At 49.4% G+C, this 141,913-nt stretch overlaps 1 protein-coding gene and 1 long non-coding RNA gene across 8 annotated transcripts; one reads left to right on the plus strand and one right to left on the minus strand.

The window, feature by feature from the left end:
* Positions 1–570: 570 nt before the first annotated feature.
* On the minus strand, positions 571–15,224 carry LOC132419873 (uncharacterized). Of its 2 annotated transcripts, XR_009518265.1 has the most exons (5): positions 14,531–15,224; positions 7,580–7,823; positions 7,124–7,178; positions 3,508–3,675; positions 571–3,098 (listed from the first exon to the last, which is right to left on the minus strand). It is a non-coding gene; the product is annotated as an uncharacterized lncRNA (long non-coding RNA). The 2 variants fall into 2 exon arrangements; XR_009518266.1 differs by lacking the exon at positions 7,124–7,178.
* A 668-nt stretch (positions 15,225–15,892) lies between these two features.
* Positions 15,893–101,584, plus strand: PFKFB3 (6-phosphofructo-2-kinase/fructose-2,6-biphosphatase 3). 6 transcript variants are annotated; one of them, XM_060006005.1, is made up of 17 exons: positions 15,893–16,000; positions 83,127–83,252; positions 84,232–84,328; positions 84,928–84,994; positions 85,460–85,534; positions 85,919–85,975; positions 88,155–88,279; positions 88,760–88,967; positions 89,390–89,536; positions 89,660–89,764; positions 91,091–91,220; positions 91,818–91,880; positions 91,995–92,059; positions 93,831–94,004; positions 95,465–95,487; positions 97,542–97,594; positions 99,003–101,584. In XM_060006005.1, exons 1-16 carry the CDS (start codon positions 15,985–15,987, stop codon positions 97,582–97,584), a joined length of 1,521 nt encoding a protein of 506 aa, XP_059861988.1. In that variant the 5' UTR covers positions 15,893–15,984; the 3' UTR covers positions 97,585–97,594; positions 99,003–101,584. The 6 variants fall into 6 exon arrangements, with proteins under 6 accessions (XP_059861988.1, XP_059861989.1, XP_059861985.1 ...); XM_060006006.1 differs by lacking the exon at positions 15,893–16,000 and adding an exon at positions 75,836–76,213; XM_060006002.1 differs by lacking the exons at positions 15,893–16,000; positions 97,542–97,594 and adding an exon at positions 75,994–76,213 and having other exon boundaries at positions 99,000–101,584.
* Positions 101,585–141,913: the final 40,329 nt, after the last annotated feature.

The raw sequence follows: 141,913 nt of genomic DNA on the forward strand, positions 1-141,913 counted from the left end.
TGAGTGATCTTATTAACCAGGCAGTTTTCCTGCTCTGCCCCCCTTACCTCTAGGGTCATCCCTCGGTATCTGTGGGGCATTGGTTCCAGGAAACACCCCCATACCAAAATCTGAGGATACTGAAGTCCCTTATATAAAATGGCATAGTATTTGCATGTAACCTACCCACATGCTCCCGTACACTTTAAATCACCTCCAGATTGCTTATAATACCTAATAAGGTAAAGGCTGTATAGTTGTCAGCACGGGGCAAATTCAAGTTTTTCTTTTTGGAACTTTCTGGAAAGTATTTTTAAATATTTTTGATCCGCAGCTGGTTTAATCCGCAGATGTGGAACCCGTGGATACAAAGAATCAACTGTATTGCGTTTTTTATCAATTGCGCGGTCACAGAGAGCACTGCTGAATCTAGTGTGAGGTGCAGGGAGGAAGGGTCTGGGCAGAGTTAAGAGTGGAGCTGGTAATAAAACTTTCATCTCCTATAAATCAGTGGAAATCATCAGCCATTTGCCAGCAAAATTTCCCATTCCTGAGTGAACAGTGGCGTCAAATGGAAAAAGCAGTGGTTCTGCAGGGTTAGTACAGAGGTTTAGGCTAGGCCTTGTGTAACAAAGACAAAACATGTAACAGGAGATGAACCAGTTTCCTGGGGCTGCCATAGCAAATGACCACAAACTGGGGGGCTGAAAACAACAGAAATTTATTCTCTCACCGTTCTGGAAGCTACAAGTCCGAAATCAAGGTGTCGACAGGACTGAGCTCTCTCTGAAGGCCCCGGGGAGGATCCTTCCTGGCCTCTTCCTATCTTCTGGTAGTTGTGGCCATCCTTGGCATTTCCTAGCCTTTAGACACATCACTTCAATCTCTATCACGTGGCGTTCTGTTCCGGTATCTTTCTTACAAGGACACCGGTCATGTTGGATTTAGGGTTACCCTACTCCAGTATGCCCTCATCTTGACTAATTGCATCTGCAAAGACCCTATTTCCAAATAAGGTCACATTCTGAGGTTCTGGAAAGGGCATAAATTTGGAGGACACTATTCAACCCAGTACAGTAGCTTAAATAAGAGTGTTTTTGTCTTTCACAGAAACGTTCCAAGAGAAGCCGTTTGAGGTGGCCAGGTGACAGTAAGAGGAACCCAGGTGCTGCCTATCTAATTGCCCTACCATGTTTAGCACGTGCCTTCCACTTCATGGTCTGTGAAGGCTGCTTAAGTTCCAGCCATCACATCTGCTTTCCATCTACAAGAAGGAGAAAGAGGGGTGGAAGAAGAGTTTACAGAGGCATGTGCCAGCTGTACTTTGATAACACAATCCAGTATTTCTGTTCACTTTGCATTGGATGGAACTTGGTCAGGTGCACAGCCAGCTGAAAAGGAGGCTGGGGACGTTGCCTTTTTTCAGACAGCTTTGTGTCCTGCTAAACCTTGCAAGTTCTCTTTCTGAGAAGAAGAGGGTGAATGGGTATTAGGTAGGCAACCAGCAATCTTCCACAGTCAGGGTGGCTTGTCTTATTTCCCCAGGACATGTATAGAAAGTCGTTTCTTAAATGAATCTCCGAAAGTTACTGTGCTTGTTTAATGATTTTCTAAATGTCTTGATAATGTATTCTCTTAAAAAGTGATCTATGTTGTAGGAACCAGAGACGTCTGAAGAACTCCAAAACTGACTTTGTTTTTAATGAGATGCAGGCTGTTGCGTTAGCTTGGAAGCTCAAGGGAAGTGATGGTCACGTCTGCTGCTCTGCCAGCACGACTAGGTAGCTGAGCCCCAGCCTCCCGACCTTGCCCAGGCAGCCCTCATTCACAGAGAGCGGCGCCTTCCCACTCGCACCCGGGTGTCGTGGAGTCTCCTCCGCGCTGCTCTTTTTGCAGATGGTTCTCCTCCGTCTCCTTCCTAGAGGTGTTTCTAAGCCCCCAAAGGTATGAAAGGAGTTAGGGTTTCTTGCAGCAGTTTAGTAAGTCTGGGCGTTATCAGATAACGTAAGAGGGAAGACATGGCATTCGCTACAAATAAAACCTTTGGTCCAAAGGAGGCTTGGCCAAGGACGGAGGCGGAGAATTTCTCACTTGTGCCGCCTCATGTGGCCCTGGTCCAGTGAGTCCCCATCTTCACGCTGACGCAGGCCTCTGACTCACTTTGCCTGTCTCTGTCAGTCTCTACCGGGTGTTCCCGCTGAGGGGGGCTTTCTGTCTGCGAAGATCGAAGATCGCGTGCCTCACGCTCCTTTCGTTGTCACTGCCCCGCCCCCGCCCCTAGCATATTTCAGTGGGCTTGTTGAGGACACGTAGGAGGGGCTTAGACACTTCTCAGCTGAGTCCACAGCTTGGGGGCGGGAGGGGGGCGGGAGCCGGGATGCGCAGGTGAGGACGATGCGCCAGGCAGTGGGCACCTGCCATCGTTAGGCTCCTCCCCCGAGTTCATCCGCGCCCTTCTTCGCCTTCTCGTGGGTTCCTGCTCTTGCAGCGGAATGCCCTCCCGAACAGCAGGGCTGGTGCAGGACGGCCTCCATCTGAGAGCTTCTGATCAAAGACTCCATGCTTCTTGAGAAGCCGAGAACTAACAATTTCACTTTAATAAGACTTCACCGCGGACAGTTGCTTATACAACTCATGGAGGCTGGTGTATGATTTCCTCATTTGCCGCTTCTCACCAGTTGTGTTATTTTCGTAACAATGACTGTGCGGGAATAAAAGCAAAGCTTTTCCCTCCAGGCGATTAGACAAATGCATATCTTCTGACAAAAATAAACCTTCCTCCTCGCGGGTCCTTTTAGGCTAACCCACACATCCCTCATTCGGGAGAGCTAGTCCCCTCCTACTAATGACAGCCCTTTTGGGCAGACCCAGAAGTTGTATCCAAAGACTGAAATACCACTGCCAGCTGGGTGCTGCCACCACTGTGCTGGTTGGTGGCCCTTATCAAGCTTACTCGTGTTGAACTGTTTCATCTTCCCAAGGCTTAGTGGGAAGAAGAGGCTGGAGTAAGATGTTCAACTTCTTTCTGAAACAAGTCAACTTGAAAGTATTGGGTGAGGCGGGGAAGAGTGATGTAACTTGCTTTTTCCAGTGTTAAAAGATGCCATCTCTCTGCTTATCTACAAAGAAGAATCATTTAAGCCAAATTACGTAATTTATTTGTTTATTGGGGCAGGTTGAAAATGTATTCAGGGAAAAATTTATTTTCATACCAGTTAGACACTGAAGAAGTATTTATGAAATGCTTACCATACTGTTATGCACTAATATAAATAAAAACACATATCTATCAGATGTCCCAAAATCATGTTGAAAATGTGGGAACAAATACGGTTCTAAAATATGTAAACCGTAATGTTAGCAAACAGATGAAGGTATAATTGGCCTGAAAATTGCATCCAAGGCATAGAAAAAAGAGATTATTTTTCCTTTTTCCAGCTCTTAGAGCCACATTAAAAAATCCCAAAGCATGACCCCTTTGCCGAAGCCACTGAAGGCTCTTATCCACACCAGAACTTCAGTGTTTACCTGGCTCATCAGTCTTCCTTGAAAGGCAGGTAGACTCCTCCTACCCAGCCAGAGGTGGATGAAAGCCTTGGTTCCACGTCTCATCTGTGTTTAGTTCTCAGTCCACCAGCCAGAGATGGGCCACTAGGCATCCTCGGTCAGACGGTAAAGTCGTCACACCGAATTTACCTATGAGACAGCATGTCGACTGTGAATGCCAAGCTAATCTTGGGAATCCGAAACAGTTCATTTTAGTAAGATGTTTTAAAAATCCTTGGTCCAGGACTTCCCTGGTGGCTCAGTGGTTAAGAATCCACCTGCCAATGCAGGGGACACAGGTTCGAGCCCTGGGCCGGGATGATCCCACATGCCGCGTAGCAACTAAGCCTGTGCGCCACAACTACCGAGCCTGTGCTCTAGAGCCTGTGAGCCACAACTACTGAAGCCCGTGTGCCACAACTACTGAAGCCCACGTGCCTAGAGCCCATGCTCTGCAGCAAGAGAAGCCACTGCAATAAGAAGCCCGCACACTGCAACAAAGAGTAGCCCCCTCTCACCACAAGTAGAGAAAGCCCGTGCACAGCAACGAAGACCCAGTGCAGCCAAAAATAAATAAATAAACAAACAAACAAATGTATTAAAAAAAAAAATCCTTGGTCCAAGATTGGTGCTTGTCTAAAACATTTGTTTGAGTAAGTTTCCAGGACTGGGATAGGAAGAACCTTGAATATCCCATGGAGAATGCTTCTCCCAACTGACGTTGAACAGGACTGAAAGGCCTCCAAATGCCCTCCTCTCCATATAGGAGCACTGTGGTCACATGTCATCCCCTAGCCCTCCTTTTCCCACCTGTCCTATAGTAGGAAACACATTTTCTGCTTCTCAGAAGCCAAGCTGTAAGTCTGTCTCATGAGATGAAAGTGGAACTATCTCAGCCCTGTCAGGGAAAGCTTTTGCTTTCTTGGTAAAAGGGAAAGATGAGCTGGTGGTTACCCTTTGTCCCAGTTCAAGTTTGAACCATGTGGCCCCGGTGCCTGGAGGTGCAACAGTGGCTGGACCATGGGCAACAAGCCTACTTGCCGTGGTCGGCAGAACAGAACCTGTAGATTCATCGCCAGCCCTGGACTTCTCACCTCTGGACTTCTTACACCTGAAAAAGGAGCCCTTTCTTGTTTAAGTCCCAGGAGACCCAGGTTTCTGTAACTTATGGGCAGACACATCCCTGACTGATACAGAATTAGGTATCTGAAAATGAGTGGCTCCCAGGATTATTTTTTAAATTTAATACGGAGCTTAGGAGGTGCTGTTTATTTCACTGCATTTTAACAAGTGTTTACTGAACGTTTTCTGCACGCCACGCATTGTGCAAGACCAACGACACAAAAGGAACAAGATGCATTTAGAGTCCAAGCCACATAGAAATATGAATCCATATTCAGCAAAGGTAGTTTTGTGATTGGCTGGCTCATCCTTGTAACAATTATTGTGCATCTACAGTGAACCAGACTCTTGGAGCTAAAGATACAGAGATGAATATCATGGCCCTAAGCTTTTAGGAGCACAGTCTTCCAAATATCCATCCTTCATCTACCCAATAAATGTTCGTTGAGAACCTACTGTGTACCAGGCAGGCTCAGAGCTCATGTGTTGAGGAGAAACATCAGTAAACAGGATTACAAAATCATTCTGCTTTTGAATAGGACCATAGGTGCCAGAAGTTGAATTCAGGAAGGAATGAAACAAGGGGAGGGGACCCAGATGGAGGCACTTTGGTGGGTCTGACCAGCATGAATGGTCAGGGCTCTCCCTGCGGGATGACCGGGTGCTCCAGTCCCACTTGGGCCACAAGCCCTCTCCCTCTTCCATGTTTTGCGTCTGGCCGGGCAGTTTCCGCTGGCCCACATCCTTTGCTTCAAAGCCCAATTTCCTCCAGGGTGTTGGCTGTGTAATCAGTGCCTGCATCTCCATCAGTCCACCCAGTGCCCTTGTTACCTCTCCTTTGCCCCCCAATCTGCCTTTCCGTCCCTAATTCAGAGACCTGTAGTGCCAGGGCTGGGAAGCCCCCTTTGAGGTCTTTCAGTCACTTTAGAGTAACTGAGGCCCAGAGAAGGGAAGAGGCTCATCCAAGGTCAGCAAATTAGCTGGTGGCAGCAGTTGGCACCAGAACCTAGGTCTCCTGATGCCTGGCCCTTCCTATAAATCTGTCTATGGTTGGTGAAGCCCAAGGGGACAAGCTGCTCTTCTGAGCCAGGCTTGAGCCTTCAGGAGCACCCACCCCGCTCCTGGAGTCACAGCTCCTCACTTTGGGAACCGTTCTTCCCCAGCTCGGAAAGCTTGGTTCCTGTCCTAGCCTCCTGCACCTTCAGGACCTCCACGATGGAGGGGGAGTGGGGACACCAAAAACCCCTGCTGTCGCCATCAGCTGTGTCCCTGCACACAGGGGTGGGGGGCTGGTTCACCGTGAAATAAGGCGACCATCAGCAGGAAGAAGAGATGAGAGAGGGGCGGGTCCTGGCTGTGTCCAGGCGTCCTTGTGCCCGTTGTCCCTGTAGCAGGCTGTCATCCTGTCCTGTGGCTTGTCCTAAATAACCTCAGCATTCTTCCAGAAAACTGCCCTTTTGCCTACGCTCCTTTGAGTTAGATATCTGTCCTTCAGACCCAAGAGTCTGATGCCCTTGCCCCGTGGGACTGATTTTGGTGCCTTGCTTTTTCTTTAACCTTATGCAGTCTCATCCTTCTCTCCTTCCCTCTGCAGCCCTGTGCCTGAGGAAGCTCTGCAGAGCGGCTGGCAGAGACCCCAGACACAGCCCTGGATGCTTCTGGCACATGACACCGTTTAGAAATTAATTCCCTGGCTAATTCTTGAAGCCCTTTTGAAGCAAGCAGCAAAGGCCTGGGAACAGCTTCAAAGCTCTTCTCAAATCCCGTTTAGAAACTTCCCAGCAGCAGATCTATAATTTAGCTTTCTTTTTAGTTTTAAACATTTTATTGCAAAAATAAATAACCCCCAACTCTGATCTGGAAACCATTATTACGTGTTATCTATAGGTAACTTCAGTGCCCTGGGACAGAACCCTTGACTCGCTGGTAATGACAATTGTTTCTTTATTAAGTTTCTTATAACCCTGGAAAAGTTTCTATGTAAGCAGAGGAATGTGAAGCAAATTAAACTCATACTTTTGAAAATTTGGGGTTAGTTTAGGTGTTCTGTATTTGGTATTTTAAGAACTTTTAATTTTAAGAGAAAGTGTCAAATTTGGATAACCAATGTAGGAAGCTTGTGACTCGAATTGAGTAATTGATGTAGACGTGTGTTAAGCTAAAAGGTGCGATGCAATTTTATTAAGATTGTAAGCAGTATGGGAACATTTAAGTGAACTCAAGATTCACCATATTCAGTTGGTCAAGACTTGGGAAGTGGGACTTCCCTGGTGGCACAGTGGTTAAGAATCTGCTTGCCAATTCAGGGGACACGGGTTCGAGCCCTGGTCTGGGAAGATCCCACATGCTGTGGAGCAGCTAAGCCCGTGCGCTACAACTACTGAAGCCTGCATGCTCTAGAGCCCGTGCTCCACAACAAAAGAAGCCACCGCAATGAGAAGCCCGCACACTGCAACGAAGAGTAGCCCCTGCTCACCGCAACTGGAGAAAGCCCGCACACTGCAACGAAGAGTAGCCCCTGCTCACCGCAACTGGAGAAAGCCCGCACGCAGCAACGAAGACCCGACGCAGCCAAAAATAAGTAAATAAATAAATAAAATAAATAAAGAACTTGGGAAGACTTGTGAGCAAACTGAACTATTCTAAAGTTAATTTCATAAATGCAGGTTTAAATTGTTAAGGCAGTTTAAATAAATAAATTTCTAAATGGGACCAGTCATCCAAGTTTCCCTTAACAGTGACAGCTAAATTTTACTATATTTTATAAAATAAAGTTCTAAGTAGAATGATGCAGTTTTAAGCCTAAAAACTTAAGGAAAACCTAAAATTTTGAATTTGAATAAAATGGATATTAAATAAAAATAGACATAATTCAAGCAGTTTTTTATATATGTAAAAGCCACTCAGTTACAGTAAAAGATGTTTGCCTTACATTAGAACTTTGATGTATCTTTTCTTTTAAGCAGTCGTTTGCTCCTTACATTCAGCCGACAACTGGTATTCTTTGTTGCCGAGATGGGGAATCAGAGGCAGAGGAAGGGAGAAGTGGCCTCGGCAGCAGAACCAGAGCCAGCGCTGGACTTGGTCACGCATCCGCCACCCGCCTCCACGGCCTGACCCGTCCACTGTTTCGTTTGCCTCTTGAGTGAGTGTCCTTATTACAGGTGAAGTGAAACCTATGTCATAAAGCAAATTTACCCTTTTTCTCCAGAAGTGATCATGTGACTCATTGAAATCACAATGACTCTTCATTTCCCCCTTCAGAGGCAGCATCACATTCTTGGACCATAATGGGGTGGAAAGCCGCCACTTGGCCCAGGAGATTTAGCCTGATTTCTGGGAAAGAGGCAGCCTGGCTCCTCAGCCATGAATAGGTTATTAAGACAAAATACACTGAGATCAAATGGCCCCCGATTCCCGGCTAAGCTTACCCTCAGGACTGTGACATCCTGCCCGCAGGACAATGAGGGCCAGGAGAGAGCACAGCTCCCTGGAGAGAGGGTGGGAAGTGAGAACAGTGGCCTTGGTTGAGAGGCCTAGATTCGGAACTCTGTCCTTGTCTGGCCCAGCCACGGGGGCAAACCCCTCCCCCCCGCCCCGGGGCCAGCTTTGTCATCCGAGAAACGGGGTGAATGTTGGCCTCTGCATGAATCAAAAACTTGTCAGAGTGCAGTGAAAACACACGAAAGCCCTTTGTAACATTAAAAAAAAAGCCTGGTTGTACTGCCACAGGAGTGGCTTCCTAGGAGCAGACTGGTTACGCTCAGTCATTTAGGGCTCTGATGTTTTCAGTGGCTCTGTCCTCACCTCAAACCCATCCCTGGGCCCAGTGGGCTTCAAAGGCCGGAGTTAGACTCTGTGAACTGCCGGCCAAGGCCAACCACTGACTTTGGAGCCTCACTTCAGCTATTCTTTCCTTCTGAAGAAAGGGGTGACTGTCCCCGATGGAGCTGGTTGGCCGCGAGGCACATGTTCCCAACAGGCTCAGCTGTAACTGCTCTGTGCTTACGAAGTTGCAGGGACAGTTGAACAAGAAACACAATGGCGCTCTCCTCCCTTGGGGGCATTAATCAAGGATTTGAAAAGGATCGGTCCCCTAGAGACTAAATCCTGATTTCTGAAACTCCAGCTGAAAGGAGGAGAGAGGAAAACTGACCACCTTCCTGCACGGTCAGGGAGTTTAAGCAGGAGGATTGCCTGGAGAGAAAGGAGGTCTCTCTGAGGATCAGCCCATGGCGGGGCAGGGGCCCTGGGGCATCCGCATTCTCACTGTGGGTAGCCCACTCTCCCCGGCCATCACCTGCTGCCAATTCACATGCATGCATTCGGTTTAAGAGATTACTCCCCCGTGGTTGGCGGGCTTCTCCCATGGCCCCCGAGATTCCTGGCCGCGGTGATTCTGGCAAACAGGAGTCTAGGTACCACAGAGGAGGGAATTGCAGATGTAATTAAGAGCCCAAGTCAGCTGACCTTAAGAAAGAGGGATTATCCGGGTGGGCCAGAGTCCTTTAAGGCAGAGAGTTTTCTCCAGCTGGTCCCAGAAGAAGAGGTCAGAGCTCAGAGCATGAGAAGGACTCGTCCCGCCTTGAAGATGGAGGCGGGAACGCAGGTGGCCCCCGCGGACAGCCAGAGGGAAATGGGAACCCGCGGACAGCCACGGGGACTGAATTCTGCCCACGAGAAAGGGCTCGGAAGTGGGTTTTTCTCCAGAGCCTCCCGGTTAGAACTCAGCCCGGCTGACACCTTGGTTCAGAGAGCAGAGAACACAGTCTCGTTGCATGACCTCTGACCTACAGAACAGCGAGCTAGTAGACGGGCAGTGTTGAAGCCCCTCGATGTGTGGTGATGCTCCTGCCACCTGGCAGTTGGGCCGTTCCTGTCACTGCTAGTAAACAGCTGCTAGTTACCTGTCACTAAGGTAACTAGCAGCTGATTACACGGCCGAATCAATTTGGGAGTCTTCTCATTTAGTGAGCTTTCCAGCATCTATAATTACTTTTTAATTTTTAAAAACTTTTCATTTTGAATTAATTTCAGACTTACAAAAATGTTGTAAGCAGTACCAAGAGTTCTCAAATACCTTCACTCCAATTTCCCAATTGTTACATAAACACAGCACAATTATGGAAATCTGGAAATTAACACTGGCACAATCCTATTTAAATTTCCCCGACTGTCCTACTGGTGTCCCCTTTGTGGTCCAGGACGCAGTGCAGGAACCCTTCAGTCCTCCTCAGTCTTTGTCCATTGTGATTTTAACGTTTTCGAAGAAGTACTGGCTAGTTATTTTGTAGAATGCCCCTTATTTTAGGTGCCTGATGTTTCCTCAGGATTAAATTCAAATTATGCATTTTTGGCAAGAACACTGAAGGTGTCCTCCTGTGCCCTTCTCAGTGCCTTGTGTCAAGAGGCACACAATGTCGATTTGGTCCATCACTGGAGGCGTTCACTTTGATCCCTTGGTTAAGGCAGCTGCCAGGTTTATCCCCGGTAAAGTTGCCTTCTTCCCCTTTGTCATTAGTAACTACCTTGTGGGAGATACTGTGAGACTGTCAGTATCCTGTTTCTCATCGTATTTTTGCTAATTTCAGCAACCACTGATGATTCCTCTGTGAAACAAGCACTACTGTGGGATTTGCCAGTGACTGTCCTAGTCTACGATTCCTTCTACATTTATTAACTAGAGTTCTTTTCTTTTTTTTTTAGAGTTTTAAATCTTTATCTTTTCATTTGGGATCGAAGCTGGAGAATAGTAAACCAATTAGATAAAAAAGCAAAAAGTCTGAATATCAGTAATTGTGTTCTACAGCTTCTCCACAAAGAACAGTATTAGAGGGAAAACACTTTAACTGAGATAAGAACTTTAATTACAATACAAGGTAGTTATGGAGAAATGCTGTTTTTGATACTTGGAAAAAATTTGAGTTGATGCATTTATATGAATGGCAGGATTTTTTTTAACATCTTTATTGGAGTATAATTGCTTTACAATGGTGTGTTAGTTCCTGCTTTATAAGAAAGTGGATCAGCTATATGTATACATATATCCCCATATCTCCTCCCTCTTGCGTCTCCTTCCCACCCTCCCTATCCCACCCCTCTAGGTGGTCACAAAGCACCGAGCTGATCTCCCTGTGCTATGCGGCTTACTAGCTAGAATTATAATAATTTCTATAAATTTTAGAAATCATTAATTTCTATAAATCCTAGAATTTTTGAGGAAGAGCATTCCCTCTGCTCCCACTTACTTACTCATGTACCTATTTCTTTACGTCAGCTTGGACTCACGGAGTCTTTATTCTATGCGTCAGAACCCACTGCCATCATGATTTATCTTGTTGCTCAAACTCTCCCAGAAGAGCCCTTTCAGGTTGGCCCCCGGGTCTTTCAGACACGTCCCCGTCACTTGTTGGCACCTCAGCATAAAAGTTACTTATTTCTTGGCACCCTAACATGTTCCAGGCTCATCTTTCCACTCCAACCCTCCAAGATCTCCTGGGCCCTTTAATCAGAGAATGGTATTTAGAAACCAAGATCTGTGAGTTAGACGTGTCCATAGAACTGTTCTTTTTTTAAAAATTTTATTGACATACAGTTGATTTACAGTGTTGTGTTAATTTCTGCTGTTCAGCTAAGTGACTCATATATATATTCTTTATATATATATATAATATATATTCTTTTTCATATTCTTTTCCGTTATGGTTTGTCACAGGATATTGAATATAGTTCTCTGTGCTATGCAGTAGGACCTTGTTGTTTATGTATCCTATATATAATAGTTTGCATCTGCTAATCCCAAACTCCCAATCCTTCCCTCCCCTAACCTCCTCCCCCTTGTCAACCACAAGTCTGTTCTCTATGTCTGTGATTCTGTCTCCGTTTTGTAGATATGTTGATTTGTATCGTATTTTAGATTCCACATATAAGTGATATCATGTGGTATTTGTCTTTCTCTTTCTGACTTACTTCACTTAGTATAATAATCTCTAGGTCCATCCATGGAGCTGCAAATGGCATTATTTCATTCTTCTTTATCCATTCACCTGCTGATGAATGGATTTAGGTTGTTTCCATATCTTGGCTATTTCCATAGATCTACTCTTAACGGTCATAGTTTTCTCTGATACTGTGGATCATTAATCTTTTCATAGTCTCACACACACACACACACACACACACACACACACACACACACACACACACAGACTCACATTTTGGTAAAACGCAGAGTCACTGGGAGCTCATCCCCCGGCAGCTGGACTTCTCTTGCTGCACTTGACCCCCCCTGAACCAGCCCCTATGTTTCCTGGGCCAGCCACGCACTCCCACCCTGTGCCTCCCCAGGAGTTCCTATCACTTACCTCCTCTGCTGGGACCCTTCCCATTCATTACCCTGGGGACCCTGAAAGTAGCCTCTCTCCGCTTCCAGCTCTATTAATATTATTAACAGTAACTACCTTTTTGTTGGGTCCTCGTGCTCCAGGCAAACATGAGTTCGAATCCTTACAGCGATGCGCAGAGAAGGCAGTATCCCCATTTATAGACCGACAACAGAGGCTCCAAGAGGGTGTAGCACACAGCCAGAGTAGGAAGCACACTGTGGCGATTCTCACTCCCCACCCCTGCTCTTTGCATCCACCCTTCCCTGTGCTGGCTGTAGGTCTGCCTTTTGGCAAACGCCAAGGAGCTGGAAGCTTAAACCATGCCGAGGGGCAAGGAGTGAGGGGGCAGCCAGGCCATGGGAGCCAGTGCAGTGGGGACAGCCCCTGGTCTCCCCTTGCTGGCAGCTTGGTGGAGGCGGGGGTGGGCCCTGCCCCCGGCACCTTCCTCTTCCTTCCTCTTTCACACACAAACTTCTTTTTACCATTGTTCCTGACCCCCATCAAAAGTTTCCAGTCCCCTTCTTTGGCCTGGGAACCCTTCACCGGAGACAAAGCCTTACATTCTATAATTAGAGAGACAAGGCTTAAAAATGCAGATGCCCAAATACCTGGGAAGGGAAAGGCTGTGGTAGGGACAGTGAGTTGCCAGGGGTACAGAGTGTTAGATCTCTTCCTATTTGAGTGCTACCGTCCCTCTGAGAGGGCATGAAAGTCTTCTGCCTATGAATTGGAAAAGAAATCTGGGTCGGGTACCCTTTTCTTACCCTGCAGTGAGAAAACCAGAGGCTGTGGCCTGGGCACTTCCTGCCAAGAGCCTGGGAACAGGTCACCAAAGCCAGGAGAAAGGCAGCTCATGCCCTGGGTAAACAGAGCCCAAGATTCTGATCTAGCTCCTCTGGGGCCTTTACCTCACCGTTGAGTTTCACTTTTCAAGGGCGGTCTGGAACCAGAAGAACCAGCAACATCCTTATGACCTGGGCACCTTGTGAGTGGGCCAGTTCTTAGGCCCCGCCCCAGACTGAATCAGAAACGGGGGCTGAGGCCCAGAGATCCATGTGGGCAGCCCTCTAACCTCCTCTCTTGCCTGCAAGTTGGAGTGCCTCAGGACCTCAGGTGACCTCAGATTATGCTGCTGACGGTGACCATCCTAAACTGATGATAAACTGAGGCCTGGAGGAGGCCTTGGAGTTTCCTCATGGTTGTAGCAATTAGGCTAGATTTTAAAAACATCACTTTGAGGTACTAAGAGCTCCCTAGGAGAGGAGCAGTGTTGAATCAATAGTGCATTAGATTGAGAACAGAAGTGTCACCAGACACAGTTGAAATTTGGTGAACACTGATGAAATGACTTAGTTTATGACTCATGCTACATTGTTGACAGGGCCTGGGAATGTATTCTCAATTTAAAATTGCTTCCAATCTTTCCTCCACGTCTGAAATCCAGAGGGCCATGACCCACCACCCCAGCCCAATTCCCCCCAGTGCTGGCGGTGATGAGTTAGTGCTTCAGCGAATCCAGCCGTCCACGCCACTCTTATCTCTTGCGTGAACTTGCCTGGGCTGTTTCCTCCCTTCTGCAAGGGACAAGTAGAAGCCCTCTGAGTTATAAGATGTTGACATCAATCCTTGCTGGCTGCCTCTGACTGGTGGTGAAAGAAAAAGTGTTCTCAAGATTGTTAAACAAGCACTACAAAAATCTGAGCGGGCTGCTCTGAAAGGAGTCCCTGTGTTCTTTTTCCTGCATGGCGTTAGACTCAAAGCTGAGATCAGGCTGCATGAATCTGAATCCTTCTGATATCAAATGTGTGGGTTTTCCACACCAACAGACAGTTGTCCAGCTCTCTGGACACTAACTGGATGTCCTGCAATTCAACTCCGTTCTGAAACTACCAGGGTTTACCCCACATCCCATAGGTTACGGCCTCAGTCCTGCAAGACTGCCCCACTACAGATGCCCAGGGTACCCATCTTCTGTCCAACTTGGCTACGAAGTCTGGGGATCCTCCAACGCCCTCCTTTCAGGTTTGATAATTTGCTAGAACAGCTCACAGAACTCAGAAAAGTACTTCACTTGCTATTATCAGTTGATTATAGAGGATGCAAGTCAGGAGCAGCCACGTGGAGGAGATGCACGGGGGCAAGGTGAGAGCGCAGAGGCACGCGGAGCCTCCGTGCCCACCCTGGGTGCTCCACCCTCCCAGCGCCTCCATGTGCCCACCAACCAGAAGCTCTCCAAGCCCCGTCATGGTGGGGTTTTTACTGAGGTTTCATTTTGTAGGTATGATTGGTTAAATCATTGGCCATTGGTGATTGAACTCAATTTCCAGTCCTCTAATCGTGCTTGGTCTTCTAGCCACCAGCCCCTCTCCTGAAGCTATCTAGGGGCCCCCAGCCACCTGTCCTCTCCTTAGCATACAGAAGATCACTGCAGAGATTCCAAAGGTTTTAGAAGCTCTGTGTCAAGAACCGGTGAAAAAGACCAAACATAAATTTCTTACCGTAGCACAATCAGCCACGTGAGTCCATGGGGCAGTAAAGGTGCCAACCAGAAGGCTGCAAGGCCCGTCGTCTCAAAGTGCATGTCCTCTGGCTTCAGGATGACTCACGGCAGTCTGAGTCAGAGATGTGCGGTCTTGACACTTTATCTGGCCTTAGATACAATTTGCCTTCACTGAGTAAAGTGCACGCCCACCAGGCATTATGGTCATGGCAGGGAAAAGGGCAGAGGGAGCTGATCATTGCTCCCAGCACTGAATCTGGGACTCCCCCAGCATCCCTCACTTCCTGCTCCTCTCAGGCCGACTGATGCCTACACTCATCAGGGCTCACCATCTGGATCTCCAGCTGGGTCCATGCAACAGTGTCTTTCCAGGAGGCTCTACCATGTTCCCAAGCCAGCTGACAATACAGTATCTGACCTAATGGCTACTTCCTTCTCCCTTCAAAAGGGGGTGGGGAGAGTTCGGACTATTAATCATAAAAGACAACAGGCTGAACAACTGATTCTGATTAAGAAAAGATTCAAAAAAAAAAAACAAAAAACAAAAACCACTGTCTCTGACTTTCCCAGCTCACCTGGATGGGTTTTTTTCACTATACAGACAGTGGGCCAATTGCTATCTGCATGGGTGCTTTAAATATTAGATCAGGAGATTGTGGTAACACCGGTAGGTCTTCAAACCGCAATGTGAAACAACACTTGTCACAGGAGTTAACTCTTACCTGACTGGAAGGATGTCCTGCCTTTGAGACTTTTGAGTCCACCAAATAATAAAGCATTTTCTCAGGTGCGGGTCTTCCCAAAGGCAAAATAAATAGTAATGTGAGGGGTGAGGCCCCTCCCCCATTTCTCTGGGTTATAGTTCCTGAAGTCCCACTACCATCATTATTTTTTAACATATTTATTGAGCTGTGTGTGGCATTGCTCCCCCCAGCCCTCCCTTAATTTCAAGTCAAGTCAACCAGCCTTTGAGCGGACTCCTGGGCCTGAGGACAAAAAGATTAAAATGGAATAAAGTTCCCCAAATACTTCCAGGGATGATGTCCTCCAGCCGCCCAAAGGCGTGGATGAGCGAGTTGCTTTTCTTCCCGATCAGGAGTTTCCTTTCCGCTCAGGGGCGTCGGGAGAGGCAGGCCCAGCTCCGATGCACAGCGTGGGGGGCTCGCGACCCAGACCCCGGCTCGGGCTGGGGAGGCCGCCGGCGCGCTGCTCGGCCGGGAGCTCAGGGGTTAAGTGGATTCCGCCAGGCCCGCCCCGGGGCCGCGCTTCCCGCTTCGCCGTGGTTCCTCCCTCCGCCGGTGACGCCCCGGCCTTTGCCCAAATATGTCCCTTCCCCCCCCTCCCTCGCCCGGCACCCGGTGCCCGTAGGCACCCCCGAGCCGCGGGGCTGGCACTCGGACGTCGCCCGGCCTCGGTGTTCCGGGCCGGCCCCTCCCGGAGCGCCCCTCCAGGATGCCCTTCCGGAAAGGTAGGCGGAGTCCCCCCGCTAGCGCTCCCGGGCCGGAGCGGGAGACCTGCGCCGCCAGGTGCCGGGGGGCGGCCGGGAGGGCGCGGGGCCCGACCCCACACTGCCCCTCTCCTGCCGCATCGCCCCTGCGACCCCACGTCGCCCCTTCCGGGCACTCGGCGGCCGACCCCACGTGCCGGAGCCGGTGCGCAGAGCCGGCGAGCAGAGCGCGGTCGCGATACTTGGACCGCACCCGGATTGCGCCGCAGCAAGTTCTGAGATCCAGGTGGAATCGGGTTCTCCCGGCGGACTGGAGATTTGGGGCGGGGGGTCGATTGTTCTACGGTGTCGAGAGGTTTGCAGCGTGGGGTCCCGGCGGCGCGCTCGGATTGCGGTCCGAGTCTCCGGGAGGGACTGGAGGGCGAGGGGTTGGGGGTGGGCAGCTCGGCGGTGTGGAAGCAGGTCCGAGTACGGGTCCTGCCTTCGGCCTTTTCTACCCTCTGACTCTCGGGAAGTCAGTTAACCACCCGGAACCTCAGTTTCTTCATCCGCAAAACGAGCGCGTGAACCGGGACGACCGTGTGGGGACCGGGACGGGTGAGAGGCGCGCGGCTCAGCATGCAGAGGCGCGGGGAAACGGCCGGCCGGCCAGGCAAGACCTGCCTCCCTGTGCCTGGCAGCTGGCACCCAGCGCCCCACCTGGCCCACCTGCACCGCGGGCTGGGTGCGCGAGGCCTGCCGGAAAATACCAGATGCTCGCGGCCCCCAATTTCCGGGCAGGGCGATGGAGGCCCTGCTGTGCCCAGGGCGCTGCAGAGCTGGGCCGGGACTTGCCACCCTCAGGTCGGAGCCTAGGATGGAGGAGACTCGTTTTTACTTTCCGAACAGAGCTGATTGGCTCCTCCTGCTTTTTCTGTTTGTGTTGGAAGGGGCTTGGGCTCGGTGACCCATTGTCACTCTGACCCAAGCTTTCCCCACCCCCACCTGGGTACCACTGACCGGGGCGAACAGAGAGGAAGCCGAGACTCCCTCCCAGGCACCCGGGTACCTGGGACTGGCTGCGTGGCTTCCCGCCGCTGCCTCCACCCCACCTTTCTGGCCGTCTCTTCACTTCTCTCATAATCCCGATTAATCGTCAGGTTAATGCTACGGTTGCCAGTATTACCCTATTGGCCTTTGTCCCTTAAACGGAGGTTGCTAAGGTGCCACTGTGAGGTCCTGGTTGTGAAGATGCATGGTTGGCACTCCCTGTGCTGTGGGGATGTTGAGAAGGAAGGTGAAAGCCACGAGCAGGGACAGAGGGTTCAGGGTTCAGTCGGATCCTGAGCTGATGACGTGTGGTCCCAAACTCACCGTCTTCATTGGCTCCATTATTCCATATATAACGGCAACGCCGTGTCCCTGGACGTTCCCCCGAGTCCCCAGCTGACCTCATTTAGCTGCAGTGTGAATGGTCATTTAGCTGCTGTGTTCTGTGGTCTCTGGAGGCAAACTCCTAGGAGGCAAAGTGCCCGTTTACTTGTCACAGAGCTGGAGGGAGCCTTGTGCAGGAGGCTTAAGTACCTGGGCTGTTGAGTGAGTGTTCACCTGTGAAGGTTCCCCTATGTGATGGCATCATTAGGTCACATGCGATAGACGTCTGTCTGCCCGCCGCCAGCCACGTTAAGCTTTGACTTTTTTTTTTTCTAATCTGAAGAGAACACTGCTGCCTGGAGAGGTGACTCCTGCCCTTCCATTCTGTGAATGCTGATTCCTAAAGGGCCAGGGTGTGAGAAACAGGCGTTGTTGGGTTTTCTGGAAGCTTTGGTGTGAGCCAGGGCAGGGGCCCTGGAGGGCTTGCTTCCAGCCCAAGGCAGAACCTCCCCATTTGGCTTGGTCGGAACCTCCTGTTGAGAAGTGAACACAGTAAGTGGAAATGATGGCAAGGCCAGGTTTGTTCAGTCTGGTGATGAGACGTCATCTGGACCTGCCTGGAGGTGGAAAGCTGGGCCCGTGACCGGGGATATGGCATCCCATCCCTGGAACTGTCCCGGTGCTGGAGACTTCAGTGTGTGTATATATATGGAATATATATACAGTATATATTCAGACTTCAGTATATATATACTCTTTTATACTTTTTTTTTTTTTTTTTTTCTCCGTACACGGGCCTTTCACTGTTGTGGCCTCTCCCGTTGCGGAGCACGGGCTCCGGACACGCAGGCCCAGCGGCCATGGCTCACGGGCCCAGCCGCTCCGTGGCATGTGGGATCTTCCCGGACCGGGGCATGAGCCCGTGTCCCCTGCATCGGCAGGCGGACTCTCAACCACTGCGCCACCAGGGAAGCCCCTCTTTTATACTTTAAAAAAATTTTGAACCATCTGAATCTATTAACTATTCAAAAAAAGTAATTTAAAAAATGGGAAATGAAAAGACTTTGCTTCTCTCCGCACAAAACGAAGAGAAGCCAGATGGAGAAGGACTTCCTTGTAGCTAACGTCTAGAAGGTTAATTGACCGCTGATTCCCTTCCCAGGCTGTGTTTCTGTGTCTTGACAAGTAAGACTCGGGGACCAGCTGGGTCAGGGCCTGGCAGGAAGCACACGCCCGCTCATATAGGGCAAGTTGAAAAGAATTTAATGAAGGCTGTTACAAAGGTTTGGGTTAGGGTAGAGGAAAACCACAGGGGATATTGCAGAAGCCCAGGCAGTCCCACCCCAGGTCTGAGGGGTGAGGGTGGAGCAGTCACTGGAGCCAGTGGCCCAAGGCGGGCTGCCCCTCCCTGGAGGATGCAGGCGGCTTGTGGCCCCCGCAGAGGCCCCACGCTGCTCCCTCCCTCTGACCCCAGGACATGGGCAGTCGAGGGCCAGGGAGCCTGTCGTGTGTGTGCAGGTCAGCCTGCGGGGACCGGAGACGGGTGGATTTGCCCTTCGTGACAGCGGATCTGGGGGAACAAAGAGATGACCAGTCGATCTTTGGTACTCGTCCTGGGCCTTGCCTTGATCGATGGCACTGAATGTAATTAGGGCAGAGTTCAGTGACTGCACGCCACTCACTCGCTCGCTCATTCATTCATTCGCTCATTCATTCATTCATTCATTCTCTAGACAGAGCACCTGCTCTGCGCCGGGCACGCTGGAGGTTCTCGGTGAATGACAGACTTGACAGTTCCCTCACCGCAGTCACACCTCCCTGGCGTGGTCCACCTGCTGTGATAATGGCCAGCAGGGACTGTGTAGCCTGAGATGGGTGAATGGTGGGGCGGGGTGGCGGGCAGTAGCCGATGGTGCCCTTTCCCGCCGGCTGAGGGGATGGCATGCGGGCACCGCGTTCACACTCACATCCGCCCTGGCCTCTCTGCTTGGTGGCTCCAGGGTGCTGGGGGCTAGTGGGGCGAACAGAGTCCGACCCTCAGCTGAGCTGCTGGAATTTTGAGATGGACTCGAGTAAGAAGGAAATGCCCTGACGTGGACCATTAGGGAAACTCATGAGAACAAAGGGGTGGGAAGAACTTAGGTGGGCCCCAGGAGGAAGGTGGTGAATGGGGTGATTAAAGCTGGAAACTTCTCTCTCTGGAGGATGTTAAAGGCAGGCTAGATGGTGATTTTCTAGAGGGTTGAGGAGTGCTCTGTTCAGAGACTGTGGTCTTGGCTAAATTCTCGAGGTCCCTTTCAGGTGGAGATGCTGAAAAAAATGTCTTCAGATAGTGGAGTCCTAAGTATTCCTGCACATCCTACCTTCAGTAGGGATGGGGATGGGCTGAAGGTTCTAATAATAAATAACAGTAAGAAACCAAACACACTTAGGGACCACCTTCCAGGTCCTGTGCTGAGTGCTTTGCACATGTGCATTTGTCCTCACAGCTACCCCAGGGGCTATAATTTCCACTGTGAAGGTGAAGGACGTGAGGCTCAGAGAGGCTCCATACACAACGGTCAGCTCGTGTGCTGAGCAGCGCTGGGCTGAGGCTCTGCCTTTCCGGCTTGGACCCCAGTGATGGGCTAGCTTGGGATGTGGTATGATGTGTGTCAGGCTGAGACCGTACAGTATGATAAGTCTGCCGTTATGAACATCAGATGTCTTCCACGTTAGAAATGAGCCGAGAGACAGACTTAGATGCCTGACTCTTCTGAATCCTTGAGAGAGGCAGGTGGAAGGGATGGGACTGCACGTGGGGACAGTCGGGGTTCCCCTGTCTCCCGTGGCCCCAAGGGCACAGCTGTCAGGGGCTGGACTCATAACATGGGTCTGGTGTCGTGGAGATGATACTCCAGCCAGATGACAGGTCACAGCTGCCCAGGAACTGCCCCGTCCGCTGCTGGGCACGGAGGCAAAGACAAGTCCCACTGTTGCAGGAGATGCAGCACCTTAGGGGTTCCTGCAGGTGAGCTGCTTGCAGCGGGAACTCCATCGCAGTTAGGTCAGCATTTTTGGACCCAAACCCGGGACCTCTCCTTCCTTTCACTCCCAGTAGGAGTGCAAAGAGCAGATCCCGACTAGACTCGGCAGGGCTGGGCTGGCCCCTGGTCCTTTCATCCCTCCCCTGAGCTCCGGTGCTGGGCCGGCACCGCCCTCCACTCTGGGGCCCTGCTGGCGGGCTCTGTCCTCAGGCAAACTTTCCTCCCTTGGGGTCTGGCAGCTTGCTGGGCAGGACGGGCTCCATTTCGGAGACTACGGCCCCAGGGAAGCAGCCGCCAACCAGGCTGGGCCTGCCTGTTTCCCGCAGGGCCTCTGTCTCCAGGTTTCCCTTCTGAATCCTCTGGTTTGTCTTCTCAGGCCTTTGATCCCTGGGCTGCGCCCTTCTAATGCCTTCCCGTTATCTTTTTTGGTTTGTTTTTGTTTTGTTTTTGTTTTTTTTTGCGGTACTCGGACCTCTCACTGTCGTGGCCTCTCCCGTTGCGGAGCACAGGCTCCAGACCGCAGGCTCAGCGGCCATGGCTCACGGGCCCAGCCGCTCCGCGGCATGTGGGATCTTCCCGGACCGGGGCACGAACCCGTGTCCCCTGCATCGGCAGGCGGACTCTCAACCACTGCGCCACCAGGGAAGCCCCTTCCCGTTATCTTAAAGCGTGTCCTCTGCTGTGGCCCGTGTCCTCAGTGTCCAGTAGTGGCCACCAGCGTCCCTGTGCTCCCACATCTGTGCTTCCCTCCTGCATCCTCTCCCCTCCGAGGACCCAGCCGCACCCTCCCAGGTGCCACCATCCTTCACGGTACATTTGCACACGTGTGGATATACACGTGGGCACGTGTAGGCTTCTGGTGGTTCCTTAAGGCCCTGCTCAAGTTCAAGTCTTCTCTGCCCCGTTTTCCATCTATTCTATGCAGATGGGGCTCTCGCAGGCAGTTACTTGTCCTCGCACTTAATTGTCCTCCATTTGGGGGAGGGTCTAGATCTCATACTTCTCTCTGGCCAGGTGGTAGCAAGTGCTTCATAAATCCTTTGCCTGGTTAATTTGTCCAAAACTCCATTTTCTTCTGCAGTGGGTAGTTGCAGAGTTGAAGTAAGACCGTCAGATCCCTAATCACCGAAAGATTAGGGTCAGCGTCCCACGTGTAATTTAAAATAAAGACAATACCAAGTCATAAATGTAAGCAAGGCGGACACTCTTCTGATTTCTACTGTGGTCACGATTTTGGTGCTTTTGGGTGAAGTTGCAGGGTCCAAACGACAATAACAACAGCACCTGATGCTGTGTGCCTGAGTGTGGTCTGCACCTTGGTTAGTTCAGACCTGGGGGCCCGGTGCAAGCAGGCACTCTTCTCCTTGTGGAGCTAAAAGTACCACATGCTCAGGAACTGTACCTCCAGGAAGCGTCCAAGCATGCATCATCCCTTTACCTCCCCTGCAAGGAATGCGAATCTTTAACTTCACAGGACTTTCCCAGGGCAGGGCCTGGGTGGTCACCTCCGTCCCAGCTCCTGGCACCTACGTGGGTGGCCTCCTGTTTCCTCCTTATCTGCATCAGATTCCTGGGAGGTGCCGGAATCAGCACCTGGGGGCCCTACAAGAGGCAGGCAGACTGTGTCTTCCCGTCCTTCCCAAATGCTGCATTTAGATGAAAGCTGGATAAAACGAACACAGGAAGTCACAAAGTCACAGGAGAAGCCCGGGAAGAGCAGGGGGAGGGGCACAGGCAGTGAGGGGAGGGGACAAAGGAGGGGAGGGGAGGGGAGGGAGGTCAGGAGTGTTCCCACCCCTGGCCCCTGGCCCGCCTGCTGTTCTGCAGGAGTTGAGGTCTGAGGTCTGTAACCTAAGAGCCCGGGTCTTTTATAACCTCTGCCGCCGCCCCCAGTGTGATGGCCCCAGGTGATGATCCGCAGAGCCCAGGAGGCGGAGGAGCCAGTCCTGTTTACAGACAGGCTCTTCTCTCAGCGTTTATTCATCATTGTTGGGACAGTCCTGAGAGCGGCTGGGGCAGGGCAGGTACCCACAGGTGGCAGAAGTGACGCGGAAGCTGCAGGAAGCATCTAAGGATGTGGGGCCGTGCCCTCAGCAGGAGTCAGATGTGTGCCGTCGGGGAGACACCCCGGCCGGGCGCTGGGAGACCCAGTGGTGGCAGGTCCACCGTGTGTTGGTGACGGGCTGGGTCTCAGGGCCACCCCTGGATGGCGTTCGGCCTCAGGTGACCCATCTGGAAACAAAGGGGGTGAAGTGAGATTCCCTGCAGCTCCGGCCCAGAGACTGATGCTTCCCAGTTGCTGGGACGCTTGTCACACATGCGCCCCGTCTCCCCCTCCGAGCTCCTTGGCTAAGCCGGGCCACGGGAGGCTGGGGGTCCCCGCTGGGCCGGGTCCTCCAGGGACTCTGTCCCGGGCACCCTGGCCTGTCTCTCCAGCAGCTCCAGGCGGGAGGCGAGTGGCAAATGATGGCGTCTTGGGCCTGCGGTCTCTGGTCTCTGCACTCCTCTGGCTACGACTTCAGGACGGAAATTGGACCAAAAGGAAGTCGGTGTTGGAGCCCGCCTTTTGTGGAAGCACACGGAACCCTTCTGGAACCTGCCCGTGATGTCGGGCCGACGTCATCCTGGGTCTGCATCCTGCAGGGAGCTCGTAGCCACCGTCTCTTGGCAGGTCTCCCCAGAGTCTAAAGGAATCACCAGTAGCAGGGCCTTCCGTGCGGAACTTGAGCAAAGAGTGACAGAGCCTCACGTGTTCACAGGGGGCCTGGGGAAGAGCTGTAAATCATGTATATCAAAAATCGAAGCCCCGGGGACTTTCCTGGCTATCCAGTGGTTAAGACTTCGCCTTCCAATGCAGTGGGTGCGGGTTCAATCCCTGGTTGGGGAGCTAAGATCCCACATTCCTCGGGGCCAAAAAACCAAAATATAAAACAGAAGCAATATTGTAACAAACTCAATAAAGACTTTGAAAAATGGTCCACATGGACTTCCCTGGTGGCGCAGTGGTTAAGAATCCGCCTGCCAATGCAGGGCACACGGGTTCGAGCCCTGGTCTGGGAAGATCCCACATGCCATGGAGCAACTAAGCCCGTGCGCCACAAGTACTGAGCCTGCGCTCTAGAGCACGCGAGCCACAACGACTGAGCCCACGTGCTACAACTACTGAGACTGTGCACCTAGAGCCCGTGCTCCGCAACAAGAGAAGCCACTGCAATGAGAATCAAGTGCACCACAGCGAGGAGTAGCCCCTGCTCGCCGCAGAGAAAGCCTGCGCGCAGCAACGAAGACCCAACACAGCCATAAATAAATAAATGAATAAATAAATAAAGTGGTTCATCTTATTTAAAAAATGGTCCACATCAACAAACCTTTAAAAAAAAACTGAAGCTGTAGTGTTTCCCACGTAAGTTCAATTGTGAGCAACTTGGAAAATGCAGAGAACCGAAAAGAAGAACATGAAAGCTGCTCGTCCTTTCCCGACCTGCAGAGAACAGTTCCCGGATTCCTCCTGGTGACAAGGCCGGAGGAGGGACAACAGTAAGAGGAGCAAGCCCCCATCCCACTGGCCTGAAACAGCACGTCCGGCTCCTGCCTGCATCGGTGTCCAGACTGAGCGAGGGGGCCCAGCCTGGAGGTGTCACGGCCCTGATCAGGGGCCGGGCAGGTGACATCTGCAGAACAGGAGGGTTTGGGGTTGTGCTGCCCTGGCCCTCCTGCCTGGAAGTGCAGGGATGCTGATGCTTTTGAGAAAACAACCGAGGGCCGATTGCTTTGCTATTTTGACTGTCGGCCTCACCTGCTGCACCCCAGCGATGGGATTCAGGAAGGCCTCCTGCTGAGGCCTCATCCAGAGGCCTGGGGACAAGGGCCAGTCTTCACAGGAAGGGCAAGATTCTGTCAGCCGGTGGGGGTCGGACAGGAGCTTAGCAAGGTGCCCCCATGTGGGCTTTGAAGCAGGAAGAGAGAAGGAGAGAGGTCCTGAGCACAGAAAGATGCACTTTGATGCAGACTCTCGGGAAAGCCTGGCCCTGGGCAGCACGCCCCCTGACTGCTGGGGTAGCTCATGCTGCCCGGGAACAATGGTACAGGGGACCGTTTATCTCATTCCTGGCCACACATTTGGGTTAACTGGGGAGTTTTTTTAAAAAGTCGGATGGTCCGGAAATTCTGATTTAACGGTTCTGGGTTGATGCCTGGGCAGAAAGATTCATGAATCGATCTTATCTGTAGGACACAAGGTACACGGTGACATTTCCAGTCTATTCCATTTCATTAACAAAGATTCTGGTCGGGCTCCAAAGACCCATTTCAAGGCCATGAATGGGGAGGGACCCACACTCTTGAAAATGCTAGGAAGCCCTCACCGGCACCTCCCAGACTCCCTTGCACCTCGGGTTCTGGGTGTGACTGAGGGTCTCCGTCAGGTCTGGGGGGTGCAAGTGACCTGCCTGACCTTTGGGGGACGGGTTTCTGAGCCAGGGGCCCGTGGGGGGAAGCAGCAGATCCATCTAGAGGGAGGGAGGCCCCCGTCAAGCAGCCATCTGCATGGGCCATGTTTTGCTGGAAAACATCATAAAGTAAACATTTTGGGAATATAGGAAAGGGAGAGTTACAGCTGAGGAACTTGAGAAGAAAAGGCAAGAAACACACTAGGAGGCTGGCTGCGCTGCCCCTGCCTGTGCCAACCGCCCCCAGCCCCGTGATGTTATCAATACTTTAGTCGCCCCCATTAGCCCCTCCATCGTGCGGCAAATGTCTGTTCAGCGCCTCGTGGAGCAGGGCTGGGTCAAGTGCTGAGGGTGCAGCAGGGAACTGGACAGAGACACCTGCCCTCATGGCCTTACGTCCTGACGGGGAGACAGACAGTAACAGACGAGTGAGTACGGTATGTGTCCAGTGGGTACCAGTGCTGGGGAGAAAAATAACATGGGAAAGAAGAGGGAGGGGGCGGGGGCTGCTGTTTTAAGTAGGATGATAGGATGGTCACTGAGAGGACATCTGGGCAGAAACCGAAGGGACTGGGGGAGTGGACCACACGGTATCTTAGGAGAGTGTCTGGCAGGGGGACGTGTAGGTGCAAAGGCCCTGTGGCCACAGTGGGCTGAGTGTGGAGGCCAGTGGGGCTGGTGTGTAGTGGGTGTGGGACATGGCTCAGAAAGCGTGGGTCATTTGGGTCCTCGAGGCTATGGTAAGGCTTTGACCTCCTCCTTGGAGTGGGTGGGAGGCCCTGGGAGGGTTTTAGTGAGGGCGAGGCTCGAGTGAACTTTAGGTTAGCAAACCCTCTGGATGGTCCGTGGCTGCCCTCCCGAGAGCAGGTTGCAGGTGGCACGGGAGTCGGCTAAGGTGGCCCGCGAGCGGTGCCGTGGGCTGGGGTCCGGGTGGTGCAGTGGGAGGTTGCGTTCTGAGTGTGTTCAGGAGGTAGAGACCGCGGGGCCTGTGGATGGACTGGACGTGGGGGGAGAGAGCGTGAGTCAGGGTAGCTCCCACGACTGCCCCCTGGCTGATCTGTGGGGATGCTGAGGACGTTAACAGCCTCAGGACCAGCCAAGGGGACAGGTCACAGCAGGGTGGGGTTAGGGGGCCCAGTGCCTGTTGAGTAACTACGAGAGGATTCAAGAGGTTTGGGACTCGGCACGCGGCCCTCTGCGAAGATCCGTTATGCTCCAGGCTCGTCTCCAGATAGATGCTTCTTATAAGAAGCAACCGGCTTCCAAGTCAAATCAGGGTTGACCATTCTTGCCTCACATAAGGGATCCGTCAAGTTTCCGTGTGGCACTGGGCACAGATAGTTTCCAAGCTGGGAGGGAAGCGACTGGTAGGTTTCCCACGGGGCCAGTGTTTCCATGTCAGTAGTACCAAAGTAGCAATTAAATTCCTCTCCCTTCCTCAGTTTCCTTAAAATGTGAAGGCCCCCATTGTGGGGAGAAAAGGAAAACCCCACTCCAGGAAGGCTTCCTGAACAAACTCAGGCTGGCCACCAGCTGACCAAGTTAGCCTCCTAGCGGGGCGACCAGCTCACCGGGGATCACCCGCGATTTCCCTGTTTCAGCCTCGACAGTCCCAAGACCCAGCCACTTCCTCATCCCAGGCAAACTGGGACAGTGGGTCAGCCTCCCCACCTCCAGCCAACCCTCATGCCTTGGGCTTGGTGACCCCTAGACGGCCTCATGTTAGAGAGAGAGGTTTGAAAACCTCAACCACGTTTGGACAACAAATAGAATCCAAGCTAATTCTGTGGCCCTGGGTTACGGCTTGAAAGTATGGAAAATACGTTTCAAAGCAATTCTGCCAACAGCCGCATCAGGAAATCAGAGCGAGAATTTTATCATCAACTTGCTGTAATAACAGCACAGGAGTCTGAACCTGCAAATTGCCTGGTTTCAGTGTGAAAAGCCTAAAACTCAAATGTCATCCCCTTTTCGTGAAAATGAGTCAGTCCGCATCCACTTTACCACGAATCGTGTTTGCTGTTGTTGCATCGTTTCCCAGATGTAAGTGGGGAAAAGAAAACAGAAAGCAATTCCAGCTGAAATCATGTTTGGTGCAAATCCCGGATGATATAAAAGCTTTCTGGATAAAGTTATTTGAATGCAGTGAAAGGTCATACGGTCACTACTGCTTTAGAGGAAATTGGTTTCTTAACCATATAAAACTCTTACAAATTCATTGTGGATGCCTCCCAATAAGTAATACATGGCATGACACTAAACTGGTCATCTGCTCTCCAGGAGAACCAGCTGTGCCCAGCAAGGGGACGGGCCTGTGTGTCTCCGCGGCCATGTTCCTTTCTCTGGCTTCTGTTAGAAATAACCAGATGACTGGTAAAAACCTTTTATAAATCAGGGAGTGTGTAACGGGCTGAAGAAAAAACAAGAGAAATTTAGCCTCTTCACTTCTCAGGAAAACACAGATGGAGATCACCGTGGAAGGCTCCCTTTTTTTTTTTTTTTTTTTTTTTGCGGTACGCGGGCCTCTCACTGCTGTGGCCTTTCCCATTGCGGAGCACAGGCTCCGGACGCGCAGGCTCAGCGGCCATGGCTCACGGCCCAGCCGCTCCGCAGCATGTGGGATCTTCCCAGACCGGGGCACGAACCCGTGTCTCCTGCATCGGCAGGCGGACTCTCAACCACTGCGCCACCAGGGAAGCCCGGAAGGCTCCCTTTTACCCTTCTTTGCTGGCAGAAACGAAGTCTGACGTTACCAAGTGTCGGGGAGAATGCTGGTCAGAAGGGTCTCTGATATATTGCTGGTGGGCGAGGGAAACAGTTTGGAATTGTAAAGTTGAAATCCGCACACCCTGTAACCAGGTGTCATTCCTGGGTGTGTCACAGAGAGACTTCTGGGCCGCTGGCGTTCACTCTAAGATTCTATTAGGAATGCCTTTAAATAACCCAAAAGCACATGGACAAGAGAAGAATGAATTCACTCTTGGTATAGTCCCATAACAGAATATTCTGTGGCCGTCTGAATGAGCTATGCTCTGAAGACAGCTACACTCTGTATTATCCATGACAATTTAAAAAATCTCAAAACATTAGATACAGTCAGATACTTTTTAAAAAATAAAATTAAAACAACAAAAACTAAACAATATGCTTTTGAGGAATACCTATATAATAAAATGATATTTCTTTTATGAGATTCAGGAGAATGGTTACTTCTCTCTCGTACAGACAGATGTCATCAGAGCCGGTAATTCAGATGTCGATTGGCTGATAGATTCCTGGTTGTCTATTATATCATTAAAACGAACCAACATACAGAAGAGGGCCATTCAGGGGTCAAGGATGGGAGCATGAGATGAACCAAGGGTTAAGATTAACCCAGTTCTCTATACCCAAATCACCAAAGCATGGAGAGGAACTTTGCTTCCTACTTGTTAAAAGATCAGCAGCTCCCAAAGCTGTAAGTTTTCATTGTTTATAAAATAGCTGTAAGGCAGTTAGATTGCCCTTTGTGCCCACAGAAGGGATCGTTTGCTAAGTGAGTGGACGTGTAGCAAGAAGACGGTCAATCCAGGACTGAATGTCACATGGCATCTAAATAGAACATAAAGTCGTATTTTAAAATTTTAAATTCTTGTTTCTACTATTACCAATTATATTTAAGTTTTAACAGAGAAATGAAATGATTTGGAGAGTCCATTTCAAATAGTAGGTACTTTAAAGTATTAGGTCCTTAGAGGGAGGGACCCAAATTAGAGACAGGACAGTAAATGCGGTGGGTGGTCCTGCCCGGGGTGCTGGGCGTGATGGTGCCGATTGGCAGAATTCATTTGGAGCCTGTATCGTATTTGAGTTAATTTCCTGCTTTTGATGGTTGTCCTGTGGTTATGCGTGTAGGCGAGCATCTTTGCTTTTAGGTAAGTATTAAGGAGGAATGGGGCACATTTTATCCTTGTGGTTCCAAAAAAAATTATATGTATGAATATTTAATAATTAAAAATACTATGTGTGGTATTTTGTATATGTAAGATATGTATATATTTATTTAAATAGTGATAACACAGACTGATAAAGTAAATACGGCAACATGTTAACAACTGGTGAATCTGGGTGGAGGATACATGGAAGTTCTTTGTGCTACTTGAAATTCTTCTGTAAGTTTCAAATTATGTCAAAATGAGAAGATAAAACAGAGGTGAGAGATGTGTGGTCACCCCTTCAGCCTCATCGCCTTCCCCTGCCCCTGGTTCCTCTTGGCACTTCCCATCACTCTCCTTGGCTGTCTTCACCCCACTGTGTCTAAGGGTACAGACAAGGGCACTTTAAAAAAATTTTTAAAAATTTTTGGGGGGCTTCCCTGGTGGCGCAGGGGTTGAGGGTCCACCTGCCGATGAAGGGGACACAGGTTTGTGCCCCGGTCCGGGAAGATCCCACATGCCGCGGAGCGGCTGGGCCTGTGAGCCATGGCCGCTGGGCCTGCACATCCGGAGCCTGTGCTCCGCAACGGGAGAGGCCACAACAGTGAGAGGCCCGCATACTGCCAAAAAAAAAAAAAAAAAATTTTTTTTGGCTGTGCCGCGCAGCCCCCCCAGGGATTGAACCCGCGCCCCCGGCAGTGGATGCGTGGAGTCTTAACCACTGGACTGCCAGGAAAGTCCCAGCAAGGGCACTGCTTATACAAAGGATTCATCGACTGTATAACCCAGCAGTTCCACTCCTAGGAATATGCCCCAGAGAAATGAAAAAACACATCTATGCAAAAAGATATGCGTGCATTTTCATAGCAGCATTACTCATAATCCCCCAAAAGGAGAAGCCACCCAATCTCAGTGGACTGATAAATATTTTAAAATGTGGTATATCCATACAATGAAATACTGTTCAGCAACAAAAAGGAATGAAATATGCCACAACCTAGACAACCTTGAAACACACTCTAAGTGAAAAAGCTATTTCCAAAAGATTGTATGATTTCATGGATACTTACTGTCCAGAAAAGGCAAACCTATAGAGACAGTAAGTAGATTTGAGGTTGCCTAGAAGTTAGAGGGGGAGGAAGATGGGGACTGAGACAGCTGAAGAGTTCTTCCAGGGTGGGGGGGGGGGTGGAAAGGTTCTAGATTTGTGATGTTTGCACAAGTCTGTGAATATACTAAGGAACAGTGAATTTGCATGGTTTTAAATGGGTGAATTAGATCTCAAGAAAGCTGTTCCAAGAAACAAACAAAAAAATTCACTGTCTTCACAGCGGCTGGTTTCTCAGCCTTTGAGAAGCAAGGTTAGGCTCCACTTCCTGAATAAGCAGAAAGAGAAAGATTTCATAGACCTTGTCAAGGTGATGGGTGACCAGGAGGAATGGCTGAGGCTGCTCCTGGGTTCCAGGCTCCGTCTGGACTTCTGCCTGCGCATCACTTCCTTGTCCTTCTTCCGTGAGGGCCGGCTTTGGGGCAGGGGGGCTTCAGGGCAGGGGTGACATGGACCTTGACCTGGGAGCTGCCTCAGGAGACCTCCGGGAGTATGGGAGTGTGCTGGGCAGGCGGGAGGGACCTGGGTTCCAGTCCTGTGATGTCTCTACCTGTCGAGGGACCTCTGATGGTCGCTTCATCTCTCTGGACCTTCATTCTCTCCTCTATAAAATGGAGGAGTTAACTGGGTCATCTCTTCCAGCAAGTTCCTTCTGCAGTTCTAGTGGTCTTCTTTCATCTCTCATGCTGTTAGGATTAACAGCATTAAACATGCATTTGATTTTTAGCCCCCAAAGGGCTATAGTAATGATTCTTTTTTTTTTTTTTGCGGCACGTGGGCCTCTCACTGTTGTGGCCTCTCCCGTTGCGGAGCACAGGCTCCGGACGCGCAGGCTCAGCGGCCATGGCTCACGGGCCCAGCTGCTCCGTAGCATGTGGGATCTTCCTGGACCGGGGCACGAACCCGTGTCCCCTGCATCGGCAGGCGGACTCTCAACCACTGCGCCACCAGGGAAGCCCCTGTAGGTTTGTGTCTCTCAAACCCCTACCCCTATATCTTGCTCCTCCCCCTTCCGCCTCCCCACGGGAACCACTAGTTTGCTCTCTATATCTGTGAGTTTGTTTCTGTTTTGTTATATTCACTAATTTTATTTATTTATTTAATTTATTTTTGGCTACGTTGGGTCTTTGTTGCTGCGCTCGGGCTTTCTCTAGTTGCGGCGAGCGGGGGCCACCCCTCGTGTCGGTGCACGGGCTTCTCATTGCGGTGGCCTCTCCCGTTGCGGAGCACAGGCTCCAGGCGCGCCGGCTCTAGAGCGCAGGCTCAGCAGTTGTGGCGCACGGGCTTAGCCGCTCCACGGCATGTGGGATCCTCCCGGACCAGGGCTCGAACCCATGTCCCCTGCATTGGCAGGCGGATTCTTAACCACTGCACCACCAGGGAAGCCCACTAGTTTATTGTTTAGATGCCACATATAAGTGATATCATACAGTATTTGTCTTTCTCCATCTTATTTATTTCACTGGGCATAATGCCCTCCAAGTCCATCCATGTTGCTGCAAATGGCAAAATTTCATTCTTTTTTTTAACATTACGTATCTTTTGAAGGTGGCTTCTTTCCATCAACATTCTGACCATGAGATTTTCTCATGTGGTTGTTTGTAGAAGGCTTAGTTCATCCTTGTTGCTGTGGAGTGTTTCGTTGTGTCCTTTCTGTTGTTCGTGGACCTTTGGGTTGTTTTGGGTTTGGGGTTATTACACCCTGAGCTCCGATGAACATTTTATTTGTACCTGCCTTTTGGTGGTGAAAACACTCATTTCTGTGGACTTGCCTGCTGATGGTGGAGGTGGAGGTTTAGTTCCTCTAGCACCTGGCTGTAGATGAAGTTCTCTCTCCTTTGTGGATTGGAGATTGTGTTTTCTACTTGATGTTGGGGAAGGATGCTGTCTTCCTTGGGAAAAGTTTACCTTCCGGAGATTTTTTCCCCTCATATCTTCCTTACTCTGCCTTCGCTCTCGGAAACACAAAGTTTTGCAATTCTTTACATTTCTTGCAGTTTCATTGCATGCTTTTCCTTATGCACACCCGTCACTTTCCCAGCTCTGCTTTTTCTCATCAGCTCCCTCCTTGGATGCATCTGTACCCTACCCTTCAAGGCCCAACTCAAAACACAGGCTGCCTTAGAGTCTTTTTAAAATTTGTCTAGTGTTTTATTTTATTTTACTTTTTTGCAGTACATGGGCCTCTCACTGTTGTGGCCTCTCCCGTTGCGGAGCACAGCTCCGGATGCGCAGGCTCAGCGGCCATGGCTCACGGGCCCAGCCACTCTGCGGCTTGTGGGATCTTCCCAGACCAGGGCATGAACCTGCATCCCCTGCATCGGCAGGCAGACTCTCAACCACTGCGCCATCAGGGAAGCCCTAGTGTTTTATTTTTAAAATGTTTATAGGTGTTGAATTCGCTATTACAGTAGGAGCAATTCTTTGCAAAAAAGATCCAGCATTTTCTTCTTTTATTTTTAAATTTAATTAATTTTTTAAAAATTTAGCCTTACAGTCTTCAAGCTGGAGGTAGTTGTGGTTCCTGTGCTGTAATGTGTGTTCATTCCATTTCCCCAGCCAGACTGTAAGCTCCCAGGTAGTGTCCTGTTGTCCAGCCTCGAGCCTGGTAGATGACTGATAACCATATATTGAATTAACTAATCAATTAATAGGAACATTAATACTTCAGTGCACAGAAGAGGCCTCAAAGAATGTCATCTCTGACTTGAGGGTCTTTCTTGCTTCTCGATTAAATCAGAATCTTATCCCAGTCCTTGACAACGATCACACAGAAGGTGCGCTTCCCGCGAAGGAACAGAAGCCCGAAAACCGACACCTTTTCCAGAGTCTCTGGGGTTTGCAGCTGCCTGTCTTGGGAGCACCCAGCCACTAGGCCTTCATGTGTTGTTGACCCTGCAGAATAGCTCCGATGACTTCTTCTGGGGCATTTCCTCGAGTTTTATTCTGCATTGCACCTCTCCTTCATTGCTCCCCCTTCTAACCAAACACCTCTTTTGCAGAGAGAGACGAGTTAGACGCTGTTCTCTCCAAGATGCTTAGGTAGGATCCTGAGTTATTCCAGCCGGGATACCCGCCATCACAACCGTGCAGGGTGTCTGGGGGGACGTTAAGAACGAATCAGAACCACTGAGAGGACCCCCCTGGAACACGAGGTAATAGAGTTCAGGTGGTCCTGGGTCTTCTCCTGAAGGTTTGAGAACCACTGCAGTGTGTGTGAGATGAATGGACGGGACAGGCCTGGCTGGCCTCCCGTAACAAAGGAGACACAAAATGCTTAAGTGACAGCAGAAATGTGTCCCAGCACAAGTGGCCAAAGGGAGGCCCAGGTTTCAAGAGACCTTTTCTGTGACCCCCTGTGCCTCCTAATTACCAATGTCCACGTTGTTCTTTGATCTGCAGCAGAAATGGCAGCATCTGCCCTCCTCAAAGTCTGTTATAAAGTGGCCGCCCACTGAGCGTGTGAGCCTCCCTAAAGGGGACAACTGCCCTGCTCGGGAGGCGGGGGGCCTGGGAGCAGATGGGAAATCTTTTCCTGCACTGAATGTTGGATAAAACACTTGGGACTCATTTGCCCCAGACGTGTTGCTTTAATTGCATATGTATTTTATCTGTGTGTCTACACAAACATAACACTTTTAACTTACACTTGATGACTCAGGAATAGTTTTCGGCTGCATGAGCATTAATTGCGTGTGTCAGGAAAGTAATAAAAGTGTGTGACGGCAACGAGGGACACTCCTTGCCTGGAGGGTTTTCCATTTCTGTCTCTCTTTTTACTTTAAAAAATGTTAAGCATTTAGCAAAGTTGCACGCATGGCACAGGGCACAACCTGTGCCACCTGGATTCCCCGGCTGTTGCATTTTTCTGTGTTATTGTCTCAACCTGTTTTGCTATTGTTGAACCATTTGAGACTTTGTTGCAGACATAATGACACATCATCCCTAAATAATTCAGCGTGTTCCTCCCCAGATCAAGAATGTTCTCTCTCCCTCTTTTTTTTTTTTCTATAAATTTCTTTTTCTTTCTTTATTTTTGGCTGCGTTGGGTCTTAGTTGCGACGCTCGGGCTTCTCACTGCGGTGGCTTCTCTTGTTGCGGAGCTCGGTCTCTAGGCGCGCGGGCTTCAGTAGTTGTGGCTCGCGGGCTCTAGAGCACGGTCTCAGTAGTTGTGGTGCACGGGCTTAGTTGCTCCGCGGCACGTGGGATCTTCCCGGGCCAGAGATCGAACCTGTGTCCCCTGCATTGGCAGGTGGATCCTGTTTTTTTCTTTTTAACATCTTTATTGGAGTATAATTGCTTTACAGGGGTGTGTTAGTTTCTGCTGTATAACAGAGTGAATCAGCTATATGCACACACATATCCCCATATCCCCTCCCTCTTGCGTCTCCCTCCCACCCTCCCTATCCCACCCCTCTAGGTGGTCACAAAGCACTGAGCTGATCTCCCTGTGCTATGCAGCTGCTTCCCACTAGCTATCTATTTTACATTTGGTAGTAAATATATGTCAATGCTACTCTCTCACTTCATCCCAGTTTACCCTTCCCCCTCCCGGTGTCCTCAAGTCCATTTTATATGTCTGCGTCTTTATTCCTGTCCTGCCCCTACGTTCATTAGAACCTTTTTTTTTTTTTTAGATTCCATATATATGTGTTAGCATACGGTATTTGTTTTTCTCTTTCTGACTTACTTCACTCTGTATGACAGACTCTGGGTCCATCCACCTCACCACAAATAAGTCAATTTCATTTCCTTTTTATGGCTGAGTAATATTCCATTGTATATATGTGCCACATCTTTATCCATTCATCTGTCGATGGACACTTAGGTTGCTTCCATGTTCTGGCTATGGCAGGTGGATTCTTAACCACTGCACCACCAGGGAAGTGCAAGAATGTTCTCTTAATTTGTCCATATGGATTCGGGGATTTTTAAAATTATGATCGCATGTGTTAGAATCCATTCCCGAGGTGATGCATTTTGATGCTCAAATCGTCCCAGATTTGGCTGAGACCCTTTCACCATGGCTGCCATGTCTCTTTGACACATTCCCTTTGCTTTCTGAGCTCTTCCTTACTTTCTGGCACAATCAGGTGCTGCAGGCTCGCCTCTACAGCCTGTCTCAGCCTTGGGATCAGCCATTTCTCCAAGGAGCCCTGGTTACTTTCACAGGAGGGTGGGAGTTAGAAGCCAGATCTGGGCTCTGGTTTGCTTCCTGCACCTGGGCTACCACTGTTCCTAGGGCCTTTTCAGTGGGCAGAGCTAGGAAACAGATGCTTTCAAATATCATAAATTCATACTGCTCTCTCACATTCCGGTCGAATACCAGACAGTTCTTCCTCTCCTTCCCCTCCAATTCCATATTTACTTTTTATATTTTCCCCAGGAATCTTTTTTGTTTTTTTTTTTAAATCTTGAATCTCCTTTACTCCTGGTGTTATTAATTTGGTAAACAAAATTCCTCATGATGAATGCCTGATTCCCCACGAGCAATGGCAGTGAATGGATCATAAATTCAGTGCACAGGTGGGGGCTGACACCGAGTCTTCTGGGGCCTTAAAAAATATCTGCACAGGCAGGGGCTTCTGGAGGAAACACAACCAGGAATTCTTCATGTTATTTCTGTACCTGCCAGTCATTTCACAATGCATGTATGTTACTTTAAAAATAAGACACAGGAATTTCTAAGGGAAAAGTTCGGGGGATGGGGTGTAGAACCCCCTCGCCTGCTATCCGCCCCCCCCCCCCCGGCCTCCTGGGCAGCAGGGCTGCTCCTCACCCACACTGATGGGAGCAGATAAGCAACAGGCAGCTCAGACCATCAGGCATTTAAAAAGGAAAAGAAAAATACTGAGGAAAACCAACGCTAGAAGAGAGAAGCCACAAGCTTAACAGATACAAGTATTAACAGACAAGATACAGAGTTCTTAGAGAACACAGAGGCAGACTGTGGGATTGATGATTAACATCTTCAGAATGATTAAAGCGGAGTCACATTGTGAAGAGGCAGCAGCTAGAGCCTCGCTTCTCGAGATGTGGTCCCCCTCGCTGTGACCTGGGAGCTTGTTAGAAATCCAGAATCTCAGGCCTCACCCCAGAATGACAACAGGACCTGTAGTTTCCCAAGACCCACAGGTGATCTATATGCCTATTGATGTCTGCAGTGCTGAGCTGGAGGGCCTGGCATTTGAGATTTTGATGATTGGATGGAAAAAATGATTGGTGGACTGGAAAGCAGAAGTAGATTCAGCTGAACTGAAAATTAGTGCGTCAGAAGCCCCAGGTGAGGTGGTCTCTTTTAGTACTGCATCTGAGCTTTCACTGGCAAAACCAGACATTAGGGGAAAACAAGGAAAAATAGTTTTTCTTGGCATCCTATATTTAGTATATAATGTACCAGTGAAATGAGAGCAAAATAAAGACGCGTTTAGGATGGAAAAGATTCAGACAAGTTACTAGGCTCACGCCCTCTGGCAGAGGGTCTGGGGAGTGAGGGGGACTGAAGGATGAGGAAGGTAGCTGAAAGAATTTAATGTTATCAGATACAAGAAACAGTGGTGAGTAACAAAATAGAAAACCTAGGTTTCAGTAACTCTCGATGAGTAATTTTAAAATATGTATAACTAAAATCCTAGATAATCTCAAGATGGAAGGTTGTCAAGATGGAAGGTTGCAGAGGGAAGAGAGAGGAGGGCAAAAAAAAAGCCCTATATGGATCGGATGCCAACATTCCATCCTACATATTGCAGGGGAGGAAAGAAATTTTCCCTCCACCCTTCTGGGTCGTTGGCTGAGGACTCCCCCTCCAACAAAAAAAAGATTAATAGGAAAAAAAATTTTAAATGATGGACGTACGTGTACCCACAAAGATATGAGATTCAAAAGGCTGCCAGGCAGTTGAGGCTTATATACCCTCCTGAGCTAAGGCCAGGGATGGGGGTCTGGGGACTTCTCAGGGGAGGAAGGCAGTTCGCTGGAAGGCGGGGGGGGGGGGGGGGGGGGTGGTGGAAAGGTGTGGTCCACAGTCCCCCGCCCTGCAGACAGGTGTCTCAGGTGAAGAAGTGCTGCTTCCCAGAAAGACTCCCCCCCCCTCTAATGTAAATTCCCCTTGTAAAAGGGTAACTTCTCCTGTGTCTGCGGTTTCTCAAAAATAACCAGCTCAAAATAACCCTTAAGCCAAGAGGCATATTTTGGTGTGGCAGATTCTGCCGCCCTTGATACAACTCCTGGAGCCAGGCTGTGGGGACGGAGGTGGGCAGGTACCGTGGGATAAGGCGGGGCAGGCGGGCAGGGCTCTGCGGCGTCTCCCGGGCGGGAGGCCAGGCAGGAGCCTGCAGGTGGAGCCCTGCTCTAGCTGCCGCCTCGCCCTCCTGGGGCTGATGGCCTGCGCGCAGGTCAGCTGAGCCGGGCCGCCCCTGGAGAGGTCACTCCCGGACACGAGGCAGCGGCGGGGCGGGGCCTGGCGGGCGGGGCAGGACCGGGTGTGCGGTCGGGCGCGCGGATTGGCTGTCAACGCGGCGCACGGGCCGGTCAGCGCGCGCCCCGGCCCGCCCCACGCAGCGTTCACGTGGCGCCACCCCAGCCTGCCCCGCGGCGCGGGTCCTGCACGTGGGTGCGGCGTGTACCGCGCGCTGCAGCGCACCCCGCGCTGCTTCCCCTCCCCGCGGCTTGGTTTTATTCTCCGGCCAAGGGTTTCTTCCGAGAAGGCCTGAGAGTGGCTGAGCTTTGTTAAAGCGCCAGAGGAACTATGTCGGCAGGTGGCTTGCCGAACCCGGGCGGTGCCAGGCGGGGGCGGGGTGCGCGCCGCAGAAGAGGAAGGGGATCCGGGGAGGCATTAAAAAGAGCCCTGGACGCGGGAGATTGCGTAAGCGCGTGCAGTGTTTTTATTTTCGGGAAGTAAACAGTGCAAGTGCCACGCGCTGCGTTTTCCTGCCCGGCAGAAAGACATACCAAACCCGCTGATTGTGCACGCGATGTTCCGTGTGACATCGTGTAAACAGCCCGCACAGCCACCCTGAGAGGACGCCTCCCGAGGGTCGGGGGCCTCAGTGAACCCCAGAAACCGCAGCCACCCCTGCATGCAAGCTCTCTCAGCCCTCTCCCCTACCCCCGGGTTGAGGCCCGGGCCTGACCCCGAGCTGAGCAATTCCCCTCAGCCCGCATCCCAGCCCTCCCCTTCCCCCAGAGCCTAGAATGAGTTGGGACCGTGGCTACATACGACTCTTCTCTCTGAAGTTAACTTTCGCAGAGTGACTCAGCTAGTGGAGGGTCAGGAAACCAAGTCATATGAGGAGTGGCTGAAGAACTGTGGTGTTTAGCCCAGACAGGCCTCGGGGGCACACGAGCCCAGCTGCAAATATGTGAAGGACTCTCAGATTGCTCTGGTTCCCCGTGCTGCCTGAGCGGACAGAACAGAGATGTTTACAGGAGGTGAATTTCAGGTCAATTACAGAGACGGGGCAGGGAAGAAAGTTGATGGCATTTTCTCCAGGAACCTGGTACAGCTAGGTGTTTACATGTATCAGTAGGAAAATGGTGGAGCTTAGATTCAAACTCTGATCTGCCAGATTCCAGAGCCCTTGCCTTTTCAGTTTTCACGATGTATCTGCTTTTAATGGGATGGGTTACTTTGGGGGTAATGACAGTGCCAAAGGGTTTCTGCAGTGATGGAGTGCGTTGGACTGGAGGATAGTGGTGTCACTGATTCTCTAGCTCCGATGAAGAGGGAGGTTGTCCTGGGCCAGACAGGATGCGACGGGTACCTGAGAAGGAGGAGGCCCCCTATCTCACCAGCAAGTCAGATTTTCCAGCCACGCACATCTCTGATCCATTGTCCCTGCAAGTGCTCTCACACTTGTTACAGCAATCTTTTTTTTTTTTTTTTTTTTTGTTTGCCGTACGCGGGCCTCTCACTGTTGTGGCCTCTCCCGTTGCGGAGCACAGGCTCCGGACGCGCAGGCTCAGCGGCCATGGCTCACGGGCCCAGCCGTTCCGCGGCATGTGGGATCTTCCCGGACCGGGGCACGAACCCGTGTCCCCTGCATCGGCAGGCGGACTCTCAACCACTGTGCCACCAGGGAAGCCCTGTTACAGCAATCTTGACTTTGAGTTTAACAGATGGGATCACAGTATCCAACGGTCGTCACTCTTTGTCATGGCCTCCCAGTCCTCTTTTTGCATCTGCCCCTCTGCCCCTTGCCCACTCTGTCTGCCTAGACCTGGCTAAAAGTGGGACCAACGCAGTAAGAGCTGAGGACTGGGGGAACAAATAACTCTGACCTGAGTACATGTCAGCCCTCCAGGCAGCATGAGACACAGCGCCCTGACAAGTCAGGAGGGGAGCGCCCGGGCTGGTTGGAGTCTCTCTGTGGCCCTCAGTGCCTCATAGTTCAGACTTTAAGCCTCTAGGGAAGATGCATAGAGGAGGTGGCCCTCCCTGAGGTCTTGGGCTCATTTTATGAATTAATAGCTTCATGCTTTCTGAAAAGACAAGAGTACTTTACGAGTCAGTTTTTGTCTCCACTGCATGTATTAAATTGTTCAGTGTATCCCATTTTAGCATCCCTGGGAGGAAGGTAGGGGTATGAAATGCCTGTAAAGAATCTGGGTTTTCTTGGATCTCTAGCGGACCTGGTTACAGTTTCTTTCTTTCTTTTTTTTTAAACATCTTTATTGGAGTATAATTGCTTTACAATGGTGTGTTAGTTTCTGCTTTATAACAAAGTAAATCAGTTATACATATGTTCCCATATCTCTTCCCTCTTGCATCTCCGTCCCTCCCACCCTCCCTATCCCACCCCTCTAGGTGGTCACAAACCACTGAGCTGATCTCCCTGTGCTATGCGGCTGCTTCCCAGTAGCTATTTTATGTTTGGTAGTGTATATATGTCCATGCCACTCTCTCACTTCCTGGTTACAATTTCTTATTTAAAAAACCCAGTGAGAAAATACCAAGCTGAGCCCTCTTCCCCCAGAGGAACTTGTCTGAGGCTTCTTCTGCCCTGGACACAGTTTTTAGAGCTCTGGAGGCTATTTCTGAAGGTCCACTCTCCTTCCTTTTAGTAAATCTCCTGATTTTTCATCCTTAACCTCCTGGGTCCTCCTCTCTCCTCTGCCTCCAGGGTATCAAGGCATTGTTCCTCTCCCAGGCAGCCCAGCCCAGCCCTAATCAACAGGGTAGAGAGGGGGAAATGTTTCTGTCTGCTTGCCTCCTGGTCCGTTTCTCCCACAGCTTGCATTTTAACTGATAAACACCCTAGGGTTAGGGTAGGGGCCAAGGTTAAGTCACAGCGCTCTTCTTTCCCTAGCTTCCCCCCCCCCACCCCCGCAACGTTCACATCCTAAAGGGCAGCTGGGGGGGGTAGCTGTGGAGGTGGAGGTGATGAGTGCTTTGGAAGCTAGCCGTGAGACACCTCACTTCTGTTCGTGCTTACTGAGCCAGAGTCCTGCTCCCTGCCCGATGGTCTTTGTATTCACTTATAATTCATTCAATAAGGGATTCGGTCAATAAGATCAAACCCCACAGGCTTTGTGCTGGAGGCTGGGATTGCAAGCAAGAGAGGTGGGATATTGCTTCGAGTTCTGGAGTCACGCTTCCTGGGCTCACATGCCAGCCGCGTGACCTTGGGGAAGTTCCTTCATGTCTCTGTGCCTCAGTTTCCTCCCCCGTCAGCCGAGTGGGGTGGTCCTGAGGATGAAGCAGGAAGCACTCCAGTCTGGGCCTGGCACGTGCTCGGTGCTCCACAGCCGGTGCCCTCAGTCCAGCGATGACAGCTCTGCGGTTGCTGCTGCCACCCGCTTCTGAGTGAGCTTCAGTGGGTTGGACGACGGGGGGCGGGGAGGAGCGGTCAGCACTGCAGCTGCTGCCGCCTGGAGGTCTCACTGCCCTTCCAGGCCCGATTGATCCTGACACCCAGGACTGCCCTGTGGGAAGGCAGGTGGTCCGCGGTGCCGATTGTCTAGGAAACTTACTAGTGATCCATTTGCCTGGGACCGCACCTCCCAAAGTGGTCATCGGCGGAACGCCCCCCTGCCCGCCTCCCCAGATTCTCCAGCAGGGACCCCCTCGTGCTTTCCCGGGTGCAGCTGATGGGGTGGTCCCTCTGCCTGGGGGCGAAAAGTTTCTCCAGTTTTCCTCACTCGCACACCTGTGGGGTTGTAATGGGGTCTCTGGTGGCTACAAGCAGAGCTGGATCTTAACTTCAGTGGAAATAGGAGTGAAAGGGGCTCAAAACCGGGCCACAATCATTGCAGTTGCTGGGAGCCGGGAGGAGACGTCCATCCTCAGTAGATACAGAGCAGACCTGTGTTCCCGCTGGATTTTTGATTTTGATCTTGGGCCTTTGTTCCTTAGGCCTCCAGCGGGCAGGGTGTGTGTGTGTGTGTGTGTGTGTGTGTGTGTGTGTGTGTGTGCGTGTGTGTGTGTGTGTGTGTGTACTTGCCCTGCTGACTGGTGGGTGTGGGCGAGGAACTGGGAGAAAGGGGTAGTTTTCTGAGGTCCAGGGAGAGGCTCACAAGTGTGAAGAATCTTTAAAAATCCTTCGAAAAAATGCAGCATCCTTAAATGCGTATGTAATGGGGCAAAATCCCAGCCTTTGGGCTTGCTACAAAATTTGCAACAAGGGTCAGAGACCCTAGGGAGGACTGGCCCTGGCCTGACTCCCAACTTTATGTTTTTATGAAGTTTTAGTTTTGTAGATGTGCATTTCCTTAAACCTTCACCAGCCTCTTTGAGGTTCTGGGTCTGTACACTAGAAGACTGACGTTCTTACTGGTAGTATGTATGGCTTGCTCTCTGGAAAGACTTGACTTTTCCTATTCCCTGTTTGTACGAACCTTAAATTAGTAACACTTTGGGAATCTTTTTTTGCAGCGAATTTCCTGGATGTCTGTTTGTGGTTATTTTGAAGTGGCAGGGCTGGGGGGATGTGCCTTGGGGGCCTGCCCGCCGGTTCTCTGAGGAGGTGGTTTTGCTTTCAAGCAGAACCAGGTTTACCATCTCCTGGAGCTCCAGAAATAGATCCTTATTCCAAGATAGTAGGCAGCGTGCTAGAAGCAATTAAAAAACCTCTGTCGTTTGATCCTCATCTTATCTTGAGAAACTGCTTGGAGTGTCTGGTGATCCAGAAATCAGAAAGAGTGTGGATTGCTTTCACATCAAAAGAGATACCTATCTTCCAAGCTCACTCCCACTCTCTTCCACTCGTCATGTATGCTTGCTTTCGTGCCCCTGTAACAAATGAAATACAGAAAGATGAACGTTTAAACGGGAGTGGAAACTTTCAGCCACACATATTCCTGAGGCCATCGGTGGTGCAAATGGGACGGTTAAGAACAAGAGTGGTGGGGGTGATACCGGGGCGTGAGCGCTTGCTGAGAAGCCAGAGGAGAGGACTGCTGCCAGGACCCCAACTGAACCTCCGTGCTGAGTATTCCTCCTTAATCCTGCAGCCGGGAAAGGCAGGGTGTATGCCTGTGTCCTTCCTCAGCCCCCAAAGGATGACTTCAAGTGCAGGAAGAAAATACTGCAACTTCTCTTTCTACTTATTATTAACTCATCCTTTTTAATTTCTAATTTTCAAGCAAGTTTTATAACGTACATAATATAACAGCGCAGTAGCACCTGTATATAATTTACAACTAAAGACGTATCTTATTGGGGGGTAGTGATTTGTGATCAGAGAAGTTGGGAGGCCACTGCTCAGAGAAATGATGACACAGCAGGGAGAGAACAGTGCTTTGCAAACTTGAATGCACGTGACTCATTGGAGATGTAGTTGAAATGCAAATTTGTGTTCAATAGGTCTGGGCTGGAGTTCCCCCTTCTGCAGTTGGAGGGTTGACTCAGAAGGAGGGAAATGGTGTTTCTCCCCTCCCCCCCCCATTTTTTTTTGCCACAGTATCCATTCATCCGGTGTCTTAGTCATAGAATGTAACCTGGAAGCCAGCAGGGGGTCAGGAACAGATATTCTGGAACCTCCTCCCCAGAATGTCCCAGCCTTTCCCCTGGTGCTGCATGGAAGTCCCTGTGTGGTAAATATCAAAGAGGTCCTGGCATCTGTTCCCATCAGGGATGTGTCATTGCCCTGGGTCATATGACGTTGCTTTGCTTGGTCCAGATGGCCCTAACCCTCTGCAGTGCAGAGGGAGAGGAGGGGGAGGGGGAGGGGAGGGGAGGGAGGAGGTGAGTGAACAGGTACGCCCCGTTAAAGCCGGCCCCCGCCCCTCCTGCCTTCTGTGCATTCCCCGCACTTCCCTTCCCTTGCTGGCCTTGTCTGGGCACTCTGAGACACAGGTGACACGGTTGGTACCTACCGCTTCTAACGTTAACTAACATTGGCAAAGCACATTTCGACACTGCTGCCTAAAAACCACAGCTCCCCGGGCCTAGAATTCCTTTTACCACTTTGTAAATGAGGAAGCTGAGGCCCTGAGTGGTCAGCCAACTCATCTAAGATTGCAGGGCTGGGCAGCAGTGGAGCAGGGCAGGCTCTTCCCGCTGCGTGCTCGCTTGTTCTTTATGTTGGAATAAAAACTTGCTTCTATTCTAGGAGCCAGTGAGAGCTAAGAGGATTGAGTTTTTGAGGACTTCAATCCTCCATTCATTCATCAGATAAGTATCTAGGATGTGTCCAGTCTTAAGTGTTCAGAATTCAGGGATGAACAAGGCAGTCCCTGGCCTTAAGGAGGGAAACAGAGGAGCAAAGATGCATCTACCAGCCTGTTGGGTGCCGTGATGGGGTCAGGTTTCTGTGCTGCTGCGGGTTCCCGTTGCCATGGAAGGAGCAGCAGAGAAGGTGAACTGGCGGAGCGTTTAGGCTGAGACCTCAGGGTCTCAGCAAGATAAGGGGGGGTGGGGGGAGGGGGATGGCAGCAGGGGACTCAGTGTGCAGACACTGGAATTTCTCCTCAATTCGACTGAAACAGAAACGATGGTGATTAATACATTTGAAACTTCATAACGATACTCCTAATGATTTATGCTGGTTGTTATGTCTTTTGGCTAAATCAGCCTATTTACCCACTAAGGAAGGTCCCTCTTGAACGCTGCTAATATTGTTTTTTCTGAAATTTACTTTGCTGTTAATACAGTGGCTCCCTTTTCTGTTGACTCGTGTTTGCATGCTGTAGTTCCCCCATCCTTTTACTTTTTTTTTTTTTTTTTTTTTTGCGTTATGCGGGCCTCTCACTGTAGTGGCCTCTCTCGCTGCGGAGCACAGGCTCCGAATGCGCAGGCTCAGCGGCCATGGCTCACGGGCCCAGCCGCTCCGCGGCACGTGGGATCTTCCCGGACCGGGGCACGAACCCGTGTCCCCTGCATCGGCAGACGGACTCTCAACCACTGCGCCACCAGGGAAGCCCCATCCTTTTACTTTTAATGATGCATGTCTTCATACTTAAGCCGCATTTCTTTTCGTGGGGCTTGCTTTTTCTTTTTATCCAGTGTGACGTGTCTCTTAAGTAGTGTTTGACCATTTGCACGTAACGTAGCTGTGAATTGTCCTCAAGCACAAGAACAGAAATGTCCCCTCCGGGAACCGAGGTGGGAGGATTTTCTTCCAGTCTGTTCTGGGCCAGAGTCTGGATTGGGTTCGACCTGCTGGCTCTAAAGAATATTTCCCCAGCATTGGGCCCCAGAGTCTGTGACCTCGGGTCTGGAGCCCATGGAGCTCGGTCTTCAGGTTTGGGAAAGGAGTTGACTGGGAACAGACAGCACAGGCCCCACCGTCCCCATCCTCACACCCATGTCTCGCCATTTAGAAGCCCCACCTTCCCCCTTCAAACCCCTCTGGCTAGAAAAAGCCCACTCAGGAGGCTCGTAAGCCCACTTCCTCCATGAAGCCTTCCTGGGCTGCTGACTGATGTACAAAGGGGTTTGGCTGTGAAAGGCACGTGCATTCAACACCAGCCTTGTGGTGGCCCAGAGTGTGGTAAGCTTCCCCAACACAGCATGAGAAGAGTCTCTTTGAAAAGAGAATTTCTAACGCTTTCCCTGAAGCCTCAAATGTAACAGCCAGGCCTGGTTTAGCACGTCCTGAAGCACAAGGGGTGGCCCTGGGCGTGGGAAAGGTGGACATCCCCCCCCTGTGTCTGCAGCATCCGAATGGAAGGTTGCTCTCCAGGTAAACATCTGAATGCCCTGTTGATGCATCTGGTCACCACTCAGCGTCCTTGTGGTTCAAACACTAAATTCTCAAACCCCTAACGAGACCCAGCAGTCAGTGGGTTGGGAGACATAAGAGGCTTGGTTTCTGACAAGGACCAGGAACACATGGCAGGTGATGGGTCACCAGGACCTGGGCACTGAGGACCAGAGTGATTTACCAGCCCCCCAAGGCCAAACAGCACCTGGGAAACAGCAGCAGGACAAGATCCTCCACCTCCAGGAGTGCTGGAGCACGTCTGCCCTGTCGCTCCCCAGGAAAGGCCCCTCCGTGATGAGCCTGTCTTCACGACCTGCTCAGTCACCAAGGCCCGTTATTCAGGCCTCCCAGGACCCCCTCACACATTCTTCCATCTGGGGATGTCCTCCTCTCTCACCCCTGTGCTCCCCCTTCCCGCACTTGACACTTCAGATTTCCCCTCACAACACTTCCTCCACGAAGCCTTCCCAGACTGCTCATGGAAGAATTGAGCGTTCTCCTCGCTCCTTCCACCAGGCCCTCACGCACTTCTATAACAGTCACTGCTTGTGTTCGTGTCTGTGTCCGCAGCGGCCCATGGAAGGTGGATGTGAGATTCCGTAGCCTCTGTGTTCCCAGGGCCGAGTGCATCTAAACTGGAGGGAGAGCTTGTCAAGAAGGCTGTGCGTGCTGTCGGCGTCTTGTGTGTGTCTAGCCCGTCAGCGTATACTTTCAGCACCCACGTTCTGGGGGGCTATGCTGCCCGCTGTGTTGGATGCAGAGAGAACATTCAGGCTCTGAACACACACGCACAACACAGATCCACGCATGTGAAAAGGTGCAGACAGGATGCCAGTGTTTGATGTTGTACAGGAAATAAAAGCTCACGGGAACAACAAGGGAGAGATGCTAAGAGACACGGAGAACATGTAGGGATTGGACAGAAAGGAGGAAAGGGATTTCCGGAGGGTTGCTCTGTAGAAAAGCAGAGACAGGCGGGGGGGGGGGGGGGGGGTGGAGGGTGAAGGGGGTGGGGGAGGGCATGTCTGGGGGAAGAAGCAGATCTCTGGCCAAAGTGGAGGAGGCGCAGGGGAGAGAGGCCCCTGCAGAGGACCTGCAGTGAAGACTGAGGAGGTTGGAAGTGGTCTAAGGGGAAGTAGGGAGCCAGTGATAGTTCCTGAGCAGGGGGAAGGACAGAGCTGAAGTACCGTTTTAGGAGATGAGTGTGTGAGCGGTGTGTACGTTGGACTGGAATAAGGAGGCTGGGGGAGGAGATGGGAAGTGACGACCTGTGGTTTCAGGAGCTTCGAGGGCTTATATCTGACAGGAGACAGTAGGAAAGGAGAACACAGATCACTTGTATGAGTGACCTTACGTAAAATAGGGTCTGGTGACTAATTAGCCGTGGGGATTGGAGGGGCCTGGAGGAACAGGTTATGGTCAGAGGAGGGACCAGGGATCACCAGTTGGGCTTCTAACCTCCCTGAGCCTCAGTTTCCTTGTCTGCACACTCAGGGAGCTGGGGCCTGGTGACTCATCCTGGTCTCCTGGCACACGCCTGCTGTTTACATCGTTTCACTGACCAGGCCTGTTTACCGGAAGCCCAGCCCTCCCTGATCTCTTCCCGTCTGGCCGCATCACCTACTTTTCCCATTCATCCAGCATGGGGCTTCTTAGAAGAGTCCCAGCACCCCCAGCACCTGGCCTGGTCTTGGCCCGGCTGTCCAGGCAGCGTGTCCCCAGGTGCAGCTCAGGTTCCGTCAAGTGAGGGTGGCCACAGCCCGGGCTGACCTCCTGGGCCTGCTGCCTGGAGCTGCCCGAGGCCCCGGCCAAGGAGGCTGAGATGGAGCCCAGCTATCAGGCACATGGTCATCCCTGCCCCGGGCCGTGGGGACTGGCCGGCGAGGCCGGAACTGAGCGCTTTCGGTATGGCGGGACGAAGGGCGGGTGTGAGGCCACCTGGCGCTCTGTGGGGCCCAGGGGCTCTGAGTTCCCAGTCTGCAGGCTTTGCGGGTGATGCCCGGACCTGGGGTCCTGGCAAGCCTCAGGCATGGGCCTGTTTGGTTTTTTTCAGTGGAGATGAATCGGACCCAGCGTCTCTCCTCGGACACCAGCATCACCTCTTCTCGGGTTCCCGCACATGAGGGAAATCTCTCTTTTTCATAGGGAGAAGCAGGAGGCCGCTATTGAAGTGGTGATAAATTACTGACAGATTGTGAAAAATTACTGACAGATTGTGAAACGTTGTCTCGGTCTTGCTCTGCGCCCTCTGTCCTTTTTCTCTGCAGTTTCAGGCTCTTCCAGGGGCAGATTGCCAGGTGTCACGGTCAGAATCCCAACGCATCGAGCACTTAGTTTGTGCAGGTGTCGTCCTGGATGTTTGCGTGCGCACATTCAAGCTCAAGGAGTGAGGTCCTAGCATCCTCAGCCCCGTTTCACAGAGGGTGTCGCTGGGCATGGGGAGGGATAGAGCCCAGAGTGATGGCCACTCCCCGTGTCACTGGAGCTGGAACGTGACCAGGAAGTTTGGCTCCGGAGCCCTTACCCAGGAAACGGCGTTGCTCCATGAAAGTCACTGTGGAGGAAGGAGAAAGAAAAACCAAACAAACCAGAAAGGGCTTTAATGTGGAAACACAGATATACATCTCATTGTGTTCAGAAGAGGAGGCGATCCAAATGGTCAGGGAGCAATGAAAAGCGACTCCATCTCCCTAGTCATCTAGGAAATCAAATTAAAGCCACCATCAGACCCTTGAACAATGTAGGGGTTAGGGGTGCTGACACCCCCCCACCCCCACCCCCACATAGTCGAGAATCCACCTACTGCTATCTCTGCCTCAAAAACAGAGGAATTGATAAGTGACTCACCCAAGGGCAGGAAGCTGACACAGTTTGGAGCGAATCAGGACTCAAACCCTTGTTCTTTTGATTCCACGTATCATGATCTCTGAGTGCCACAAATGTTTCCCCACCCTTAGTTAATTTAAGGGTCTGTAAAATGAAAACACAGGTACTCTCTTTATTGAAAAAACTCCACATAAAAGTGGACCCACACAGTTCAAACACATATTGTTCAGGGGTCAACTGTCTGTCCCTGTTTCAGCCAGGATGGCTAAAAAGAAAGAGACCAAGTATTGAGGAGACTAGAGTGACAGGAACGCTCGTCTGGAGGTGAAAATTGCTATCATCATTTTGGAAAATGCTTTGGCCATATTTACTGAACTGTGGTCCAGCAGCTGCAGCCCTCGGCGTAGACCCACAGGAATCGTTTATGTGCCCAGACCTGCGAGAACGTTCCCAGCGGCATGATCGGAAGAGCCCCCCGGTGGAAACCATTCAGCGTTCCAGCAACATGGAGAAAGAAATTGTGGTACATTGTGCAATGGAACAGTGATCACGAAGGAACCACGGCTGTAAGAGGCGACACAAAAGAGTCTCATGGGCACAGCGTCGAGTGCATAAAGCCAGACCCAGGAGAACGGTAATGTGCTGCTCTGCTGACGTAGCGCTTGAACCAAACAGACTAATGCATTATCATAAGTGGGTGGTGACTGGCAAGGGCACGGGGCTCCTGGGGTTCCGGGAAGTGACCTAGTTCTTGCGCGGGCGATGGTTACGCAGGCGGGTTCACCTGGAGCTTTATCGAGGGGTGCATTTTTGTACGTATGTTACAAAAATGAGAATGAGATGTTGATTTTAAAAATGGCTCGGGGGATTGGAAACCTGGGTTCTAGCTGCCGCCAACTTGTGAGTGCCTCGGGCCAGCCACCTCCCTCTGGATCCACTTTTCTGGGAAGTTGATGGCCCGGACTAGGTGGTTTGCAGATCTCTCAGGGCCGCAGAACCATCTCTTTAAACAAAACGTCACCTGAAGTCTAAGTACATGAAACAGATCGAGTGGGTTGGGAAGAAATCGGGGATGAAATCAGGACGGGAGATGCAGGTGCTGTCTGGCCAGGGCTGGGGAAAGCAGATGGGAGCCCCCTGACTGCGTGCTCTTGGGGGCTTTCCGAGCTGGGCTTCCTGGGCTGGGAGCAACTCTGAGGCCTCCTAATGACTCCGGTGTGCAGCGCTAAGAGCGCCTGCAGGGAGCCACCCCAGCGCTTGTGGTTCTGCAGTGGCTTCTTACAGGACACACTTCCGAGCTCTACAGTCAGCCCGAACCGGGAGGGTTCGGGCTAACTGCGTTGCTCTGTCTCCCAGTGGACAGAAATTCAGCCGCTACCTGGTGACTGACATGCAGCCATTCACATCTTTGTATGAATTCCTCGTACCAGATTCTCTTTCCCCTACACATAAAAGACTCCAGTAAAACCCAGTTAATGGGAAGCTTTGGATGCAAGCATGGGGAGTATGGAAAACTCTGGGAGGTGGAGTGCATCGCAGAGAGCTCCGGGCACCTGCAGGGGTGCACGTGAGGGTGGATGTGAGAAGTGGGGCTGGTGTGAAGACCCCAAACGTGGGAGGGGCCCACGTACGGAGAAGCTCTTGTCGGACTTGGATGCCACCTGGGTAATAATGGGAAGCGTGAGGCATCGAACACCAGTGATGCCCAGCCTCAGAGAGAGAGCCCGTTTGTTTATTCAGGCCCCATTGCTTAGGCCTCTGTGGGCACACGCTGCCCAGCACAGCACCACCCACTCGTCCGGATGTTTACGGCACACCTACTGGGGGCCGGGCTTCGTTCGTCCCGAGGCTTCATTAGCGGCAGAAAGAAACAAACAAAAATCTCTGCCCTCATGGAGGAGATGAGACAATAAACAGGGTAACATAACACGCACGTTAATGGTGATAAGTGCGCAGGGGGGGAAATAAAACAGGAAAGAGGGGTGTGAAGTGTCGGGGGGATGTGTGTGTGTGCAAAATCATAGTGCCGGGGCGGGGGTGGTGGTGGTGGTGGTGGTATCACCGAGTGACTTCGGCAGGGGGTGCGGGAGGGGAGGAGGGGGCCTGTCACGTGGACAGAGAGCTCCTCCCGACACAGGGGCCTTTGGCGATTGCACTGGAATGCAGTCAGGTGTTATTTCTCCTGGGGGCAGGGAGTGGGCATCTTTGCCTTGAATTTGTCTGCTGGATCAAGGGATTTATTGCTTTTGGAGCAATCCCAGGCCTCACAGGGCAGGGCACGCGCGGAAGTGTCTGAGGCCCCCTGCGTGTGTTTGGCCCGTACTTGCCTCTTCTGGCCCAGAGGGCACCCTGCGCTTCTGCTTCTGCACATTGGGCTGGTGGGATTTGATGTAGGACTTTGGTCACTGCTGACACCACTTTTTTTTTTTTTTTTTTTTTTTGCGGTACGCGGGCCTCTCACTGTTGTGGCCTCTCCTGTCGCGGAGCACAGGCTCAGTGGCCATGGCTCACGGGCCCAGCCGCTCCGCGGCATGTGGGATCTTCCCGGACCGGGGCACGAACCCGTGTCCCCTGCATCGGCAGGCGGACTCTCAACCCCTGCGCCACCAGGGAAGCCCCACTTTTGAAACAAACTGCCTTGGGAAATGGTCTCTAGTCCCAGTCTCCTCCTCCCTACTCTGGTGACCGCTGTGGAAGGCTTCTCCACCACTCCGGGTCCTGGGACAAGTTATTTAATCTCTCTGAGATTGCATCCTTATCTCCAGAATAGCAATAGTTCCTACCCGGTTGGGTAGTTCTAAAGATGAGAGATAATCTCTTTTAAGTACTTAACACGATGCCTGGCACATTCAATAAAAGGGAGCTGTGATGAATTTATTGGCTAGCAATAAAAATAGCTAATACTTCCTGGGCTCTATTTTCTACCCTGTTTTACCAGTGAAGAAACTGGAGCACAGAGAGGTTAAGTTCTTGGTCCAAGGTCACACAGCTGGTAAGTGGTGAATTTGAACCCAGGCAGTCTGGTTCCCACCAGGGAAGAGCAAGAGATGAAGGTGAAGCAGGCAAAAGCTTGAACTTGTAGGACCCTATGCTGCTCTTGAGCTCTCTCTCCAAGTCCCTTCGTCTGTGCTGGGAGCTTTCTGATCATTTATCAGCTAACAGTTTGTTCCCTTTGGTGCCGAAAGGCCACATCTACAAGCAGAAAGATTGGGGCATGGGGAGGAGACCCCCGGCTGGAGGAATTTTCCTGTCCCTCCTTCCTCTGCTCTGGGGTGTCACCATCAGTTCGGGCCCTCAGAGGATGGTGTGGAGGCCCAGGAAGGCAACGGGCAGAAGGTGGGGGAAGAGAAGGAACCCATCCCCCTGAGTTCTACCTGTCGGAGGCTGGGTTTTTGAATGGTGAGGAAGCTGGCGCCCCAGGAGCCTGAGGTGGACAGGAATCCTGTTGTCTGAGCGGGTAGGTACGGGAGGCACGAGCAGAGGTGTGCATGGGAGCCAGACTCAGTCAAGGCAGACAGTGGTGCTGGCGCTGGAACCCAGTGCTCCTGCCAGTTTGGTGAGTTGTGAGATGACCTCTGAGCCCCCTGAGTGACAATGAGGCACGTGACTAGCTCCAGATGGGGAGTGCCCTCTAACAGGCGTAGAGTGAGATCAATCTAAGTGACAGGTACGACTGCACGGGAATGATTGGACTCTCAGCACTCAGCCATTCAAAGTCACCAGCTTTTAGAAATGTCTGGAATTGGCGCTATTTTGAATGAACGAATGAATGAATGAGTGAGTGAATGATGTATATGTAAGTCAGTGTGGACTCCAGGGCAACAGGCAGTCCAAAGGCATTCAGACCGAGGGAAAAACATAGTACTATTTTTTTTCCCCTAAGGATAACGATAATACAGGCTTACTGTAGAAAGGGCAGGAAAGTACAACGAAAGAAAAGCATCACCCGCATTTCCCTAACATAGAGGTAGCTGTTGTTATCACTTCTGGGAATTTCCTACTTTTTTCCAAAAAGTTGATCCTGGGATGTATGCAGTTTGTACTCTGACTGCCTTACTTTTAAGAATTCAAACTTAAGATGGTCTACTCGGTTTATTTGTTCTCCGGAAAATGGCAAATTGTTGAATGTGTCCCTAAAACTAAGGCACATCCTAATCATATGCTATAGAGGCTGACCCTTGAACAGGCGTTTGTACACCCATGCACGTTCACCACAGCCAAAAGGGGGAGGCAGCCAAGTGCCCATGGACGGATGAATGCATTAATCCGCACAGTGGGATAATACTCGGCCTTTGTGGAAGAAAGGGCTTTATGACATATGCTGCAGCACGTGTGAACTCTGAGGACATCACGCTAAGAGAAATGGGACAGTCACGAGAGGGCAAATACATGGATTCCACCTCTCTGAGGAATTCAGAGACAGGAAGTAGAATGCAGGTTACCAGGGCCGATGGAGAGGGGGAGGGGGACTTATCCTTTAGTGGGTGAGAGTTTCCGTTTCGGAAGATGGAAATTTCTGGAGGTGGATGGGGGTGATGGTTGTACCGCACGTGGATGTGCTCGGTGCCACTGGACTGAACGCTTAGGCATGGTGAAATTGGTAAGTTGTAGGTTACATGTATTTCACCAGAAAGAAGCAAAACAGGGCAAAAGAGTTGGGGCCGTGGAGCCTGGCTTCCAGCCGTGGTGTCTCTGCTCTGGTGACTCTTCGTCCCCCTCCTCCCCGCGGCTGCCTCTCTAACCCCTGACCCGTCCTCTGGGAAGTGCGAGTCTGTGCATCACACACAAGAAGAGGGGAGGAGGAGGGGCAGGTAGCGGAGGGGAGCCCGGCACACACTTGGGGCGGCTTGGAATCCTGACACCACCTCTGGGAGAAGCAGGGCCTCCCAGATCACAGGCCCGATGCCTCCCACGGGCTGGCTCTCCGCCCACTCCTGCTCCTCCAGGCTGCGGACGTGGAACCTGGCTCGGGGGCCCGTGGGGGCCAGTGGAGGAGGCGGCAAGTTGGCCCCAGGCTCTCCCTGGCTCAGCTGGACGATGCCCAAGTGCGGGTGAAGTTTGTCATCCAGTCCAGGGTCTGGGGCCAGGGTCAGGAGGGCAGAGGGCCGAGTCTCTGCCAGACAGTGCAACCCCATTGCCGGTGCCCCAGGGACCCCACTTGCTCCACTGCAGGGTCAGCCGGAGTGTCCGTCTGTCCCTGTGGGCCCACCCTGTTGGCCTCAAAAAGTGGACATGGCCGAGCCCTGCGTGCACACGTGTACACGCACACACACACACGCATGCACCCAGGCCCATCTCTAGGTGACTTAGTCTTTACCTGCCACCCCAGCTGCTCTCATGGGGAGTGGGGAGGGGACTCCCAGTGATTCTCCTCGTCTCCGTTGGGTGAACGGACCTCGTGGGTAAATGACCTTTCGGGGGACTTTTCTAGCCTAGCAAAGCAGGTAGAAGGGAATTTTCTCTGGAAACTACCTAGTAGTTGAGTATCCTAAGAATTTATCCAGCCTTCTTTGAGAAGGTCAACGCAGTTCTTCATTCTCAAAAGCAAAACAAAACAAACAAGAACAAGTTTCAAGGCTGGTAAGTGGCTGGTCATAAGGCACGGAAAAGAAAAGCCTGCAGGGCTTCCCTGGCGGCACAGTGGTTGAGAGTCCGCCTGCCGATGCAGGGGATACGGGTTCGTGTCCCGGTCCGGGAAGATCCCACGTGCCGCGGAGCGGCTGGGCTCGTGAGCCATGGCCGCTGAGCCTGCGCGTCCGGAGCCTGTGCTCTGCAACGGGAGAGGCCACAACAGTGAGAGGCCCGCGTACCGCAAAAAAAAAAAAAAACACAAAAACAAGAAAAAGCTGCAGGTGTAGCAGGAACACCGATACCGAGAGGTTCACTTATTCTAGATTTTTTGGCTCACAGATCTCTCCAAAACACCAACAAACTCCATGGCGATTGTGTCTGCTAGTTGCTTCCCATGCAGATATGTCTTGTTTCCTGAACAATATATAAAGCATTTGTAGTCAGATGCCACGAACTTCTCCCAATCCCGTGGCCCCAGCCTGAAGCTCAGCATAGGGCTGGTTAGGTGTGGTGCAAATTAGGATCTTGATTTGGCTAGACACAGTGATCACTTGAGAGGCTCTTAAGAAACTGCAAAGCCTAAATCCTGCCCAGCAGTTCTGACCAAATGGGGTGTCCCTGATGCTGAAAACCAGTGATCTGTATCATGGTTCAGGTTAAGTAATCAGTTTTGCATATTCACTCGTTTTTTCCCCCCTAGATTATCCAGCCTATCAGCCTGGGATCTCAAGTTATTGAAACCCAGGACATAACAAACCTGATTGAAATAGCCAGGAGGCTAAGGCCTGGCTTTCCATGAGGCTCAGTGGAAGAAACGCGTGGGTGACCAGGTCGTGCGCCAGAGGGTTTCCTGCTGAAGTTGCTTCACTTCAGCAACTCTTATCGGCCCATGAGGCCTTCCAGTTCTCTCCATACATCCTCATTTGATCTCTCATTGCTTTGGGAGGATTATGGAAACGACTGCTGTTTTAACCCACGGTCCATTTACAAGGCATCCCGGGCCAGGCTGTTTCTGCAGCTGGAGCTCATCCCATCCACGTTACCTGGAGGCTGTAGCATCTGCCAAGACCCATAAGTTTCTTCTCCTTTTGGTGCCTTTCCTCCAACCTCCAGCATGGGGCTCTTGAGTTCCCGTGTCAAAAAAAAAAAAAAAAAAAAGGGTAATCAGAAGACACCCCTATTTATAGTTGCTAATATGCTAGTCATTTACCGTATCCCTTGTTTTTGTTAAAGTGTTATTTAACCCAAACTTGCACTGGAGGTCAGACTGAGAAATGAGAGCTTTTGTCTTCCTCCAGGAAAACTGTCTGGATCAGCAAGTAGGTGAGAAGGGGCAGTGAGGGCTGCCAACCTCAGGCTCCCTCCCCGGGGAGTTAAACCTCAGGGGCCTCTTCCTTTGGGTGACACGGGGGCTCCCAGCGGCCCCTGCTGCCTGAGGGTCACCGGCAGACCTCCAGCCCAGACCCACCGTCCTTCCCGTTTTCTTGCCCCCATTAACCAGTTTCACCCACACGTATATATTTCTTTTAAAAGGGTTTCATTTCAGGAGGCCGATGGGGCGCAGTGGTTAATGGCAGCGACTATTAACTTTGCGGCAGGCGCATCTGGATTTGAATCCCTGTCGTGTGAGCTGGTGCAGGATTTCTACCTCTCAACCTGGATTTCCTTCTCTGAAAACTAGTGACACCATTACTTACCTGATTGCATTGTTGAGAAAATATATGTAAAACCTGAGCATAGAGCTTGGTCCAGATTTAGTGATTGATAAATGGTAGCTGTTTTAATAATGATTACTATTATGGTTATCAAATAGTTGTTATAGTATTGTATTCTAGTCATTATAAAATATCTTAAAATACATTCACAAAATGAAAATCACCTATAATTCAACCACCTAGATCTATCATTTCTGATCTATAGACACATCTAATATATTCTAGAAAGTTGAGATTCCACCAGCATTACTTTTTTTTTCCCCCCGTTGCGGAGCAGAGGCTCCAGACGCGCGCAGGCTCAGCGGCCGTGGCTCACGGGCCCAGCCACTCTGCGGCGTGTGGGATCCTCCCGGACCGGGGCACGAACCCGCGTCCCCTGCATCGGCAGGTGGACTCTGAACCGCTGCGCCACCAGGGAAGCCCCAGCGTTACTTTTTTTTTTTTTTTTTTTGCGGTACGCGGGCCTCTCACTGTTGTGGCCTCTCCCGTTGCGGAGCACAGGCTCCGGACGTGCAGGCTCAGCGGCCATGGCTCACGGGACCAGCCGCTCCGCGGCATGTGGGATCTTCCCGGACCGGGGCACGAACCCGTGTCCCCTGCATCGGCAGGTGGACTCTCAACCACTACACCACCAGGGAAGCCCGCCAGCATTACTTTTTAAAAAAAAATTATTGCAGTATTGGTATAGTTGATTTACAATGTTGTGTTAATTTCTGCTGTACAGCAAAGTGACTCATTTATACATATATATATTCTTTTTCATATTCTTTTCTGTATGGTTTATCACAGGATATTGAATATAGTTCCCTGTGCTATACAGTAGGACCTTGTTGTTTAGCCATTCTATACGTAACAATTTGCATCTGCTAACCCCAAACTCCCATTCCGTTCCTCCCCCACCCCTTTCCCCTTTGGCAACCACAAGTCTGTTCTCTACATCCCACCAGCTTTATTTTATGTGTAATTTCCTTGTCGCCGTATTCTGCTATCAGCAGTACACCTCATACATGGCACGTGACAGTGTCCAAAAGACGCACTCAGGGTGGCAGTGACACCATCTGGGTCCAGTGACTTCTGTGTCTCTGGCTTTTATCCTTTTCCTCCGTATTCCCTGGTGCTGAGTTTCTGACCACTCACTGTGGAGCTGGGTCATCAGGTTGGGTCCCCTGCATTGGCTCTTCGTCCATGGGGGTGTTTTCTACTCCATTTGTGCACCCAAAGGACGCCCTTGGAGCCGGTGCTCTGCCTCCCTCTTGTTCCGAGTGAGTAGGGTTCTCCCTGCACACCTCTGCCTGGCAGCCTTGTGCCTCCGCCTCCTTCTGGGTGTGGGTGTCTTTCCAGCTCCAGAAGCAGCAATCTGGGGGGGGCCCAGGCCAGGACGCTGAGTGGCTCGGGCCAGTTTCCTAAAGACCAAAGCAAAGAGAGAATCCCCCGCAGCAGGCAGACATGAAGGGGCTCAGGGATCCCCCCGGAAGAGACCAGCCCCTGGAAGCAGATGTAGGCCACGAGAGGCCAGTCCTGAGCCCACCCACCGCGTGCAGGGCCTCGGGATCTGTACCTGATGTGCTGTCTCTTCAGCTTAAGGGCTCGGATGCCGGTTAAGTCAAGGACCACGGGAGGGGCTATGCTTTGAGCCACCCAGCAATCATTGATAATCTAATGGGGATGGGGTGCAGATTCTTTTCTGGAAGCAAGCTTGATAAGGATGAAGAGAACAGGCCACAAAAACTGGCCAACTGAGGGGGCGAGGAGGGTGGTGGAGGAAGGCCAGGGCCTCAAATGTGGTCCCTCTGGTCCCGTCCATCTTCCCTCTGGTGTGGCTGGACAAGTGCTCAGTCTGGGAGCTGAGGCAAGTCACTCGGTGGGGCTCAGGCCTCACCCAGTTATACTAGATCAATAGTTCCTTCCTCCTTTATTACAAAAACCCCGGAACCCTTTCCACAGTGATGTAAGGTCTTGCTGATTCTCCCCGCAAGAGCAGGAGCCCTGTCCAAGTTTTCTGGGGTGGCTGCAGTGAAGCTGTTGGGGTCTTCCTTTGCTTTCAAGGATGCAAAGAGGCCAAAATCAAAAGTTTTATTTTTGTTCTGGTGGTGTTTTTGGTGGTATATAAAAAGAGAAATGACTTTAAGTGAAACTCTTTTGTTCTCGATTATATTATTACCATAATAATTGTGTATGAAGTCTGTATTAGAATTTTGATGGTGCTCATGATACATTGACCAGTTAGGAATGCTTTTGGCTAGAACTCACAGAATTCCTGACCATCAGTAGCTTAAACCTAAAGGATGTTCTTTATTGTTTTCCATCGAGAACGGGTCAGATGGTCACAGCCAGACCTGCCAGAGGGAGTGGCTTGCGGATGGGACGGGAGGCAGCTTACCCTGAAATTGGGGATTTCCGCCTCCCCCATCTGCCCAAGCGAGGTGCAGGCAGCCGGAGAGAAACGGAGGGGCTGCAGGGCGGGCAGTGGGCCACGTCTCCACATCCACTGAAACAGATCTTCAGCTTTCGGTATTTTACAGCTAACACATGCTATTTGATTTACTTTGGTTATGGAAGGGAAACATGAATTTTCGACAGGTGAGTTCAAGAATGGCATTGTAGGGACTTCCCTGGTGATCTAGTGGTCAGGATTTGGCACTTTCACTGCTGAGGGTGTGGGTTCCATCGCTGGTCCCGGAACTAAGATCCCGCAAGCCACGCAGCATGGCCAAAAATTAAAAATTAAAAAAAGGCATTGCACGACTGTACCCGTTCGGGTTGGAGACGGGACATATAAACCTCATTGGTCTTGTCTGAGTGCAAAGCTTAATAGCTTTCCCCACTCTTTTGGTAATAAAAAACTATGTCTCCTGAGAGGGGTTTGTTGAACAACTGTGTTATCCGTAAAGGATGCCGTGGCAGAGACTGCGAGCATTCCCCCAACATCCACGGGCCCCCCTTTCTGAGCAGCAGAATCCTGGGCATTTGGTCCAGATAAAAGACTGAGTTTCCCTCCTGACTTTGCGGCCAGTGTGGAAACCACGTTCTGGCCAGTGAGGTGACGGGGAGGAGATCCAAGACTTCTGCAGAGTGTTTTTGTTTTTGATTTTTTTTAATATTTACTTACTTATTTGGTTGCACCAGGTCTTAGTTGTGGCAGGCAGGCTCCTTAGTTGTGGCATGCAGACTCTTAGTTGTGGCATGCATGTGGGATCTAGTTCCCTGACCGGGGACCAAACCCGGGCCCCCTGCATTGGGAGCACAGAGTCTTAACCACTGCGCACCAGGGAAGTCCCCTGCAGAGTGTTTTAAAAGTAAAAAGCCAAGCATCTTTTATGCCAGTATATTTTGCTCTACATAACTTTATAATATTTAAATAGTGTAATATGTACAACATAGCGTATGTTACACTGTTTAATATAGTGTAATACATCTGACATGGCTTATGTTACACCATTTAAAATATAGTAAATGAGGAGAGAAATGTTAGGCAACTATTCTAGGCTGCTTCTCTACAAATTACCTGTTTCCTGTGTGGCAGGACTTTTCTTTTCTTTTTTTTTTTTTTTGGCCAAGCCACGTGGCTTGTGGGATCTTAGTTCCCTGAGCAGGGATCAAACCCAGGCCCTTGGCAGTGAAAGCTCGGAGTCCTAACCACTGGACCGCCAGGGAATTCCCATGTGGCAGGTCTTTTGTTGCCAACAAGTGAAAAGTTAAATTAAATGTAATTGCCATTATACATTATCTTTCAACATTAGGTTTTGAAATATGAGAGATGCCGTGATTTGATCAGATGCGTGCAAATTCCAAACCTGAGGAAGAGCCTCTGGAAGTGAATGTGCAGAATTACTACCATTTTAGGTGCTCCATGAACTTAAAATTCTTTTACTACCATTTTAGGTGCTTCATGAACTTAAAATTTTTTTTGAGTTTTGTTTTTTGTTTTGAAATAATTTCAGACTTACAGGAAAGTTGCAAAAATAGCACAAAGTCTTCCAAGATAGCCTTTATCCAGATTTTGCAAACGTTAACACTTACCCTATTTGATTTCTGCTTCTCCCTTTTCCTCTCTCTTTCCCTCACTCCTCTGCCTGTCTGTCTCTCTCTCCATCCATCCACCCATCTGTACATCCTTCCATCCACCCTACCCACCCTAGGTGTGCCATGTAAGTGGAATCATACAGTATTTGTTCTTTTATGACTGGTTTATTTCACTCAACATAATGTCTCCACAGTTCATGCATGTTGTAGCAGACGTCAGAATTTCCTTCCTTTTTACAGGCTGAATAATATTCCACTGCGGATAGACCATATTCTGTGTATCCATTCATCTGTGGATGGACATCTGGGTTGTTTCCACCTCTTGGCTACCGTGAATAATGCTGTTTTGAACATGGGTGTGCAAGTAACTCCTCGGGATCCAGGCCATTTCTTTCTTAGAATATCCCCCTCTCTGGGTTTGTTTGTGTCTTCTTTATGATTAGATGCAGCCTCTCCATTTTTGGCAGGAACACCCGGGGAGTAGTGCCGTGTCCTCGGGGTAGGTCTTTGTGTGGTAGGTCTTAGTCTTATTCCTGCCCATGTTCACTTTGATCCCTCGTGTAGGATGGCGTCTGCCAGCTTCCTCTACTGTGAGGTTTCTATTCCTCCTCTGTAATTAATAAGTGTCTTGTGGGGAGATACTCTGAGATGCTGCAACTATCCCATTTCTTGTCAAACTTTCAGCCACTCGATGACTCTTATCTGAAATAATTATTACCAAGTAGTGCCTTACAAATTCATCATTGCTTTTACGCTTATTTGTTGGCGTTCTGTGTAAAGAGACGCTCTTTCATCTCCTGCACCCATTCATTCATTCGTTTTATTTACAGATGAATGGATTTGGGGATTCTCATTTTACTCAGGGTTATAACCTATTACTATTATTCATTTTGTTGCCCAACTTGTACCAGATTTGACCCGTGGAATGCCTTAAAGTAGGCCTGTGTGTCTTTTTTGACATCTCCTTATCATTTTCTCATGAAGTCGCATGTCAACGTCAATGATTCTTGTGGTTCCCAGCTTTACACAGTCATCCATACAGGGTATATATCAAATACCAAATAACTGAGACTAAGTTCGTCTAAAGCTGTACCGTGGCCAAACCCCTCAGAGCGGCTGCCAATAGTTCATCTGAGCGATAAGCCAGCCAAGCCTCAAGAGCACACTCGTCTTGCGCCCTAACTTCTGTGGACACCGTACACGCTCGGATGCTCTCAAGGTGTTTTATTTGGGGCATGTGTGTTGGTTGGGTCCTCGGGGAAGCAGACAGGAGTCAGAAGTGCAAGAGATTTATTGGGGGTAGTGCTTGAGAAAAATAAAGGGAGAGGGTTGCAGACCTGATACCTGTGAACGGCGAGCTGGAGGGGTTGTGGGAAAAGGTGGAGGGCATCTCTGAGAAGTCTCTGCCAGCCCCGGTGGGGAGCCTCAGTGCAGAGCTTGCCCGTTGTGGGCAGAAACAGCCAGGCCCTGGTGCCCTGCTGGGCTCAGTCCTTACCTGGGAGCTGCCGGGAGGGGCGTGGCCTGGGCTCCGAGGCCACCACGGATTCTGAAGTGCTGTGGCTGGAGACTCATTTAACTGCACCCCTCATAGCTGATGAGCAAGTTCTTTCTTAAAGGGAGACCGGAGGGGCATACCTCTAAGGCTGCCTTAGGAAAAATATTTAAAGATTGTGTTTGTTGATTCAAACATGAGAAAGTTGAAACGGAACTAATTTCTACACGGGGGGTGAACATCCTCTTGGGGTCCCACACGTTTGTCATTCCCTGAGATTTCAATCATCACTAGATGGGAAACGCTGGTCTAGGTGTCTAACTCCGTTCTCGTCTGGGGTTTCGAGCTGGCGTCTCTGATTGGTTCAGAGGGGCCGTAATGGTCTCAGTTGCCCCAACGGGTGACTAGAAAGAATGAGTCGTCAGCCGGGATCACCGGGGGGCTATTGTATTCCAAGGGGCTTGTCAGAGTAATTTTCCACCCAGTCTGTGGCTCCTGGCCCCTTGGCTACCCAGGCTGAGCAGATGTGTGATTAAATGCTGGGTCAGCAGCTTAGTATCGTGGTTCACGATTCACTTAGTATCGTGGCTCTAGACTTAAAGACTTTACAACGGAAAAGGACCCCTGAGATCATGAGGTCGTTCCACACTTCAGGTGTACAGAAGTGCCCTGCCCCGAATCACCAAGTTGATGAGCTGGGCCGGGGGCTCACAATGGGGCAGGCGCTGTGTCATCGTTCTTTCCCATCATGGTCCCCCGTAGCCTCCAGCCCGCAATCGGGCTTCCGCTCCCGGGGAGCAACACAATGCAAGTCAGCTCCCCTGTATTGGTACCTGTTTATCATTTTATCTCATCATCTTGTTCTTTATCTCACATCTAGTTCTTTAGCTGTTCCTCACAGAGTGGCTTCCAGATGGCTGGGGCCTTCTGATTGCCTTCCTCTGGACGTGTCTGAGTTCGTTACCGTTCCCTTAAAAGGCGTCTCCCAGAACCGGACACACGCGCAGCGTGGTCTTAGCACGGCGATTACAGACCCCCCGCCCCTCTAACTTGAACTCTAGGCATAAGCACGGCCCAGCTGCTGTAGGCTTTCCAACATCTACTCAGTGCTGTTTCATAAAACCTGCATTTAAACTTTTTTTTGGCTTGATTTGGCTCTATTTTTAGAATGTTTTCCACCGGGAGAAGGAAGAAGTCCAAGGGGGAACAGAGAGGGGAAAGATGTCAGCTCTGATTCGGCAACTGCAGAGCTGCACGCGCCATGGGGCGTAAGCAGGCTTGCGACACAGCCTGCTCCCCACTTTCTCAACCTCGGCTCCTGGTGCGTCGCCCTGGGCGCTCACCACACGGCAGAAGGTGGCTGCCTGTCAGTTCTGTCCTCACCAGGGTCCTGGGTCGGGAACCTCAGTTGTTTTGACTTCGGCTCTTCTCCGTGTGCGTGTGTGTGTGTGTGTGTGTGTGTGTGTGTGTTGAGGAAATCAAGGGCTGGAGACCAGGTCATGTGTGTGTGTTTATGTGTGTGTGTGTGTGTGTGTGTGTGTGTGTGTGTGTTGAGGAAACCAAGGGCTGGAGACCAGGTCATGTGTGTGTGTTTATGTGTGTGTGTGTGTGTGTGTGTGTGTGTGTGTGTGTGTGTGTTGAGGAAACCAAGGGCTGGAGACCAGGTCGTGTGTGTGTGTGTGTGTGTGTGTGTGTGTGTGTGTGTGTGTGTGTTGAGGAAACCAAGGGCTGGAGACCAGGTCATGTGTGTGTGTGTGTGTGTGTGTGTGTGTGTGTGTTGAGGAAACCAAGGGCTGGAGACCGGGTTGTGTGTGTGTGTGTGTGTGTGTGTTGAGGAAACCAAGGGCTGGAGACCAGGTCATGTGTGTGTGTGTGTGTGTGTGTGTGTGTGTGTGTTGAGGAAACCAAGGGCTGGAGACCGGGTTGTGTGTGTGTGTGTGTGTGTGTGTTGAGGAAACCAAGGGCTGGAGACCAGGTCATGTGTGTGTGTTTGTGTGTGTGTGTGTGTGTGTGTGTGTGTGTGTTGAGGAAACCAAGGGCTGGAGACCAGGTCATGTGTGTGTGTTTGTGTGTGTGTGTGTGTGTGTGTGTGTGTGTGTGTGTGTGTGTGTGTTGAGGAAACCAAGGGCTGGAGACCAGGTCGTGGAGCCTCGAGGAGAAGAAGTCTACTAACACGCCTCTGCCACCGCCTCGGGGTGGGCCTGGATGATTCAGAAAATGCTAATCTTCATGTGTGTGTTGAGTACTGGAGTGTTTGCATGAGCACGTTTAGTGGTACCTGATTTGACCCCCTTCCCCACCTCGCAAGGTGCACAGGCAGTGATTATCCTGATTTTCCAGATGAGCCAGCTGCTCACCAGGGCGAGTGGCTCTCTGTCCCTCTCTGAGCCCTGGGTTCCCTGAGTGGTTACGGAGGCTACTTCCAGCCCATGATGAGCCATATAGCATCACTGCAAATACATTTTTCCTTCATCCAACATACTGAAGATGTCCCATGTGCCTGACATGATGGCAGGCTCTGGTGATACACAGATGAACAGCTGTCTGTGTTTTAAGTGCTTATAGTCTAGTAATTGCAACCCAGTTTCTATTTGCATTTCATTGAGAGCAATTAGAATCCTTGGAGAAGTGGAGGAGATGCTTCCAGACCATCTAGAGGGCTCATGGGCAGAGGAGGGAACTTGGGTCCAGAGAGGGCAATCCCGTGACCTGGTACAGACAGGGTCAGGGCGGGGTCCAGGCTCCCAGCCCTAGCCCACACCCTGCCCCACCCTGCAGTCTCTTCCGTGCCCCCCACTCCCGCTGAATAAGCTTTGGAGACCAGACAGGGCTGGTTTGCATAGTTGAGGATCCAAACCTGGGTTATCCATAGGTTCCCTAGAATTGCTTTTTGCCAGTCATTTCAAGAGCCTGGCTGTGGTATTAGCAGTAAGTGTTATGGTGTCAGTCAGCATTCACTCCTCCCTAGAACCTGATTCCTTTCACATCATGGGGCCAGTCCACTCTTGCTCTGCTGTGTGCCGTGGAAGGCTGTGTTCATGCTGCTTTAAAGCCTAGGAGTGGGCTTCTGAGCCTGAAGAGTGCCTGTCTCATGGGGACACGACAGCTGCTCACACAGGTTGGAGGGTGGGCATCTGCCCTGGAGGAGGGGGCAGGTGGCAGAGAGAGAACTGAGGAAAGTTGCAGGAAGGGACATTTGTCTGTCTGGCCAGCAACCCATCTAATAATAGAATGACTAGGCTGAAGCCACAGGTTCAAGCTGAGGCTTTGCGGGAGGGCCGTCAGAGTTCTAGACTGGGGTTTCTAGATGCGATGTGGAAATAGCCTAGGGAGCATGCAGGGTGTGGAGGGCGGGGAGGTAAGCTTTTCCAGCAGCAGAAGAAGGCGCCAGGTGCGGGCGGTGGAGCGGCTGGGAGCCTGACCCTCTCTCCTGGCTCCACCTTCGCCTCCCGGCTAAAATCATCCTTTAGCCGGGAGATTGTTTAGCTAAACACTGGGGTTCTGCTGCTAAGGATGATGGGAAGAGTGGCTACTGGGGTGAGTGATGGCTAATTTTATGGGTCAACCTGACTGGGCCAAGGGGTGCCCAGGTAGCTGGTAAAACATGATTTCTGGGTGTGTGTGCGTGGATGTTTCTGGAGACACTGCCTCTGATTCAGTGGACTGAGTAAAGCATATGGTCCTCCCCAAAGCGGTGTGCACCATCCTGTCCGGTGAGGGCCTGGATGGAACAGAAGCATGGAGGAAGGGCGAACTCGCTCTCTCGGCGTGAGTTGGGGTGTCCATCCTCTTCTGTCCTTGGACATCGGACCTCGGAGCTCCTGGTTATCAGGCCTTCAGATTCTGAGTGAATCCCACCTGATTTCCTGGGTCTCCAGCCTGCAGACGGCAGATAGTGGGACCTCTTAGCCTCCAAAACCATATAATGAGTTTCCTTTTGTACATACATACATATTTCTCAGGAGAACCCTGACTATTACAGGAAGTAATGGAACCTCCCAGCTATGTGATGGATTTCACTGAGCAGGGTGGAGTGGGGGAAGGAATTGGGGAACCTGTTTTCTAGCTTAGATGGCTGAGAGTTCAGGGAGAGGTGCAGGTTCTGGAGAAAGCTGAAGGCTCGCTTTGCACAGAGCTCTTGGCTACAAAATCATGATCCCACTGTGTGCCAGGGCTCTGCTGTGCACTCTTCTTAGGAAAACCCCATTGTATATGGTGGCCATTGTCCCCAGTGCATTGTTGAGCAAAGCCACTCTTGTACAGCAGGTCACACCCGCCTGATGTGAAATGAACATGATGTGAAATGATTTTGTTCGGTCTCCTCCCCTCTCCTCCTTCCCCACACCTTGTGTTGTTGATAACGAGGGGCCTGGGTTAAGGAGCAAAGTGGGGGAAGGCTGCCAGTCGGCAGGTGCAGACCGGGCTGTGGATGCAGAGGTCTGGGCTGACCGTGTCTTTTCTGTTTTTCTCCGGTCTCTCGAATTTGTTTTTTCCTGGTCTTTCTAGCATCCTCTTCCCCTCTGTCTTGTTAACCACCCTGTCCTAACTTGAACAGGTTTAATATCTTCATGTTTCAGATCGCTCTCTGTCTTCCCTCATCCGCTGTCTTTTTTTTTTTAATTGAGGTGAAATTCACATAACATAAAATGAACCATTTTAAAGCACACAATTCAGTGGTATTTAGTACAGTCACAGCGCTGTGCAACCCTTGCCTCTCTCCAATTCCAAAACGTGTTCATCACTTGGAAAGGAAGCCCCACCCCCAGGGAGCAGCCCCCCCTGTTCTCAGCGGCCCCTGGCAAGCACTAATCTGCCTTCTGTCTGTATAGATTTACCTATTCCGGATATTTCCCATTGATGGAATCACACAGTACAGAACCTTTTGTGTCTGGTTTCTTTCGCGTTGCATAATTGTATTAGTTTGCTCCGGCTGCCATGACAAATACCACAGACTGGGTGGCTTACACAACAGACACTTATTTTCTCATGGTTCTGGAGGCTGGAAGTCCAAGATGAGGTTGGGTTTCTCTCTCCTTGGCTTGCAGATGCCTGGCTTTTTTCTGTGTCCTCACAGGACCTTTCCTCTGTGGGCATACACACCTGGTATGTCCAAATTCCTCTTCTTTTTTTTTTTTGGCCATGCCACACGGCTTGTGGGATTTTAGTTCCCTGACCTGGGATTGAACCTGGGCCCTCGTCAGTGAGAGCATGGAGTCCTAACCACCGGACCCCAGGGAATTTCCAAATTCCTCTTCTTATAGAGACACTAGTCAGATTGGATGAGGGTCCATGCTAATGGCCTCATTTAACTTAATTACTTCTTTAAAAACTGTATGTCCAAATACAGTCACATTCTGAGGTACTAGGGGTTAGGGCTTCAGCATATGAGTTCTAGGGGAACACAACCCAGTCCACACCTGTAATGTCTTCAAGGTTTATCCATGTTGCAGTGTGTTTCAATACCTCCTTCCTTTTCTTTCTAAATTTTTAAAATATTTATTTATTTATTTTTGGCTGCATTGGGTCTTCGTTGCTGCATGCAGGCTTTCTCTAGTTACGGTGAGCGGGGGCTACTCTTCGTTGTGGTGCGCGGGCTTCTCATTGTGGTGGCTTCTCTTGCTGCGGAGCACACGCTCTAGGCGCACAGATTTCAGTAGTTGTGGCTCACGGGCTCTAGAGCGCAGGCTCAGTAGTTGTGGCGCATGGGCTTAGCTGCTCTGCGGCATGTGGGATCTTCCTACACCAGGGCTCGAACCTGTGTCCCCTGCATTGGCAGGTGGATTCTTAACCACTGCACCACCGTGGAAGTCCCTCTCCTTCCTTTTCACGACCGAATAATATTCCACTGTATGCATGGACCACATTTTGTCTTTCCATTCATCTCTTGATGGACACTTGGGCTTTTGGTTCTTGCGAAAAATGCTGCTATGCCCACTGCCTTTTTACATAACGGAGTTACTGGCACTGGGGGATGGGTGGCAGAGGAGGGCCAGGTAGTATGTGTCCACTGTCCCCAGGGAGCTAAGTGTCTGGGTGCTGATTCAAAGTCCAGCCTTCTGTGTCAGGGCAGCACTGGCCCTCCTAAAGCTGGTAACAGGTATTTGACAGGCAGCCGTGTTGTGAGCTTGCCTTGGGGCAGTGAAGAGCTGCTGGCTTGTTTGAGTCTTTAGTGGATGTAATCACTGTCCAGCTGTTTGCACACTCTCCCTGGCATCTGTCTGGCCTCTTTATCCACCGTGACTAATGGCTGAGTGATAGCTTTCTTACTGATAAGGAAACAGCAAGAACTATCAAAAAGAATAACTCCAGAGTTGTCCAACTTATCCTCAGTTTATCTAGTGATGTACTCTGAAAATCTTTTCACCTACTAAAGTCATGCAGCCCTTTTCTCATGGCAGAGGTGGGTTTTTGCCTGTTTCTTTTCCATCTGTGATTTGGGAGAGAGGGTCATGCAGGTCCTAGAAGACTCTCGGACAGGGGACGTCCGGAGTGGCTTAGTAGCTGCCATGGTTTTCCCTGCTCCACAGTGAGTTTACCCAGAGCTGCTACATCAGTTCATCTGGGTCTTTCTTCACTTCTGGATTGTTTCTTCGATCTCTGTTTTGTGTTTGTGTCTATAAAATATTGTCACTGGGAAACTCTTCTGACAAGAAACAAAGCCACAAGTGTTCTAGGGCCTATATCCTTGCTCACAATGAAAGCAAACCAGGTTGGTGTCAGAGAGGAACGGGTGGCCAGCCTTGTCTGTGTGGGGTCCCTGTGCCCCAGTGTCTAGTCCTCAGATTTTCTTCTTTAGAAGCTGGATTTTAGCCGTGCAGCCAGAGATGGTCAAGCCTAGGGAGACCAAGTCACAAACCAAAGTGGTGAGAGAATGGTATTTAAACTAGATTGCCCACTTGGTACGTTTCTAGGAGGATCGTGGCTGCTGGTCAGAATAGAACATTCAGGTCTGCTCGCCTGTGGGCTGTCTGTGAGGGCAGGTAAGCGGGAGCTAGAGGGATTCTGTGCCTGGCGGGGCAGAGAAAAGAGCATGTGGGTTCCTGTCGGGGCTGCTCCCAGAGCTATGTATCAGAAACGGATACATAGTTTCTCAGCAAAGTACCCATTAATTTATCCTCACTGCACAGGGCAACTTTTTCAGGATCTGAGGGCCCTTTACCACAACGTAGAGTGTGGTTACGGATCCCAACATCCAGTTATGGGTTCCAGCACCCTGATCTTTTTCTACCCCACCCCCGCCTCTTGTTTTAAAGCCTTTGAGAGGAATTTTCCAGAATAAAGATTTCTGGCCTAGACTCCTCTTCTAGTTTCATAGGATAAATGCTCTCTGGGGGAGGAGTGGAAAAGAAACTGTCTCCACACAGGGGCCTGTCTCTTGAGCTCCCCTTGACCCCATCTTCCTTACAAACCCAGAGTGGAGATCCTGGAGCTAACGGTTATTTCAGGATCCCAAGACCATTACCTGCTTATTATAACCTGTTCTTAGCACTGTAACCAGAGGCCAGTCTTTTTTTTTTTTTTTTTTGCCACTGTGGCATGTAGGATCTTAGTTCCCCGACCAGGGATCGAACCCGTGCCCCCTGCATTGCGAGCGCGGGGTCTTAACCACTGGACCACCAGGGAAAGTCCCCAGAGGCCAGTCTTTAACCAAACATGCATTCTGTCAAGCAGTGTTGACGGATACATGCCACCAGCCCGGCTCTGTTCTAGGCCCCTCGGGATGGAAACAGCTGTGAAAGCGAGGAAGGTCCCTCCCGTCCTCTTGCTCACCCTTCTCAGTGCCCTTTGGGGGACTTCCTCTTTCTCAGAACAGGAGTCAGTCGTCCTGAGGGTCCACAAGGTGCCCCCTGACTGCCCCTCCCCCTCCTCACTCTCCAGTCCTCTCTGTGCCACACACCCGGCTCTTCCCTGAATCCAGATCCCACCCCAGCACCTCTGTCCGTGTTGTGTCTCCACTTGGACGCCTCATACTCCAGATACCTGGAAGGGCGACCAAAGATGCAGGATACAAAATGGAACGTGGACAATCTCGCCAGCTTGTTACAGCACGTGTTGAAGGGACAGCATCTGGGCTGTGTGAGGCCAACTAGTATCTAGTGCTGCTGGTAGCTTCTCCTGTTTCTTCGCACAACTGGAAAATCTTAAGCCAAGGTTGCCGCTCCTACGTGCCGGTGCTGCGCTGCAGCTACGGTGATGTCGTGCTGTTGACAGCCTGGCCGCAAAGATGTATTATCAGCAATAGAAATTTGAAGCTTATTGAAGAATTTGAATAGTGTCCGAGAAATAAGATCTTTCTTTTCTTCTTTCCCTTTGCTAATCAATTAGGACATCTTTTTTTTGTGGTACGCGGACCTCTCACTGTTGTGGCCTCTCCCGTTGCGGAGCACAGGCTCCGGACGCGCAGGCTCAGCGGCCATGGCTCACGCGCCCAGCCACTCCGCGGCATGTGGGATCTTCCCGGACCGGGGCACGAACCCGCGTCCCCTGCATCGGCAGGCGGACTCTCAACCACTGCGCCACCAGGGAAGCCCAATTAGGACATCTTAAAACCTTTGAGAAGTACACAGAAAGCCCAAGGCCTCCTCTACCTCTTTAAAAAAAATTTTTAAAGCTGACTCAGTTTTATTTCATAAAATAGTAATTTCTTTTTAAATTGGCTCAGCCGTGGTGTCGACCATGAGCTTTTTCTGCATCAGTAGGGGAGGCTGTCCCAGTATGAGGGCTGGGACTCTTTGGGAGGCTGTCTCTCTGTCTTCATATGCTAAGTAGCACTTTACATTGTAGGTTCATTTGAAAGTTTTTAGTTATTAATCTTCATAATCGTTTCTTAAGACGATTCTTATTTCCTCATTATATCCAAATACTAAGTAATTTAGACATTGTCGTAGAAACCACTTGGATCCAAAGTATTATTGTTGACTTTGTTATTGAGAAGAAGACTGAATGTTCTAGTTGGAAAGTAATTTAATTGCGTGACACTTGAAAGAGTACCAGCCTAGCCGGAGGTCTTGTTTTTTATTCCTTTGCTTATTAGCTGTGTGATCACAGGGAAGTAATGTAATATTTCTTAGCCTCAGTTTCATTAACTCCAAGGGAAAAAGGTAGGGGCGCACGCGCGTGTGTGTGTCTGTGTGTGGTTGTGTGTTAGGGACACTGCAAATTCAAAAATGAATTCATAATTCTGACAAGGACCACATCTCACTTGACTCTGGAGACCCCTGGACAGTTGCTTTCGGTGAATACTTGTTTAATGTGGGAAGAAATGAGAGATACTGACCTTTAGTTCCATGTTTGCTCTTGGGCTTAGCAGAGAAACGCTGAAGGACAATGAAATGGATATGAAATTCCCCGCGGATCTGCCCCAATTACATGCAAACTCTCCTTATTCTCTCAACCTGGACTTTACCCTGAGTCTGCATTGGGCATAATCTTACCCAACACCTCTCTCTTAGTTCCCTACTTGTATTCTAATTCGTGTACATTTCCCCCTCTGGTCTTCAATTGCAAGCTCTTGGGCGTGGGAGATCTCTCTTTGTCATACTCGGAGTGAGATGGAGCCCGGAACACTTTGATGACAGCTGTTCGATCACCTGCTCTTCCTGGCTGGACCCGAGATTGTTGTGGTTCCGGTGCAGCCTGTTCTGTGTAGTGTCTGACACGCAGCTACTGCTTGTGAGCATCTATTAAATGTGCCAGAAGATGGACAGTGGGCTGCTCATCTCTGTGGCTCCCCTTCCCTCCGGGAACGACAGGCTCAGCATAGCCGTCTGGAGTCCTCAGCTGAAGTCTGCATGTGTCTTCTCTTTATTTTGTGTTGTGCCTGCAAGTTGGTGACAACAAAGACTACAAACCCACCGATATTCTCCCGACGATCTGTGCAAAGCCCAGAAATCGAGTCGTCCCCCCACCCCAAGTAAAACACAGGTTAAACTTGATTCCGTGTTTCCACAGGTGCAGGATTTGTGCAAATCCTGTTTGTATATTTGTGTCATTTGCAAGAAGCAAAGGTGTTAGGAACACGTGCAAATCACTACAGAGTTCTTGGCTACCTTTCCGTCAGTTCCCTTCTCCCTCAATGCCTGGATCTATACCATCTATGCTTTTCTTCTTTTTTTTCTCTGGAATTTGAGCAAACTGAGCTATCACCGATTTAATATTTGGGAAGTTTTAAAAAAACCTTTTGAAATTTTGAAATACAAGAAGTTACAAAATAGTACATAGAGTCCCATGAACCCTTCACCCAGCTTCCTTTAATGGTGACATCTTATATGACTGTAGTAAAATAGCAAAACCAGGAAATTGACGTTGGTACAAGACTGTTAACTAGGCTGCAGAATATCTGAGTTTTTAAAAGCACACAGATTCTGAAGTCATAAAGTAATACTTTTAAACACAAATAACATATGTCTTCATATAGGGTGAGGAGGTTGACAGGGAGTGTAAAATGCTCTCAAAGCAGGAGCCTGGTGTGACGCTAGGTGTGAAACACCCAGGGGCAGTTTTAATAGCGTGGTCGGTCCCAAGGTCAGGGGCGTACACTCAGAAGAGGAAAGGCCTGCAGGAAGTGGAGGACCGCGGACTGGGCAGAAGGAAAGGAAACTTGCTGGTTCAGTAGGACTTCAGTTGTGACGATTCACCCAGAGCCAGGTCGTGGCCACGTTTAACTGTCCTGATACTCTCGTAACGAGATGGGTAAGTCCCCTCATTTGGAGAAAAGTGGACATGACATTTGTAGAAGAGGAATGATTTTTTTAAAATAGACTTTATTTTTTAGGACAGTTTTAGGTTCACAGCAAAATTGAGAGGAAAATATAGAGATTTCCCATGTACCCCCTGCCCCTACTCATGCACAGCCTCCCCGGTTATCAACGTCACTCACCAGATGGTACATTTTTACTAAGGGTGAACCTACACGGACACATCATTGTCACCCAAAGTGCATAGTTTACCGTGGGTTCACTCTTGGTGTTGTATATTTAATGGGTTTGGACAAATGTATAAAGACATGTATCCATCATTGTAAGATCATACAGAGCAGATTCACTGCCCTAAAAATCCTCCTATTCATCCCTCTTTCCCCCCAACCCCTGGCCACCATTCATCTTTTTACTGTAGTTGTACCTTTTCAGAATGTCATAGAGTTGGAATCATACAGCGTGTACCCGTTTCAGATTGGCTTCTTCCACTTAGGAATAGGTACTGACCGCTCTTCCATGTCTTTACCGTGGCTGGCAGCTCATTTCTTTCGGGCACTGAATAATATCCCATTGTCTGGAGGTACCACAGGTTATTTTTCGTTTCACCTGCTGATAGACATCTTGGCTGCTTCCACGTTTTGGTGGTTATGAATAAAGCTGCTATAAACCTCTGTGTGCAAGTTTGGAACTGGGTTTTCAACCTGCCGTTGTGGCATCGTGTGGACGTCCGTGCCTGTGTTCCCATTCACGAGTTACATTTTATTTAGAAAAAAAAAAAAAATGTCGCCCTCTCCCCTGTCTTTGGATGGGCGATGAGGTAAGGGCTTATTTCAGTCTTTTATTTGGCGTCTCTCTTCACTCTCTCAGACACAGGCTTGTTCGCAGGAGCAAATGATGACACTTTGTGTCTAATTAGCAACTTCTGATTGCTCACGCCTGCCATGGCTTGTTCTGCCTCCTCTCACTGGACGGAAGGAGGTGGGTTCCAGCATGGTTTCAGGGTTTCAATCTGGCCCACTGGCTTCTGATCGTGGAAATGGGGTTGCTTTTGGCTGAATTCACAGCAGCATGGGGGAGCAGGGGTGAGGGTTAGACGCCTTTGGCCGGCAGAGGGAACTGAGACGAGAGAGGTCGTGGAGAAAACCCACCCCCATCATCCTTTCTGAGTCTGGAGCTAGCTAAGGAATTCGCTATAAATAAGCACCGCAAGAGGCACTACTGTGCAAGAAGGGCTTTCTCTGCTCTCGCCTGCCGGACTGCTCAGCTGTTCTGGGTGAGATGGTCTGAGCCACAGTGTGCTCTGCCCCTCATCAGGACTCCACTCAGCACCCCCGGGTCAGGCTGTAGTCATCACAAGTCCCTTGGGGGCCATCTGCCCACTGTGTCAAGTAGAGGGTCCTAACTGGCTGTGTTCCTTGACCTTTGGCCTAGTTCTAACTCTTCTAATCGCTAAACTTCCCTTTACTCATTGAAAAGGATGACTGGATTATCTGGAAAATTCCTTCTAGCCTTAAGAATGCCTAGGACCACGGGTCATAGGCTCCCCCACCACCTGCCCCAGTACTTGGAGCTGTCCTATCTGCAAAAGCATCATCGTATTCGAGGAATTTTTACATTCTCTGCTGCCTTTCCTGAAGGATGGCGTTCTGATCGTCTGCTTGGGGGTGGGGGGTGGGGGTTGGTCAAAGCCCTGGATAGTTAGATACAGATGCGGTCTTTGGCAGAACTAGGGAAAGAGGTGGACGTCTGAAACAGTAAACACTGAACCAGTACGTTCTTGGAGTTCAGATGCAGTTGGGTTGTTTGTAAACGGCATTGCAGTCAATCAGCGTCAGCTTCCAGAAGGATGCTACGCTAATGTATAGCACTTGAGGATTGCAAGGGCCACACCAGTTCTGGCTGCCCCCCCTTTATTTTAAAGTGTACATTTGTCCGAGTCCCCCACTCATTCCCAGTTTGTTTGCACTTAGATATCAGAAGTGGGAGGGGGATTACTTGAAACTTCCATTTGCTGGCCCCCATTAGGTGTAGGAGGTGATGAGGGAGAGAATCTCTGCTCTGTAGCCAGAACGCCTGAGGCTCTAGGCGTTACCGACACCCGGGCCGGGAAGGCACCAGGTCTGGGTGTGGAGTGTGAATACTTAGCTAGAAGCTCCGAGGAATGTCAACCGCCTCGTGCCCTCAGAGCTGGACCCTGGTCGGACACATCATCCGGATGACGAGATTAAAAATGTGTCTTCACTGGTGCGGCCGCTCTCCGCTGAACTGAGACCCACAGTTGTTTTCAAGTTTGGACCCCCATCCCCTGCCTTGCCCTTCAGCGTGTGCAAAGAAATCGGTGGGCAAGTACAGGCACGCGGGTACACCAGGTACACTGGGTCCTCCGGGAGAGACAAGTGTGCAAGCCTGTAGGGCTGCAGCCGTCCCCACCCCGGCCCCAGCGATCTGGAGGCGGCGACTTTCCGGCGCGGGCGCCAGCGCTCCCTCGCTGCTATTTTCCTCTTTGGATCAGACCATTCTTATTTCAGGAGTGGAGTGGGACTCTCTCTGGGGCGCTATAGGGTGTCATCTCTGGCATTTGCTCCCGGTACAGAAAAACAAGTCCAAATGCAGTGCACTCGGGTTTCTGAACAGCTGCCCAAACGCCGAAACCAGACTGTCAGCAAAGCAGTGGGAGGGAGGAGAGCAGGGACTCAGGAGAGGGAGGTGGGGGTGGGAGTGGGGGGATACCCAGGGTGGGGGCGGGGGGAGGAGGAGGTCAAGGGCACCCTTTCGGTAGGCGACGCTCGTCCCTGGGCTGGGATGCGGGGAAAGTGGGGGATTCCCGGGCTAGTAGGGTGCCTAGAGTGGGCGTCGGGGCGTGGGGAGGGGTCGGGGGTACCGCCGGGTGGGCAACACTGGGCGCTCCGCGACCCTGGTTGGGCTGGGAGGGGGATGCCTGGACGGGGGGTGTGCCTGGGGTGGAGGTCCGGCTGGGGGGTGTTTTGGGGCACCCGCCCGATGGGCGACGCTGGGCGCTCCCCGCCTCTGGGCAGGCTGGGGTGAGGGGAAGGGGGAGGCCCGGGGGGGCGGGGCAGGCGGGAGCAGCTTGACGGCCGCCAGGGAGCGGGCGCCGTCCCAGCCGAGCCATGCGGTACGTGAGCGACGTGTGGCAGCCTCTGCGCAGACTGTTCCGCGGCGGTGTGGGTTTCAGCGAGCGCCGCCTCCTTCCAATCACGGCGCAGCCCAGCGTGAGGGATACACCTCTGCAGGGCAGGGCTGCGCTGCGCACCAAGGCATCGCGTTCCAAAGTCACATACATGCCATGCCCTGTGCGGGCGGCAGCTCCCGCTCAAAGCAGCCCAGATCTTCACGGGGCGGCCACCGACCTGACTACACGACTGCCACATGTCGCCTGCTGATGCAAAGCTGCGGGGACCGGGGATGCAGAAGGGACACATACACCAAAAACTGGCGAGGAAGAGATGCAGTAGGGCTGCGCCGGTTAAATGGCACGAATTTTAGGGGTTTGCACAATCATGGTGACGCCTCCCAATAGTTATTCCGGGGCTTGCAGCCAAGTAATGAATTGCAGGTCCGAATAGGATCTATTTTTTTTACTCGGAGAGATGAAGGTATATCGAAAATATTGTAAACGGTGACCGTGAAAACCAAGATGCCACGTTCCATTTTGGTCCAGCCTCCGGGTCTCTCCCACCCCCTCCTCGTGCCCGACATTCCGGGACCCGGGGTTCCAGGTCTTGGGGGCTGGGTGTCGGGGGAGCAATGTTCAGCACTAGTTGGGGTTTCTAAGGAATTCAGGAAATTGGGCGTGGTGAGGACGAAAGACCAGGGAAGCCCTCTCCCCGTGGGTGGCGGGGCCTGTGGTGGGTGACTCACAGGTATTATTAGGGAGCAGCTCCGGCAAGGAGTGACCCACAGGCGCTCTCAGCATCCTCCCTCTGGCTTCCCTCTAGGGTAGCAGAGACAACACCCCCCACCGCCGCCCCCGTCCCCTCTAACCTCTCTGCAACCTTTAACCCGAAACCCGCGTCTTCACCTTGACTGTGCCTGACCCGGAGCGCGTGCTAAAAATGCAGAGTATGGGGGTCCCATTCCCAGAGAGACCGAGTCCGCAGTATGCATTAAGCATGCCAGGTGATTCGGCAGAGGGGCTTTGTGGACCACAGTGGACGGTGCTGTTTCTTTCCTTCCAGCGCAGTTGAGTTGATTATTCTGGGAGGCTGCGCAGGTCGCTTTTAGGGGATGATAGAAGGAGGCTCACGGAGTAGCACTTTCAGCCAGGGCTGGTTTAGGGCGTTATGCGGGGGACCTCAGTAGCCGGGCGCGCCGGTGTCGCCGGCCTGCAGGGGGCGCCAGCAGGCTGTCTCCTGGCTGGGCCACCCTCCTTCCACGTGAAAGGGGGATGGAACACGAGGAATGCGTCCCCGCCCCGGGGCTGACGTGTGCGTCTCTGCCGGCCCGGATTCTTAAAAGCCCGGGAGGAGCGCTGGGCATCCCAGCAGAGCCAGAGAGGAGGCGAGTTGATGTGGACCGCGGCGCACTCGAGCCAGCGCACAGGGACCGCGGCTGTCACGGCGCTCCGAGCATCCCGGGGCTTCCCGAGCGGAAGAGTCCATCCCTGCGGGAGCTAAGGGTGCAGCCCCAGCCCTCCCGCTCCTCTCTGGGAGCCTCACGCCTCGGGCGAGCGTCCGTGATTTAGCACAAAGCACGTTTCCAAAAAGCCGCGCTCTCACGCACGCACCCCCTCCCCCCTTTGTTTCGGGGGTCGCCAGACCGCTCTCCTCCCCAAGTCTGAATTCTTCAGAAGGGGCGGAGGGCCGCCGAGTCTCGGCTGAGAAGATGCCCCTGGAGCTGACTCAGAGCCGGGTGCAGAAGATCTGGATCCCGGTCGACCACCGCCCCTCGTTGCCCAGATGTGAGTGCAGACGTGCGCGGGGCCGGGCTGCCGGGGAGGGCGCGCCGTGTGGACAGCGAGGCCATTGTGTGGCGGGCGCCGGCCGGGCGCTTTTGTGCCGGCTCCCCTCCTCCGGCGCGCTCGGGCGGGCCGGGCGCCGCCCTCCACGCCGTCCCCGAGGCCCGGCCCAGGCGCCCCCAGCTCCTCCCCGCCGGCCTCGGCGCGAGGCGGGGACGGCGCGGGCGCTGCGCCTACCCTGGCCGGCGTCGGGGGCGCTGTGGCCCGGCCCGCGGTCTCCGCGGAGCTCCACTCCGCTCGCGCCGGGAGCGCAGAGGGACCCGGAAACAGCGAGCGCACGGGACGGGAAGCGCGGAGCGCGGCAGAAGGTCTCCGCTTCGGGGAGGCGTGGGAAGGGACGTCTGCGTGTCCCCCGGCCCGGGCCCCGCTCCTGGGCGCCCGCCGCGCCTCCGCGGGTCTCAGCCCCCTTTCTCTGTCCGTCGCTACCTCCCCTCCTCTCTCTCCCCCTCCTTCCCTCCTTCCTTTTTACCTCTTTCCATCTCGCCTTTTCCTCCTATATATTTATCTCTCAACCTCTGTATTTCCACTCCCTCTCACTCCATCTTTCTATATGTTTCTCTCTCTTTATATATCTCCTGTATTTCTTTCCTTCTTTCTATGAATTTCTAATCTTCTCTCTCTAGTTCTGGTTTTTACCTGTCTTCTCTCTCTTTACTGCTACCTCCCTCCTCTCTTCCTTTCCGCGCTCCCACCTCTAGCTCCTGTGCTGGGGTCTACAAGAGAGTTGTCTGGAACCAAGTCTTTGTGCAGGTTTTGCGGGGGGGTGTCTGCGGATGGGTGACTGCACAGTTGGCAACGTTTCCCACGTGCGCGCGCGTGTACACACACTCACTGAGCTCGGAATTTGCTGGCAGTTCACCTCCTCGCCCTGTCCGTCGTGGCCCATAAATGCTTTGGGAAGGTTTACCTTGGGCTCCGTCCCCAGCCAGGGAGAGAGCACCTCTTAAAAGGGTGGTGCGGGTGGTTTGAAGGCGACACTCCTCCTCCAGGGAACCCGCCCAGGAGCCTGTCAGGTGGCCAGGCTGAGATAGCCGTGTTTTGCTCCAGGTCAGGTCAGGTTGCCTGAGAGGTAAACGTGGGCTTCCAAGTGCAAACCCTCCAGGTGGTTTTTAGGCATCCACAGAGCCTGGGCACTAGGTGGCCTGCTGACCACCTCTGCTGCCACGTTTCTCAGGGGATGGTCACCAAGGCCACGATGACAGCTCCTCTCCCCAGGCTTTGCCCAGGTGTGACTCACCCCCCCCCGCCCCCCACCAACCCCGGACCTGCCCCAGGAGGTTGGGAGAGCTGGCCCTGGGGTGCTCCTAGGTCATCCTGTTGATGGGGACCTGGCCAGGTGCTCCCCACACTGGGGGCGGGGGGGTGCTCTTCCACCAGCTTGACCCCTCTGGTCCAGCGGGCTACAGAAGCCTGAAGGACAGCTGGGCTTCTTTACAAGGTAGCCGAGGGCTGGGGGCCTTGCAGGTGTCTTGTTCCACCAGCCTTTCAGGTATGCTCTTACATAGCTCACTGAACAGGCTGACCACGGTCTGGTTGTATTTCTGTAAAACCTACTGGTAGTGAGGAATGCCCCGCCTGAAATCCTGAGGGAGATGGCGAGATGCAGAAACAGCCCGAGCCTTTTTGACTTTTGAATAAAAGATATTGATGGAGTGCTCGGTGAACTGTAATGGGTCATACAAATACGGGCTGGTTCTCTAAACGCCTGTATGCGTGCGCATACAAATGCGCACGCACATTTAGTCGTTCCCTGGGGTTCACGGTGGGGTGAGAGCTGGGAGGTCCAGCCGGGGCCGGGGTGCTGAGATTGGCTGGCGTCCGCTCAGACGCGTGATTGTGAGAGACACAAGTATGCAGCCATGCTTTTCCTCCAGGCTTCACAGACCCATCCATTAGAATCTATCAGTCTGCACGTCTCACACGCAGATGAGAGATTTGCCTGAAAATCCCTGTCGGAACAATTCACGGCTTGAGGTGGGGGGTGGGGGGGCTTGCTAAAGCTGGTGGATTAAGTCTCCTGTCCCCGCCCACTCCTGGAATCCCTGCCTGTGGCTGTGGGGTTATGTTTTTTTCTTATGAAAATATCTGTACCCTGGATATTTACTGCTTACGTGCCATTATTTTAAGTAGCAGCGTCTGTCACCGTTTATATAGTCACATTTGTCTCTCATCCAATAGCGAAGAGAGGGTATCCCTTCTTGGCGTCTTTCCAGATTCCCTGCCCCTCCCCCCTTCTCTCGTGGCATTCGGAACGCTGGGTGGATTTTCTCCCTTCTGAACCTGTTCCCGTCTTTCTAAGTGCTGTCCTAGTTGGGGGTGTACGGCAGCCTCCTCTGAGATGTGAAAACTACAAGAGGGCAGCGGAAACACTACTGCTGATGTATAAAGAGCAGTCAAACAAGCACAGTACAAAGCCCCAGATTGATTCGTTTGGTGGTATTTCCACCTCTGAAACACATCGGTGAGGGGCCCCGTTGCTACACCTTCATGGTGGTAAGGGCTTCTTACAAAACCTGCAGCTTCCTTCAAGCGCAGACCATAACTCAGGGAGACTTACTGACTTGGTGAATCAGCTAAGTGTACAAAGAAGTAAATCCTCGACGGGCGAGAGCTGGCGATCCTTTCTGTTTGTCATCACAGAAAGCTGAGAGTTCTGTGTACAGGTCTGGACTTACTTATCGTTTCCCCACTCGGAATCCAGTTTCCTCATCTCTGTAAAGTAGGTTGTGTACTGTCTGCTGAGAGAAGGTTTCATCTCAGCAGGGGCTTAGCTCCACTGATGGTTTTCCAACCTAAAGAGGGAAGGAAGGGAAGGAAACCTTCCAGAGAAATCCTGACCTTATCCTTGGGTGGCCACTATAATTTATAGAGGTGATTCTTGGCCCTGACTTCACATTAAAATCATTTAGGGGAGACTTTGGGAAAAAAATCCATGCTGGTGCCCCACACCACGTGAGAATTGCTGCAGGTGGGGCCCGGGCATCCTGGTTTTTAAAAGCTTCTTAGGTTCAGCCACTGGTTGAGAACCACTGATTGAGGAAGGAGGGACTGAAGGATTGCGGGTGAGAAAGACGGAGGTGAGCTCCAGGTCTGTCCCTCACTGCCTATGCAGGGGGACCTCCTTCACTCGTGGGTCCTAGTTCCCTCGTGTCTGGGATGATGAAGCCTTAATGGCTGACGGAGGCCAACGTAGCAAGTATCTTACACATATTATCTTGTGATTAATCCTCCCAAGAACCTTTCTGAAGCATCCCTGCATTTCACAGAAAGGGAAAACCGAGACCCTGAGAGATCAAGTAACTTGTCCACGGCCCGGGGAAGTGTCAGAGCCCGGCCTTGAACTCTGCTTGGCTCTAGACCCTCTCAGCCACCACGCTCTTGTGTTGTCAACTGATTCACTAAAATGCCCATCCCTCGCTGTCTGCCGGAGAGCGTGTCGGGTCGGGAGGGCCGTTTGCTGCACAAAGGTTAGGCGCGAGTTAAAATGTGCGTGCAAAGCAATGAATGAGTTTGGCGTCCACCACACAGTCCAGAAGAGCTTTGAAAAGAGATTTTGCTGAGCTGGGGTCTCTCTACCCCGCAGAGCCTCAGCCCACCTGCCTGGGGCAAGCTCACTTAGATGGTTTGTTTTGTTTAAGATTTTTTTTTTTTTGATGTGGACCGTTTTTAAAGTCTTTATTGAATTTGTTGCAACATTGCTTCTGATTTATGTTTTGGTTTTTTGGCCACGAGGCATGTGGGATCTTAGCTTCCTGACCAGGGATCAAACCCACAGGCCCTGCATCAGAAGGCGAAGTCTCCACAACTGGACCGCCAGGGAAGTCCCTAGATGTGTATTCTTAACACGGACCAAGCAGACTCTCTGGGCTGGTGTGATCTCAGGAGAGAGTTTGTGTCCAGCGGAGCACAGTCCAGGGCCAATCACATGGACCCATTCCCCAGAGAGCCCTTCTTGGGCAGTGGCATCACCGCAGGGTCACAGCCCTTGCCGGGCAGCGGCAGGGGAGCAGGTTGCCATGGTTACTGTAGACACCCGGCGTGGAACTTCCATGGGGCTATCCTGAGCACTGGCCCTGTCTACAGCTACAGCTTGGCCGTCAGTCTTCCATTAGTTCCCCTGAAACTCGGCACTGAAACATGACTTACCTACTCGTAGGGAAAGAGCACAAGTGATGTGGCATCTTTTTGAGGTTAACATTTAGGAGCGCCTCTGAGTAGAAGAAAGCTTGCAGGAGGTATGGGAGCAGCGGCAAAGTGTCTTCCATTGGTTTCTTTTATTTTCTGAGCCTGCGTTGTGGTGTCCATGCCGCGGGCCGGGACAGCTGTCCTGCCTGCTTGAGGCAGTGGGTTACATAGATCAGAGAGGTTAGCAGCTCAGTCAGGGAGCAGGGCTGGAATTGGAACCTGCGAATGCAGCCTCTGTCCAGGGGCTTCAGACGACTGCTTCTTTACCCCACTAACCTCTGTGTATCCCCTTACACACAAGTACTTTTTGGAAAATCTTGTGAAAATCCCTGTGCTGTTGGGGAGGAAGACGAAAAGGCAGAGCTCCAGGGAGGAAGGTATGAGAGGTGGGAGGGTTAAAAAGGTCTGCAGAGAAGAAGAAACTGAGAGTCAGAGGGGAACTGAAGCAGAGGCAGGTGATTATAGGACCGTGGAAGCACTTTGAGATGTGTCGTGAGTTTAAAAAAAAGAGGGGGCAGGGATGAAGAAGAGTAAAACCCGAAGGTTTAGCCGCAAGGTTTCGTGGTTTCCCTTCTGTCTTGGGGACCCCTGGGCGGAGGGGCAGCTGCAGGCACCTTTGGCCATCCCTCTGGCAGCTCTCTGAATCTCACGCAAGAAGCCAAAGGAAGAGAGGAATCATTTCTGCTTCGCCAGACAAAGGAGGGATGGTTTGTTTGGGTTTGAGATCCAGCTTGAATTTTTGGCTTCAGATATCTACTCTGCCGTGTCTTTATGGGGTTTTTTTTTTCCTCCCCAAGTGTCCTACTGCCAGAGATTTGTGCATACGATTAGTGGATATAGAAGTAATCCCCGATTTGATAAATCAGTCAGCCTCTGTCTCTGTTTCCTCGGCATGAGTCCAACAAAAGTATTCCATGTATGTGCACAGCTGAGAGTGTGTGTGTGTGTGTGTGCGCGTGCACGTGCGCACGTCTGTCTCTGTGTGCGATGCTCTTGAGAGCAGTGGCATGTGGGGACGTCAGATAAGACCAGGGGAAAACCGGTGGCTTGGGGGAAGGGTGAGCAGAATGAGTATCGTTTCCAGGCACAGGCGAGGACACTTTCACTTTCTCATGGGTCACCTGCAGTTGCCGGAGTGACACATGACCGACCGGCGCGTCTTTGCCCCACTCGTGTGCTCACGCAGGGCAGGGAAATGGCCTCTGTCTTCTAGGAACCTGTTTGTTCCCGGCCGATGGCTGCTGGGGAATCCCAGCCAGGGGGTTCTGTGGCTCCCTCGTGTCTCCTGGCCTCCCGATGGCCTTTTTTCTTCTCCTCCTCGCTCTGTGTGGAGAAGGTCACCGATGGTCTAGAAACATGAAAGGAGACACAGCCCCTGCGTGCGGTGCTGGCTGCCTCTGTGGCCCCAGCCTGCAGGTCCAGGAGCAGACCCTGCAACAGCATGGCCGGTGTTTGGACACGTGACCTCAGTTTGGCCCCCAGGCCCAGCATCATGGGGCTGTGTCGGGGTGTCCAGCTTAAGAGGAGGCATCTCCTCAAGCCTGTGCTGTCAGTGGCCTGGCGGCCCTCCCTGCCTCCCATCTGCGGGTCAGGGAGCGGGCAGGCGGCTGGTCTCTGGCTCCCATGGGCAGCCCCAGGCTCGAGAACACTCTCGTCACCAGGATGCCGGAGCATCTCAGGGGCAAGACGCCAGCCGAGGAAACAGTGCACCTGAAATGTCCAGAACAGGGTTCTTTGGGCTGCTTTCTTCAAACCCAGTGAAAACCTTTCTCCCTGCTGTTTTGTTGAGATTCTGAGGAACGTGGGACAGTGGTTCAGCAGCAAAGTCAGGAGGGGATTTTGCAAATCCCCTTTGACTTTCAGCAAAGTCAGGCAAGACCCTCTGGGTTTCCGGGGCCCCTGCCGGGGCCCATGTGACCTGGTGGAAGCGGGGAGCAGGAAGGGGCAGGAGAGTCTCAGGGACAGATAAATTTGTGGGAGTCAGCCTCCGGGTCCCTGACCTACTTGCATTTGATAAACTCTTACTTGTGAAAATTGCCTTTTAAAAATTACTTATTTTAGGAAGGCCATGCAGACTTCGTGCATGGCGGTGCGGACATTGACAATAGGCTTCTGTCTGTCATTTGGCCGCCGCTGGGGCCCCACCCCCCAGGGCTCCTACTTGCCGCCTCGCTTTACATGTTATGTTGCATCAGAAACAACCTCTCCTACTGATAACCTCATCATCACTGGTGAGCTTTACACCCCCAGGGGTGCTTTCTGCTCTGGGGTTAGTAATTTGTTCCTGGTTGGGTTTTGGGCCCTCAGGTGTCAGGCTGGGAATTTGGGGTCCCTGCCGTGTGGACCTCAAAGCAAGAGGGAGCTGTGTGACCAAGGGCTCTGGCCCCCAGGGGCCCAGTCCCGCTGGATTGTAAAATGTAGGGGCTTTGAGGTGGGAATGAAAGCTGTGTTTCCGTGGAATTCTTTCTTTTCTTTTCTTTTTTTTTGCCGCACCGTGAGGCTTGCAGGATCTTAGCTCCCTGACCAGGGATCGAACCCATGCCCCCTGCATTGGGATCACGGAGTCTTAACTGCTGGACTGCCAGGGAAGTCCCTCGTGGAATTCTTTAAAGCCTGTTGTGGGCCCTGCTGGCTGCTTTATCCATGGCCCTTTCTGTGTTGCTCTCCCCAGCCTGTGGGCCAAAGCTCACCAACTCCCCAACGGTGATCGTCATGGTGGGCCTCCCAGCCCGGGGGAAGACGTACATCTCCAAGAAGCTGACCCGCTACCTCAACTGGATTGGCGTCCCCACGAAAGGTGAGCCTGCGCCCCCAGGCCGGGGCTGTCAGGCTGAGGGCACCCTCCTGCTTGCCATGACCACCCCCCCCCCCCCAAAAAAGAATGGCCTTTCCCTCTCCAGCTGCTGGGACTCTCTTTGCAGGGCCATCTGACAGGGTGCTGTCCCTGTAGTCGAGGGACACACTTTCCTTTCCGGCTGTGCCGCCCTCCACCCTGCATGCTGTGTATGGGAGGGGGAGGGTCTCTTTTCACCGGCTGCTGTCTGGTTCCCACTGCCCTGCATCCTGCCCAGCTCAGCCCTCACCTCCTCTAAGAAGCCTTCTCTGACCACCGCAGTCTGTGTGGATCTTTTCCTTTAAGTTCCCCAAGCCCTTGGTTGTGACACTCCTCCACTGACCGTCATAAAGTGCTGTGTACTATTGATTATATTTTTGCGAATCTTTGCCGGTCTTCCCACCTCCACGGGGGGTGTTGAGCACGGGGACTGATTTTTCACGTTTGCTGCCCACCCCGCCCTGTGCCCAGAGCAGTGCTTCCTATACTAAGCACTGGCTCAGCGCCCACTGCCCACCCTGGGCGCGGGCTGCTGATCTGCAGAAGGGCTGCTGTGGCCCCGGCCACGCATATGAGCCCTCACTCTCTCCACCCCCAGTGCGCTGGCGAACATCACGACCCCGATCTTCACTAGGCCTGTGGCTGCCACCTGCTCTCAGGTTCAGGCTCCAGCCCCGGCCTGGAGAGGCCGGCCTGCAGGCTGGGCCATGGGAGGCAACCCTGGAGAAACAAGGTCCTGGGTTTGGGGGAGCTGGGCAGCCTTGCAGGCCAAGCGATACCGGCGCAGGACGCAGAGCCCACTGTCTGGTTTCCGGGTCTTATCGGGATCTTATTCAAGTCATGTGCCGGCTTGCTTTTCTTTTCTGGAAAGAGCGATCCTGACCGTGGGAGGCCCTTCTGGTGGTCAGCGTGGTCAGCTAAGGGACCTTTCTTTTCCATCCAGTGTTCAACGTGGGCGAGTACCGCCGGGAGGCCGTGAAGCAGTACAGCTCCTACAACTTCTTCCGCCCGGACAATGAGGAGGCCATGAAAGTCCGCAAGTGAGGCCCGGGCTGCGGTGGGCGGAGGGGGATGGGTGCTCTGTAGCACCAGGTTGGGTGAGAGAGAGGCAGCTGGTCCCCCTCCTTGTGTATCAGCGAGAGCCTCTCGGCCTCTGAGCCTCACTGATCCCGCTGTCCGACAACAACATCTCATTAGGAATGAACTAAATCATTTTCCTGGAAAATCATCTGTTTACGTGGGAAAAGGATTTTCTTTTCAGCTCAAAGTGACCAGGGAACTGAAGTGTGACAGCTGCACTTTAGAATCACTTGGGAGCTGGGCACAGCCCTGCCCAGATGGGTACAGTGGGCATTTGTGGGCAGGACCTGGGCATCCGTGTTTTGAAAGCTCCCAGGGGAATTTCAGTGTGCAGCCGGCACGAGGCCGAGTCCCAAGTGCCGCAGCCGTGTGTGCGGGGCTCCCATCGGGGGCCTCGGGCCTCCCATCGGGGGCCTCGGGCCTGACGGTCCTGCCTGCCTGAGCAGTTTAGCCGTAGAATCACAGGTCACCCCGCTCGTTGGGGTGAATTGGGGGTGCCTGCGCGTCCTCCTGCGACGGCCCGGCTCTGATGCGCCCATGCTCTTTCTGTGTGTTGCAGGCAGTGTGCGCTGGCTGCCTTGAGAGATGTCAAAAGTTACCTGACGAAGGAAGGGGGCCAAATTGCAGTAAGCCTGGAGTATAAGCCCTGTCTCCGATCCCAGCGGGATGGTGCCCTGGGAGGGAGGGAATGTAGTCAGAGCTGCGTGGGGACACCTCCAGTTGGGACAGGTGTCTGGCCTGAGCTGTGAGGGAAGCAGGGGGGCAAGGGCAGCACAGGGACTCGGGGGTGAAGGTGATCGTCCGGCGGACTCGGGGGCACAGGCAGCTGGACCTGGGGTGGCTGCAGCCGAGGGAGCTAGCGTCCCTTCCTTGTGCTCCCTCCCCTGCGTATGGCTGTCGTTCCTTTGCTTTAAGTTCTATTCCCATCCCTCCCCTTCCATCCTTGAGTGCAGGCGGAGGCAGTGGGGGGCCTGGGAGGGTGAGGGCTCTCCTGGAGCCCCAGGAAGTACCAGGCCTGACCTCTGGTGGTTTGGCAAACACTGTTCAACTCAAACTGGGCTCTGTTCACTGCACTTCTTTCTCCCTGCCAGGTTTTCGACGCCACCAATACTACTAGAGAGAGGAGACACATGATCCTTCATTTTGCCAAAGAAAATGATTTCAAGGTGAGCCTGATTTCTCGTCTCGCCTCGGAGCGCGCAGGAGCAAGGGAAGCCCCGCAGGGATTGGCTGGTTCCTGTGTCTGGAGCACCTGTGCTCCGTGCTCGGGCCTTCCCCTCCCGCTGCCTGGGTTTTGCTGCCTACAGATTGGGCCTGACTGGTGGGGGCTCTTGGGGGTTACAGCGACTAGGGAGGGGGAGCATCCCTCTATTGGGGGCGGGTGCAGAGGACTCAGGACTGAGTGGCTGGTTCCTTTTTCTGTATTTGGGGATTTATGAGTGGGGTCCTTTCTGCTCCAGTGTGGTAGTGACATCACAGTGATACCAAAGTTGGCCCTTTGTGTTACCACATTTGTTATTTCTTAGCGTTTCTGTCTTGCTTCGTCCCAGGTGTTTTTCATTGAGTCTGTGTGTGATGATCCTACAGTTGTGGCCTCCAACATCATGGTAAGACCCTTTGTAGTGTGCTAATCTGAGAAAAGTGAGGGACTGGGTCGGCCCAGAGAAGCCACCCTGAGAAAGAGCTGGCTCTCCCAGCTGGTTGTTGATTTTGTCTGAGGAGGGATCGGGGGGTCAGAAGGACAGAGCGGTATTTAACTTAAAAGCACATTCTGTGACTTGGACTGGCTTTATCAAGGTCCTTTCAGATGGTTGGCAGAAAGCTGTCTTTGTGGGACATAAGAGAGAAATTGGGGAACCTCGAACAGTCTCTGTTGGTGGCAGGAGCCTGGCAGTTGGGGGGTGATGGGACTGCTTAGGGCAAAGAGCACCTCACCCCTCCGGACGGGAAAGGAGGTAGCAGGCTGGTCTCTTTTGCTCTAAAGGCCCCTGGTAGGTAAGAACGGTTGTGTATTGACAAAAGCACGTAGGACTCAGCGGACAGAAGGCAGAATTCCCAAATTTGGGAAGAATGTGGGTGGTTAAACCATCTTCCTGCTCCTCTCCCTGTACCAAGGGGAAGTTGCCTGGGTAAATTGAGGGTAATTGGCAGTTTAATTTGATTAATTCTTAAATTTTATTTGATAGCAATAGCTCATAAACGGAAACGGTTACTATGAAGACTTCACCGCAGTTCCCTTTCTTATATCGTAGATAATTTCTTCTCCAGCTTAAATACATCAGAGTAAGACGTTACCTGTAAAGAAAAGCTGGTCCGACACTTCTGCAGGGAGCGCTAGAGTTTGGCCGCATACAAGTGCACATCCTTTAAAGGGATGCTGGGAGTTAGTTAGCTTTTGGTGTTGGGCCTTTTCTCCAAGGCAGTGGGAATATTTACACGCATTTCTCAGAAATGAGTTCATATTTCAGGAAGAGCTATTGAAATGGTAGAAAATCAGTCCAGATTGGTTTCAGTGGCCCCAAAGGAAGAGGCTCAGAGTAGGAGGAAACGGAAGTTTCCATGCTCTAAACAAAGGGTTTTGCTGTATTTCTTTGGTTTGGTTCTACCATTTCCACTTGGTAGGGAAGCAGAGTGCAGCTGCAGAATCGCTTTTCCCCCAGTGAGCCGTCTACACTCGCTTTGGCCAGAAACTCTGTCTCATCCTCTGTGAATCCGTGGATCTGTTTGCCCCGACCCTCTCCGCGTTCAGAGATCTCTTTCTCTGATGAAGCCTCAAAGCAACTTTGCAGTCTTTAGGCCTTTCTGTTGTGCTTTTTATGCAAAGGCTGTGCTGGAGAAAGGGGTTTGTGAACTGAGATTTTTTTTTTTAATCCTGCTAAAATATACGTAATATAAAAGGTACCATTTGGGCCGTTTTTAAGTGCTCAGCTCCGTGACCCTCAGCACATTCACATTGCTGGGAAGCCATCCCCAGCATCCACCTCCAGAACTTTTTCATCTTCCCGGAACGTAACCATGCACCCATGAAACTCCCCGCTGAACTTGGATTTTGCAGCGTGCCTGCCTCTCTTTTATGGTTGTGGTCGTTGTTGAGGACGAAAAGAGCACATGCATTAACACATCCTGGCAGTTTCCCTGAAATCTGCCAGGTTGCTCAGGCCTATTGGTCAGTTATAGGGGATGGCAGGCCCGAGGGGCATTTCTCCTCCGTCTCTGTCCCATGAGAGCAAGCCTTGGGCAGGAGGACAGGACACGCAGTCCAGGCGGAGAAGCATCCATTGGGGACCGGCGACAAGTGCGTGCTGCCCCCACCTCTGGGCAGTGGAGGAGGAATCCTGCCTGGCACGTGGGACCAGGGCACCACCAGCACCTCCCGGTGCACTTTTGCTTACGGACAACCTCCGCTTGGTGGGGTGAACGCTGTAGGTGCTTATGGGAACTCAGCTGAATTGAAGGCTGGGTTGTCTGGTGGTGACCTGGCTCCTGGATTGATCCCGAATCGGGACCCATTCAGAGGGGCTCATTAGAATCTGCGTGGATTTCCTGTGTTCGCCCTTCCAGGCTGAGAGGCTCTGTCTGCCCTGGGTGCTCTCCCCGTGGAAGCTTGGGGTTATGACTCAGCGTCCAGCCATATCTCTTTTTTTTTTCTCTTAAAACGCTGGGTAGGGTCATCATCGTTCTGAGCCCGTCTGTGCTTTTCCCCGCTTGCGAGCCCCAAATCCTGCTTCATTCTAAGCAGAAAGCCTTCCAGCATGATTTATCAGCTGCCTCTTTGTGGTGTTACAGGAAGTGAAAATCTCCAGCCCGGATTACAAAGACTGCAACTCAGCAGAAGCTATGGACGATTTCATGAAGAGAATTAATTGCTATGAAGCCAGCTACCAGCCCCTCGACCCCGATAAATGTGACAGGTAATTCCTAAGAGGTGACCGTCTGACCCACCTACTTCGGGGCTTTGAATATTATTCTTGATGTTCCCACGAAGCATTTGCTCCTGGATACTTTTATAAACTGTTTTTTTAGTATCTTAAAGAAAACTCTTGATGACATATTCGGTGTTGTAGACACTGTGTACAAGTGTGGAAAGGGAATATTTGAGCCCCGTCTTGCTCCTGTCCTTTGATGTTTCCCTTGCTTTCTTTTCCATCCTCTTGCTTTTCTTTCCCCGTGCTCCGGGAGGCCAGCCAGCCTCTCCAGCGCTCACTCCTCTGCGGGAATTACAGACTCAGACCCCCTGACTCTCAGAGAAGAGAGGTTCCGTCTGTGTCCCCAGGAGCTGACACTGCGGATCGGTTGGGGCTGAGTCTCGGCAGTGGGGCTGGGGCGGCGTCGGGGCCTTGCCCCGGCTGTGCTGTCCAGTGTTCTGACACGCTGGTCGCCCTCCTGTGCAGGGACTTGTCCCTGATCAAGGTGATCGACGTGGGCCGGCGGTTCCTGGTGAACAGGGTCCAGGACCACATCCAGAGCCGCATCGTGTACTACCTGATGAACATCCACGTGCAGCCCCGCACCATCTACCTGTGCCGGCACGGGGAGAGCGAGCACAACCTCCAGGGCAAGATCGGAGGGGACTCGGGCCTGTCCAGCAGGGGCAGGAAGGTAGGAAGAGAGCGGGGATGGGGCAGGAAGCCGAGGGGTGGGGCTGTGCGTCCCTGTGTGCGTCTCCGTGTGTGTGTGTCCCTGTGTCTCTGTGCCCTTGTGTGTACCTGTGCATGTATGTCTGTGTGTGTTTCTCTGGGTATGTATATGCACGTGTGTCTGTGTGTGTACGTATATGTGTCTGGGGAGGGTGGAGGGTCTCTTGAGCCTGTGGGGAGGGGGGTGTGTGTGTGTGTGTCCGAGGGGAGGGGGTACATGTGCAGTGGCTGCTCCCAGGCCCCCCTCACCAGCAGTGAGGACAGTGTGGCCGACCCCATTGTGCACGGGGACCGGCCCTGCACTGTTTCTCTGGGAGGGAGGGGCAGAGCTGGTGGTCCGGCGTGAGCCCCTCATCCTGTCCGCTGTCTCCCCCCCACCCCCAGTTCGCCAATGCCCTGAGCAAGTTTGTGGAGGAGCAGAACCTGAAGGACCTCAAGGTGTGGACCAGCCAGCTGAAGAGCACCATCCAGACGGCGGAGGCCCTGCAGCTCCCCTACGAGCAGTGGAAGGCGCTCAACGAGATTGACGCCGTGAGTCCGGGGCCGGGAGCCGCCGGCAGTCCTGAGTGCTTCCCACCTGCAGGGACTGCGCTGGCCAGGTCGGGGCGGCCGTGGCGGGTATTGCCTCGAGTGACCTTTGGGTGTTCCCCCCAGGGCGTCTGTGAGGAGATGACCTACGAGGAGATCAAAGACACCTACCCCGAGGAGTACGCGCTGCGCGAGCAGGACAAGTACTACTACCGCTACCCCACCGGGGAGGTGCGTGCCGCCCGCTCCCTCTGCGTCTCTGGCTCGGGCCTGTGTGCGCTGGGCAAGTGATGGGCAGGTGGCTGGGGTGCTGTGGGCAGGGAGCTGAGCTGGTCCTTCTGAGGCTACTGTGTCTGGCGAGGCTGGGGAGGCGGGCTGCTAGGGACCTGGAGGGACCCGTTACTGGTGACTCCGGGGAGGAAGGGCCCCTGCGTCCACCCCGCTACCCTGTACCGATGCTCGCCCTGACCCGTCTGCCTTTGAATCGAGTCTTCCCGAGTTGGACCTTGTAAACAGCTCCCAGAGAAGCACAGTTGTGTTTCCCACAAGCAGCAGGGACAGATGTCTTTCTCTAATGACGTACATGACAACTCAGGAAAGAAAAACAGTCCTGGATGGTGATTCACTGGACACAAGGGCCCCTTTGACTGTGGGCGACATGGCAGACACGTCAGCAAGTCACTTGTACTGACTCCATCGATGCTGGTGGAGGGACCCTGAGGCTGTGTGGCCCCCTCGGGCTGAGCGAGCAGCTGCCTGCAGCACTGAACGGAGAGTCCAGCTGTAGGCGGTGCTCTGGGGTCTCCGCAGGCTCAGCCTGGTGACACCCAGTGGGTGCTTCCTTCCGCTCAGCGTGTCAGTTCCCTGGAGCCCAGGACGCTGTCCCTGGTCCCTCCCAGGCCCTTGTTCCCTGGGACCTGCTTAGTGAGAGAGGGGACTAGGGGTGGAAGGAACCTCGGTGGTCTTAAAGGTACAGGCCTACCCCTTCTTTTTCAATTTTCTTTTATTGAGATAAAATTCACATCATATAAAAGTCACCATTTTAACCAAAGTGTACAGGTCAGTGGTTTTTCTTATATTTCACAATATTGTGCAGCTATCACCACTAATTCTAGAACATTCCATCGCTCCGTAAATAAACCACAGCCTTTTAGCAGTCAGTCCCAGTTCCTCCCCCCCAGCCCCCGACAACTGTGAGTCTGCGTTCTGTCTCTGGAGTTCCCTGTTCTGGACCTTTCACGTCAGTGGAATCGTACACCCTGTGGTCTTTCACTCTGTATAACGTGTTCAGGGCTGTTATGCGCTGTAGTGTGTGTCAGGGCCCCGTTCCCTCACTTTCCTGGTGGAGGGTGAGGGTCAGGAAGGAGCAGTGAGAGGGAGAGGGCAGTTGGGGTGGGTCCCCCAGTGCCCGGGAGGAATGCAGCACACGGATGGTGGCGGAGGGGGGGAGGTTGACGGAGGATCCATCGTGTGGTCTCTGGTGTATAAGTGGGAGAGGTGTGGCCACGGATGCCAGGCTTCTGCTCCAACTCGGTGCTCCGTCCCTCTGCCTTGCAGTCCTACCAGGACCTGGTCCAGCGCCTGGAGCCTGTGATCATGGAGCTGGAGCGGCAGGAGAACGTGCTGGTCATCTGCCACCAGGCCGTCCTGCGCTGTCTCCTGGCCTACTTCCTGGACAAGAGCGCAGGTGCCTGGTCCTCCGATGCATCCTCTCCTGGGGGATCAGGGGGTTAGGGAGCCAGTCACAGCCCCCGCAAAGGAGAGAGGGAGAGGAAACTGGCCTTAGAGCTGGGGTAGCCTGCTGCCAGGGGTGAGGAAAGGCTGCGTCCCCTCCCCCTCCCCCCGCCTAGCGCTTCCTTGCAGCCCCTGGAAGACACTCAAGCAGTTTGATGCTGGGTGGGCTTAATGGCTTCGAGAACCAGCCTCCCGGAAGCCCTGTGTCTCCACGTCTCAGGGGCTGTGGGTCGGGTGGGGAAGAGGCAGCTCACCTCTAAGGAGTTAACAGCCCAGAAAACTCTGACGTTACTCTTAACACTTAAATGTGGATCCTGACACCTAAATCGTTTGGGAAATTGACTCTTTTACCCCGGCTCATTCTTTGTAGGGCCGCCTGCCTCGAACACAGCAGGCCGGCGGCCGGGTTGCGGGAGTCGGGGTGGGGGGGGACACCCTGCCCAGTGAGGCCTCTGCAGGTGGTCCCCACGTGGCAGAAGCTCTCACTGAGGCCTGGGAATGTCCCCCCTCAAGTCTCCAGTCTCACCGTGGGCCCTTCTCTCCTTCTCAGAGGAGATGCCCTACCTGAAATGCCCCCTTCATGCTGTCCTGAAGCTGACGCCTGTCGCTTACGGTGAGTGTGGTGACGCAGCCCCTCCGAGACCCGTCTCCCTGGTGGGGTGGCGGTGAGGCTGTGAGCGCGGGGCCCCTCTAACCGGTCGCCAACCTCTTCCCTGCCCTCGCCCAGGCTGCCGAGTAGAATCCATCTACCTGAACGTGGAGTCCGTGAGCACGCATCGGGAGAGGTCGGAGGTGAGTGCGAGCTCGCTGCCCCCCACCCCACCCCCGCACACTCCTGCCCTGTCCTCCTTCTGGGAAGGATGCTGGCAGGCGGCAGCACCAGGGGGCGCCAGCACTGGGGACGCCCCCCCCACCCCCGGCGGCTTGCTTGTAAGGGCTGGCTGTGTCCGTCGGTGGACTCTGTCTCGTTTGGAACAGCGGCCTCCGTGGCGGCCCTCCCTTCCCTCAGCGCCCGCGTGCCCCTCCCTGCCCGTCGGGTGGCTTCTCGGCATCGTCTTCCTTTTCGTTCTTGCCGCGCTTCTTCCCCCACCACCTGACCCGAGAAGTGAGTGTTGAGGAGGAAGACGTTCTTGCTCTTTTAAACGTAACCGTAGCCCAGTTACTGTCCCCTTTTCCTCCGGGGCAGCTAAACGATGGCAGGTTCCAGAGTCACGGAACCCACAGATCCACTCAGTCATCTGCATGCACTCAGGTCCCGGATTCCCACGAAGACGATAAGAGTGAAGAAGGGGTGGGACTGGGAAACACAGCCGTGATTCGGGAGTTAGCCACGAGAGCAGTGGCGGGTGGAATGATTTTCCAGGAGACCCCAATGCCGGGCCGCACCTGACCCCCCCTCTAGGGTGGGGTCTGGAATTCGGTGGTCAGCCTGGCTGGGCCTCCCAAGGGCAGCGCAGGGTTCTGCCCAGGCGTACATTGTGAAAGAAAGTTTGAATTTACTCTATACCGACTGTCAAACTCCAGCTCTCTGCCAGCATCAGTCCGACCCTTTCTTTTACACCGAGTGTGATGTTCTTGTCCCTGTTCCCAGGGAGCTTGGCCAGAGGATTTTGGCATTAATATGCCAGCTCCCACGGCAGTTGCCTGGCTGGTTGACCGAAGCGAAGGCGGACGGCTTCCCTTGGCTGTGACGGCACCTCCTGAGCCGGGGTGGCAGGATGCGCGTCTGCCCTCCTTCCAGGAGTAGCAGCCTCCCCGCTGGACTGCCAGTAGCCGGGTTCTTGGGGTTGGGCCCGAACTGGGCTCTGGTGGCCCCTGAACACTTCATTTGTTCAGAGCAGGGCAGGCAGGGGCTTGTTGGAGACAGACCCCAGCTCAGGCTCCTGGGCCACGAGCTACAGAGTGACAGGCCCTGGGGGACTTCAGAGGTCCCCACTTCACTGGAGTTGTCACTTTGTCAGAAGGCTGGTGTTGGGCCCTCGCGGTTTCCTGCGTCTTTGGTCTCCTGGCTGGGGGAGGCTTGCGTTTCCTGTCCTAAGCTGGGTGTTCTCGCTGGCAACAGGAGCGGTGAAGATCCTGGCTTGAGGTCAGTGGGAGGGGGTCCAGCACCACACCCGCTCGCCCCCCGCCCCTCCTGCCGCCCCCAGCGGTCGCCCAAGCCTCACGCCCAGGACCCCTGCCTCTGTGTTTTTGGAGGCTGGCAGCAAGGTCCTTCTTCTGATCTCTTCCCTGCTGTAACTGCATCACTGTCTGTGCAGAACCGTCCTGCTCGTCCTCCCTCGCCTGCTTTGCGAACATCGTGTCTGTCTGAGTGGGTGTCTTGGAATGATCGGGTAGGGGGTTCGGGAGGAGAGATCATCCCTTGTTCTCGCCGAGCGCTAGACACGGGACGAGCCAGCAGCCCCTCGGTCCAGGGCCGTTCACCGTGGTCGGGCTTGTGGTCTCAGTGAAATCTGGAAGCAGAGAAATGTGTTTGGTTTGGTTTTGGATTTTTTGTTTTGGCTTATTGACTTCCTTTTCCTCGTAACTGTCGCCTTCTCTCTTTTGTCTTTGTCTCGCTTAGGATGCAAAGAAGGGACCTAACCCGCTCATGAGACGCAATAGTGTCACCCCACTAGCCAGCCCCGAGCCCACCAAAAAGCCTCGCATCAACAGCTTTGAGGAGCATGTGGCCTCTACCTCCGCTGCCCTGCCCACCTGCCTGCCCCCGGAGGTGCCCACGCAGCTGCCCGGACAAGTGCGTTGACCCCCTTCTCCTTCCTGAGTCGAGTCTCGTGCAGGGTGGGGAGAGCGTGCCTGCTGGGGAGGAGCGTGCCCGGTGGGGCGGTGGCGGCCTCAGACCCAGGCCCGCTTGGGGGTGTGCGGGGAGAGGACACGGATGCCGCTCTGAGTGTGGGACCCCCGGATCCGTCCTTGAGACCTTGGCTGTGCGTGCACACGCCCGTTCTGGGGAGGCGGTGTTGCCCGGGCAGAACCAGGCAGAGCAAAGAAATGGCCGAGTGTCCGCGAGCCATTCACACTGGTGAACAGTTTCTTCTAAAAGTTGAAGGCAACCCCCAGTTCAGGTGTCTCCATCCAGCTCTGGGCTGTTGGCTTCTGTGTGTCCCGGGGACGTCTTTTCTGTCCACACGCTGAGTATTCTTCCTCACTTGCTCCCTTGCCGTCGTTCCCCGTTAGAGAAAAGCTCTTGTCAGATGGGCCCTGGGAGCGTGTACGGAGCCAGCATGGCCGGGCTGGAACCCAGGCCGGAGGACCTGGAATTAGCCACTTTCTCCTATAACGTAGTAAAAAACCCCAAAGCAGAAAACCAATTAGATTTCATTCTTAGGTTATTTCATTCGCTGTGATGGTGAAAGGCTAAAAGATACTGGCTACTGGGCATTAAGATTTTTTTTCAGAAAACCACCCTTTTCCTCAACAACACCCGAGAACCCTGGCCAGGATGTGAGACGTAGAAATCCCTGGGCACAAATTTGGGTCCCACCCAGTGGTCTCCCCCACCTCCAACCCGCCACGCCTGGCCTCTGACACAGGCTCAGGTTCGAATTGGATTTGTTAATGAGCTGGGTGCTGAAGGCCCACAAGCTCTTCCTGCGTTTCCCCCAAAATGCATTTAAACCGTGTGTTGTCTGAAAATGTGTTGTGTGGGGGTGGGGGGGTGCTGTGCAGCCCCAGCAGGCCATCGTACCTCTTCAGGCCTCAGTTTTCGCATCTGTGGAATGGGGGAGCAGCAGCTACTGCCAAGGGCTGATCAATGGGGTGATCGTGCTGAGACTCTGACATGGTGGTGTCTGCTCCTGGCGCCGGCTCTGGGGTTTTATTGTCAGGTTCCGTCACCTCCCCGGGCCTTCAGTCTCCCTGTTTTTTAAAATGAGGGAGGTAGACTGGCTGGGAGATGTCTAATTATTTCAGGTCTAACGTCAGAGGTGCTTTTTATGAAAACTGAGAACTGAAGTGGTGTGTCAGTGATATCCTGCGTTGGTGTAAACGGTGGGGTCATAGTTGGAAGGTTAGAGGCCGCAGTCACAGACGCCCTGGGGACCGGCCGGGCGGGGGTTGGGCAGCGTGCAGGGCCACTGGCTGGCCAGGCCGGGAGGGTCCAGGGCTCTGTCCCCGCGGAGGCTGCCTGGTCCCTGATGACCTGGGCCCTCACCCTGTCCCTCAACTGACTCTCTCTCCCACCTTTTCTCTCTGCAGCCTTTGCTAGGGAAAGCCTGTTTGTAAGTATTTTTCTCTGAATACTTTTGCTTTTTGGCCTCCTACCTGTTAAAAGTGTTGAGGGTAATGCCAGTTTCTGTGACATCTGAAGGAGGAAGATGGGACGGGAGGAAGAATAAGGGATTCATGGATTTTCAGAAAAGGATACAGGAAGTCGGCGGGTTTTTGGCGCCTCCTCCTGCTGCCGCGGCCACCGCGGGGCCGGGGCGATTGTTAGTGTTTGCAGTGCTTGGTGGCTGATGTCTATCTACTTTTTCCCTCTTAGAGTCAGATTTTGACGGGAGCTGGGTTTGTGCCTACTGACGTTGTCTTTTAAGTTCTGGGCCTCTCCCGGGAAAGCCCTGGAAAGTTTACCCAGAGCCTAACCTGCAAAACAAAGAGTGGAGGACCCGAGCCTCTCCCTCCTGTCCTGGCAAGGACCCCCACCTTCAGGGGCTCCGGGACCCCCAGGCTCTGGAGAGGTCTGTTTGGGAGCCATCATTCTGCATCGGGTTGTCCTGTATCACAACCTGCTCGACATTTACGGTCGCGTTCAGGATGGGGTGCAGCTTTTTCTCTGCAGAGAGTTCAGTGTTAGCAGCTGCTGGATAATCCAGCGCTTCCTCTGCTCCGGTGGCCCCCAGCCCCAGAAGGAACTGAGGCCTTTATGTTGCAGAGCTTTAATAAGAGACACCCTGAAATATCATCCCCAACGCCACGAGTCACACCCACCCCGCGTCCCTTTCGCTGGTTAGGCTACCTGGACTAATTCACGCAGAAACGTGGCTTATTCTTGGAAAATAGGAGCTGTTGGGCATCATGCTTGGACTAGGTGGTACCACCTGTTGAGAAATATATTTCATCACTTTACGGCTTGTACACATCCCGAGTCTTTGGTCCTTAAAATATAACCCCAGGAGGTCGCAAGGCAGTTCCTGTCCCTGTTGCCCAGATGAGGGTGAGTCTCTCGCCCACGGTCACCCAGCTGGTTCGTAGCAGAACCAGCCCTCGAATGGGTCTCCCAGTCCCAAAGGCTGGCTGTTTTCTCTCTGCTGGTTTCCAGAACACCCAGGGTCCCATTCACCTGCCTATCCTGGGCCGCTGACGTTTGCAGCCTGTGGGGCGTGGCCCCGAGCTGTTCAATTTCCTTTCTCTTTCTTGCAGCCTCTCCCCTGCAGCTGCTTCCCGTGGCCGAGATGTGTTTATTTAATGGTGGGCCTGCCCGTTGAATTCAGTCTTTAAGAGTAACAGTCCCACGTCCGTTACCGCCTTGACACCAGGCGTTGCACCCAGAATGCCCTGGGATCAAGGGTTCTCCTTGTGTGAAAACTAGCCTTTGGGTTTGGAACCTTATGGTTTTGCATCTGTGTGTATCCTGTTCCTTCTGACCCATGGCCTGATGCTGCCAGGAGAGAAATCTTCTTGCTGGGAGGGGGCCATTCAGGCACACCCCCCAACCCTCTAAGGTTGAACTTGGCCATCTCTAAGGCTCATGATGCCTGTAGCCAAAATCCCTTCAGTTCAGCAAAAATGTGTTCTCTGGACCCATCACGCCTGCATCCGCTCAGGTGACCCAGCGTCCAGGTGTTTTGATGATGAGAATATGGATGTAGCACTTAGCAAGATACCTGACGTGTGGTCAGGGCCTGGTGCACAGTAGCTGTTCCCGTGGGAGATGTGATGCCCTGTGCTTTGGTGGTTACGTCCAGGGCTCTCTGGTCTGTGTTCCCTCCTGCACAGGCCAGGGGGATTTCTCCTCGTGGGCAGCAGGATCGCCTAGGGACTAGGGAGTGGGGTGCCCCTGGGGTCTTAGGGTTGTGGCCCGAGGATGCCGGTGATGGTGGTGCTCTGGTAAAACAGGCACGACAGCCAGGTGGGCCTCAGCGCCCGCCCTGCAGTCCGCTCTCCACGGGCTGCACTAGGGCTCGGGACCAACGGACCATCTGACCCTCGCGATGCATCCTTGACTTTTAAATTTCAAATGCACGCTAAGAAGAGAATCCTACTAAAGATGTTTTGTCTTGTTTTTCTTTCCCAACATGTTTCTTCCTTCCCCCCCCCCCACTATGCTTGAAAGACGAACTGTCTGTCATATTTTCTCAAAGTTTTCTCCTTACTAACCTTGGAAAGGTAAATGGCTCCGTGCATGCCCTCCTGTCCCCTCCACGTCTCTCTGGGTCATGGCATCTCAGCCCTTGGGGCGTCTCAGTCTGCGTGAAGACTGGCCATTGTGAAGTCTGTGACTCATACACCCTGTGCCCCAGAACTTGTGTGCCCCATTGTCTTGAGATCCTCCATGTGTCCAGAGCCAGGGGCACCATGAGCGAATGACGTGGCCTGTGCCTGTGGTCCCCCATGTCATCATTGCATTGCCATCATTCGTGGGTGCTCCAACCTTGGGCATGAGGTGTCCCAGGGTGGGTGGGAGCCAGCACCTCCATCTCTGACCCCACAAGTTGACTGAGTCCTCTCTGGCTGCGAGGCTGGGGGCCTTCCCAGGAGACAAGCCGCTCACAGGGGCTGTCTGATGCACTCGTGGTCGGAGGGTCGGTCACCTGGGCTCCTGAGTCCGGCTGAGAGCAGGCTCAGATCAGGCACTGGCTTCCGTGCTGCCAGCCCTGCGATGGTCCTCTGTAGAGATTCTCCACCTCAGCCCCCCGGTTCACGCGGGAGGGGAGTGGGCCTTGGTGATGCTTACATTTCTGTCTGCCTGGGTTCCACTCTCCCTGCTGCCCCTTTGAGACAGTCTTGGTGGAGACACTCAGGATGCAAGAGAACACTTTTAAAGATTCTGCTTCCCTATCCTGCAGTGTGGCTTAGTAGGGAGGGTAGGTCAAGAGACTGCTGCTGTGTGGTGGCAGCCACCGTCTGTTCCCAGCTGATAGAAAACTGTTTTTTAAGGGGGTTTGGGTACTGGCCAGCATCTTTGGGGTGGGGCTTCTGGGCAGGATTGCTTTTATTAGAACGGGGTGAGAGCTTTACTGACACATGCCTTCCCTGCCCGGCTCCCTTGCTTGAGTTCCAGCATCCGAGCTGTGTTCCTGGAATCCAGGTCCCTAGGTCTGTTGTGTACCCTGCTGGGAGGAGAGTCCTGATGCTTCTCCAGATTTAACCCCACCCCCACTCCTTCCTCTGCCTGACAGCGAAGCCGGCAAGAGTTTCCCGGGTTGGGGCAAGGGTAGCCTTGGGCTCTAAAGCGTCGTGAGCCGGGGGCGGGGCGGGGGGGGGGGGCGCTAGGTGCTGGCACCCGTGCTTCCCAGGACAGCTGTGACCCACAGGAGCTGCCTGCCCTCCCCTCCCTGCCTCCCTGCCTCCTTCAGGCGGACGTCAGGGGCCCTCCCGGCCCTTCTCCCCTGGGACCCCCGGGCTTAGCCTCCACCACGTTCCTGGGCCACTGTTTGGTAATGATGCTCTTCAGGGCCGTGTTCTTTGTTGGGGAGAGGGGGGCACGTCTCAACTGCATGGCTTTCGTCTTTGCTTTAGAACCCTAGTCAACAGGAATGGTAACCGGCTTCCCCGTCTTTTCTCCCGAAAGCAGAACATGAAAGGCTCCCCGAGCGGCGCGGAGGCCTCCAGGACGCACTGACGCAGCCCCGCCGGCGCCCCGCCCTTTCGCTCCCGCAGCTTTGCTCCTGCCCTTCTGTCTGCCCAAGGCCAGCGATCCCGAGGACATCTCCCGGAGGGCGGCGTGGAGGAGGGGCTGCTGCTCCAGGAGGACCGGGCCCCCGCCTGCCTGTGCTCCCCTGGCCTTCGGGCCACGCGCCCCGCGGACCCCTTGAGGCCCGGGAAGGACGATGTGCAGTGGAGGCGGGACGGCGGCGCCTCCCCGTGGGCTTGTTCATCTCGTCTCTGGACCTTCCGTGCTGGGGAGATGACACTGCCCCGAGTCCTAACCTTAAATGGGGCCTGGATCTCAGCTGCTGAAGGTTAAGGGACACTGAAGACTTTCAGAAGGCTCTTGGTGCCTCTCGGCCTGGACGTTGCCTCCTGCAGGGAGCCCTTGGCCCGTGCTAGGTTGGGGTCGGCCGGGAGAGCCTGGAGCTGGACCTGCTGGTCAGCCAGGCAGTGACCCTCCGAGTGTCGCTCACCCTCCCGGGTGTGTGTCCTGTCTCTGAAGATGGTGTGGGACCGTCTAGCTGCGGAGGCAGGAGGAAATACGTTGCCGAAAGATCACCGGGGCCTCGCCTTCCAGGGAAGGCTCCTGCCTGGATTCGAGGCGCCTGGGACACGGCTCTCCCAGGGCTGCTGGCTCGTGCACTTTTTTTATGGCAGAGAGTGTGACCTGAAAGTCACACCTTCAGGAACTTAGATGTTTGCATTTTGCGCCCTTGGGGTTGGAGCTCTGAAAGGCTGTGGGAGTTGGGCAGCCTGTGGGGAGGGGAGGGACCCCTCACCCCGTAAAACGGCCGGGGAACAAGGGCCTGGCCTCCTCCTTTGGGGCCTTCATCACGTCCTGTGTTTCCCTGGTGGGGACAGTGGCCCAAGCCAGGCCTCGCTCGCGGCCACTTCCTCCGAGAGCCTGGCTCTCCGCTGTCTCCTGGCAGGATTCAGCTCGGTTCCCTACGCTGTGTCAAGCGTCTGCTGTGTGCCCAGCGTGGAGCTGGGTGCCTTGGGCGATTCTGGAGGAGAGAATGTCCTCGTTTGCCTTCATGGCACCTGTGGCATTTTGGGGGCGTGGTTCAAGGCAGGGCTTGTGGACACGTGGTTCTAAACACCTGTAGTTTCCGCCTGCGGGTTTTCCTCTGAGGCCTCCGAGGACTGGGGGAGGGGGGGTGTCGAGGCCCAGGAGGATGGATTTGGACTCAGCGATAGAGTTTGTCCAAATGACCCTTTTCAGGATTTCTGAAAGCCGGTGCCAAAGGTCACCTTCCCTTCCCTTCTTGCCTTCTGCTTTGGGGTCCCACATCCTTACCCCTCTTAGCTTGTGCAGTAGTCACTGGGGGTAGAGGCAGGGGCATCTAGACAGCTGGAGCTGGGAGTGGGGAGAGGAGCTGTTTTGGGGTTTTTGTTTGAGAGGAGCTTGTAGAAAAATTCACGTTCCTCTGGTTGGGAGAAATGGGCACACGATTCAGACACCCTACAACCAGGTTTGTGGGTTTCACACAAAACCATTCAAATCCTCCCTTCCCTTAACTGGCCATCTTCCCAAGACAATGTCTCTCTGTACATTCCTGTGCAAGACTGGTTACTTTCTCTCTTTCGTGCTGTCTTGTCAGACGTGTGTGTGTGTGTGTGTGTGTGTGTGTGTGTGTGTGTGTGCGCGCGTTTGTGTTTTTAGATGGAGGGACCTGCGGCTCTGCTCTTGAGAATGGCTCTCTTATGTCCACCTTGTGGTTCCTTCTCTGGTTGTCGGAGCTGACCCTGAACTTTGACTCTTCTGGCTGGTCTGAGTGGGGTCTTCGTGAAGGTGTGTCCCCCCTTGCCCCTGACTGCCCGAAATCAGTGCATCCACAAAAGATGCGCTTGGCCTAACCCGGGACCTTGGTTTTCAGGAGCCTCAGTGGGGAGAGAGAACATCAGTACGGGCGGGGAGGGGAGATGGGGAGAGGGCGGAGGCTGGGAGACTGGAGACCAGGGGCCTGACATCTGAGGAGGGAGGCGGTGGACAAGGGTGTGTCTGAGCCATGGTCTCAGGGCTTCTGCAACGCCGACCATTGACTCTCACTCCCTCACCCCCCGGAAAACATCTGGGACCAATATTTTTAACTTTGCATGTTTGTTTTGGGGGCGGGCTCACCCCTCTCCTTCTTCTGTCCTGAGACTGTGGGCAAAGCTCTTCGTTTGGGGGCGGGGGGAAGAAAGACTGTTGGAACCACGCGAATGACGTTTTCGTTTCTAATACTTGAAATTTATTTTTTTATTATTTTGATAGCAGATGTGCTATTTATTTATTTAATAAGTATAAGGGATCCTGAAGACGGAAAGCTGTATAGATTGGGTCTTGTTAGTTGGTTGGCTTGGGGGCCTTTTACGTGTGATTTCTGATTTCTCTGTGTTCTGTATACATTTGTCTGAATTAATTACCCGGGATGAGGCTGTGCCAGCTTTCAAACAGGGGATGCCTGTCGGAAATTTGTATATTTTGCAGTTGCCAGAACAATAAAATACCTGGTTGAAATACACGGATGAAGTGCGTCTCTGGTCCTTTTTGGGGGGCGGGGAGGAAGAGTCTTTCATCACACTTGGGGTCAGTACACCTAGTTTCTACCACTCAGCCCCATTGCCTTCCTTCAAACAGGACTTGTAGGGAATTCCCTGGCGGTCCGTTGGTTAGGGCTCTGCGCTTCTACTGCAAGCGCCCTGGGTTCGAGCCCTGGTTGGGGAACTAAGATCCTGCAGGCCGCTCGGCGTGGCCAAGGAGAAAAAACAAAACGGGACATGCAGATTCTGATTGCCTAATGTCTGCATTTGCAAAACAATGTTGTGTCACCTTTAAAAAAAAATGAATAGCCTTTATTTTTAGAGCAGTGTTAGGTTTCCAGAGAAGAGCAGGTAGTACAGAGAGTTCTTGGATACCCCCAGGTCCAGGTATATGTCTCCCCTGTTATTAGCATCTTGCATTTGTGGTGCATTTGTTACAATATTGATGAGCCAATATTGATGCGTTATTATTACCTAGAATCTATGGTTTCCACTAGCGCTCACTCTGTTGTGTGGTCCTGTGCGTTTTGACAAACACGTACTGATAGGTATCTACCATCACGGCATTCAGAATGCCATCCATCCCTTCCCCCAGCCCCTCCAGTCAGCAGCTGTTCTTTTTTATTGATTTATTTATTGATTTATTTGGCTGTATCTGGTCTTAGTTGCGGCGCGTGGGCTTCTCTCTTGTGGCATGCCAGCTCCAGAGCACGAGGGCTCAGTAGTTGCGGCACGTGGGCTCTCTAGGTGTGGCGCGGGCTGTACAGCGCTCAGGCTTAGTTGCCCCGCAGCATGAGGGATCTTAGTTCCCCGACCAGGGATCGAACCCACATCCCCTGCATTGGAAGGCGGATTCTTAACCACTGGACCACCAGGGAAGTCCCAGTCAGCAGCTGTTCTCATACAAGCCCTGCAGATGGTGTTGGGGCCCTGGATAGAATCACAGGAAGGCATTTCATCTTAGGTTCTTGGTCCCTTTCACTTCCCTGCCCTTCCTCCCACCCCCTTGTAGCCCCTTTCAAGGTTCCAATGGGAAGAGACTCAATCCAACTTCCAGGACCACTTTGCCACAACTCAAGCCTGTCATTTTGCTTCAGCATCTTCATCTCTGCGATGAGGGGACTTCCTCAGGTGAGTACGGGGCTGGGTGAGGACATGCGTGTGGTTATAAGGCAGCACTGAGCACCCCCATCGGGCATGGCCTTTGTGACCCGCAGGGCTCTCACCGTGTCTGATTTTCTTTTTCTTTTGTCCACAGCCCCACTGCTACGCTCCAGAAATAGCCCTCACTCCCAAATTAGTCCTTCTGCATCCCATACGCTTTCCAGCCCTACCTTGTGAAGAGAGTAGGACTCAGCAGTTTGGCACCTCCACTGTGAAATGACTTCGGAGGTTGCCACCTGTCACCGGCATGACGGGGCACAGTGCTCATTATGCATTGGGTTCAGGGCTTAGAGAGGCAGCTTTCCCCTTCCACTTCATTGGAAGGCTGCCCTAACAGGATATGTACATAGTTTAAAGTCCCAGGCCCGTTGGGAGATGGGAATCCATGACAGTTCTGTGGCCTTTTGGGCAAGCTGAGAGTCATCTGTGCGACAGTGATTGTTATTGAAAAAATACTGAAGAATGAGTCACCAGGTGGACGCATGGTGGGTGAAGGGCTGCAGAGAGCTGCAGGAAGGTGAATGCTGGAAGGACACTCGTTAGGGACGGTCTAGAGCCAGACTGTGGCTCTTTGTACCGGGAAAACCAAGTGAGGGATTCCCCAGTGCAGATAAACTCATTCTGTCAAACAGGAACAGCTGCAACGCCTAAGACTTAATGGTCTTAAGGAGATCCTTACGCGGCCTGAGGGGTGAGGCAGTTCCTGTCTGCTGTTTTGCAGATGGAGAATCCGACACTCGCCAAAGGTAAAGAACTTCCGCAAGGCTGCTTAGCAGGTGAATTTCAAGGATTCAAATCCAAGTGCCTGGGACACTAAGGTTTGTGGCTTTAACCGTTGTAAAATTTCCCCTCCTCCTATTTCTGGTCTCTCCAAGTTAATGGGAGTTAGCAGTGGAACAGGTGAGAGGTCAGGTCAGTTTCAAGCTGCCTGCCTGCTGGGCTGGGAGGCATGGGCCGTCTTCCCGCCTTGCTCCCTGGGGTGCCCAGCTGGTGGTCAGACGGTCAGGGTCTTTAGGGAAGTCAGCAGTGGCCCTTCAGGAGAAGGTGGGCACCCTGGTCCAGATTCTGGACTCCCCGGGTAGTATCCAGAATCCTCCTTGCTAATCTTTCCTCCCAAGAAATTGACTAGCACCTTTTAGAGGCAACAGATCACACGGTTGCATAGAGAGGGGATGCCTCGTGGGGTGGGGAGTGGGCATGCGTGCTTAGGGAAGAGTTGCTGCAGCAAATTGACCTGAGTGAACAGATCTGGTGGCGTCCCTCTCGAGGGCGGGCTGTGCCTGCATTCTTCATGCCAGGTGCTCACACCTGCAGGCCCGGGCAGCCGGCAGGAGCCTCCAGCCAGATTGATTCTCATCTCACTTTGCCCTCGGCTCACTCTCCACTTTTCCCACCAGCACAGTTGAGAGTCTCTTAACTTGGAATTACTTAATAAACTGTACCGGGAGAATTGGCCAACTATTTGGGATGAAAAAGCTAATCAGATCATGTGTTGCACCGTCCATCTAAGTGTTTTTAAAAAAATCAAGCTAGGGCTTCCCTGGTGGCGCAGTGGTTGAGAGTCCGCCTGCCGATGCAGGGGACGCGGGTTCGTGCCCCGGTCTGGGAAGATCCCACATGCCGCGGAGTGGCTGGGCCCGTGAGCCATGGCTGCTGAGCCTGCGCGTCCGGAGCCTGTGCTCTGCAACGGGAGAGGCCACAACAGTGAGAGGCCCGCGTACCGCAAAAACAAACAAACAAAAACAAAACAAAACAAAAAAATCAAGCTATTAACAAAGGAGAAGGAAATGTTGGTGAATATCTAATTTTTGGTTGGACGAAGACCAGGCTTAGAAGCAATAAGATTAACTACAAAGGAAATACTGAGACTTCACACCCTGTGAACATTTTAAGTTCAATGTCATAGAAAACCTTGAACATGAGTAAAAGGAAAACAACAGGCTAACAGATATTTGCAACAAATCCCCAAATTTTTCTAAAATGTAAATTGGAAACACATCCAGAGCAGTAAGAAAAACGTGGAGACTCTTCTAGATCCTTGGACAAAGGCTTTTATTTAATCCTTTCCATTTAAAGATGTGAAAACTGACGTTTGCTGGAGTTAAAAGTTCTTTTTTTTTTATTAAATTTATTTATTTATGTTTGGCTGCATTGGGTCTTCGTTGCTGCGTGCAGGCTTTCTCTAGTTGCGGCGAGCATGGGCTACTCTTCGTTGCAGTGCGCGGGCTTCTCATGGCAGTGGCTTCTCTTGTTGCGGAGCGCGGGCTCTAGGCATGCGGGCTTCAGTAGTTGCAGCATGCAGGCTCAGTAGTTGTGATTCGTGGGCTCCAGAGCGCAGGCTCAGTAGTTGTGCTGCCCGGGCATAGTTGCTCTGCGACATGTGGGATCTTCCTGGACCAGGGCTCGAACCCGTGTCCTCTGCATTGGCAGGTGGATTTTTAACCACTGTGCCACCAGGGAAGTCCCTGGAGTTAAGTTCTAATGGCTGTTTGAACAGATTCAGTTGGAGCTCACATTTTTTTGACACAGTGTGAGTGGTTTGGGTCAAGTCTTCAGCCAGTGCATTAATGGCTTAGGCACTGGTTTCGACCCACAGATTCTGAGATACTACTAAGATCATGTTCAGAGGGAACTCCCATGAAGACAACAGAAGCATGGGGGATTAAGAGGTACAAACTCTTATGTATAAAATAAATAAGCTACAAGGATGTATTATACAACACAGGGAATATAGACAATATTTTATAATAACTATAAATGGAGTATAACCTTTAAAAATTGTGAATCACTATGATACACACCTGTAACTTATATAATATTGTACATCAACTATATCACACAAAAAAAGTAAAAACGAAAAAGATAGCAGAAGCACAAAACAGAGTACTTCAGCCACTTAGGACTGAAGGGGCCCCTCCGCACACTCCCTGAGAGATGTCTTTGCATGTATTTAATGGTGTGGACGTCCATGGAAGAAGCCTCATTTTTTTCACGCATTAACCACACAAGATTCAACCTCTAGGGTGAAAGGAAGCCCAGGGACAGGCTGGCTTGGGGGACTGTTAGAACCTGATGGTGGTGGGGATGAGGGTGGGCAGTGTGCGGACGTGTCCCCCATATATAAGATATTTCATAACGTTGCATTGTCAATAAGTGCTCTACACCGGGGGTGCAAGCCGTCCATTTTCAGTTCCTTGAGGCCTAAACTTCAGTTGCAGGCATCAGAGCAACTCTGCCTCTGACGTCGGGTTAACTGCGCAAAAGATGTCTCACCTGGATATTCTGACACCTACATTTGGTGAACAGAGGGGTAGAGGGGGCACTCGAGGCCTGGGTGGGCTCAGTTTATTTTCAGAAGTCTGTGCCTTGTGGCAGAATCAAGGGGAGAGGGGAGACTACCAGCCCAGTGCAGTGAATCAATAAGATGACCTCAGGCTTTGGAGAAAGATAGTCCTGGGTTCACTTCTGTCCTCCCACGTTCTTGATGTGTGGACCTGGACAAATTACTTTATATTTTTAACTTGTTCTCCATCCGTAAAATGGGGGAACTCATACCATATTTTCCGTAGAATACACCATCAATTTATTAACTTTTCCTACAAAAGAGAACTAACCACACGCACAACCAATGCAAGACAAAATTCAATTTTGGATGTGTTAAAGGTAGACCAAAAGTCTCCTTAGAAGTGCAGCAATACTGTAATGAATTTTCAGGCTTTTTGTGAGGACCAAATCTTATACATGAAGAGCCCTGGACAGTTCTGGCATAGAGTAAGCACTGGAATGGCTGTTATTAATCTAGTCACGGGTGCCGGGTCCTTTAAATGCAAAGTCGATGCTGTGAACCCCACTTTACAGGTGAGTATACGAGGCTGGGAGAATTTACGGAGACTGCCTGTTGCCGCCCAGACCTAACTGGTGGTCAGCTCCAGGTGTCAGGGCTGAGCCAGGCGCTGTCAGATGAATCCCATGTTAATTAGCAAACGGGCTTTTGTGTCCCTGGGGCTATGGAGAGGACTGTCTGTGTCCAAAAATACGTTAAGAAAATAGGATTTCTTTAAGGGGTCGTGATTCAGGATGCCCAGTCTCTAAGATTCTGTGTTTTCCCCTTCCCACCTGTTTTAAACTGGGCCTCAAGACCATCTTTTGGAGTACCCAATTCCTGGGGTACATGAAGGCTTTCTCAGGAGTTCACCTGCATAGGTTAAGGTTACGTTTTAGGCAAATAGGTTTCCAGATCCTCAACTTCCACATTTGCCCTTTCCAGATAGCCTGAGAAGTTTGCTTAGATTCACAAATAGTCTTTCTCTACTTTGCAAACAAGGCAGAGAAAGGCAAAGCCCTCCTCACCCCAAAAGCACTCAGCACAGTGCATTGCACCCAGGGTGGAAACACCTCCAGGGCACCCAAGAAAGGGAAGCCTCCTTTAATGATTAACTCAGGCACTACGCACCCCCAGGGATTTCTTTCCTACCGTATCTCCCTGTTAAACATGAAACTCAGCTACTATTGGAACGTTTTGAATTTAGAACAGTTAACGCAATGTGTTAATGCAACAGTTCTCCAAATTTTTGATCTGAAAGCGCCTTTACAGTCTTAAAAATTATTAAAGACTCCAAAGAGCCCTTGTTCATGTGAGTTATATCTATTCATATTTAGTGTATTTGAAATGAAAATGGGAAAAAAATTTAAACTATGTTTTAATAATTTATTTAAAAATAATAAACACGTCACATGTTATAACTAACCTATATTTAATGCAAAATAACTATAATTTTCAAAATAGAAAATTTTAAGGAGAAGAATGGCATTTATATTTTTTAGAAATCTCTTTAATGGCAGATTCTCGTATCTGATTCTGTGTTCAATCTATTGTGATATGTTGCTTGAGTTGAAGTATGTGAAGAAAATCTAGCCTCACACAGAAATGTAGTTGAAAATGGGAGGAATGTGTTAATAGCCTTTTCAGATAATTGTGAGTATTCTCCTTTGATCCTACACCCAAACTGGACAAATTATAGTTTCTTAAATGTTAGTTGCAGTGCCAAACCTGAAACCATGTCAGTGAACTTTTTGTACTTTGTTACATTAAAATCCATTTGATTGGGCTTCCCTGGTGGCGCAGTGGTTGAGAGTCCGCCTGCCAATGCAGGGGACACGGGTTCATACCCCAGTCCGGAAAAATCCCACGTGCCGCGGAGCGGCTGGGCCCATGAGCCATGGCCACTGAGCCTGCGCGTCCGGAGCCTGTGCTCCACAACGGGAGAGGCCACAACAGTGAGAGGCCCGCGTACCGCAAAAAAAAAAAAAAAAAAAAAAAAAAAAAATCCATTCGGTTGATCTTGCTCTTTGGATTGATTTTTTTAAACCCACACGTGATTATATAACATCCAACACTGGTCATTTGGAAAATATTGATTCACTGAGTTATGAAGATCTTCCAGTATTGACACATTTCATAACACAATATTTAAAAACAATCATGTTGATTCATCTCCCTCTGATATCATCTTCTTAAAGTATTGGAAAGCAATTAACCTTATAGTGATGGATTCAAGTTTTCTACAGTTCTAATTTTTACTTGAAAACTTAAAATGGCCAACAAATACTGTCAGTTGTTTTCCTTAAAGTGATAAGCTCACTTCATTCATTTTTGAGGAAATGTCTGTAAGTATTGTTTTATAATTTAAAGGTTTTTAAGGGAAATCTGATAATTCCTATGCATAAAACCTTTCAGGGACCACCCATTCATTTCCCACAAAAAAGGACAGGACGTTAGTGTGGCAGGCAAAGCCCCCAAGCCAGGGACCCTTCTGCTTACCTTCCAACACCTCCCCTAATGACCTCCAGGCCTGGTTACCCCAGCTCCCACTGTCTGATCCTCTGTGATTTTCAGAGTGAGCCATGTTTTCTATTCTTGACCCTCTCCACATTCTTCTCTCTCTGCCTGGATCACAAATCTTTACCCCCAAATTTAGCCAAGTCTCACGAATCCCTTAAGACTCAATTTTAGGTGTCAGTCTTCTGGACTGTCTTCCTTCATCCTTGTGATGGTTAATTTTATATGTTAATTTGATTGGGCCACAGGGTGCCCAGATCAAATGTTATTCTGGGTGTTTCTGTGAGGGAGTTCTTAGATGAGAGTCACATTTAAATCAGTAGACTGAGTAAAGCAGATTGCTCTCCCTCATGTGGGCGGACCTCATCCAATCAGTTGAAGGCCTGAATAGAGCAAAAGACTGACGTCCCCTGAGCAAGGGGAATTTTCCTGCCTGACGGCGTTTGAGGTGGGATATGGGTCTTCCCCTGCCTTTGGACTCGGCCTGAAATGTCGGTTCTTCCTGGGTCTCCAGGCTGCGGCTTTTGGATGGGAACTACATTGCTGGTTCTCTCGGGTCTCCAGCTTGGTGACTCAACCTGCAGGTCTTGGGACTTGTCAGCCTCCTTAATTGTGTGAGCCAGTCCCTTATTATCTATCTATCTATCTACCTATCTATCTATAGCTCTCTATCTCTCTTTCATTATACCATTATATAGCTGTATGAAAACATGAAGTTTAAGTATGGGGTTCTCTGAGCGTATATAATATTAAGGATTGTATTAATTGATCAAGGTTCTCCAGAGGACCAGAACCAGTGGGTATACATATACATATGTATATATATATATATACACACATATGCATACATATATATATATACACACATACATGATAAATACATGATAAATAATAACCAATCTCAGAGCAAATACGCTGATGGTGAATGAGTGAAAGAAGGGCTGTCATTTGAGAACTCTCGTCCTTCTGTTTCAGGTTACTTCAGACATTTCTATCTTTTATTAACCAAATTGTTTTTCACATGATTAATCACAAATCACATTCTTGGCTGCCATTCTGATCATACGATATCTATCAGATGCTGCAGTGGTGACCAATGGACAAAATGACACTCACCCAACTCTGCATTTCTCTCTGAATCTCAACTATTTTTTAAAAAATTTTTATTGAAGTATAGTTGATTTACAGTGTTTTGTTAGTTTCTGGTGTACAGCAAAATGATTCATATATATATATATATATATATATATATATATATATATATATAGTCTTTTCCATTGTGGTTTATTACAAGATATTGAATATAGTTCCCTGTATATTCCTTTCCTCTACAGTAGGAGCAATGTTCCTTTGCTATGCAGTAGGAGCTTGTTTATCTACTTTATGTACAGTAGTCTGTATCTGCTAATCCCAAACTCCTAATTTATCCCTCCTCCCCCACCCCCTTTCCCCTTTGGTAACCATAAATTTGTTTTCTATGTCTGCGAGTCTATTTCTGTTTTGTAAATAAGTTCGTTTGTATCGTATTTTAGATTCTGTATATAAGTGATATCATATGATATTTGTCTTTCTCTGTCTGACTTACTTCACTTAGTATGATAATCTCTAGGTCCATCCATGTTGCTGCAAATGGCATTATTTCATTCTTTTTTATGGCTGAGTAATATTCCATACATATATATATGTGTGTGTGTGTGTGTGTGTGTGTGTATACCACATCTTCTTTATCTACTCATCTGTTGATGGGCATTTAGTTTGCTTCCATGTCTTGGCTATTGTAAATAGTGCTGCTATGAACATTGGGTGCATGTATCTTTTTGAATTAAAGTTTTCTTCAGATATATGCCCAGGAGTGGGCTTGCTGGATCATATGGTAACTCTATTTTAAGGTTTTTTTTTTTTTTTTTTTTTTGCGGTATGAGGACCTCTCACTGTTGTGGCCTCTCCCGTTGTGGAGCATAGGCTCTGGACATGCAGGCTCAGCGGCCACGGCTCACGGGCCCAGCCGCTCCACAGCATGTGGGATCTTCCCGGACCAGGGCACAAACCCGTGTCCCTTGCATCAGCAGGCGGACTCTCAAACACTGCGCCACCAGGGAAGCCCTATTTTAAGTTTTTAAAGGAACCTCCATACTGTTCTCCATAGTGGCTGCACCAATTTACATTTGCACCAACAGTGTAGGAGGGTTCCCTTTTCTCCACACCCTCTCTAGCATTTGTCATTTGTAGACTTTTTAATGATGGTCATTCTGACTGATGTGAAGTGATACCACATTGTAGTTTTGATTTGCATTTCTCTGATAATTAGTGATGTTGTGCATCTTTTCATGTGCCTATTGGCCATCCTTTGAATCTTGACTCTTGATCATGTCGAATGGGGATGGGGGTGGGTCATCTCCTTAATCTCATCTCCAAGAAGCTGGGTTCAGTTTACCTCCTTTCTCCAGTTTAACCTCTTCTTTGCCCAGATGACCATGACTTGTTCAGGACAGTGGCCTTTAAACTGGTTGAGGTTTCCCCTGGGTGTTTAAAGGAAGACCTTCTAAGGTGTAAGGAGAACAGCAATAGTTTCGAGCAGTCCCAGACCTTAAATTCCTTAAATTGTATTCTTTTGCAAAATAATGTGTCTGAGAATGTGCTTCTTGTCCATTTCAAATCTCCCCTAGCTGCATTGCCCTAGTGTATAAAAAAATTCTAGGGCATGAAACAAAAAAATGACTCCATCAGATATTAATCAAGGTACCCTGAACCCTGGAACGTCCTGCCTTTCCCTGCCTTATAGATATTTCTTTAAAGGGAGAATCATTTTGTTACATTATTCTGAATGGTATATGATAAAAGGAAATGGAAGAAATAATAATTTTGTTTCAATGTCTTGGCCTCTTCCATTTCTCCAGTAGTGTCCAAGGATACAACCCTTCTGAAAGAGAGTTGCTTGAGAAAAAGCAAAGAATATCAGTAAGAAATACTGAATGCTTAAAATTAAAAAAAAAATTTAAACATAAGGGATTATTTTCAGTTATTCTCAACATTATTCTCCAGCTGGAGAGAAAAATACCTTTAAACAGAGCAGCCATGTAGGTTGTCATAAATATTCTTTAAAATGTAACTGGAATGTTTTCTAGGGCTAATACAATTTGTAGAAAACATTGCAAAAAATCCCCACAGATAAAACTTCTATGTCATCTCTTACACTGCTGGTTACACGGCTGTGATGTCTCCATACGTACAACTTACGCAAAAAGTGACTGAGTGAAAATTGACCTTGGGGGCGGGGAGAGGGAGAGAGAGAGAGGGAGAGAGGAAGGATGATAAAGCAAATGGGATAAAATGTTAACAATAGGTAGACCTAGGTAAAAGGTGTATAGTTTTTTTTTTTTTTTTGGTTCCATGCTTATTCTTACAACTTTTCTGTATTTTGAAATTATTTCCAAAGAAAAAGTTAAAAACTTTTACATGTTTCTGTGTGTTTTGTTAAAAAAATAATAAACATACCTTTGCTGATGTCGTTACAAAACTGATTACATTAGCGGCAAAAAAGTGTTCCTTGAGTTGATGTCAGAGGCAGTTACTCTCTAAAATGTTAAGTTAAACAAGGTCCAACATCAATATCAAAATGTTAAATTTTACATTGTCTTTACTACTTTTGATCTTCTGAACAATTTTACTGAGCAAAATAAAATAGAAGATTACATGTTTATTTTATCTTCAGGAGCGTCAAGGTCTAATTATCCAAACAATTTTTATTATAAAACTGAACTTTGAAAGTGTCTGTAGAGTTTGGCTTTCCCCCCCGCTCTTTAAATCAGCAGTCTAACAAGGAGTAGAAAAGATAAAACTCTCTTCAGTGCTTCTGACAAAGCAGAGTGAAAACAGAAGCATGGAAACATGTAAATTGTATGAAAGAATTTCTTCTTAAAGAATTTCATGAATTCTTTAAATGTCTGGGGCATTTAATGAGATGGTTAAAACCTATTCTATCAAATAGTATCGTGAAATGTTTATTCTGATGGTCACCGGTCCTCCTTTTATTTTATTTTTAAATGTGTAGCGATGTCTACCACCTATTAATTAAAATTAAAATTAAAACTATGTGCCAGCTTCCAGACAGGTTAGATTTTAGCCATGTTAACTTTTCTCTTTCACTAAATATATCTAGGGAAAATCTGAATTTCATGGTTAGTGAAAGGAAAGGAGCTACTTCCTGTTTTTATTTTATTTCTGTTTTATCTTTTAAAAACAAAACTTAAAAAAAACACTACTGGGCTTCCCTGGTGGCGCAGTGGTTGAGAATCTGTCTGCTAATGCAGGGGACACGGGTTCGAGCCCTGGTCTGGGAGGATCCCACATGCCGCGGAGCAACTAGGCCCGTGAGCCACAACTACTGAGCCTGCGCGTCTGGAGCATGTGCTCCGCAACAAGAGAGGCCGCCATAGTGAGAGGCCCACGCGCCGCGATGAAGAGTGGCCCCCGCTTGCCACAACTAGCGAAAGCCCTCTCACGGAAAAGAAGATGCAACACAGCAAAAATAAATTAATTAATTAATAAACTCCTACCCCCAACATCTTCTTTAAAAAAAAAAACAAAAAAAACCCAAAAAAACATTACTTTCATTACTTTATAGAATCAATATTTGTAGGGACTTGCCCAGGACTGCATGGCCAGGATGCCCGGGTTCTAGGGCCATTAGAATAAGGTCCATGTAATTAAAGGACCATTTATCAAGCACTTACCACATGCCTGGTGCTAGGATACTGGACATTTGTACGTTAGCATCCCGAGATTTCTTATATATAAAATGAAGAGCATAGACTAGATAGATTCAGAAAGACTTTTCACTTTTGAATATTTTTATTTACAGAAGAGTTGCAAAGATTGCACAGAGAGTTCCCACCTACCCCTTACCCAGCTTCCTCTAATGTTAACATCTTACAAAAACATGATACGTTCATCAAAACTAAGAATTAACATTAGTATAATACCATTACCAAAACTGCAGACTTTATTTCCACTAATATCCCTTTCGGTTCCAGAATCCCATTCAGGATCCCACATGGCATTTAACCTCCTTCAATTTGTGACAATTCCTCAGACTTTCTTTTTTTTAAATGACTTTGATTCTTTTGAGGAGTGCTAGTCAGGTATCTTGCAGAAGGCTCCTCAACTTGGATTTGTCTTAGGTTTTCTCATGATAGGACTAAGCTAATGCCTTTTGGGGGAGGTGATTTTGTCATCATATCATATTGGGGGACAAGATAACAACACGACTTATTGCTGGTGATGTTAACCAGTCATTTGGTGAAGGTGGTGTCTGCCACATTTATTTTTTTAATTTTAAAACTTAATTTAATTTATTTTTTTATACAGCAGGTTCTTATTAGTGGTGTCTGCCACTTTTCACCGTCAGGTTAGTGTTTTTCCCTTTCAATTTTCAGTTCTTGAGGAAATTATCTCCATCTCTGAAGGGAGGAGTAGTAAAGAATTTGTGGACATGTGTTAAAACCACCACAGTAATTGATCAAGACTTGGGGGGAGACACTTTGAGTATATACAGATATCTTGTTTCTTCTTAAAGTTTCACCCTTGGACTTTAGCATTCATTGGTGTATTTTCTTTGCGGATGTTATTAGGGTGGTGTCTAATGGCAATTTTCTATTTCCTTCCTTTCTTTTACAATGATTGTGTGTGATTCTTCTGTAAGGAAAATTAGTCACTCCTCCCCATTCATTTACTTACTCAATCATTTATTTATATCACTGTGGACTCACAGATATTCCTTTGCAGATGAGTTTTTAAGTTTCTTACCTGCTCTGTAGTTCTTTGATTTCCATGAACTATTGCCTTCCACTACCCAGAATGTTTAGCACTTCATATTCCTAACTGGGATGGAGGTGGTTACCTGTTTCCATGGTAACTGGAAGGTCAGCATCTTCCTGGCTCAGGGTTTCCTCGAGTGCAGTAACTGCAATGGAAGATTCCTCTCAGGTGTTTGGGTTGAGCATGCAGGATGAAAACATTCTCAATGTAATGCCCTAAAAACAGTTTTTGTTTTGCTTTTTTTCTTCCTTTTTTTAAAATTGAAGTATAGTTGATTTACAATGGTGTGTTAGTTTCAGTTGTACAGCAAAGTAATTCAGTTACAGATGTACACATATATCTATTCTTTTTGAGATTCTTTTCCATTATAGGTTATTACAAGGTATTGAATATAGTTAGTTCCTTGTGCTATATGGTAGGTCCTTGTTGTTTATCTATTTTATAAACAGTAGTGTGTATCTGTTCATCCCGAGCTCCCAAATTATCCCCCCCCCCCTTTTTTTTTTTACAGCAGATTCAGTTACTGTGCAGTCTAGAGGGGCTCATTCACTAGAACGTGAGGCTTTCCCATATGACTTGGAAGGGGCTTATCCTTCCCAACAAGTATCTGTTGAAGGTGTGTTATGTGCAAGTCATTATTTGAAGTACTAGAGACAGTAAACATTTTAAGACTGGGCATCACCCTTTCTGAGCTAGCAATCTGATAGATTCACTGGGGATGCCCAGGTCCTAAGAGTTCCAGTACGGCTGAGGTGTCAGCCTAGAGAAGAAGGCAGGACCTTCAGTGTCTCATTAAAGAAAGAAAAAGGTTCCTTTACAAACCACACTGTCATGATTGGAAATGGAGCAGTGGCTGGTCCCAGGGCAACACACTTAGCATTTTTGTCCACCTCCAAGATGTGAGTCCAGAGTAGACTTGACCATAGCCTATTACAAATATACACAAAATTCCTAGATGTAACTAGATGTTAACTCCCCACCCAAGGCTCTTTACTTTGTTATTAAAGTCCCAGAATGTCTCAGTGGATGAAGTTGGTGAGGAATGACAGAGATGGAGCGAAGAATAAGGAAGGGGAAGTAAACGCCCTGTGACAGCATCAGACGAGCCCTCCCCGACCCCCCCAGGAGGGAGCAAGGACACGGCCATGTGCTCAGGCTGGCCTCTAAGTGCCACCCCTCTGATCTTGTCTGCACATCTGAGCTGTCAGCTGAGGCAGACGTTTTCCTGGGCTGCTCCCCCGGGGCCTGGGACTTTTTCTTACTGGGGCCCGTTCTCTTTCTCTAATTCACTTTGCTTCTCCCCCCTCAGTGGGGTGGAAAAGGTGTGAGACAAATTATGATTTGTCATTTTGTAACTCCAGGGTTTTGGAGTTAAACGTGTTAGCTCTTAGTTTCCTCAGCCCGTTGAGGGGACAGCGTAGCCTCAGCTCAGCTGTTGGGGACTTTCTGGGCCCCAGGTGCCAAATGAAGAGCATGACACCACTCCACTTACCAGGATAAAAAAGCGTATACCCAGGGAGTGTGAGTCCAGTGCATGTAGTGAAGATCAAACCCTCATTTCTCCAAGGGAGCCGGACCACCTCCAGCCACAGGAAGACGGGCTTGGTCAAGACAAAGGGACTTTCTGGAGAGCTGCTGTTCTCTCTGGAGCAATCTGGTTGCTCACTGTGTTTTAGAAAGACACTAACCATATTCCAGTTCAGACCAGGCCTGAGAGTGTGGGTACAGTCTCCCCCAAAGAGCTGTGCTCAGCCGATGCTCTGGGTCAGAGGGACCTTAGCCCAGTCAACACTCTGGGCTTTCTCACACAAGAATAAATTAGTTCTGTGGCAAGCAGAGTACATCTGGACGAGTAATTCTTTTTTTTTTTTTTCCTGATTTGATCAGTTTTTTATGTTAAATCATAAATTGGAGTTAATTTAACAGAATGTGGGGTTTTTTTGCATGTACAAAAATTGTGCTTTTTGCCCTTTTATCTATTGATGTGTTGTATTACGTTATGAGAGCCTTTACTATATCCTTCTAAGATATACCCAAGCTGGTCATTATTTATTTTTAAAATACATTGCAGATAGACATTGTTAGGAGTTTTGTGTATATTTGTAATAGGCTATGGTCAAGTCTACTCTGGACCCAGTAATGCAATAAAAACACAATGCTTCAAAGACACAAAATTGTGGACCTTGTAGTGGAAAAAGGAATTGCTTTATATAGTAATAGATAGACCCTTGAGTAATGATATGACCCCTCTCCTTTTTCTAGAGCACACATGGAAGAAAACTGGTGACTTGGGCTCTTTGATGTGGTGGATTTCTCATCCTTCCCTCTCTTCACAGAAAACAAAACCTAGGAAGCACGTCTCTGAGAAACTAGGCAAGAGTTGGGAAGCTGTATCCACTTTCTTACTTGTGTCTTTATCTTGTATATTTTGTGTTTTATTTGTTTACTGATTCAGGAGGAAACTGAAATGAAGGTCACCAGGAATTAGATTTCAGTCATCATTCTTAGCAGTCTTTACTGAAAGCAAGCCTTTTGGTTCTAGCCTCACACTATATTAAATGTGAAACTGGCTTATAATTGTTGTTTCTTATCCTGTTCTTTCCTGATTTTGACTCAGACTTATATTCGTCTTATAAAAAATCACTTAAGTGTTTTTCTTTTTCGGACGTTTGGTATACTTTGCCAGTAGAATTACTTGGCCTTGGACAAGTAATTCCTGGTCTTTAAAATCCACAGCTCACAAAGGATTAGGTGAGTGAGAAGCTGGAAAAGGGCAGTTAAGGACAAAGGAGTATTGTATTGGGGCCTCCTCACTCAGATGGAGCTTCTCGGGAGTGAGAAGAGTGGGTTAAATCAGGTTCGTTCCTTCATTCACTCACTTGGGGTTTATAGAGTTCCTATTACGGTCCAAGACTGCTAAATGCTAGGAGAAAATTTTATAGGAGATGAATGAGAAAAACATGAGTTCCTATCAAAGAGAATTATAAACACATCATCGTATGGGCCTTTTAGTCTTTGAAGCCATGATGGCTCGAGCTGGGGTCTTCAAGGTCCTCTAGTTCAACCCTAACACTTTACAAAGGAGGAAACCGAGTGTCACAGAGGGGAAGCAGTTGCAGGCATGATAGCAGCCGGGACTAAACCGACTTGACTCCTGATCCAGCTCTTTTTTCACTGAGAGTTACTTCCCTGGAAAGAATGAGAGAGAAAACAGTGCCCCAGGATGTGTCAGAAGCTCTGTGTGGCATTAAAGCTCTAAGCTGCCAGCTACAGCCACTACCCACTACTACTAACAGCTGAGAGCAGCTGAGAAGACAATTTCCTTCCTCTCCTGCAAGCGGACCCTCTTCCCCCTTCTCAATGATGCTGCATGGGGTTCCTCAGCCCCAGTGCGCTCCTGCGTTGCTTTTTGGTGCTGGCTGTCAACCCCGCTGGACCCAGGCTGCTCAGAGCCTCCTGTTTAAAGGGTGAATTTGCCATGGGACTTGCACTAAGAAACTTAGGCAATATTTATTTCCCAAAGAAAGGACTGAAGAAGTTTATACTCAGATTAAAGCCATGGAACACAATGCTTTAATCTCAGAGAAGGTGATGACTTTAGACAGCAACAATGAGAAGTTCTCAGCAGCTCTAGAACTTCAGAGAAAAATCCGTCAGTCTTGCAAAGCTGGGCAGCAAAGAAACCTCCCGAGATGGTGACAGTGAGCACACAGAACCCAGCCACTGGCAGGGTTTCCTCTCCCCGTGAGTCTGAAATGCAATACACCCCAAAACAAAGGAAGGGAGAGGGCTGAGGCCATCGTGTAGATGAACCAAAGGCGATCTTTGCTTGTGTTCATTCACTGGAAGTAGAAACAAGATGTCTAAACGATTGTCTTCATGCTCTGGTTTGCTAGCTGGGGTCTCACCTCCTGGTATTTTGATATCCGTAGGAGTCACGGTGGGGCCTTTCTCGGGGGTGGAAATCTCCAATTCATTCTCTCAGGGAGAAAACATTGTCAGCTAAATGAAAAAGAAGCGATATTTCTTTTACTTGGGGGCCCAAACCTTGATCTAAAATGGAAAGGCTTTGCCTCCCAGCCTGATTTAATCGCTGAACAAAGCCCTCTTCTTGTGGGGAGGAAAGATGAGGACTCAACAATTAGCCCTCTCAAAGTGTAGGTCTGTGAAAACAATCGGAAGGAAATAGGCAGAGACATCCATCCGCCCACCGCTTTGGGCTAGTCGGCAAAACACAGGAAAACACATCCAGTTGGTTCAAGAGTTCAGCTCTCCCTTCAGTAAGGGAAAAATCCATCCTTCTTTCCCCCAACCAGCCCAATTTCCGGTTCCACTGCTGTGATGTGTTATCTTTCAGACCCGTCCTAACTGAACCCTTTCTGGTCTTGATGGGGGAATCACCTTAGCTCTTCGGTGGCCAGTTTTGGTGTTGGATGAGTTCTGGGAATCAGGACTACAGGCAAGGACTCAACTTGATTTAATACCACGGAATATATGAAGACATATAATAATATATATATAACATATAATATGATATATATTAATATATGAAGACATATAATATTCTATGGTCCCCAAGAATACACAGAAGTAGTATTTGAATGCCCACTATGGGCTAGATGTCTAGACTTGAAACTTTGCATTGAATCTTCCCCACAACTTTATGAGTTAGTTCTATGTTTTTTTTCCATTTTATATTGTTAAGAACAAGTCAACAGGCCCAAAATGGAATCACTTATGCCAAGCGCCACGTCACCAAACCCATACTTAATTACAGTTTCCGCTCTTCCAGAAACGGAGTCTTAAGTCAATCAGGAAACACCTTATCTGCACTAGTTAGTTCATCTGCCAGATAGCCCCCGCATCCCCTACAGGAAAGTAACCTTGCAATAACCAACCCGCTTTTTGCCTAGAATAACTTCCTTGTTCCCACTCCCTTCTGGCTATAAATGTCTTTCATTTCGTACAGCTCCTTGGAGCAACTTTCTATCTGCTGATTCAAGTCAATTTTTGTTCAAATAAACTCTTAAAAAATTTAATATGCTTCAGTTTATCTTTTAACAAGATATATGAGAAAACTCTGGCTCAGAGTTTAAATAACTTGAGAAGTTAAATAATTTGCCCTGGATCACACAGATTTTCACGGCTAGAGGGGGAAATCAAACCAGGTAACCATACCAGGTGGCCATGAAGCCAATGTCTTTGTTACTTTGCTAGATCCAACTTGATTAAAGTCAGTGAGTTTCCAGAAAGAGAAGAAAATCTTTTGAAATGGGGAAACAGACTTTTTCTTTCATTTTTATTGAGGTGATTTCCCTGGAAATGTATTCATTTCCACTCTCCTGGGCTGATGTGATGTATAAGGTGTGAATTTTTCTGGCTTGGGAATGTCCTTCTCTCTCCTGTATTTGATGTGTTCAATTTGAAGTTGTAAGAAATGCATTTTGTTCCTGACGTTGAGTTCCTAATGACTAACTCTCATGGGAGTGTATTTAATCGATCACGTCAAGAACGTTTATCAAATACCTACTACATGCAGAGCACTTTGGTGGATGCTGTAAAGACACAAAAGTAGCCGAGAAGTAGCCTGAGCCCTCAGCAGTGCGAAGGAGATAAAATAGTTTAACACATGAGGATCTAATCTAAAGTCTAAGGAATGATAGAAGCGTGTTGAATTAAACCAGTGCTTCTTAATGTTGGCTGCATCCCAGAATCACCTTGGGAAATTTAGGAAGTGCTGAGGTCTGGGCCTTGCCCGCAGAGCTTCTGTTTTAATTGGTTCGGACGTCCCCTTGCCCTCCCCCTGCACCCACGGAACGTAGTTTTAAAAGTTCCCTGGTGATTCTAACATGTAGCCAAAATTGAGAACCTTGAACTAGAATAACCTAAACTATTTTTTCCAGCTCTCAGATTGTATAAACCTGAACGGATGTGAGTATACCTCGCGTGTTCAGGGGCAGGGGTTGGGGTGGGAGGGAACCACTGCATTTACATGTCTGCTCTCGGTTAATCTTCCCAGGGATCATCTGTCACCTCTCTTCTGTCTACAGCACACTCACCCACACAACCCTTCCTCAACTCAGCCAGCACTTCTGAAACAAAGTGTCATCTCTGATCACGGGGCGGAGCCCCCTGGCTCCCTCTCCAATTTAGTGCCTTTAGACTTTTTTTGAATCTGTGGTTCCCAGTAGCTTTTAAAAAATATGTTTTTGTTTGTTTATCCAGTTTTTCTTCTTCTCCTTTTCCCAGTGTTGTTGGTGGGCGTGATGGTCTGTTACAAGCTTCTGTGTTCCAGTCGGCGTGGAACTCTCTCTCAGGCACTGGAAGCCCTTCGAAGGGAGGGATGTGAACCGGTGCAGGGGAAGATTAGTCTGGTGGCGAAGGCAGGATGTTTGAAATTGAGAGCTGAGAGGCAAGGGGAGGATATGGAAAGAAGGGAACAGAAGTTGATAAACAGAGGTATTATGAGAGAGTAAGCATCAAGTTGTAGAGACAGATTCAAATCTGTGTCTAACTCCAGAGCCTAAACCTCTGGTCTGTATCTTCCGTGTCACTGGTCGCAGGATGCAGCTGCTGCTGCTGTGTGGCTAATACAGAAATAATTCTCTTTGGCTTAAGTTGTTATCCTGGGGTATTTGAAGGATACACTTTTGGGACTCCTATACTCTGTTTTATGAGAATGAAGGAGATGGTTCAGAAAGCTCAAGCCAAAGCTCATGGTATAATTGGTAACAGATACCCAGAATGTTCTCTGTAAATTTCCTTCGTGATTTTTTTAATTTTTTTAGTGTTGTTTGTGATTAACAGTAGTATATACTTTCTGATTGGTAGTTGAATAATTAACCATGTAAGACTTTTGTTTTAAAAAGTTTGTCTCTTCCAGTTTAGTGGTTCAGCTTCTAGATATCTGTCCTAAGACATAAATGCAGGCAAATACTTGTATAGAAAGTTATTTATAATAAGGATAAATTTAGAAATGATGGAAGTGTCTTACATTAAGGAATGATATATATTATATACGCATATATATATATGCATGTATATATGATAAAAATATCTGAAAGACTTAAATGGCCATCAATATGGAATTGGTTAAAAATTATAATATGGTCATACTATGGAAAACTGTGCAACAATGAAAGATAATGAGATAAACATATACGTACAGATTTGAAAATATCTCTAATACACATTATTATTTGTCTGGTACCATTTATGTCCTCATTTATATATATGTTACATATAATATGTAAAATTTTTATATATTATATAATTTATATATAAATTTTATATATTATATAATATATTATATATCAATTATATATGTAATATATATTATATATAATTACACTAATTATAATTATATATAATTAATTATATATGTAATATATATATATATATTTTTTGACATTTCAGGAATTTTAATTATGGAGCAGGTACCAGGTGATATCAATGAATTATTGTTGTTAAAAGTGATAATGACACTGTAGTTAGATAAGAAAATGCCCATTTTTTTTGGAATTTTTCTATTTTATTTTATTGATTTTTTTATACAGCAGGTTCTTATTAGTTATCCATTTTATACATATTAGTGTATACATGTCAATCCCAATCTCCCAATTCATCAAACTACAACCCCCCAATTTCCCCCCTTGGTGTCCATACATTTGTCCCCTACATCTGTGTCTCTATTTCTGCACTGCAAACCGCTTCATTTGTACCATTTTTCTAGGTTCCACATATATGTGTTAATATATGATATTTGTTTTTCTCTTTCTGACTTACTTCACTCTGTATGACAGTCTCTAGATCCATCCACATCTCTACAAATGACCCAATTTCGTTCCTTTTTATGGCTGAGTAATATTCCATTGTATATATGTACTACATCTTCTTTATCCATTCATCTGTTGATGGGCATTTAGGTTGCTTCCATGACTTGGCTATTGTAAACAGTACTGAAATGAACATTGGGGTGCATGTGTCTTTTTTTTTAAATAAATTTATTTATTTTATTTATTTATTTTTGGCAGAGTTGGTCTTCGTTGCTGTGCGCGGGCTTTCTCTAGCTGCAGTGAGCAGGGGCTACTCTTCATTGCAGTGTGCCAGCTTCTCATTGCAGTGGCTTCTCTTGTTGTGGAACACAGACTCTCGGTGCGCGGGCTTCAGTAGTTGCGGCATGCAGGCTCAGTAGTTGTGGCTCACGGGCTCTAGAGCACAGGCTCTGTAGTTGGGGCTCATGGGCTGAGTTGCTTCCCGGCATGTGGGATCTTCCTGGACCAGGGCTCGAATATGTGTCCCCTGCATTGGCAGGTGGATTCTCAACCACTGCACCCCCAGGGAAGCCCACATGTGTCTTTTTGAATTATGGTTTTCTATGGGTATATGCCCAGTAGTGGGATTGCTGGGTCATATGGTAGTTCTATTTTTAGTTTTTTAAGGACCCTCCATGCTGTTCTCCATAGTGGCTGTACCAATTTACATCCCCACCAGTAGTGCAAGAGGGTTCCCTTTTCTCCACACCCTCTCCAGCATTTGTTGTTTGTAGATTTTCTGATGATGCCCATTCTAACTGGTGTGAGGTAGTTGTAGTTTTGATTTGCATTTCTCTAATAATTAGTGATGTTGAGCAGCTTTTCATGTGCTTCTTGGCCATCTGTATGTCTTCTTTGGAGCAATGTCTCTTTAGGTCTTCTGCCCATTTTATGATTGGGTTGTTTGTTTTTTTAATATTGAGCTGCATGAGCTGTTTATGTACTTCAGAGATTAATCCTTTGTTGATTCGTTTGCAAATATTTTCTCCCATTCCTAGGGCTGTCTTTTCATCTTGTTTGTAGTTTCCTTTGCTTGCAAAAGCTTTTAAGTTTCATTAGGTTCCATTTGTTTATTTTTGCTTTTATTTCCATTTCTCTAGGAGGTGGATCAAAAAAGATCTTGCTGTGATTTATGTCAAAGAGTGTTCTTCCTATATTTTCCTCTAAGAGTTTTATAGTGTTCAGTCTTATATTTACGTCTCTAATCCATTTTGAGTTTATTTTTGTGTATGGTGTTAGGGAGTCTTGTAATTTCATTCTTTTACATGTAGCTGTCCAGTTTTCCCAGCACCACTTATTGAAGAGACTGTCTTTTCTCCATTGTATATCCTTGCCTCCTTTGTCATAAATTAGTTGACCATAGGTGCGTGGGTGTATCTCTGAGGTTTCTATCCTGTTCCATTGATCTATATTTCTGTTTTTGTGCCAGTACAATATTGTTTTGATTACTGTAGCTTTGTAGTATAGTCTGAAGTCAGGGAGACTGATTCCTCCAGCTCCGTTTTTTTCCCTGAAGACTCTTTGGCTATTCGGGGTCTTTTGTGTCTCCATACAAATTTTAAGATTTTTTGTTCTAGTTCTGTAAAAAATACCATTGGTAATTTGATAGGGATTGCATTGAATATGTAGATTGCTTTGGGTAGTATAGTCATTTTCACAGTATTGATTCTTCCAATCCAAGAACATGGTATATCTCTCCATCTGTTTGTATCATCTTTAATTTCTTTCATCAGTGTCTTATAGTTTTCTGCATACAGGTCTTTTGTCTCCCTTGGTAGGTTTATTCCTAGGTATTTTATTCTTTGTGTTGCAGTGGTAAATGGGAGTGTTTCCTTAATTTCTCTTTCAGATTTTTCATCATTAGAGTAGAGGAATGCAAGAGATTTCTGTGCATTAATTTTGTATCCTGCAACTTTACCAAATTCATTGATTAGCTCTAGTAGTTTTCTGGTGGCATCTTTAGGCTTCTCTATGTATAATATCATGTCATCTGCAAACAGTGACAGTTTTACTTCTTCTTTTCCAACTTGTGTTCCTTTTATTTTTTTTTCTTCTCTGATTGCCATGGCTAGGACTTCCAAAACTATGTTGCATAATAGTGGCAAGAGTGGACATCCTTGTCTTGTTCCTGATCTTAGAGAAAATGTTTTCAGTTTTTCACCATTGAGAATGATGTTTGCTGTGGGTTTGTCATATATGGCCTTTATTATGTTGAGGTAGTTTCCCTCTATGCCCACTTTCTGGAGAGTTTTTTATCATAAATCAGTGTTGAATTTTGTCAAAAGCTTTTTCTGCATCTATTGAGATGATCGTATGGTTTTTCTTCTTCAGTTTGTTAATAGGGTGTATCACATTGATTGATTTGTGTATATTGAAGAATCCTTGCATCCCTGGGATAAATCCCACTTTATCATGGTGTATGATCCTTTTAATGTGTTGTTGGATTCTGTTTCATAGTATTTTGTTGAGGATTTTTGCATCTATATTCATCAGTGATATTGGTCTGTAATTCTCTTTTTGTAGTATCTTTGGTTTTGGTATCAGGGTGACAGTGGCCTCATAGAATGAGTTTGGGAGTGTTCCTTCCTCCACAGTTTTTTGGAAGAGTTTCAGAAGGATGGGTGTTAGCTCTTCTCTAAATATTTGATAGAATTCACCTGTGAAGCCATCTGGTCCTGGACTTTTGTTTGTTGGAAGATTTTTAATCACAGTTTCAATTTCATTACTTGTGATTGGTCTGTTCATATTTTCTACTTCTTCCTGGTTCAGTCTTGGAAGGTTATACCTTTCTAAGAATTTGTCCATTTTTCCAGGTTGTGCATTTTATTAGCATAGAGTTGCTTGTAGTAGTCTCTTAGGATGCTTTGTATTTCTGCAGTGTCTGTTGTAACTTCTCCTTTTTCATTTCTAATTTTATTGATTTGAGTCCTTTCCCTCTTTTTCTGGCTAATGGTTTATCAATTTTGTTTATCCTCTCACAGAATCAGCTTTCAGTTTTATTCATATTTGCTATTGTTTTCTTTGTTTCTATTTCATTTATTTCTGCTCTGATCTTTATGATTTCTTTCCTTCTGCTAACTTCGGGTTTTGTTTGCTCTTCTTTCTCTAGTTCCTTTGGGTGTAACGTTTATTACATTACATTACATAGATTGTTTATTTGAGATTTTTCTTGTTTCTTGAGGTAGGCTTGTATAGCTATAAACTTCCCTCTTAGAACTGCTTTTGCTGCATCCATAGGTGTTGGATCATCGTGTTTTCATTGTCATTTGTCTCTAGGTAGTTTTTGATTTCCTCTTTGATTTCTTCAGTGATTTCTTGGTTATTTAGTAACGTATTATTTAGCCTCCATGTGTTTGTGTATTTTACGTTTTTTTCCCTGTAATTGATTTCTAATCTCATAGCATTGTGGTCAGAAAAGATGGTTGATATGATTTCAATTTTCTTAAATTTACTGAGGCTTGATTTGTGACCCAAGATGTGGTCTATCCTGGAAAATGTTCCATGCACACTTGAGAAGAAAGTGTAATCTGCTGTTTTTGGATGGAATGTCCTATAAATACCAATTAAATCTATCTGGTCTATGGTGTCATTTAAAGCTTGTGTTTCCTTATTAACTTTCTGTTTGGAGGATCTGTCCATTAGTGTGAGTGAGGTGTTAAAGTCCCCACTAGTATTGTGTTACTGTCAATTTCCTCTTTTAGAGCTGTTAGTGGTTGCCTTATGTATTGAGGTGTTCCTATGTTGGGTGCATATATATTTATAATTGTTATATCTTCTTCTTGGATTGATCCCTTGATCATTATGTAGTGTCCTTCCTTGTCTCTTGTAACATTCTTTAAAGTCTATTTTATCTGATATGAGTATTGCTACTCCAGCTTTCTTTTGATTTCCATTTGCATGGAATATCTTTTTCCATCCCCTCACTTTCAGTCTGTATGTGTCCCTAGGTCTGAAGTGGGTCTCTTGTAGACAGCATATATATGGGTCTTGTTTTTGTATCCATTCAGTGAGCCTGTGTCTTTTGTTTGGAGCATTTAATACATTCACGTTTAAGGTAATTATCGATATGTATGTTCCTCTTACCATTTTCTTAATTGTTAGGGGTTTGTTTTTGTAGGTCCTTTTCTTCTCTTGTGTTTCCCACTTAGAGTTCCTTTAGCACTTGTTGTAGAGCTGGTTTGGTGGTGCTGAATTCTCTTAGCTTTTGCTTGTCTGTAAAGCTTTTGATTTCTCCATCGAATCTGAATGAGATCCTTGCCTGGTAGAGTAATCTTGGTTGTAGGTTCTTCCCTTTCATCACTTTAAGTATATCATGCCACTCCCTTCTGGCTTGTATTGTTTCTGCTGAGAAATCAGCTGTTAACCTTATGGGAGTTCCCTTGTATGTTATTTGTCATTTTTCCCTCGCTGCTTTCAATAATTTTTCTTTGCCTTTAATTTTTGCCAATTTGATTACTATTGTCTTGGCGTGTTTCTCCTTGGGTTTATCCTGTATGGGACTCTCTAGGCTTCCTGGACTTGGGTGGCTATTTCCTTTCCCATGTTAGGGAAATTTTCAACTATAATCTCTACAAATATTTTCTCGGGTCCTGTCTCTCTCTCTTCTCCCTCTGGGACCCCTATAATGCAAATGTTTTTGTGTTTGATGTTGTCCCAGAGGCCTCTTAGGCCGTCTTCATTTCTTTTTATTCTTTTTTCTTTATGCTGTTCTGCAGCAGAGAATTCCACCATCCTGTCTTCCAGGTCACTTATCTGTTCTTCTGCCTCAGTTATTCTGCTATTGATTCCTTCTAGTGTATTTTTCATTTTAGTTATTGTATTGTTCATCTCTGTTTGTTTGTTCTTTAATTCTTCTAGGTGTTTGTTCTTTAATTCTTCTAGGTCTTTGTTAAACATTTCTTGCATCTTCTTGATCTTTGCCTCCATTCTTTTTCCGAGGTCCTGGATCATCTTCACTATCATTATTCTGAATTCTTTTTCTGGAAGGTTTCCTATCTCCACTTCATTTAGTTGTTTTTCTGAGATTTTATCTTGTTCCTTCATCTGGTACATAGCCTTTTGCTTTTTTATCTTGTCTATATTTCTGTGAATGTGGTTTTTATTCCACAGGCTGCAGGATTGTAGTTCTTCTTGCTTCTGCTGTCTGCCCTTTGGTGGATGAGGCTATCTAAGAGGCTTGTGGAAGTTTCCTGATGGGATGGACTGGAGGTGGGTAGAGCTGGGTGTTGCTCTGGTGGGCAGAGCTCAGTAAAACTTTAATCTGCTTGTCTGCTGATGGGTGGGGCTGGGTTCCCTCCCTGTTGGTTGTTTGGCCTGAGGCGACCCAACACTGGAGTCTACCTGGCTCTTTTGTTGGGCTAATGGTGGATCCTGTGAGGGCTCACGCCAAGGGGTACTTCCCAGAACTTCTGCTGCCAGTTTCCTTGTCCTCATGGTGAGCCACAGCCACTCCCCGCCTCTGCAGCAGGCCCTCCAACACTGGCAGGTAGGTCTGGTTCAGTCTCCTATGGGGTCACTGCTCCTTCTCCTGGGTCCTTCTCCTGGGTCTCCTGGGTCTCCTGGTGACCCTTCTCCTGGGTCACACTACGTTGTGTGTGCCCTCCAAGAGTGGAGTCTCTATTTCCCCCAGTCCTGTCAAAGTCCTGCAGTCAAATCCCTCTAGCCTTCAAAATCTGGTTCTCTAGGAATTCCTCCTCCCATTGCCGTACCCCCAGGTTGGGAAGCCTGACAAAGGGCTCAAAACCTTCACTCCAGTGGGTGGACTTCTGTGGTATAAATGTTCTCCAGTTTGTGAGTCACCAACCCAGCAGTTACGGGATTTGATTTTATTGTGATTGCACCCCTCCTACCATCTCACTGTGGCTTCTCCTTTGTCTTTGGATGTGGTGTATGTTTTTTGGTGAGTTCCAGTGTCTTCCTGTTGATGATTGTTCAGCAGTTAGTTGTGATTTCAGTGCTCTCGCAAGAGGGAGTGAGTGCACGTCCTTCTACTCTGCCATCTTGAACCAAGAATCTTATATGTAATGTATGTTATATATAATTATAATAATTATAATTATATATTGTATATAATTAACATATAATTATATAAAATTTATATATAAATTTATTTATATATAGTAAATTTATACATATATTTATATATAATGTACATTTAACATTAAATGTAATAATATAGTTACATATAATAATATGTAATATATATTACTTATATATAAAATTTATATTTAATTAATATAATAATATAATTATAATTTAATAATATAAGTTATATAAAATACCATATAAATCATATAAATATAACTGAATAATATAATTGTATATTAATTATATGTAAAATGTATAAAGTATATATACTATATGCCAGTGCATACAAAAAAAGACTAGAAGGGTACATATCAAACGGCCTAATAGAGGTTAAGTTAATTTTGGAAGTGAAGGTGAAGTGGTTGGGGATGATAGAGTAGGGCCTTTACGTTTTACTCTATAAACTTCTATATTTGAAGTTTTTACAGAGAGAACAATTACTTCTATTACATCTGTAACTTAAACTAGTAAGATCTTTAAAAGACTTGACTTTTCGTTTTCTTCCTAAGCGCCTTCTCTTAAAGCTTGCCTGCTTACTGCAGGGTAAAAAAAAAGTTACCCTCTCTTCCAGAAATCTAAAGTGGTAGCATAAAATTTAACTAATTGGGCAATTGCCTTGAGGTGAACTGGCTACCCGATGAGGTCACCCACAAGTTGCATGGAGGTGGATGGCTGTGGGTGGCAGGGTGTGTTCCCCTAAGGCAGATGGATCTGGTTCAGGCAAGGGTGACGGTGTGTCATCACCCAGTAGCCAGGAGTGAGGTGTGTTCTGTGACATGAGTTGTTAGCTCAGAAAAATCTCTCCCATCCTTGGTTCCAACATCCTTCTACCTTGGTCACTGGCGTAGAGAAGAGACAGAAAAGGCTGCCACAGCCTGGCTTTGGGGTCCAGGAGATCAGGAGGGCGGTTGGTGTACCATCAAGGCGAGAGAAAGAGTACAGTCTCTGGGAAGCCGTTACTAAAAGGTGACAGGCTTCACTTGGGGCAAGGAATAGAGCGTCTTTTAATTCACGTACTTTCAGGTGGTTTGTTTTTCCTCTTTATCCTCTTCTGATTAACCACTCAAGCCAACCAGTCCACAATGTGCTCCTTCCTATTTAGGGGTTCAAGAATGGAATTGCTGGGAGGGACCCGGGTCACCCCATCTAAGGCCCCTGGCCAGCAGGGTGGTCTGTGGATATGCGGAGAGGTGGCCTATGCATCCAGGTGCAGGGATGGCACCTGCATCCAGCATCCTGGAGCCCGGACGGGTCCTTTGACTCCTCCTTCACTGCTCTGGCTCTCTTGACAGCATCTCCTCAAGATAACCCAAGACAAAAGCGAGCCTCCCAGAGAAGGTTTCCTTGTTCTGGGGTCATCTTGTGCTTTCTCAGATCAGTGTCAGCTGCGTAAAATATAAGTTTTAGTGTCTTCTATACTTTTGGTATCAGTATAGACCTATTGAAAGTGATTGTTTTCCATTAACCTATCATTTTATACTGTTTGGGCCCCATTTACAGCGTTATGTTGAAGGTTCACATCTATTTCTGTTTCTTTCTGACCCTCATGTAAATGAAATAAAATTTAATCAACCTCTTTAAAAAATCCATAAATTTTAATAAAAAACACAAGGTATATTTTTTCTGGATAAGATCATTTCAACAGGTGTCTCCCTTATCTGACTGTGTAAACTTGAGAGACAGAGTACTTTTTTGGTTTAGTCTGGCTGAGTACACAGATCTCCGCCGGGTCAAGCAAACAATGGTGTTGGATGGACTGGCTTTGCGGGGAGCCAGCTGGGATGTGTGGATTTCAGGAGGTGAAGGCTCTGGGTTCTGAGCCTCCTCTGGCTGGCGATGCTCTGAGTTTTAGGCCGAGAGGGGCGGCCTGGGCGGGCGTGATGCTGAAGCTGCTGGCGAAGTGGCACAGCTGCTTCGCCTTCGGGGCCTTTATCTCTAGGAGGTGGGAAAAAAGTGACAAGTCTATAATAATAATGATGACAATTATTATTATTTAAAAAGTAACTGACAGGTGATGGGAGCCTTGCCCTGCATCTTCCGTTCTCTCCTGTGTTCTTTGTTTCTAACAACATTAGCAATGCATTTTGGTGGAAAGAGCCCCAGGCCATGAATTCAGAGACGCTGTCTGAAGCCTCTGACTTGCCACTAATGAGGCTGTTTGGGGTAAACCACCTAAACTCTGAAACGTATTCCACCCCACAGCCCCCTTCATAGTCTGATTCCCTCCTACCTCTAAGACTTTAGCATCTGTGCCCTCAGAACTTACTTTGTCTTTTGTTCTTAGCATCAGGACAGAGATGACTCCCTGTAAAAGATTTCATTCTCCTCTTTGTGGATGGTTTGGCCCAGTATGTATTCCTCCAACCAGAGGATGTGAATTCCCAGGGACTAATTGAAGATTTTTTTTCTTTTCTTTTCTTTTCAGAATGGGAAGGGGTGTGTCAGCAGGAGACCTTGAGCAGGTCCAGGTGAGTCAACCTGTTTTAAGTTTGTCATCCCTGATGAAACATTTCAAAAAGGTAGTACTTGCTGGCATGTAACTGATAACACACAGAGGAGGCAGCTGTGTCTGGACCCCGCTGGTCCTAGGGTTGTGATAATGAGATTGTGTCTTCAATGACTTCTCACATTCTATCACGCAACCCAGAGCTTGCAGCCACTACCCTTTTATTCACATGGTCGTTGTGTGTTTTAAGTGGACTGACTTCATTAATTGTCCCAGAAAGCTTTAAGAATGAGGTGGGGCTACTGGCAGGTATATTTAACGTGCTGGAGATCTGTTGTCCCGAAACACCGTTTGAAACTATTCTGTGAGTGGAAACCCACAGCCAGAGATGAGAGGGGCCTTTCAGACACTGATAGATCAAATTCACACCTGCGAGGAGGGAAAAAAGAAGGAATCCAATGATTCCTGCCTTAGGTTCTGTGTCAAGAGAACAGTGTGGAGGAAGTTTCTACTCTGGTGATTTCCCCAGAGAGTAAGATAGTTTAGCTTATTTTTAGAGGTTTCCCAAACGGAAAGGTTTCAAACAGATTTCCACATGTCCTCGCTGCTCATTTCAAAAGAAATAGGCAAGGCTTTTCCTTGCGGAAATTCCCAGAAAAGTTCACAGTAGTATCAATAAATGAAGTCCCTCCATCATCAAGATTTCATCTTTTTCACTTGGGACCATCCAAGGAGTTAGGAAGAAGTTAGACACTGGGTTGTATGACCTCGTAATTTCTCAGACAAAGGACCATTTCTTAGTCATTGATCTGAAAATAGGGGACCCAGCCTCTGGGGCGGGTGTGTGATAATAACCATTGATTTCTTAGGAATCTGAGAGCAGTTTGGGAAGTTGTGTGGGCTGAGCCCTTTGATCCTAACTTAACTCCAGGAAAAATAAACAAGCTTGCTGAGTCATTTTTCTCCTTGGTGGCTAATAACGGCAGTGGGTTCCTTGTGGCCGTGTTTACATTCTTTTTTTTTTTTTTCCTTTGGTGCGGTCCTTCTTTTTATTTATTTATTTTTAAAATTGACGTATAGTTGATTCATAATGTTGTGTTAATTTTCGCTGTACAGCAAAGTGATTCAGTTATACATAGGTATACATTCTCTTTTTATATTCTTTCCCATGATGGTTTATCCCAGGACATTGACTAGAGTTCCCCGTGCTAGATAGTAGGGCCTTGTTTTTTATCCATCCTATATATAATAGTTTGCATCTGCTCATCCCAAACTCCCAATCCTTCCCTCCCTGATTCCCCCTCCGCCTTGGCAACCACAAGTCTGTTCTCTATGTCTGTGAGTCTGTTTCTGTTTTGTAGATACATTCTTGTTTTTAAACTCTGATGGCAGGAGGCCAGACAACTGACTGGACCAACTCCTAAGAGTAGGGGGGCGGGGGGAGGGATTAGGGACTGCTGTAGGACTAGTGTGCAATTACGTATGCAGTGTGGTCTGGGATAGGAAAAGTCAGAAATAACACAAAAATCCACTCACAGGAGACCGGTTACATGGATTAATGCACATCCTATACCACGGAATATTGTGTGTGATGAGTCATCTTCCCCAGACACACCTTGCGATGAGGACTCATCTGCGTGTCATTTATTAGGGACATGTTCCAAGACAACCCCATAAAGGAAGGTCGGGACAGGAGTGGGGGAGGGAAAGACACCAAGTCAGGGAGTGATTTCAGATAAAGGCCCAGCACTCACCCAATCTTCTGGGGGGAGCTCTGGAGTATAAATTGTACCACCTGGAGGCAAGGATCTGGGCCTTCTTAATCCTGCAGGCCCTCCTAATTCTCAGCGCTTCCAGGCAGATGGCTCCAGAAGCCAGGGCGGGCCTCGGGAGAGAGATACAGGTGCAGTCGCTACAGGAAAGCACATATAAGCCAGGGGGTGGGCACATGCTGGAACGGAAAAAGGATCAGAGGGGCTCTGGTTAGGGAGTCTGCTTCCCTATGCAAAGCATGAAAAGAGTGAAGTACAGTGCAGAGTCCTTCCCATGAAAACTGTTTATGAGAAGCACTGAGCAAAGAAAGCAAGTTGTCCAGTGGGTGTTTCCCGACACCAATCAATTCTCCAACACCAGCTGGGTATCAATGGTTCCGTTCAATTCTGACTCTGCCTGAAGTTACTGTCAGATGCCACAAGTCAAAGGGCTCCGTTCCACAAGCTGTCCCCACTCGAGATGCCAGACCCCGGCTGGCGCTTGTCCTTGGTTGATTGGCTACAAGTCAGGGATTCCAAGGCCTCTCTCTTCAGGTTCAGTGGTTTGCTAGAACGGCTCAGAGAGCTCAGGAAGGCATTTTACTTACACTTCCAGGTTTATTATACAGGGTACACCTCAGGACAGACAAATGGAAGAGATGCATAAGGGCGAATACGTGGGAAGGGGCGCAGAGCATCGTAAGCTCCCAGAGCCTCCTCGTGTTCACCAACCCGGGAGCTCATCATATCTCGTTGCTCAAGAGTTTTATAGAGCTTACTCTCCAGGTCTCCTGCCCACTTCCCCTAGGTCAGTGGGTGGAGCTGGAAGTTCCAACCCTGTATCACTTTGTCTTTCTCGTGACCAGCCCCATCCTGAGGTGATGTGGAGCCCCACCTAGATCACCTCATTAGCATAAACTCAGGTGTGATCAAAAGGGGCTCTTTATGAATTAAAAAAAAAGAGATTCCGATCACTCAGGAATTTCCAAGGGTGTTAGGAGCTCTGTGCCAGGAACCTGGGACAGAGACCAAATATATTGGTTATTGTATTATACTTATATAGTTTGATATCATTTTTTAAAATAAAAATAAATGTGTGTGTGTATGTAAAGAAAAACGTTGGGAAGGAAATAGATCCAGTTGTAATTGTTGCGACAGGACTGATTGGGATTGGGGAAGAGGAATGGAGGTGTAGGTGGAGATGTTCAGAGTTTGTGAGCGAGCCTATTACGCCTTATAATAGGAATAAGAAATCAATCAATGTACACGGCCTCTGCCATGTGACTGTAGCATATGCGTCAATAGTTGACAGCCTTCTCGGTCTGCAGTTCTGAGGACCAGACAGGAGCATAGTGACCGCTTGGTGAATATAATGATGTTTCTTTTCCCTGTGATGAACAAAACTTTGAAGACTGCAATTACATACAATACTGGCCTGGAAATTGTGGCTTCAGTGGTCTCCATTCCGGATGCCTGGTTGTCATTTTAGGCTGTCTTAGGAAAACATGTTTTTAGCCTAGTGAATCCCTGTCCATTGGATGAGCATTAGTTTAGCCTCTGCTTGCTGTGGGAGACTGTGTGGGTAGAAAAACTACTCTCATACTCTGCCTTCAGACTAGATTGATAGCCCCTGGCAGAATGCTTAATTTGTAGGTAAAATAAATTACCCACTTGGTGGTAGATACTATAGATCCAGGTTGATATTAGCCCTTTCCCTGGCTAGTAAACAGCCAGGAAGGACCATGAAAAGTTCTGCAAAAACGGTCACCAACTTCCCTGGTATCACAAAGCCTGAAACTTTATTGTATATGATATGTGTTAAGATCTTGGAGCTGCAAGATTTGCATCAGACTCTTTTTTTTTTTTTTAGATTTAATTTTATTCTTATGTTTTTGGCTGCTTTGGGTCTTTGTTGCTGCGTGCGGGCTTTCTCTAGTTGTGGCGAGCGGGGGCTACTCTTCGTTGTGGTGCGCAGGCTTCTCATTGCGGTGGCTTCTCCTGTTGCGGAGCACGGGCTCTAGGCGTGGGGGCTTCAGTAGTTCCGGCACATGGGCTCAGTAGTTGTGGCACTCGGGCTCCAGAGTGCAGGCTCAGTAGTTGTGGCACACGGGTTTAATTGTTCCACAGCATGGGGGATCTTCCAGGACCAGGGATCGAACCCGTGTCCCCTGCATTGGCAGGCGGATTCTTATCCACTGCGCCACCAGGGAAGTGCATCAGACTAACTCTTGTTTCAATTTATCTACCTATCCACCCATCCTTCCGTCCATCCATCCATCCATCCATCCATATTTCTAATAGTTATTGAGAGATGCTTATAAGCTAAGCACTGTGGTAGGAACGAATTTTTATCTCCTGGCATTTGTAGCAAACACACTTAAAACTTACCTCCATTCTCTACCTAGTCTTTAGTATATATTAGAAACCATTTTAGGCTCTTTGACAGCTTCTTGTTAGGGTTTTGTTTGCTCCTAGCCCAGGTTCATAGTTGCTTTTGTCTCTCTGTAGTACTACACCAGATAATAATAACTAGCTTGTACTAAATACTTATTATACGTCAGGCACTTTACAAAGCTTTCTCTACGCATCCTAGTTCAATTCATCTTTACAATGATCCTAAGAAATGTGCATTATTATCTATATTTTAACCTTTTTTGGGGGTCAAATACAACCTGCATAATGTGCACAATAAATAAAGTGTGGCTCTATATTTTATCAAAAAGCAAAAACATAAATGAGATAAGAATAGAACATTGCCAGCACCCAGAAGAGCTCTCGATCCCCCCTATTGTCACCCCCTCTTTATCTCCTAGAATTAACCACCATCCTGATATATATGCTAATGACTTCTGCTTTCCCTTATACTTCTACTATCTAAGCACGCATCCCTAAACACTATAGTTTGGTCCTGCCTGTTTTTTAAAACACAAAATCATACTGTATGTGTTCTTTGGTGACTGTTTTTTTTAAACTCATCATTAAGTTCTTAAGATTCATACTTGTTGCATTGGTTGTGGTTGATTCTCTTTTCTACATAGTATTTTATTATATGAATATACCGCAATTTATTTTCCATTCTACTGCTTTTGGACATTTGTGTTTTTCCAATTTTGTGCTGTTATGAAGAATGCTGCTATGAACATTCTTGCATGTGTCTTTCAGTGACAAAGAGCATGCATTTCCGTTTGCTACGTAAATATCAGTGAAATTGCTGGGTGATAGGCATACCTTCAGTTTTGGTAGCTAATACTAAACAGTTTTCCAAACTGGTTGTACTAATTCACATTCCCAACCACAGTGTACAAGACTCTTTACAGCATTCGTCCCTCCCAGCAGTTGGCATTGTCAGTCTTTTTTTTTTTTTAATATTTATTTATTTATTTATGGCTGTGTTGGGTCTTCGTTTCTGTGCGAGGGCTTTCTCCAGTTGTGGCAAGCGGGGGTCACTCTTCATCGCGTTGCGCAGGCCTCTCACTATTGTGGCCTCTCTTGTTGCGGAGCACAGGCTCCAGATGCGCAGGCTCAGTAGTTGTGGCTCACGGGCCTAGTTGCTCTGCGGCATGTGGGATCTTCCCAGAACCAGGCTCGAACCCGTGTCCCCTGCATTGGCAGGCAGATCCTCAACCACTGCGCCACCAGGGAAGCCCCGTGTCAGTCTTTTCAATTTCAGCTTTTATGATGGTATGTAGTGATATCTTGATTTTAATTTGTATTCCATTTGTGACAAATGAAGTTGAGTACCTTTTCATGTATTTATTGGACATTTGGATATTATCTTTTGTGAAGTACATTTTGAAGTCTTTGCTCATTTTTTTCCCAGTTTTATTGAGGTAACTGGTAAATAAAAATTGTATATATTTAAAGTATTTTATTCATCGGGTTTTCTGCCTTGACTTGTAGGAGTTCTTTATGTCTGGATACAAGGCCTTCTGTTTTTTTTTTTTTTTTTTTTTTGGTTAAATGAATAGCCAATATCTCTTACTTGCCTTTTAATCCTTTGAAAGCCATATTTTGATATCTTCAATGTAATCTAACTTGCCAAGCTTTTCCTTTCTGATTAGCACTTTTTGTGTCCTGCTTAGGAAATCTTTCCCTACCCTGAGGTCATATGACTGTTCTTGTGTGTTGCATGTCTCTGCTGAGTTAGAACAGAAATCACATTATGTATTTCAACAGAGAGAGTTGAATAAAGAGACATGGTTACATAGGTTTCAGAGGCTGAAAGACAAGAAGGAACCTTAGGGTAGCAGGGAGATAATAGCTTCAGAAAACAGGTACTGCCTTGAAGGGTAGGGGAACAAAGGGGAGTAATTGGACTTATCAAAACCTAGAAGCTCAGAGACGGGACGCCCACAGCTGAGAAGGAGTAGATGCTGTTAGCTGCTACTGAGAGCTCAGGGGCGGGGCGGGCGATGAGATTGGTTCCAGGTGTGCTGAAAGGGGCTGGCGGTTAGAAACAAACGCACCCAGGGTGAAGGGCTGCAGTCAGAGAGATGCTTCCAGATCAACGCGCAAAGCAGGAAGGAGGATGCCAATTCTTCCTCCTGACGCTCAGTCTCCCTCTCTCAGCCCTTACTGCAGAGTCTAGCGGGAAGCCAACAGGAAAAGGAGACGCGGAGTCCCAGACTTCACTTCTAAAACATCAGTTCAAAGGTAAGAGTAAGAATTTCAAGATGGCGACAAAACCCAAGCATAGCGCTCCTCTGAGTACTGGCGCCTGTGTGACTGCATAGTTCACTGGTCTCTTATTTTTAGAAAATCTTCTTAACACTCTCGTCTCCCACTCTTTCCTTCCAAGGTCTTGAACACTCAGTAGAAGTCCAGCAATAGCTTTGTTGCAATTAGGTGCATATTTCTCTGCCTGTGTGGTTTATTTCACTCCGTGATAATCTCCGGCTTTTTTTTGAGAGGTTGTAAGGCGAGTTTTGAACTCAAGTGACTGCTGTTATCCCTCAGACTAGGATCTTTTTGATATTCTCTTGGGTGCTATTGTAAAAATTATCTTTTTTTTTTCACAACGAAAGACCGTTCAATCACAAATTTTTTTTTTTTGGATTGGATAACACATTCACAAAGACCAAGCATAAAGAGGTTAAAGGCATCATTAAAATGTTCATTCTCTGGTTATTTATTGCTGTTATGAGAAATAACAATCGTATTTTAAAAAATTTCCTTGTACCTTGGGACCTTGTTAAATTCACTTACTAGCTCTAATAGTTTTTCTGTAGTGTTTTGTTGGTTTGCTTTGGACTCTACGTAAATCAATTATGTGGTCAGAGAATGAGGACAGTTTTATCTCTTCCTTTACAGTTCTTAACCTTTTCTATTTTTCTTGTTATATTGCTGTTCGGCCCTCCAGTAAAACGTTGAATAGAAATGGTGAGAGTGGTTATTCGTCTCATTCCTGATCTCAGAAGGAAAGTACTTCGTTTTTTAACCAGTAATATTATGTTTTATTTTGAAAAATTAAAAGCAAGGAGTTATCTTTTATTTCTAGTCTCTATGAGTTTTTAAAAATATGAATGAATATATGCAGAATTTTATCAAACGCCTTTCCTGCAGCTATTGAGATATCGCACGACTTTGACTGATTTTTGAATGTTAAGCAAATCTAGCATTCCTAGAAGGAACCTAACTTGTTGGGGATATATTAACTTCTTTATTTATTGTTGTATTTGGTTTACCCTCACTTCACTTTAAGACTTTTATGTCTGTGTTCATGAGTAAGATTGGTCTGAAACTTTCCGTTCTTGAATGTTCTTCAGAGGTTTTGGATCATGGTTAGACTGCCCTCAAAAAACTGAGTTGGAGGTTGCTTCGTTTCTCTTATTGGAAAGAAATTGTATAAGAGAAGTGTTACTTCTCCTCTTAGTGTTTGGTAGAATTCCCAGTGAACCTATCTGGACCAAGAGCTTTTGGGGAAGTTTTAAATTATGGATTCAACTATATTTTTCTGTTTTATCATGCCAGTTTTGCTAAGTTTTATTTCTCTGGTGATCTGACTATCAATTTTCATAATTATGTTCATAGAGCTGTTCATAATACCTTCTTAGTATACTTTTATTTATATTCATTTAAACATTAAAAAATTATTTATTCTGGGCTGTGTTGGGTCTTTGTTGCATTGCGACGAGCGGGGGCTACTCTTCGTTGTGGTGCGCGGGCTTCTCATTGCAGTGGCACCTCTTGTTGCAGAGCATGGGCTGTAGGTGCACAGGCTTCAGTAGTTGTGACACACGGGCTTCGGTAGTTGTGGCTCGCGGGCTCTAGAACACAGGCTCAGTAGTTGTGGCGCACGGGCTTAGTTGCTCCGTGGCCTGTGGGATCTTCCCACACCAGGGTTTGAACCCATGTCCCCTGCATTGGCAGGCGGATTCTTAACCACTGCGCCACCAGGGAAGTCCTGTTTTTAATGTCTGTAGGATTTATAGTGCTATTTCCTTTTTTATTCCTGACCTTGTATATATGTGCTGTCTCTCTCGGCCCTTTGGCTTTATTTTAGGTCTTTTAAAGGTAATATGCCATTCTGGTCTCTCGCTGCATTCAAGCTATTACTTTTGTCTTTGATTTTCAGTGATTTTATTATGATGTGCCTGGGGTGGATTTCTTTTTTTTGTTTATCCTTCTGGACTTCTTAGAGTGTTTTGAATTTGGGATTTGCTGTTCTTCATCGTTTATGGCAATTCTCAACCATTATTTCTTAAATATTGCATTTTCCCCCATTCCTCTCTCCCTTTAGAATTTCGTAAGCACATATACTAGACATTCAATTTATACTCTATTTCTGTTACCTGCTCTGCTGTGTTTTCCATCTTTTTGTTGCTCTATGCTTTATTTATCATCCTATTTTCCCCCTCTATATTTTAGTTTCCTGATTTTCTCTTAAACCTGTCCCTAGAATTTTTAATTTTGGTTATTCTTTTTTTTTTTTTTTTTTTTTTTCGGTACGCGGGCCTCTCACTGTTGTGGCCTCTCCCGTTGCGGAGCACAGGCTCAGCGGCCATGGCTCACGGGCCTAGCCACCAGGGCACGAACCTGCATCCCCTGCATCGGCAGGCGAACTCTCAACCACTGCGCCACCAGGGAAGCCCTGGTTATTCTTAATATTGGTTATTTTCAGTTCTAGAATTCCCACTGGTTCTTTTAAAAAGAAATAATTTAATAATTTCCATTTCTCTGCTGAAATTCTTAGTCTTGTCTTTTATCTCATTGAACATATTAAGCATTTAACAGTTTGTGCTTGTTAACATTCACTGTTTATTGTTTCGGCACTGTTTATTGTTTCAGTCATGTGGTTTTGTCTCCACATGTGCCTTGTTATTTTTGGTTGTGTACAGGGCATTCATTATAAAATTCTTATAAAATTATGTTCGTATGAATTGCTTCATATTTTCCTATCTTCCCCCAGAGATTTACATTTTCTTCTGCTGGGCGTCTGAGGGCATTAACCATCTGAGTGTTTCAACCCAGTTTCAGTGATTCAGCTATTTTGAAACTGAGCAACAGTTCCCTATGGAGCTGTTCTCTATCTTTTTATCATGTAGTCCTGTGAGGTTCCAATCCAGAACGAGGGGCTCACAATGCCCCCATCCTATTTCTGTCCCTGGACACCAATCCCCAACCCCTTAGCCAGGTAAGGCTCTCAGCATCACTGCTCAGCCTCTCAGCCAACCCCTCTGGAATGAGCAGATGCCTCCAGGAGAAAAACAGTTCTACACATGCACGGGCTCATCTCCTTGGGCCTTTATCTTCCCTGGGTGGCAATTCCTCACTATATTGTTTAAGCCTGGTATGTCCAAGTAGATATTGTTCACATTTTTCCAGCTGTTCTAATTGTTCTCAGCAGGGTGTTTGGTTGGAATTACCTGTTCTCCACTATCAGGAGTTGAGGTCTTATTTCCGTTTCACAGGTGAGGAGTTGGAGAATTGGCATAAAGAACTTTCCCTAAACAAATTTAAGGCTGAATTATAGACTCAATGGTCGAGGATGACTTAGACTTGTCTTAGCGAGTAACACATAACATTTTCTTTTCCTCTTCAGGACTCGGGTCTCTCTTATCTGTGCTGACAAGGTTATGCTGAAAATGCAGTGAACTAACCTTTGCCACAGGAAAGACATTACAGTTAAAAAGCTGGGAGTGACTTAAGGCAGAGAAATGGGAGGAGAAAGAGGGTTAGTGTGTGCAGAGAGGGGGTAGAATGTTTAACATTCCTAGGGGTGGCTTGTATTTCTGGCCACTGGCTGAGTCATTTATACCCATACAACTTCGGAAGTCAGCGTGTCAAATGCTTAAGTGAAGAGGGTCACCTAACGTGACTACTGGTGTATTTTTAATCTACTTTTTCAAAAATGGCTGTTTAGAGAGACTTGGGGACATGAGACAGAGTCCTGCACTTTGACTTCTAGTACCCTCTGACCTGGGCAAGCTGCTTTCCTTCTCTTTGTGCCAATACTGTCATCCCTAGAGGAGATAATTATTCATACTTTTTCTTATTTCGTATGAAAAGTACAGTATGGGGCTTCCCTGGTGGCGCAGTGGTTGAGAGTCCGCCTGCCGATGCAGGGGACACGGGTTCGTGCCCCGGTCCGGGAAGATCCCACATGCCGCGGAGCGGCTGGGCCCGTGAGCCATGGCCGCTGAGCCTGCGCGTCCAGAGCCTGTGCTCCGCAACGGGAGAGGCCACAACAGTGAGAGGCCCGCGTACCGCAAAAAAAAAAAAAAAAAAAAAAAGCACAGTGTGGATAATTATTACTCACTATTCTACCGTGAAACTAGAATAATATTTTTGACCTAACTGTTTGACTGTGTCACCGCAGTGATTAAAGCCCTCCAATGGGGCTTTTCCCAGGCCTGTTGCTTTTTATTTTCCTATTACTCTTGGGCTTAGTGACAAACCTGTAAGCACAGCTCACCACATACTGGGTGGCCTGGCCCTTGCCCGCCTCCCTGGCCTCATCTTAGACCTTTTACTTCTCCAGTCGTATAGACTTTCCGCACCTCCCTGCTCCCTGCCCTGCTCCCTTCCCTTGGAAGGCCTTCATCCTTGCTGTTGCTTCTGCCCCCTAGTGTCCCTTTCCCCTCCTTGACCTCCCTTTCCCCTCCTGATACATCTGGTGTCATGTCCTCAGGGGAGACATCCTATCCCATGACTAGTTCAAATCCCTGTGAAATGCACTCATCGGACCACATGCCTCTCTCCTGCAGGGTTCCCAGAGTTGTCCTTTTACATTTATTGGTGTAATTCTTTTTTGTTTGTTTGTTTTTGTTTTTGTTTTTTTTGGCAGTACGTGGGCCTCTCACTGTTGTGGCCTCTCCCGTTGTGGAGCACAGGCTCTGGACGCGCAGGCTCAGCGGCCATGGCTCACGGGCCCAGCCGCTCCGCGGCATG

This window comes from Delphinus delphis, chromosome 2, assembly GCF_949987515.2.
Source record: "Delphinus delphis chromosome 2, mDelDel1.2, whole genome shotgun sequence".
Taxonomy (NCBI): Eukaryota; Metazoa; Chordata; class Mammalia; order Artiodactyla; family Delphinidae; genus Delphinus; species Delphinus delphis.

Excerpts from the sequence above, each read along its gene's own strand:
- PFKFB3 (XM_060006006.1), top strand. The coding sequence starts at position 76,138 with ATGCCCCTGGAGCTGACTCAGAGCCGGGTGCAGAAGATCTGGATCCCG. Across the intron at positions 89,537-89,659 it reads CGCTCAACGAGATTGACGCC|GGCGTCTGTGAGGAGATGAC; the intron begins GTGAGTCCGGGG and ends TGTTCCCCCCAG. Across the intron at positions 91,221-91,817 it reads CTTCCTGGACAAGAGCGCAG|AGGAGATGCCCTACCTGAAA; the intron begins GTGCCTGGTCCT and ends TCTCCTTCTCAG.